At 33.6% G+C, this 144,179-nt stretch overlaps 11 protein-coding genes and 2 pseudogenes across 15 annotated transcripts in view; 8 read left to right on the forward strand and 5 right to left on the reverse strand.

Moving 5' to 3' along the window:
• Positions 1–14,266: 14,266 nt before the first annotated feature.
• On the reverse strand, positions 14,267–17,468 carry LOC133303614 (histone H1-like). Of its 2 annotated transcripts, XM_061503543.1 has the most exons (5): positions 17,151–17,468; positions 16,858–17,051; positions 16,149–16,782; positions 14,969–15,037; positions 14,267–14,877 (listed from the first exon to the last, which is right to left on the reverse strand). In XM_061503543.1, the coding sequence occupies exons 1-5, from the start codon at positions 17,334–17,336 to the stop codon at positions 14,536–14,538; spliced, it is 1,425 nt and encodes a 474-aa protein (XP_061359527.1). In that variant the 5' UTR covers positions 17,337–17,468; the 3' UTR covers positions 14,267–14,535. The 2 variants fall into 2 exon arrangements, with proteins under 2 accessions (XP_061359527.1, XP_061359526.1); XM_061503542.1 differs by having other exon boundaries at positions 16,149–17,051.
• A 20,360-nt stretch (positions 17,469–37,828) lies between these two features.
• LOC133303602 (mitogen-activated protein kinase 9-like) lies at positions 37,829–42,939 on the forward strand. Of its 4 annotated transcripts, XM_061503524.1 has the most exons (12): positions 37,829–38,161; positions 39,299–39,701; positions 39,774–39,901; positions 40,025–40,084; positions 40,197–40,346; positions 40,531–40,686; positions 40,787–40,924; positions 41,011–41,084; positions 41,600–41,701; positions 42,017–42,242; positions 42,421–42,473; positions 42,593–42,939. In XM_061503524.1, exons 1-12 carry the CDS (start codon positions 37,895–37,897, stop codon positions 42,636–42,638), a joined length of 1,803 nt encoding a protein of 600 aa, XP_061359508.1. In that variant the 5' UTR covers positions 37,829–37,894; the 3' UTR covers positions 42,639–42,939. The 4 variants fall into 4 exon arrangements, with proteins under 4 accessions (XP_061359508.1, XP_061359511.1, XP_061359509.1 ...); XM_061503527.1 differs by lacking the exon at positions 42,421–42,473 and having other exon boundaries at positions 37,829–38,169; positions 39,301–39,701; positions 42,611–42,939; XM_061503525.1 differs by lacking the exon at positions 42,421–42,473.
• Positions 42,940–43,514: 575 nt separating this feature from the next.
• Positions 43,515–47,554, reverse strand: LOC133303594 (pentatricopeptide repeat-containing protein At4g02750-like). The gene is made up of 2 exons (XM_061503518.1): positions 46,070–47,554; positions 43,515–44,888 (listed from the first exon to the last, which is right to left on the reverse strand). Exons 1-2 carry the CDS (start codon positions 47,552–47,554, stop codon positions 44,082–44,084), a joined length of 2,292 nt encoding a protein of 763 aa, XP_061359502.1. The 3' UTR covers positions 43,515–44,081.
• A 9,366-nt stretch (positions 47,555–56,920) lies between these two features.
• On the reverse strand, positions 56,921–60,460 carry LOC133303601 (pentatricopeptide repeat-containing protein At4g02750-like). Its single transcript, XM_061503523.1, has 2 exons — positions 58,986–60,460; positions 56,921–57,767 (listed from the first exon to the last, which is right to left on the reverse strand). Exons 1-2 carry the CDS (start codon positions 60,438–60,440, stop codon positions 56,961–56,963), a joined length of 2,262 nt encoding a protein of 753 aa, XP_061359507.1. The 5' UTR covers positions 60,441–60,460; the 3' UTR covers positions 56,921–56,960.
• A 4,717-nt stretch (positions 60,461–65,177) lies between these two features.
• On the forward strand, positions 65,178–68,143 carry LOC133303595 (mitogen-activated protein kinase 9-like; annotated as a pseudogene).
• A 9,005-nt stretch (positions 68,144–77,148) lies between these two features.
• On the reverse strand, positions 77,149–78,199 carry LOC133303596 (uncharacterized protein At4g04775-like). The gene is made up of 4 exons (XM_061503519.1): positions 78,029–78,199; positions 77,629–77,960; positions 77,259–77,343; positions 77,149–77,169 (listed from the first exon to the last, which is right to left on the reverse strand). The coding sequence occupies exons 1-4, from the start codon at positions 78,197–78,199 to the stop codon at positions 77,149–77,151; spliced, it is 609 nt and encodes a 202-aa protein (XP_061359503.1).
• A 2,344-nt stretch (positions 78,200–80,543) lies between these two features.
• LOC133303618 (uncharacterized protein At5g39865) lies at positions 80,544–81,491 on the forward strand. The gene has a single exon (XM_061503547.1). It carries the CDS (start codon positions 80,544–80,546, stop codon positions 81,489–81,491), a length of 948 nt encoding a protein of 315 aa, XP_061359531.1.
• Positions 81,492–83,602: 2,111 nt separating this feature from the next.
• On the forward strand, positions 83,603–85,966 carry LOC133303598 (uncharacterized). Its single transcript, XM_061503520.1, has one exon. It carries the CDS (start codon positions 83,603–83,605, stop codon positions 85,964–85,966), a length of 2,364 nt encoding a protein of 787 aa, XP_061359504.1.
• A 1,062-nt stretch (positions 85,967–87,028) lies between these two features.
• On the forward strand, positions 87,029–94,756 carry LOC133303599 (laccase-1-like; annotated as a pseudogene).
• A 7,651-nt stretch (positions 94,757–102,407) lies between these two features.
• On the forward strand, positions 102,408–105,239 carry LOC133303600 (uncharacterized GPI-anchored protein At4g28100-like). Its single transcript, XM_061503521.1, has 2 exons — positions 102,408–103,182; positions 104,901–105,239. The coding sequence occupies exons 1-2, from the start codon at positions 102,508–102,510 to the stop codon at positions 105,237–105,239; spliced, it is 1,014 nt and encodes a 337-aa protein (XP_061359505.1). The 5' UTR covers positions 102,408–102,507.
• A 12,266-nt stretch (positions 105,240–117,505) lies between these two features.
• Positions 117,506–119,609, forward strand: LOC133303603 (protein MOTHER of FT and TFL1). The gene is made up of 4 exons (XM_061503528.1): positions 117,506–117,715; positions 117,869–117,930; positions 118,156–118,196; positions 119,283–119,609. The coding sequence occupies exons 1-4, from the start codon at positions 117,521–117,523 to the stop codon at positions 119,501–119,503; spliced, it is 519 nt and encodes a 172-aa protein (XP_061359512.1). The 5' UTR covers positions 117,506–117,520; the 3' UTR covers positions 119,504–119,609.
• Positions 118,585–127,966, reverse strand: LOC133303604 (uncharacterized). Its single transcript, XM_061503529.1, has 5 exons — positions 127,238–127,966; positions 126,531–126,581; positions 124,250–124,328; positions 123,167–123,234; positions 118,585–118,710 (listed from the first exon to the last, which is right to left on the reverse strand). The coding sequence occupies exons 1-5, from the start codon at positions 127,383–127,385 to the stop codon at positions 118,646–118,648; spliced, it is 411 nt and encodes a 136-aa protein (XP_061359513.1). The 5' UTR covers positions 127,386–127,966; the 3' UTR covers positions 118,585–118,645.
• Positions 127,967–137,029: 9,063 nt separating this feature from the next.
• Positions 137,030–144,179, forward strand: part of LOC133303609 (actin-interacting protein 1-2-like) — a 7,183-nt gene continuing 33 nt past the window's right edge. The window contains exons 1-7 of the mRNA XM_061503536.1: positions 137,030–137,464; positions 137,588–137,749; positions 138,320–138,506; positions 139,388–139,810; positions 140,783–141,190; positions 143,141–143,354; positions 143,539–144,179. The exon at positions 143,539–144,179 is cut by the window's right edge and continues 33 nt beyond it. Coding sequence (XP_061359520.1) covers positions 137,070–137,464; positions 137,588–137,749; positions 138,320–138,506; positions 139,388–139,810; positions 140,783–141,190; positions 143,141–143,354; positions 143,539–143,582 — 1,833 coding nt within the window. The 5' untranslated portion in view covers positions 137,030–137,069 and the 3' untranslated portion in view covers positions 143,583–144,179. The remainder of the gene's footprint in view (positions 137,465–137,587; positions 137,750–138,319; positions 138,507–139,387; positions 139,811–140,782; positions 141,191–143,140; positions 143,355–143,538) is intronic.

Below are 144,179 nucleotides of genomic sequence, written 5' to 3' on the forward strand. Positions count from 1 at the left end.
AAAGCAATCATTTGTGCAAATTCTTTTCTTACATTCTATAATTTATTTTATCAAACCTAAAATACTCTCTTACGGTTGCTTATGATTTATACTAGCTATTTGTTGGATTTTTGCCTCTATTTCATTCAAATATACAATGCATTCAAATTAATAAGATACACGAGTAAAACAATTGGTTTAGTTGCCATTTTTTCTTGATACTAGTATAAAAAATTTCTTCAATGAAGTTGGATGTTGGCCATAGCCATTTTTCCACTTTTACCCTAATAATAATACATTTTTAATACTGATGTTGTATTCTCCAAATAATAATAGTAATAATACTGAAGTGTTATGATTGATTATAGAACTGGAACGTGCTTTTCTTCTGTTTTATGGGAATATTCTTATGTATTTTAATCATTATCTTTACGTGAGTCTTTATAATTACCGTGATCAAACGAGATCCATATGAATGTGAAATTCTCAATTGAGGTTTTTTTGTACTTCGGGGAGCATATTTTGCGATATTTTCCTGCTTTATTCTCAACCCGTTGATGGACGAAAATCAATGGTTGTCATTTATAAAGTAATTAATAATTAATTAATTAATATGACTTCCTAAATTATAACCGTTGGATGGACGGAAATCAAGGGCTGAGATGAGAAGTAAGATTTATAAGTCTTACTCTGGAGTCAAATGATCATTCCTTATATATATATATATATATGAAAACTTTTAAGCATATAAATCCAAAATCACAATTCTGCTTAGCCCCGCCCACTCTCTATACGAGATAAATTTATCTTCACTTTATGGGATAAATATTAAACACTTTTATATTTTATGACTTCAGTTATTGATAATGGTGGAAGAAATGCAATACTACAAGATTTGTATTTGTTGTTGGTTAATATAGATATTTATGCGGTCTTTTAACTTTGTCATTTAATCCAGTTAATGGTCTCCACACGGTAATGTTTGTTGACGTTTGCCTCCTCATCAAATACCGCATAAGAGAGATCTAAATTTAATTAGGGATCTTAAACGAATGAGGATTTTTTTAGGGACCTTTGGTCCGTCTCATTAAGACTTGAATTTATATGTCTAAAATTATTTATTAGAATTGGGCTTTAACTTCTATAAAAACTTGTTCAATAAATTCTCAAAAGTAGCTCAGTTGACAACTAAGCTTCAAAATATTTGCTTGGGTCAAAAGTTCAAATCATATCTCAAGTAAATTCTTGAAAAAAATTTGGGAGTCAGAGGACGTGCCCAGTGTTTAAAAACCTGACTCGGCCATCGACCCGGCCGAGGTCAGGGGTCACGGGGTCATGGGTTCAACCGGGGAGTCACGGAGTCACTACGCTGACCCGATTTTATATATTAAAAAATCATAAATATATATTTCCTGTATGAAAATATTAAAAAACAAACTACCAATCATCAAAGATTCAAAATATACTTAACATAATTCACCAATTATAACCACAAGTTAATATTTCACAACCTAATTAAAGTATCAAGATAGCAAAGTACAAAACTCATATTCTAATGGGGTCACTACGCTGACCCGGTTCTGCCTCTTTTGAAAAGGTTCTGACAAAGGAAAATTTAAAGGAAGTAAGAATGAGCTTTTCTTTTCTATCGACAACCATAAGGATTTCATTTGAATAGGTAAAAATTTTACCTTTTCTAGAAGATTCACGGTTGCGAGGTGAAGATTGAAGACGTATAGGTCGCTGGGAGAGAAGAGAACGATTAGATTTAGGTTTGCAAGCAATTTTATTTTATTTTTTTTAATAAAACGACGTTATTTCATGGAATTTTTTAAAAAAATAAAAATGCAGTGACCCCCTTTGACCCCTCTGACCTGGGAGTCACTGAAACCCGGCCGGATTTTGGGAGACGAAGGAGTCGATGTGCATATAGGGTCCAACTTGTGACCTCAACCCTCAGAGGGGAGGGGTCAGGGTTGACCCGGATCAACCCGGGGGGTGGGGTGGGGTTTTAAAACACTGGACGTGCCTATCTCCTTGAAGGAGGGATTAGTCTCATCCTTCCTTTGGTAGAGAAGCTCAATGCACATATTGTTTCAATGAGGGGTAGTCGTACTCCGAGGACAAAGTGACCGGAGGAGGTTGAATGAGGATAGAGGACGTGCCTATCTCCTTAAAGGGGGGATTAGTCTCATCCAAAAGTCTCACGTATCTATTCAAAAGTACGGCCTTAAAGCCTCTTAGGCTGACCTAATATATTAACTTTTATTTTTATTTTATATTTTTTATACTATTCATCATAATCTTCTCTCTCTGCAACCTATTTCACCTTATTTTATTGGTTAAACATATTTTTTAAATAATTTTATCTTATATTATGTTGTTTGGATATACATTGAATTTATAAGTCTTTATGAAATTATTAGTGTTGTTGATTGTATATTCTATTGGGGTAGGATATTGTAACAACCAATTAGTGTTACTATACCAATGTTACTACCAATCAATTTCACCGTTAGATCAATTATGTTGATCCAACGGTTATATCACCTTTGTATGGTTATGATTCCTCATATTTAATGTTTTCACATTAAATGTGGGGAATCATAACCATACAAAGGTGAAAATAAATATAAAGTATTAAATATGGAGAATCATAACTATACAAAGATGAAAATAAATATAATCGTTTGATCAACATAATCAATCTAACGGTGAAATTGATTGGTAGTAACACTAATTTGTTACAATATCCTTCCCCTATTCTATTTTGATAAATCTTTGATATCTTAATTTTTTTATCAGGCTAAACCAGACTTTTATTTATAAATAAATCAGTTCACATGCCGATAATTATATTCATAACAGGTAACAACAGATTAGGTCAAGCTGACATATTTAAATACAGACTTAATCTTTTAACACAAAAGTTCGGTAGGGCTCAACCCACCCTACTATTAATGAATTAGATCGATGACGTTATGAATTAGGAAAATATTATTAGATTATACTTTTAAAAAACATATATGAGATTATTTTGTACTACATAAAACTTCAGTAATTAAGAACAATACATAGAATTGAAAAATAAGTTAATGGAGAACATACTACTTAATTCGATTATTTTTAGTATTATTTTTGGGGAAAATTTTAAATCATAATTCTGGATCTGTCCCAAACAAAATTATTTACTGTGATTTATTCAAAATAATAATAATAATTATGTATATCAATTTTAAAAATTAATTACTTACATAAGATTATAAGTAGAGTCATGCATTTCAAATGGAAAGTCATGCGTGCATATTAAATTACTCTTTTCTTTATATACTTTTCATTTTCAAATTTAAGAAAACTCACGAAGCACAATATAATTAAAAAAAAAATTTATAATTTTTCATGTTACATGAGAAATTCAAATTTTCTTACCGAGAGAAAGGCGTGAGGCCTACCTTAAAAATAAAAATAAAAAATGATTGACACGGATATCGAGATAAAAATGATAAGAGAAGAAATTTCTCGTGTAATATGAGAAGTCTTTTTCAACAAAAAAAAAAAAAAAACCTTTATATGAGTTTCTCCATAGTGTGCCACTGTCGTGCAACAAATATATACTATGGACATAACGTAGTAATATACTATTTTTCGAGACAAGAGATGTCGCAAGAGTCAAAACTCACAATTTGCAGTTTGCATAAAACAAAATTTTAAATTTAAAAAAAGTCAGAGATAAGAACATTTAAATAAAAAAAGAAGCAATGATAAGACATTAAATACAAAAAGGCAAGAATTAGCATAATAAATGAGTTAAGATTGGAAGAGGTCAAGGTCCCCAAGTTAGTGGCGTCCACTGTGCCACCGGTCAATTCTGCATGGGCGGCACTTCTTGTCCTCAACCCAATCTTTTCATTAATGCCACGAAATTTTTTTATTTACTCGAAATGCGTGTGCTCTTCCTTTCTAATTTTGCATTTGTTTATTACTCTGATAAATGATAATTTTTTATTTTTTTTTATGAAAGGGGTTAAATGATAATTTCAGAATGAATTCATGTAAGTTTTTTAATTGCTAAATAAAATAATTAATTTTATATGTTATCAACATATTAAATATATTTATTTGATATTTTTTTACCAATTATTAAAATAATATGACAAAATCCTATCTCAATTGATTGAATAATTTTTTTTTTTGTTTTTCTTGGTTCGTTGAGTAACTCATTAATTTGGTTTGAGTTTTTTAAAGCTATTTTTTATATTTTCAAATTTCAAATTCGAAACCATTTCTTAAATAGTTGAACCAAATTTAGACTATATTGATGAGTTGATTTAATGAACATACGAAAAAAATGTTAAGTACCCTAAAAAAAATGTATAAGTAGATAGAAAACACTGACTCGTCACCCCACCAGTCAACAACCACTAAATTTAACCCCCCCAAAATAATAATAATTAGAGTCATACTCATATACTTTTTGGTTTAAATATTTGTTTTCTTATATATAATCATGCTAGTTTAATTATTAATCAATGTCCATATCAATGTTATTAAAATCGGTCCGGTCATTAACCCAGCTCAGATATTGGATTACTGGATCACTAGTTCAACCAGTGGGTCGCTGGTTTAATTGCCTGATCTGGTAAATTATATATAATTTTATAATTTAATTAAAAAATTATAAATATACTCAAATATCTAAAAAAATGATAAAATTTCAAATATTTTAATATAAAAAATAATAAATAACATATTATTATTCAATAAAGAATCAAACAAAAATATAATGATCGTGATACGGGACTTTAGATTCAGTAAACGTATCTCTAACTATAAATCAAATCAAAATTTTCTGCATAGTGTATAATTGAGATAATATTAGTGTTATAGGTATATAACTTATGTAAGTCAATAAGCAAAAAAATATTCACATATGTCCATTATGATTTTTCTTTTGAAAAAAAATATTTTGTTTTTTTTTTTTTTTTTGGACTGAACCGGGTCACCGGTTAACTGGCCGGGTCACACCAATTTTGATATATGGCTGGTTCATCGATTATATGACCGGTGACCCAATTCCATTGATTTAACTGGACTGATTATATGACCGTTTTATCGATTCGCGGATCAACCCGACCAAATCGATCCAATTTTACTAACATTGGCCCATACTTCATAACAAGTTTTCATAAGATAATTTTAAACCTTGTTAATTTTTTTAACCAAAGGTATGAGACAGCAAATGCGCGGGTGCATGAACAGTCAATTAGCTGCGAATGAATTAAGGTTTTGTTTATTATTTGTGGTTCAATTAAGCATTCGGTCCCTATATGTAACCAAATTGGTTTTTGCACCATAAAAAAAATGAAAATGGTTTCCTGCGCCATAAATCATTTTTATATTTACCCTGGCGCTTCTCGTCGTGACTGGTGATAATACCGTTATTTACTCGTTCTAATCGATGATGATTATGATGTGACGTTAACTTGTATTTAATTAATTATGCCAAATTTAACTTTTGATTCCAGATTTAAGCCTGGCAGAAAAATATTTAGGTGTTGAAATTAAAAATACTTTCACCTGACTAAAGTGTTGAATACTTATACATTCTGGCTTAGCTAATTTAAGGGTTTAACATTTTTGTTTTTATTTTAGAAAAAATTTTCTATTACATTTACATAAAAGTAAATAGGTTCAATTAATCTTTTATCTTTATTCTCTTTATAATTAGACTCATTCACTTTTATGTGAGTGTAAAGAGAAATTTTTTCTGTAGCAAAAATATAAATATTTTTTCCTTTGTTTTTTTTTTTATAAATCACAAACATCCTTCACGGAAAGTAATCATGATCAAAGCGAGTTCAGGATTAAGATTTTAAAGATAATTAGTGAGGATAAATTGTCAAATTGAATTTTTATACTTAAATCAGGGTAAAATATATTTTACTTCATTAATTTTTTTTCAAAATCAATTTCAGTGTATCGAATTTAAACTATTGTATTTTGAGGAAGGTTATATTATAACTTATTTTCTTTTGCAATTTCTTAAATTAAATAAGAGTTGTTGATTTGATTTTGATCAAACGGTAAAAAAATAATTGTAAGAGAAAAAAGATTGTAAGTATAAATTATGGGTAAGATCTAAGAAGGGTTCAGGTGCTAATTTTTTTGGTACACCGACTCTATTTATCTCTTTGAGGCGAGTCAGTCCCGAGCCAGTTATAAGACTAATTTTGAGTGGAAGCTTAGTCACATTTAAAGCTTCTCGTCCCTACTAATAATGTATTTTATGGGAATCAAACCCAAGTTCTCTCTGTGTTGCCAAATGAACCATCCTTTGGGTGGATTCAAACCCCTTTCTCTTGCAATGTAAGTCGAGTGTTCTTATATCTTATTAGAAGGGTCAAAATGATAAGCCATTAAAATTGGTCTAGTGGTGAAAGATTTGGATAATTTATATTAAATTGTGTATTTAATTCTCATCATTGTATATTAAATAAATAAAAAGTGTCAAAATGAAGATGACTCCACTTTGACGGGTCGACTCAAATAACCCGATAAAATGTGTAGATTATGATGAAAAAATCGAAGTATAAAAAATTGGGTTTATGTACAATGCTGAGATTTGAGAATGTTAGATACCATTGTCCAATGGGCTTTGACTTAACAAGTACGCCCCCCAGCATCAAAGGCTGGAAAGTGATTCAACAATTGCTTGTGATGTTTATTATGCTTTGGGCCTTTTTAGAAATAACTTGTAATTATCTAGTTCATAAAATGCAAATATTCTACCTATTTAAAACAAAGATGTATACCAATATGGCAATATCCTCTTTAAGATGAATCCTTGAATAAAATGAAACGATCCTTGATTTTGAAGGGACAATGATGAGTAATAATCTCTTTCGTCTGTTGTGCATTGTTAATTTGTTATCATTATTTTAAATGTTATAGTGATCACTACCGTGCCATCTAACTAGTTTATTACTCTCTTCATGGCTGCTTTGGTGATAGCAGATGAAAAAAATGCTCATTATTCGCATAAAAATATAAACCAATGCTGCTATTTCCTAGTATATGGTGCAATTGAATGTTGTTGGTGTTCAATTTACAAATCTCTTAAGCTTGAAACTATTTTGAAATTATTACTCATCTTTCTCATCATCAACAATACTTTTATCCCAAATTAATTAGGGTTGATGGTAGATGAACCCAAATAAAATTAAAATTATTACCCATACTGCATTAAAATTTTGTAATTTTGTATAAGAAATTTTGAAAGGTATACATAAAATATAGAACATAAATTCTGAAGTCATAATTCTCAAAAAATTGAGTAAAGAAAGACCTGGGTTATATTTTTTTATTTTTGGAAAACAAAGACTGAGTTTTAAAGACTGTTTCATCCTCTCTTTTTTAAGTTAGAAGTTACTTTTAAGTTAGTTTTTTACTTTTAAGTTAAAACTAAAAAAATAAAATAAAAGTTATTTGGTGATTATATAAAAATTTTAATATAAAAGTTGTTTAAAAATACACATTTCAAAAAAAGTCTCTCTCTATTTTTATGGCTATTCATTTTAAAATAAAAAAAGCTTCGCCTAGAAACTTTTGATTTTTGATTTTTTTTTTCATTATAAAAATAAAGAATTTTCATTAATAAGAGTTTTTTTTAAAACTTATTTGGTCTAACTTTTATTCATAAGGAGAAGAGATTCTAAACTAAAAGGATCCAAACAGAAATAACCCCAAAAATTATTGTAAGACCGTTTAACTTTTACACGTTGGCTAACTCTGGCACCCATACAAACAAGTGAGCACTATCAAAGAAAACGACAAAGACACCATGGTGACAACGAAGACAAGTTTGTTGCAGGAATTTCTGCCGTCCGTAATAATGGAAACTGGAGAAGGACGTAGCAATGGGTCAATTAACCCATTTAATGCAAAATTAATAACCTTTTTTTTTTATCGGACTATTGGAAGTCCAAATGATTTAATCAAAATAATACAATCAGATAAATAAGAAAGTCGTGCACATTCAAGTCATGCAGAGATGAGCGCATATTTGCAAAGGAAAATATTTCTCTTATGTCACATAAGATATTTGTTTTATGTTACACACTCATAAAATTTTGTACCCATTTTTTTTTTTTCTTTTTTTTTTAAAAATTGTGGGCTCCACAATTTTGTTTCACCAATATAAGATACCTATCTTATGTAGCATAAGATTAATATCTCCCATTTGCAAATGGGGCGAATTAGCTTTTGTCATGTGTCGCTGGAAGAAGTGTACGGGGATATGTGTGTTCAAGTCGCAGATATAATTTACACTATCTAAATTTTCTGGCAAATGAAATTACATATCACCTGTTAAAGAGAAAAATCAAAAAATTTAACCCAATCCACAACCAGCGTAAACAAAAAACATTCAACCAACTATGAAGCGAAAAGGAAAAGGAAAAGAAAAGATGTCATTACTCTTTTATTTGATGCTATCCAATGAATTTTTTTTAAGTAAGTAAATATCAACTTATATTATTTTTTCTAATAAGTTTAATTTACTTGAAAAATATTTATATAATGAACAAAGGAGTGACTTTTGTTTCTTTTGTTCCCTGTCTTTTTTTATATCCCCGATGATTTCATAGGTTTCTTATGAATTAATTCAGAATTCAAGACGAGTACAATATTAAAATTTTAAATTCCTATAAAAGATGGTATTAGGAAAGATCAAACACGTATTCTCATCTCACTCACTCAATTTTTTTTTTTTGAAATATTCCATCGGTTCATCGCTTCGCGATTAGTCCGATTTCATATACCAACTAAATTACCATTATTTAGTGTTCTCTGTCTTCTTTATAAATGAGTGATTATAAATAATAATTTTTAATGGACTCAAGGAAAGCTAATTTCCATCTCTTTTACTTTCATCCATATATTATCAATCAAATTAAAAGTCAACATTAAAACATCAACACTTCATCTCCTTGATTATCAAGTCTAGCAAAGTATGACCAAAATGAAAGGAAAGGAGAAAATTAAGAGATAAAATTAATTTAAAAATTGAAGGTTTATTTTAGGATGTAATATATGATGAATTATGAAGAAGTTAATGGAATAAAATTGTCATAAAATCATGAAAATCGAAGTTGCAAGATAAAATTTTAATTTACTTTTTGGTAGACAAAATCTTAAATTTAATGTAATTGATGGATGGTGTGAATCCCAATCATGCATTAGGTTACATTTTTTAAAGTTTTGGAAACTAAAAAAATGAAAGAAAAAAAATATTTTTAATCTAAATTTTTTTAAAATTTGGTTTTTGATTAAAAATAAAAACTTAATTTTAAAATTTTATTTTGAAAGATTTAATTCTACTATTTAATATTAAAAAGATAATTTTTAGAAAATAAATTTAAAAAATTTGATTCTACTTCTAAAAAGAAATTTGGAAGGTTTTTTTAAAAAACATGATAACCTTCAAAAACAGATTTAGTGCAAAAAAATTAGAGATTTTTCTAGTAATTGATTTTGAGAAATAATCTTAATAATCATGTTGTAAGTCTTTTTAAAGAGTGGGCATTTTAGAGAGAAAAATGTGTTGCAAGTATTGTGAGCATTTCTTCCTAAAACACATCCAAAATAATTTAGCAACTAAGGCAAGAACAAATTTATTAAATACTCCTCTTAGGTTTGATTTGTATCCATTTGTTTATTTATTAGAACGTGTAAGGTAACTTTTAAATTTTTCTTTTGTGATTTTGATTTAGCTAGTATAATAAAAGAACAATTATTTAGTGATAATTGGGGATTTATACTTTTGTATTAGAATTAAATTGAAACCAAGTTTTACAATTGTCAATGGTTTGATGACTGAGGAGTTTGAATTTAGAGGTAGATTTGTGTGCTTCTTGTTAAAGGCAAAGTAGGTTATATTCTTGTACTTTAAATTGAACTTGTCTCATTATAGTGGTTTTGTCTCTCAATTAGCTAGATATATCTAAATTGAGATAATGAATCCCCCCCCCCCCCCTCCTCTTCTTTTAGAGTTTTTTTCCCACATAATCGCAGTATTATCTCTTTACTATTTTCTATATTTGTTAAAATTATAATTTAAAAATTAGCATTAATCTAAATCGAAAAAATTTATGTAATTCAATTCACCTTCTCTTAAGTTTCTCCAGGACCAACATAAATAATATAGTTTTTAATGGGCACAACGGAAAGCTAATTTCCAGGCTTTTACTTTCATCCAACGTTACAACATCAACAATTCAATCTCCTTACTGAACTTTAATTTTGTGCTCGTGGTGCATACTCTGATCAATGGGCTAGAGGAGAGATGAGAGAGAAAAATATTATTTTTCTCCAAGTGTCACCTTTTTAGTGGAAGGACTGTCAAGGGGTGAGACTACTTTAAATTTTTCGCTCCTTACTTACCAAAGTGTACCAAATACGATGAAGATGAATGGAAAACAATAGAAAAAGAAAGGAGAAAATTAAGAGATTTATCGCTCTTCTTATTTGATATCATGAAATAAAAAGGGAAAAGTTCAAAAAAATCTCCGCTATTGCTTTGAATCACTTACATCCATATTTTTTTTAATCACTTAACCCCTTGTAGTTTTTTCCATCCACCTCCTCCTTAACACGGTTAGAAACTTGATTAGATATATATAATTTACCCTTCTTAAAAAAAGAAAATAAAGTGATAAGAAAAATAAAAATAAGAACAAAAGTTATGAAAACATAGAATACTTAATAAAAGACTAAAAGAGAAAAAAGATGTAATAAAAATGTAAAACAAAAAGAAATCACATTTATAATATTTTTATTTTTTTTGGTAAGCTAAATCACAATTATGAATTTTCAATGTATTTGATTTTATTTTTTATTTTTTATTCTTGATCTATTTTATGTTTTTTATTTAGTTATGTCTGGTCTTTTTCATATCTCTATTTTTTTCTATGAAATTCTTTAGTGAATGGGGTGGCAGAAGGCTAAAAAGAGAGGAAAAAATCACAACAAAATAGACCAAAAAGTAAATAAAAAAAAGACCAAACATATCTAAATTAAATAGATCAAGAAAAAAATAAAAGTAAAACTAAATATATTGAAAAATCATAATTGTGATTTCTTTTTGTTTTATTTTTTTATCTTTATTTTTTATTCTATTTTTCATCTTGAGTATTTATTTATTTTCATTTGGACTAATTTTATTTTTAATTTTAGTCTTTTCTGTCGTGAATTTGACAAATTTGACCTTTTTTATTGTCTTTATTCTATAATTTTTATTTAGGCACATTTGATTTTTTTTCTTTTTTTTTTTTGTCTTTTATTAAGTGTTCTAACTTCTAAGCTTTCGTAACATTTGATCTTTTTTTTTCTTTTTTTACTTTTTTTTTTCTTCTAAGAATGATATAATAGGTATATTTAGTTAAGCTCTTACTGGTGTCAAGCAAGGGTGTGGATTAACAATGACAAAACAGGCCAAATAGGATCAACACGACCCAACCCGTTTGCTACCCGAAAAAAATGAGTCAGGTTAAGGTTGGCTTGAAAAAAAAAACGAGATAGAAAATCCAACCCGACCCGAGTCGGGTTAGGGTTAGGGTTAACTCGAAAAAATGCGGAAAAAATAGCCAAAAAAAAATGATATAAGCTAATTAAATTGCTAAACATAAACTTACATCAAAAAAAATTTCTACTTTCATTGAACAAATCTGGCCCCTTATTATTTTTTTATATTTTTTTAATAAAAAAAATAACTCGTGAGCTGACCGGTTTGACCCGCGGGTTGGCTCTATTTTTTTTGAGCTGGATCGGATTGTCAGCTCATTTTTGCAACCTAACCTGGCTCATTTTATATGGGTTACAAGCTAACATGACGGATTGACTCGTTTTTACCATCCCTAGTGTGACTGAAAAAAATCACATGAAGTTGATTGTTTTTAAAAATAAAAAATATAGAGATGTAAGTGATTCAAAGCAATATGATATGAATTTTTTCCAATTAAAAAAACAATATTTTCCTTCTTTTGTTTACATTAATAAAAAATATTTATAGATAAATAAAAATGCATATATTTGGAGCAAAAAAAGGAAGCATATATACAGTGAAACTCATAAAAGTTACTTTTCTTTCCATCCAACAAAGAGCGATTGGAAAAATGATAAGCTCCCAAAAACATAAGTCTTATCCTTTCCTTTTTATTTTTTTCCACCCTTAAAAATCGTATCAAACCAAGCATGATGTATCATGCTAAGTAGAAATGAGTTTGTGGACAACCTATTGATGAAAAAACCGAATCAAATCGGTCATTTTGACATGAAAATTAGTGAACCGATAAAATATCCAATCAATTTAACCTAGAAAACCATACCAGTAAAGAATCAGCCAAACTAGTCTAAAAACCGATGAAAACTAATAGAGAATTGGTTTATATTTAAAAAAACTGACTCATAATACAATGTTTTTAAATCTGAACCAATTATCAGTTCACAATTCCCTTGTCAAATCACAATCTAGTGATAATTAAATATACATTTTTAATTATATAGAACATATTAAACAATAAAAATACTAATAATGTAATATATTCATGATCAAGTAATATGACAATATATTTAGGTTTAACAATGGAAAAAGTATTTACATTTTTAAAGGATATAATTTATGTTATTTTTAAATGACACAATTTACGTTATTTCACTCTCACAAAAAATGAAACTCACATCTTTAATTTTTTTTTGTCCACCCTCTCTCCTCCTTTGTCTATCTCTTTCTCTCGCTTAACATGACATAACTTTACATCCTTTAAAATGATACACATTTTTTTCTCTTAACAATATATACAACATATAAACATTACTGATCCAATTTTTTCCATACAGATAGGATTGGGACATCCAGATCTAAAAGAAAATAAAACTATACATAATACGTTGAAGGGTACAGGAAAGCTGAACCCTTTGCAAGGATAATTTCTCAACCCAAAGAGCAGTCTTTTGTTGAACTTCTTCAACTACTAGAGTTACACCCTCCTCTTCATATGCCCGTTCAATTATACCATGATCTTTAAATATTTGTCCCAACCAAACTATTAGAGCTTAGATACCATTGTTGAATCGAATAAAAATGCCCAAAATCCCTCGCAAATGATACTTACACCAATAATTTAAATGACAAACCACAATAAACAAATTTAACATTTTATTTCAATCCAAAATTTAAGACATTAAATCTATAAATCTTTTCTACTAATATGACCATTATTGGTCCAAATCTAAATAATATAAAGCTTCTCACTCACGGTTGAATTTCATCTCCAACAATTTGCGATATTATACGGGGGGTAAAAATGTAACGCAAAACATATGTATGATGCCGATGGAGTATTTCATTTCTGCTTAGATTCTAATAAAAAATATTTCAGACTCCTTGTATATAATCTATTCATATACCTCTTAAACCATCGAATACTGGCTGATCCCTTGGGTTCTATTTTTCAAATAACACAACACATCATAGGAAAATAAAACTTCAATAGCTAAAATCACATAATAGGGGGGAGGGAACACTATACCGAAGGAAAAGGAGGAAAAACTTAAAGGGGCCGTTGGGTAGAAAGACTTTGTTAGGATTCCTGGGAAATTGAAAGTGAGAATCTTATTTATCTATGTTTAGTACAAGTTTTTTAAAATTTTCCCGAGAATCTTATTTTCTCGGGATTTTATTTTGTGTGTAATTTTTTTTGAAAAAACCATCCAGGAATACCATTCAAAAGGTGGTATTCTAGGATTTCTATGGAAAAGGAAAATTTAATACAACTAAACATAGTATCAAACAAATTAACCCAATATTTTCAGGAATATATTAGTCTACCAAACAACTTTTTGATAACATTCTCAGAAAACTCATTTTCTCATCATATTCCTGGAAATCGTCCCGGATAAAAAAAAATTTCTCCTCTACCAAACGCCCCCAAAGAGTAATTAAAAAATAAAAACTAGGCAGTTTCCTTTTACAATGGATCATTTAATCTGAATGATATCTATAGGCATCTCACATGTGAGAATTCCTTGGCATCCTTGGATCTCACCATTCACCAACCTATCCAATAAGAATAAAGTGTTGCCTTGCGGGCAGAAAGAATTGAGAAAATAAAATGGCAAACCTAAATAATAAAGTTCACACAACCAGCCAATCATAAGAAACAGCAAGCAAAAACTACTAAAAAATTAAAACAACAGAAGAGGGGCAGAGAGAATAAAAGCTTAAAAGGAACCAACATAAACATTGATGTGACTACAGTAAGCTGTAAAAGTCAAATAAATATTACTTGAATAACAACAGAATCATCAGTACTCTAAATATTACTTCAGGGGTCAATCTAAAAGTGCACAACAACAAACTCAAATGGACACAGCCAATTTCACTCAGAAAAATCAGTACTGCTACCTCCTACTCGCTTTACAGATCTTTTACCTCTTGTGCCTTGTTAGAAGCACTTGTAAAAGTGGTTCTCCGTCAAATAGAGGCCCATGTGATTCTTCCTAGCTTGGAGCAGATGTATGTGATTGAAAAAGTTGCTGGCTTGGAGCTGATGTATGTGGTTGAAAAAGTTGCTGCAGCTGTGGCTGAGGCAGTATCTGGGGATATTGCTGTTGATAAATCTGTGCCTGTGGCAGTTGCTGAGGCAGCGGCTGTTGCTGTGGCGGTAGCTGTAGCGGTAGCGGTTGTGGTTGCTGCAGTTGTTGTGTTTCATCCCTTGATGATGCTTTAAGGTCCAAATTTGCCAGTATTTCCAACTCTTGCATTGCTGCAATTGCAGTGACTGGACTTTCATGGTTAAAATAAGGCTTCAGCATACCAAGAGATTCCTTCACTTTTGATTGCTGTTGAATTTAAGAATGGAAGCATGAAATATAACATATTTGAAATATGATAAATAAATGAGCATCCAAACGGAAGATTATTTCAACTTACAAAGTAATTAAGTTTCCTACTTAGATCTTCATTAGCAACCTTTTGCGCTGAAGTAGCAGCCGTTGCTCCCTATTTCACAAAGAAAAAAAAAAATGCAGTTGAATATGCAAATGAGAACAACTTCCATAAATTTAGAAAGCAAAAAAGAAGGTAAGCCAAGCATCAATAATAAAGTAATTTAAATTCATAACATAAGAATAATTTTATTAAGTATATCGGGAATAAAAAAGGATTCGTTTTTTCTGCAGTTACAGCAGATAAGTTATCTGCAGTAAGACCAATATGACGTCGTTTTGGGACGGAAATCATGGTATTTTATAATTTTAATGTATTTTAGGGTTATAATCGTCTTTATATTTATAATATTTTAAGATTTCAATACCAAAACGACATCGTTTTGAGAATAAATGCAGATAACTTATCTGCATTTACTGCAGAAACATTTTTCCCAAAAAAAAATATTTAAAAATCACACAAAACCATTGATATAGAACTTGCAGCTGTACATATTATCTATAATCCATACATTTCTTTATTCAAACTACATAATCCACACGTCATAGAGGGCTGAATGTTACCCTTTTTTGCTGAGAGTCTTAATGTTACACTTGTCCTACATAGTGAACACTCAAACCAAACATAAATTCGAAACTTTTCAGCAGACATTACCATTAGACATTTCCACCTATTATCACCTGCAATCCAAATTTCAACCCCTCTGCCCAAAAAAAAGAGAGAGAGAGAGAGAGAGAAATAATGCTATAATGGTTTAATCAAATGGTCCAATAAAATACAAATGTTTTCCCCCCTCTGCTTACTTAATACAAAATATAACAAATTAGATTTTTTTGTCTCTGTTAAATACAAAAAATCAGACACTAAATCCTGCCCTCTACATTTTCATTTCCAGGTAAATTGTTTCCAAAAGTCAACTGGCATAAGGTTTTAATACTATTTGCTTTAGGTAACCAATCATTCAATCTAGTACGGAAATTCAAAGTGTCCACCCTATAAAATTATTTAATTTTTGAAAAAAAAAAGTAAAGAAAATATGTACTACAACTAAGCTTATCAAGCTAACATAAATGCAACACTGTTAACTTGAAAGCAGAACAAAAAAAACAGAAAGAATCACAAACATTTAGAACTCAGATGTCAGTTATGCAGCAAAAAGTATCACCTTTGGGCGGCCCACGGGCCTCTTGGGCCTCCCAACGACGGCAAGCTTCGGAGGACGACCCTGCCTCATCACGGGCAAGACCACCCCGCTTCCCCTTCGGCGACCACGACCACGGGCGACACCACCAATCACAGGGGGTGGCGGAACTCCCACACCAGGAACTGCAGCGGCAATCTTCCTGGGACGCCCTCTGGGCCTCGGTGACCAAATGGATACAGAAGCAGTCGGACCAGTTGGCGGTAATGTTTCCGCGGGCACGTCAGGAGCAGGGGCGGCGAACGGTATAACGGTTGGTATCGATTGAATTTTGGGTGGGCGGCCCGGGCGTCGCTTGAGCCCATTCGAGATTGTCGACACGGATTTGGGCTTAGGAGGACGGCCGGGCCTCTTCGGCAACCTAGATCTCCCCGTCCCAGGTGGGCGGCCTCTTCTGACTGGAACCGCGGGGCCCACGCCAATCTTTCGAGGACGTCCCGGGCCTCTTTTCATGATTTCAGTTGAAGGCTCATCCGCAAGCCCAAGCGCGACCCAGACGGGCTCAGCATTCTGCGGCACAAAGGATTGGGGCTGGTGCTGGGGCTTGAGCTTGGGGGGCCTACCGCGGCCCCTTGGGGTTTGAAGAGGAGCGGCGGTGGTAGAAGGGGGAAGTGAAGCATCAGCATCAGCATCAGCATCAGCAACAGCATGAGGATGAGGATGAGTATCAGATCTAGGGGGAGGGAGCTTGTAAGATTTCTTGACCATAACGAGAAGACCAGTGGTTTTCAAGCGCTTGAGGTGGTGAGTCAACAAGGCCGAGTGAGTCGGTGGAAGGTCTCTGTACACTTGCTCTATGTACTTCCCTATTGCTCGCTTGCTCGACCCGTCCTTCTCCTTCAACGCTCCAATTGCTGTGTATATCATCTGACACACACCCATATATACAAAAACATCCCTTTTATTATTGTTATTGCTGTTTCAACAAAAACAAACAAACAAAAAAACAAAGCATCGTCATCTTACCTCGTCATAAGGGGGATGATTGTGGTTGGCAGTAGGAGGAGCAGCAGCAGCTGGGTTGGAGTTAGGGATGGGGATGACGTTGGCGGCGGGGGGTACGTGATTGTTGGGTTCGAGGGTGAAGGGGACGGCAGTGGTGATGGTGGTGGGCAGAGGAGGAGGAGGAGGAGGGATCGAAGTTGGGTCCATGGAAAGATAGAGAGAGAGAGAGAAAAAGGGGTGGATTCGAAAATTGGAATAGAAGAATGGGATGGAGAGAGAAAAATAGATAATTATTACTAAGAGATGAGATGAGAAGTGAAGTGAGAGAGAGTTAGGGGTAGATTCAAGGGACAGAGGTAGTGTTGTGTTGTGTTGTGTTGTGTTGTATGATGTCAGTTCAGTGATGGGGGCAATTCTCACCGTTGATTATAGCCCCTTCCTTTCACTTATTTCCTTGCTTCCCTCCCTCACACTCCATCTTTCCTCTCTCATTCTTCTCTCTTTTTTTTTTAATTTAGTTTTTGAGAAATATTAATTTCATTTTATATTAAAATAATTTTTATATGTTAAAGAGAAAAAAAAAAAAAGGTACGATCCACCGTTAAAAAAAAACGTGATTTTCGAAGTAAATAACATGAGATAATCATCTCATTTAAAATGAGGGTAATATTTTCCTTTTTTTTTTTTTTACAGAAAAGTGTATGTTATTTTAAATGATGTAAAATGATCTCATTTAAAGTGAGTGAAAGAGATAAATTATGGGAAAGAATGAGTGAACAAAAAAATAAAAGTGTGGGTCCTACTTTTTTGTAAGAGTAAAATGACACAACTATTTTAATTTGCAGTTATGCCCCTTGGTTTTACTAAAGGTTTAATTATCTTATGTTATAAGGGATAAAATTATCTTTTACACATATATAGAAGTGTGTGAGATTCATGTAGAGTCATATAAAAAGAAAATAGAGGAAAAAATATGTGTCTCACATATTTTTATATTTTTGACATAATATTTTTGGATTTTATGTTTATCATTTAACATAATATAACTTCACTTTCCTACACACACATTAAAGAGGTGGGGTCCACATGTTTTTCTTTCTCTTTCATCATTCTACTTTCTCTCTCCCTTTTGATGTGAGAGTTGGAAACGACACTTACATTATGTTACATAACACTAATAAAACCCAATATTTGTAGGGTATTATTTTCTGATTCAATTTTCTCTAGTCACCTTATACTCGAAATACAGTTCCAACTTACCCGATTTCTCTGGCCCCAAAAATTTTTCAAAAATTTATTTAAGTCAGTTGCCAACTTATCTTATATAAGTGATGAATTCTCTCGTACACATGCAAAATGCAACGAGAGTCTCGCTTTGAGTTTTTATTTTTTTTCGGATCCTAATTGCACCCTGTGTATGTGTATGAATGAGAGAATTTTAACATGAAGAAGTAATATATACCCATATTTTTAATACAATAACTGCACCGACAAAAAAAAAGGCGTTTGTCTTCTTGTCCGAGAAAGAAAAAATAAATTGATTAATGTTGATATTTAAAAATATATGTGATATGTGTATCTTATAATTTGTGATTCCATCATTACTCTCATATATAAATATTACGTTTTTCATTACGCTGTTTGATATGCAACTGAACTTTTTTATTACAAAATAAATTTTATGAAATAGAGTGCTTATTTTTTAGAATAAATATATTTTTTAATTTTACTTCTTTCTACTTAAAACATGTGAATTATTATTATTTAATATACTTTTATGTTTTTATAAATTATTAATTGCTTTCAAATTTTGTTTTAACGTTATAATTTTTTTTCCTTTTACATATGTTAACTGCTCTTAAAATAAATATTTATAAGGACAACGTTACTTTTTTAAAAGGGATTAGTGTTTGCTATTTAAAGGATATAAAGTAATTCATTTTAATGATTGTTCTTTTTAAAGGATAAATATTTTTCTTTTTTTAAAAACTTTAAATTTTAACTGTTTATTTTCTCAAACTTTAATCTTTTTAATTTAAATTACATATACGATCGAGTTCTTAAATTTAATTTGAGTTAGGTTAATTCTCACCACAAAAAGCAAAAGGTGTAATAAGTGTTAAATGATATTTAATTAATCAGATTTGACTTCAAAAGGGGTAATATCGAAATTTTAAAGTCTATTTAATACTGAAGTATGACATGCACGATAATAATTATATGGGTTTATTTTTTCTGCAATTAATGTAGAATTTATATTGAATCTAAAATAATGTTATTTTGGGACAAAAATTAAAGTATTTTTATAATTATAATTTATTTCAGAATTATAATAATTTTTTTTATTATAATTTTTTAATTTTTCAATTTAAAATATTGTTGTTTTAAGAATGAATGTAGATAATTTATTTACGTTAACTGTATAAATATTAAAGCCTAGTTATATATAAATTAAGCTACAGGTGTATCCAAAAAAGAAAAGAAAAGTTAAGTTATAGGTTATCTTCAAAGGATAAACGGGAATAGACAATAATCGAAGTTAAAGGACCAACAGAGAATAATGCGTATGGGATGAGAAGATCAACTATTCACATTTTTAACATGCTTAGCAAAACTATTTGTAGTCTCAATAAAACAATCACAAGATATAGGTTAAGAATAAGTGTCTCACCTTGTGATAACATTATGGACTAATCTATATTCATAACGTTAATTCAATCAACCTCTCATTGTGACATCCAATTAAATTAACCCAATTTTTACTGCAAATGTTATTATGTTATAAATCCAATATGAATAACTTAAATATTTTTATAATGCCAACCACGCATGCTAAATGAAGGCAGCTTATATGACTAATGCCAATTTTACTTCTTGTTGGCTTTGATACCTCTTTTGTTCACATATTTATTTAATTGCATAATTTTTGTTAACCTCCTCTTGTTATTTTATTTTAGAAATATTTTATCGGTTCATCGCTTCGCGATTAGTCCGATTCAGAGCGGGTCCAGGATTAAGGCTTTAAACTCCTCTCAAAGGTGATACTGGAGTCGTTATTTTATTTCTATGCATCAGGATGCGAATAAAATAAAATCATATGAGCACCACCAAAAAAAAATAATAATCATACGAGGCAACGCAATTTCAACAAGTTTTGATATCTAAAATTTAGGGACTACAATTCAATTGATAGCATTTTAGAATGAGAATATTCCCATGGTTCAGGGGATTTTAACAAAGTAATAACATGAGTCGAGAACATCTCCATTCATTAAGTAAAAGATTCAGTTTATTAATTCACCCAAAAAAAATTCAAATTTAAACAAACCCAAGCATCTCCCGCCATTTCGAAAAACTAGGGGGAGTACCCTCGTTGGAATTAATTGGTGTTGTCAATAACTGCGAATCTATTACTGACAATGGTCCCGCGCGACAAAGAGTACAGAGCTGTTGTTTCCACTGAACTATGTTTATTATTATCTTATTATGCAATTAGTTGTTGGATTGAATCATCTCATCATAAGAAGAGTCGTCACAAATATTAATTATTTAACAAGTTGCTTGATAGTTGACCAAAATGGTTTTTAGAAGAATTTATTAAGTTTTATGTATATTTTAGGATTTTTAAAATTTAAGTAAAATATAAAAATATGAATAATTTTATATGTCTTGAAAGAATAAATTTCAATTTAATATATGCGGCGAATATATTTTAGGCACAACTTCTAAAAAGATAAACAACACTGATGAATTGTAATTTATACGATACATAACTCTATGGGCAAAAAAGTGGGTTTGTTGTCATAGAGTGCAAAATCATATAATATTGTGTGAATTAGTTTTACCAAAAAAGAAAAAGAAAAAAAGTTCGTGTTATTTTATATAAATTTATAAATAATGTTGTGATGGTAAAGAGATATATGAGTTGTATTTAGCGTGTTGTCACTTCTATAAAATATAATTAACAGTTGTATAGCATTAATGTATTATGATGGTATAGTATTAATGTGCTATGATTATAGTATTAATAGTAGTTGTACGTAGTTGTAGCATTGACGATAATTACAATTGTAATTAATACTACAATTTATAATAGTAACCATTATCAATATTCCAATAATAATTATTATTGATTCTATAATTGTAGTTATCATCAATACTATAGTGGTAATTATTATTAATACTACAATCGCAACAACAGTAATTTGATCAATATATTTATTTTGTAGTTTTTCTCTTAAACTATGAAACTAACATGATAAGAACTTGTGACTGCTAAAAATGGTCAGGGAAAGAAAGTCTGTGAGTGGTAGTATCAGTGTGCACCTCGCCTCGGTAAGAGATTGAACCTTTTTAGCCATTGAAAAGGACTAAACGATATCAACTTGCAACATATAGTAACTCAAAAAAATTGGACCGTTACAAAATAAACATTTTTTTTTTGGTAAAGGAGGGAAATAACAGAATTACATATTAACAAGCCTAGGTGTCTTGGGATTTGCTGCAACCATTAAAGATGAGGTTGTTTCTTTCTTGCCAAAAACACCAACATGTGACTCCGAAAAGAATATACCATTGTGGAAATTTAGAGTTAGAACTCTTATTACACAAGTTAGTTGCAAGCCAGTTTCAGAGATTAAGTTAAAGAAGATGGGCACCTAATCCCTACCAATCAGTTTCAACCAAACAGACCTTGAAAACGAGCAATCTCTAAAGATGTGAAGGTAGTCTTCTAGAGGAGAGGAGCATCGCGGGCATGGGTTCAAAGCCCCCATGTGCCTTCTGTTCCACTCAGCATTGGCAAAAAGCTTTTCACTAATGAGAAGCCAAACAAAGTTCCTCACCCTTTGCAGCCCCCCCAATTCCAATCCATATTCCAAGCACGATCAGCAACGGGAGCAATATTAGATTTAAGGAACCTGTAAACAGCCTTGACAGAAAAAGCTCCATCATTTGAGCCATCCCAAATGACCCCATCCTTTCCATCCTCTAAAGAGGGGGGAACAATGCCTGTTATCCAAGACAGAGTTTCCACAGAGAGAAGTTGGTTCATCATTCCCCAATTCCAAGATTCGTCCAGAGTAACATAGTACTTCACTGTTTTCACTGAGGGGGGGTTTGCTTGAAAATAAATTTTAAGAATACTAGATTAATGTAATTATTAGGTATCCATAGAAAAAGTTGAATAGATGGAAAAATTAAAAAAAAAATAGTTTGGTTCGACAAAATTTTATCAAGAAAATATATGACAAAAAGTGTGTCAATAGTGCTTTACCCGAATTTTCTCAAAAAACCACCCTCAAATCGGGAGTTTCTAAACAGTTCAAATTACTATCTTTCTCAAAAAGCCAAGCATTTCACATAGATGGAATTTCGTCAAAACCTGTTGAACCAAACATTGATTTTCTAAAAACTAAACTTCATTTAACTAGGAAAATCTCAAAAAACATGAAACCAAACGCCCCCTCAAGGGCCTTTTGACTCTACTAGAGTCTTTTTTATAAAAACTATCACCGGAATAATTTCAAAGTGATAAAATATATCACAATAATGCATTACGACGCGGCATACTGAATATCACATTGAGAAATGATAGTGTATGTGACGCGTTCTTTGCAAGCATGAGGACCAGTCACGGGTTGATGGAAGAGACAGCATCTGACATGGTCCGCGGTTCTGTTGCAGCCGCGTCTCAAACATGTTCTCCAACCAACCGCGTCCAAGCCTATATATTAAACCCTCACCAGCTAAACGTTCCCTTCCACCTAAAACTTCCTTCTGCATTGGTGTTTTGCATTTTACTTTGCCTTTTCCCGTTTTGCTATGCAGAAGCTGTGTTTCACCTAAAACTTCCTTCCACCTAAACGTTGCCTTTTGCATTTCATATTTAAAGAGTTGATTTGAAGTGTTTTGTTCAAAGTCATATATTATATTCTTCGTTTTATTTATTATTCTTTTGTTATGACATACTAATTTTTTTGCATTTAATGCCTTCCCTGTACGAATTATATAAAACAGACATACAGTTTAATAATATTAATACCAATTAAATATACAACAGTAATAAAGTTTAATAATATTAATACCAATTAAATATACACCAGTAATAAGGTTTAATAATATTAATATAGCATATTTAACAATTTCAATAGATTAAATAATACTAATATAATAAGCTTTCTATGAAATTAAATATTAAATAGTAATAGTAAAAATAATATCAAATTATAAAATCTAAATACACTAACCTAACATTTAACGCTAACAAAAATCGAAACTCAAAAACCAACATAAATAAGACCACTACCCTAATATATTTAAGGGAAAACTTTATTTTCACCCACCGTGGTTTTGTGATTTATCATTTGACTCCATGTGGTTTAAAACTTATCAATTAGATCCACTATGGTGAGATATTTTGTCATTCAATCTCCTATGGTTTCAAATTTTCACTTAGACCCCTTGGTTATAAAAAATTGGGAAATCTTCATTTTCACCCATTGTGATTTTGTGAGGTTTAAAGTTTTTCCTTAAATATATTAGGGTAGTGGTCTTATTTATGTTGGTTTTTGAGTTTCGATTTTTGTTAGCGTTAAATGTTAGGTTAGTGTATTTAGATTTTATAATTTGATATTATTTTTACTATTACTATTTAATATTTAATTTCATAGAAAGCTTATTATATTAGTATTATTTAATCTATTAAAATTGTTAAATATGCTATATTAATATTATTAAACCTTATTACTGGTGTATATTTAATTGGTATTAATATTATTAAACTTTATTACTGGTGTATATTTAATTTCGTCAAAACCTTATTAGTATGTTATAACAAAAGAACGCGTCACATACACTATCATTTCTCAATGTGATCTTCAGTATGCCGCGTCGTAATTGACAACATCTATTTCCCATATTGTGGATCCAGTCCATCATGAATCAAGTCCAAGTTCAAGCCCATCATGAAGCAAAGCATCAGGACTCAGTTAGCTTTAGTTTTCTGTTCATTAGCTCATTGTACAGTTAGTTCAACTAACTTATGCACGTGTGCATTAGCTTCGATCTGTTAGTTTGTTAGTGAGTAAGTTAATCAGTTGTAACTATTTTTAGTTAGCTTAGTTAGCTGAGTCAGCTTACTTTCCTTTCTTAGGTTTCTGTATAAAAGCCACACTTGGCTTGTATTGTACACACTTTTCACTTTTACTCAATATATTCAAGAAATTATTTCACATGGTATCAGAGCAAAGCTCTGGTACCCCACTCTTCCGCTACAAATTTTCAATTTCTGATTGAGCAATGGCAAGTCAAGAAGGACTTCCAGATTTTCTTACAAACCCTGCAAATTCGTTTTTTCTTCATCCTAATGAAAGCCCTGTGTTGGTATTAGTGAATCCGATTCTTGATGGAAAGAACTACCACAGTTGGGCGCGAGCAATGAGTATGGCGTTGCTATCAAAGAACAAGCTGGGATTCATAGATGGATCCATTCAAGCTCCACCTGATACAGATCCTACATTCAGTGCTTGGAGACGGTGTAATACGATTGTGCTTGCCTGGATTCACCGTTCTATTAGTGAATCGATTGCAAAATCCATTCTATGGATAGATAAGGCTCGTGATGCCTGGATTGACCTCCAAGATAGGTTCTCTCAATCGGATATCTTTCGTGTTTCCGATTTGCAAGAGGACATTTACAAGATGCAACAAGGAGAACGCTCAGTTACTGATTTTTTTACAGATATTAAGAGTATGTGGGATGAGCTTGATAATTTGAAGCCTCTCCCCAATTGTAGATGTGCTGCTCCATGTCAATGTGGAGGATATCAACTGATGAGAAACCACAGAGAGCGAGACCACATCATAAGGTTCTTAAAAGGTCTGAACGAACAGTATTCTCACGTTCGCTCTCAGATTATGTTAATTGATCCTTTACCGAATGTGAATCGTGTATTTTCGATGGTGGTTCAACAAGAAAGGCAGATGTTAGGAGAAGGACAGAATGTTGCTGTCAATGAATCAAAAATGTTTGCTAGTAACAGCAATACTGTGGCTGATATGAATGCACGAAGAAGTGGCTTTCCAAGTAGAGGAAGAGGCCGTGGAAACTATGGCCAAGGAAGAGGCTATACCAAGATCTGTACATTCTGTGGGAGACAAAATCATACAGTGGACACTTGTTATCGTAAACATGGCTTTCCTCCAGGATTTAAGCCAAGAAATGCTGCTAACTGTGTATCGATGAATGATGTAGCTGATACTTCAGCACAGGACCAAGAAGAAATGAAGGACTTGGTTTCCATGACACACAAGCAATATGATTCATTGCTTAATGCTTTACACTCATCAAAGATCAACACAGAAATTCTTACATCTTCAACCAATATGATCCAGACTTCAGTCCTGAATGCTGCTTCCAATTATACATCAGGTAACAGATCTGTTATGTGGTTCCTAGATACAGGAGCCACAGATCATGTGTGCTTCGTTCGTTCTGCTTTTGTGAATCTCCAAAGGATTGATCCAATCTCCATTTCCATCCCTGATGGTTCACGAAATTTAGCCTTATTCTCTGGAACAGTACACATTTCTTCTCATTTGAATTTAGTCAATGTTCTTTATGTGCCAAGTTTTCGAGTTAACCTGATTTCTGTTGCAAAGCTTACGAAGAATGTACCATGTTATCTCATTTTTCGTAATTCTTCTTGTGTCATAAAACAGATCCAAACCAGAGCGACGATTGGTTCAGCTGAAGCAATGGATGGACTATATGTGATAAACCTCTTCCCCACAACCTTTCATCCAAAATAAACCCAATAAAGAACCTGCAGAATGGACTCTCAGCACCTGCAGATCTGAAGTTTTTAGTTGCAATAAGCCTGTTCCTAGTTCTATTGATGTTTCCTTATTATGGCATCTTAGACTAGGCCATATTTCTTCCAATTTATTGAAAGAAATGTCAGTGCAATTCCCTTTCATTCCAAATGTACACGTCTCTCCTTGTGATGCCTGTCAGTATGCAAAACAAAGACGTTTATCATTTCCCATAAGCAATAGCAATACAAAGCAGTTTTTTGACTTATTGCATGTAGATATATGGGGTCCCTATATGGTACCGTCTGTGCATGGCCATAAGTATTTTTTAACACTGGTGGATGACTACACCCGATATACATGGGTAATCCCTATGAAAACCAAGAGTGAAACTCGTAATTGCCTTCGAAACTTCATCATTCTCATGGAGAATCAATTCAACTCTTCCCTTAAGGTCATTAGGAGTGATAATGGACCTGAGTTTTACCTGGAAGATTTCTACCAATCTAAGGGTATATTACATCAAAGGAGTTGTGTAGAGACTCCTCAGCAGAATGGTATTGTTGAAAGGAAGCATCAACATTTACTTAACATAGCAAGAGCCCTAATGTTTCAAAGCAAAGTTCCCCTTACATATTGGTCATATGCAGTCCTGCATGCTGCTTACTTAATCAACTTGTTGCCCACACCACTTTTACAGAACAAGAGTCCATTTACAATGCTTTATCACCAACCAGCCATACTCAGTAATCTCAAAGTGTTTGGTTGTTTATGTTTTGCATCAACCTATACTTCTCATCGAACAAAATTTTCCCCACGGGCTCGAAAGGCTGTTTTTCTTGGTTATACAGCAGGGGTAAAAGGCTATGTTCTACTTGATTTCATGTCACGATCACTCACTGTTTCTAGAAATGTGGTTTTCTTTGAACACCACTTCCCATTTCTCAATACTGTGGATCCAGTTCATTTTGTTCCTTCCAATGCTGCAAGCCAACCTATTCTCACGGGTTCACCACCAGACTCATATGATACCTACCCTACTGATATACCTATTGCACCCATACTGCCCCATCCTGACCCTTTACCTATATTACCTACTACACTAGAGCCAGCCCATAATACACAAACCGTACCTCATAGACACTCTAGCCGCACCAGAGGACCTCCATCCTATTTGAGGGATTATCACTGTAGTTTATCTGTTGCATCAGACTCATACAATCAATCGCGTTCAGGTACTTCTCTGACTAGTCCTTCTATCCATTTCCCATTATCGGATGTTGTTTCCTATGATAGATGTTCCCTTGATTACAAGCATTTCTGTCTTAATATCACTTCTCAATGTGAGCCAAAGACTTATAGTCAGGCTTCCAAGTTAGATTGCTGGAAGGATGCCATGCAAAAGGAAGTCGCTGCTCTTGAGCAAAACAAAACGTGGGTTCTTGTTGATCTCCCCCAAGGAAAGCGAAGCATTGGCTGTAAATGGGTTTACAAGACAAAGTTCCACTCAGATGGCACCATTGAACGACATAAGGCTCGTTTGGTGGCCAAAGGGTATACTCAAATGGAGGGCATTGATTATTTCGATACCTTCAGCCCGGTTGCGAAGATGACAACTGTACGCATGCTGCTTGCTTTAGCTGCTAGCAAGAACTGGTTCTTGGAACAATTGGACGTAAACAATGCGTTCCTCCATGGCGACTTGCATGAGGAAGTCTACATGGATGTGCCTCCTGGTCTTCATGTCTCTGGTCCTACCAAAGTTTGTAAGCTTCAGAAGTCGATTTATGGCTTGAAGCAGGCGAGTAGGCAGTGGTATGCTCATTTATCCACTGCACTTCTTTCTCTGGGATACACTCAGTCTTCGGCAGATCACAGTCTCTTTGTCCGTTCTGAGAATTCCAGTTTTACTGCTCTGCTCATTTACGTTGACGATATAGTTCTTGCTGGAGATAACTTGGCTGAAATTCGTCGTGTTAAGAGGTTCCTTGATGATGAGTTTAAAATCAAGGACCTAGGAACACTACGTTTCTTTTTGGGATTGGAAATTTCTCGTTCCAAACAAGGTATCGTCCTTAATCAGCGTAAATATGCGTTGGAGCTTCTCTCAGACAGTGGTCTTCTGGCTACGAAACCTGTCTCCACGCCCATGGATCCCTCGACTAAGCTTCGTCGTGATCTGGGTTCTCGACTGCAGGATGATGGGCCTTACCGTCGATTGGTTGGTCGGCTGTTGTACTTAACTACAACCCGTCCTGACATTGCTCACTCAGTTCAACAATTGAGTCAGTTCATTTCCTGTCCTACTGACATCCATTACACTGCAGCTCTTCGAGTCCTCAAATATCTCAAGCTGGCTCCAGCCAAGGGCCTTTTCTTCCCTGCCAATAATGAACTGCTTCTCAGTGGCTTTGCAGACTCTGACTGGGCTTGTTGCCCCGACACCAGGAGGTCTGTCACTGGGTTTTGCACGTTCCTTGGGTATTCCTTAATCTCTTGGAAGTCCAAGAAGCAGACAACTGTGTCTCGCTCCTCTTCGGAGGCAGAGTATCGTGCCCTGGCTGCCCTCACGTGTGAAATACAATGGCTTAGTTATCTCCTTCGTGACTTGCAAATCCCTGTTCTTCGTCCAGCTTCTGTGTACTGTGATAATCAGTCTGCCATCTACCTCGCACATAATCCCACCTTCCATGAACGATCCAAGCATATTGAGCTTGATTGTCACATCACACGCGAGAAGATTCAAGCTGGCCTATTACATCTACTCCCTGTTTCCTCCTCCATGCAACTTGCTGACATTTTCACAAAGGCACTTCATCCTTCTCCCTTTAATCATTTTGTCTCTCGTTTGGGTTTTTCTGACCTCCATAGTCCAGCTTGCGGGGGGGTGACAACATCCATTTCCCATATTGTGGATCCAGTCCATCATGAATCAAGTCCAAGTTCAAGCCCATCATGAAGCAAAGCATCAGGACTCAGTTAGCTTTAGTTTTCTGTTCATTAGCTCATTGTACAGTTAGTTCAACTAACTTATGCACGTGTGCATTAGCTTCGATCTGTTAGTTTGTTAGTGAGTAAGTTAATCAGTTGTAACTATTTTTAGTTAGCTTAGTTAGCTGAGTCAGCTTACTTTCCTTTCTTAGGTTTCTGTATAAAAGCCACACTTGGCTTGTATTGTACACACTTTTCACTTTTACTCAATATATTCAAGAAATTATTTCACAGTAATGTATTATTGTGGTATATCTTATCACTTTAAAATTATTCCGGTGATAGTTTTAAAAAAAGACTCTAGTAGAGTCAAAAGGCCCCCCCTTAAGTCTATTTCTGAAATTGAATCAGTGGCCACATCCAACAGCTTAGTGACTTTGGGAATCCAATTATCTAGCCATAATCTGGTGGCCCTGCCATTTCCCACTTGAATACGAGAGCCAGCTATAGTATTAGGCCAGGATTTAATATCACTCTTCTAGAAAGAGGGGAGATCATAAGTTTGCATCGAGTAGGAGGGCAAAGCGGCAAGGACATATTTAGCAAGGGTATCTAAATCGTAGTTTTACATGTGGAGGGTATCTAAATATGTTTTTCCAATTCTGATACCGAGCCAATCACTTGTTAAGAGCATTTCAAGAAATAGTAATTTCATTTTTAAATATTTATCATCTTAAATTATACAACTTTGTATCATTTTAAGAGAAATGATTGTGTTTTAATGTATATTTGTTAATTTTTTACATGTGACTTGATCATTTAAAAGTAAATTTTAAACGTTGATTTCCGTCAATTTACCACTTATAATTAATTAATAAATATGACTCAATAAATTATAATCGTTATATTCACGAAAATTAATTGTTAAGATTTGATGTGAAACTGTCCTATCCCTTTTTACATTCTTTTTTTTTCATAATATTTTATTTATCACTCCTCCTAATTTTATGGAGCAGAGAAAATGTAAAAAATATAAAATATGCACAAAACACAATTGTTTCACTTAAATTTATATAAAATTGTGTTATTTAAAATGATAAATATTTTTTCTTAAACTGAATTAATCAAATAATCGATCAATTAATGAAGAATAAAAAATATATTAAAAAAATATTTAAATTGAGATTAAATATCAAGAAATAAAAATTTAAAAAATATAAAAGAAGAGGTTTAAAAAAATAGAAAATCTAAATAATTAATTCAAATAAAATATAAAAGCTATAGATTATAAAAAATTACAATTAAAAATAAGATATACATAATTTATCAAAAAAATTAAATTTAAAATTAAAAAATTAAGAATGACATTTGTGATTTTTAAAGGAAAATAAAAGAGATTTAACCACGTGGACTCTGATTTAAAATACGAAAATAAACTCGAGAGATTTTCTGTGTACAGACAATTAAAATAAAAAGGATCATAAAATCAAGTCAACATTTTTTTTAAGTATAGAAACTTGAAAATAGTTTATTTTCAAATTAAATCATTTCCTAAAATATATAATTTAAAAAATATCCATAGGAATTTGTTAAGACATTGAAATAAATGCTATTAAAAATGTAGAAATATCTAATATATTGATAATGAAAGTATTTAATACTTTATTGGTTACCGTGGCGTGATGATTCAATGGAGATAAACGGATGGCTAGCATGTAGTTTAAGAAAACACTTGAATACCGAGGTCGATATGTTACTGGTTGAGACTTGAGAGCAATTCCACAATGGTTCAGGTTCTAATGCTGGTGCCTGGTAAGACAGATTTGAATAAAATTCTTATTAAAATTAGTTCAGTTGAGTATTGTAAAATATGATTATTAACATTTACACTTATCCGATTATCTTGTCTAATATATATTTCTATAAATCCCACGCAAAAGATTAAATTGCAATATGTAAATAAAATACGTAAATTTAGTATTATTTCTTAACTTATATTATAAAAAAGTGTAAAAATAAATTTAACCTCGATTTTAGCAAATCCTTTTTTTTTTAGTTACAAAATAGATATATTATCTGGTATGAAGAGGGAGGTGATGATAAGTTAGAAGTACTGTGTAATTACTATTTGATATTTGAATGTTTTAAATCGATTTTTTTAATTAGTGAATTGACAGGTAAACATTTAAAATTTTTATTGCTCACTTACCTGGGTGTGTTTGGTGTGATGTACAAGACTTAATAGTATAAGCTTATACTATACGTTATGATATTTTCAGTTGTTTGGTGTGACCATCGTATAGTATAAGCTTATACAGCAGAACCTCTTAATACATCAAAATGATGTCTAACTTAATCAGGTCTAAGGGCATGTTTGGTGTGATGTATGAGGCCTGATAATATAAGCTTATACTATACGTTATGACATTTTCAGTTGTTTGGTGTGACCATCGTATAGTATAAGCTTATACAGCAGGACCCCTTTATACATCAAAATGATGTATAACTTAATCCAGCCTAGGAGTGGTGGATTAGGCCTGATAAGGGATTGATGTATTAATATTGCTTACAAGTACAATTCTCAATAACTAATATATCATTTCAATATTTATATATTAAAATAATTTTTTTTAATATATTAATTTTTAAAATATTGAAGATATTATCTTATACAATATAATACCAAACGCTTGATAGTATTAAAATTTAATCAGGTCTTATACAATGAGGTCTTATAGTATCAGGTCTTATACTATCAAGCATTATCCTATGCTATCAAGCATTATCCTATCCTATAAGGGCATGTTTGGTACATGGTATAGTATAAGACCTGATTGTATAAGACCTGATTGAATTTTAATACTATCCAGCATTTGGCACGGTATTGTATAAAATAATATATTATATAAGATAATATCATCTAGTATTTGGTAATGCACTGTATAATAATACTATATATGATAAAATAAATATTTTTAATAAAAATATCCTTCAATAAAAAATTTATATAATTCTTCAAAAAATGTCATATGATATTAACTTTTATAAAAATTTATTGATCAGTGTGTCCAAAATATAAATTAATTTTTATAAAAATATAAATATTTAATATTTTAAAAATTAATATATTGAAAAATTAATTTTTGTTTTAATAGATTGATATTAAAATAATATATTAATTTTTGAGAATTACATTGGTCAACGATGTTAATACATCAATATCTTATCAGGCTTTATCCCTCACCCGTAGGCTGGATTAAGTTATACATCATTTTGATGTAGTAAGGAATTATGATGTATAAGCTTATACTATACAATGATCACATCAAACAACTGAAAATGTCATAACGTATAGTATAAGCTTATACTATCATGCCTTATACGTCACACCAAATAAGCCCTAATACTATCCAACGCTTGATAAAGCCTGATAGTATAAGACTTGATAGTATAAGGCCTGATTGAATTTTCATACTATCCAACGTTTGGCACGGTATTGTATAAAATAATATATTGTATAAGATAATATCATCTAGTATTTGATAATGCACTGTATAATACTATATATGATAAAAATAAATATTTTTAATAAAAATACCTTTTAATAAAGAATTTATATAATTCTTCAAAAAATGTTATATGATATTAATTTTTATAAAAATTTATTGATTAGTGTGTCCAAAATATAAATTAATTTTTATAAAAAAAATTCAATATTTTAAAAATTAATATATTGAAAAATTAATTTTTATTTTAATAAAGAGTAAACACCATTTTTGGTCCCTGATAATATCTACGAAATTCTTTTTAGTCCACGTTAGTCCTTATGTCAACTCTTCCGTTACTAACGTGGCCCTTTTTCATACTGTTAGGGACCAATTTGGTCTTTTTTTATTTCCAGGGACTAAAAAGGATTTCGTAGATATTGTCAGGGACCAAAAAAGGTGTTTACTCTTTAATAAATTGTATTAAAATAATATATTAATTTTTGATAATTACATTAGTCAACGATATTAATACATCAATCTCTTATCAGGCTTTATCCCTCACCCTTAGGCCGGATTAAGTTATATATCATTTTGATGTATTAAGATATTATGCTGTATAAGCTTATACTATACGATGGTCACACCAAACAACTGAAAATGTCATAACGTATAGTATAAGCTTATACTATCATGCCTTACACGTCACGCCAAACAGGCCCTAAGAGAATGAGATTAAGCCTGATAAGGGATTGATGTATTAATATTACTCACAAGTACACTTTTCAAAAACTAATATATCGTTTCAATATTAATATATTAAAATTAATTTTTTAAATATTAAAGTATATTATCTTATACAATACCATACCAAACGTTGGATAGTATTAAAATTTAGTCAAGTCTTATACAATTGGATCTTATATTATTAGATCTTATACTATCATGTTCATCCTATATTATACACCAAATATGCCTTTAAACCTTTTATGTTGATAATAATAATTGTTGGAACCATTTCCACGGAAAAACAAAAATAATTGCTAACGGCACTGCATTTGGGCTATCACATGGGACCTTGGGCTGGGCCGAAATTTGTTGACCCCAAAGTTCGGGTCATCTCGCCTCCGACCCACACGAGATGTTATTCAAGTTATCCTGAAATTGGTCGCCTTGACTTTTACAAATAACAAGAGGATTAGGGGTGTAAATAGGACAAGTTAGGTTAGATTTTGGTCTTCTTGACCTAAGTCTATGTAAAAAAATATTCAGCCTATATATAGGGATGTGCATGGAGCGGTTCATAACTGATTTTAACAAAAATCAAACCGAACCAATTTTAAACGATTTGATTTTCAAATCGAACCGATTTTTTCTTTTAAAACTGGTTTTTAATTTTCTAAACTGGTTGGAAACCGCTTCCAAAATTGGTTTATAGTTTATAACCGGTTTTGATTTAAAACCGGTTTTGATTTAAAACCGATTTTAATTCAAAATCAGTTTTAAATCAAAATCGATTATGAACCATAAATCGGTTATCAAGTTCAAAACTGATTTTTAACAAATTAAAAATTAGTTTTTGAAATTATGTTATATTTATGAGTTCTGGAAAGTTTTTACTGGAAATACGAGGGAAGAGTTAATAAGTTAATCCAAGGTGTAGAAAATGTCTGACATAGAGCCTGGTTGTGCAGAAAATTATTAATTTTTCTACCATTACGAGGAAGATAAAACTAGAATTTAATACCGGTGGAATCCAAATCGTGTATGAATTAACACCAACAACAAATATAGTATTTAAAAATTGAAGGTACTCTGCCCTTAGTGAAGTTGAGGCGTCACTTTGATATCTTGAAAAAGTTTCCAGTTGTGAAAGTTTTTGTGAGTATATGTTTTTGCAAACTGAGAGTGCTAATACAATTTATTACATTAATTAATTACCTTCTTACCTGGAAAAACTGATTCTGCTTTAGATTTGGAGCGCGTCAAGACATGAACACTATGGTTGTCTGCAAATATTGTTAGTTAAGAACATAAAGTTACCTTAATTGTTATACATATACCAGCAGAAGCTGAGAGTTCAAATGATATAAATAGGCAAGTAAGAGATTTTAATATTGATTATAAAAATATTTTTTTTTTAAATTTGTTCTGGTTTGTATGTGGTTATTTTTGTTTTTTGGGAAAAAAAGTTGTTACTTTACATAAGAAGTGTTTTATTAGGACGCGACCTTTCGATTTATGTGAAATTTTATTTTTTAAATAATGTTTTCTACTTGAACTGGTTAACTTTTTCTGCTAGTTTATTGTTTGGAAGTTTGAGTTAATTGACTAATATAATAGGCATGAAAAAAAAAATATTTATTTGTTCTTTAATTGTAGAGTAGTTTGGTTATAGATAACCATGAATAACCAATTATTTTTGTGGTTTGGTAAATAACCAGTTTATAAAATAAAATGCAGTTTTATATGAAAACAGTTTTTAAAATAACCGATTTTTAAAATGTGGAGCAGTTTGGTTATGGATTGGTTTTATTTTTTTGGACATTTTGAACACTCCTACCTATATGGTCTATTAAAGACTTTGTTTTATAGGTCAGGCCTGACATATTTTTAAAAGTTAGAAAGCTTGATATGGCCTACAGGCCTCCCAGTGCAAATACTGAGAAAAAAGAAAAATTGTATAGAGCAAAGAAAGTTCCATTCACGCATGCACTAATACTTCTCACGAGAAATAAAGAATGACAAACAAGAATCAACATAATACCGTAACTCTATAATGTATATCAGAGGGGAATTAGAGTTAAAGAAATGAGAAAAATAAGAAAGAAATACAATTGGGTCAACCAAAGACGAAACTTAGAGACGAGAGTGAGAAGTCACTTTGAAGTGGCGGTGCACAAAAGAAATTCGGGTTGGTACTTTTGTCAACCAGAATAAATATATTATTTTATTTTATTTTAAAAAATTAATTAGGACAACCTATAAGGCTTTAGGTCAGGCTTGACAAAGTTGGTCTATGACCTATTTGTTAAAATGATTTTCTTGTAAGCCTACGCTACATTTCAGAAAGGCTAAGCTAGGCTCAATATAAGTCGGGATGTAGTCAAGCCAGACTAGATTGTCCCATTTACACCTCTAGTGACGATGTAAATCAAACTTATACAAATAAAAAATTTATTAACTAAAGGTACGAATAACGTAAATATATATATTAAAAAGGGTTATATTTATTTTATGTTGCATAAGATAAATAAGTTTCATACACACACAAAGTAGAGATGGGTTCCACATTTATTTTTTCCTTTCCTCTTACATATGGGTCTCACTTATAATTTTATTTCCATAACATGATACAACTATTTTTCTATAATATAAGATAAATATAATCATATTAAAAAAATTTGGAATATTATCAAATTCCAGCCATGCCTTGCTCGGGACAGTCACCCAAACAATGGGAAATGGGTACACACAGCACAGGTACACCACTTGCTTAAAGAATGAGGAGATCAACCCTTTCGATGTCTCAAATTTTTCCACTTCGTAAACAGATAGATGTAAGAAATAACAAAATGAATTTAGGGATTGTTTGGTACACGATTTTTTTTTTCGAAGAATTTTAATTTTTAAAAATATGATTTTTACATTCAATTTAAGATAATATCTGAAAATTTAAAATTTACAGAAAATTATTTTTCCAAAATTTTTAAGATAAGTCATGTACTGAACGGCCCTTTATGGTTTGCCTGAGAGAGAAGGTTGGAAGAAGTATGTTAAAATGGATATAAAAATTATTTTTTTAAAAAAATTAAGATTTGAAATAAAATAATAATAAAAAACCCTTGAGATATGTTTAGCCTTGAAGTATGTTAACTTGATAGGGAACAATTAATTTGATTGAATTAGTCAATTAATCAATAAATTTATAAACAATTTAAAATAAATAAATAAATGAGTTTATTTGGTATACTAAACTTGTAATATAGTTTGAAAAAACAGAAAGACTTCTAATATGATTATTTTACTATTTTACTTTTAATAAATTATATTGATGCTAAGAAAAATAAAAATATAAACAGGATGCTTTTTTAAGTGTACAAATAATGATAAATTTTAATAAATTAAAATCATAATATGTCTTACTTATTTATTTGTTATTTAACAAATACAATTGATAAAAATTTGTAGTGTTTGAGTAATTTAAAAAGCAAATTGCAGATTTTGATGAAAAAACTAAAAAGCCTCACGTTACTTTGGCAATCGTTGTCAGGTTGCAGTACGTATCAAAATCTGATTGGATGTGGTAGAAATAAGCACAATAATTGCATTCCATAGATAGCAAACCAAGTATCTTTAATTGTTTAATTGAGACCAACACAACACGAGCTGTTTTATAGCGTACAATATCTGTCAACCATGTGAAATGAAATTTAAAATATAATTCAATCCGTCAATCATCCTTAAAAAATTAATAGCAACAATGATCACATACGCAATCCACAATTACGGCTGTAAACAGGATATGTTACATGAGACATTGAGTTAAATAAGTTAGATTAGATATGTATAAAAGAATTTAGACCCAGCCTGATCTGATAATTTTATATAGATTCCAATTATAAATTTGATTTAATCTATATAAAAAATTAAAATATTAACCTAAGTTTGTTAGTCTGTTTAATTTTATTAAATATTTAATAATTGAAAAAGTTAAAATAATATTATTTTATTAATCAAAATTATTAAAATAATAATTTTATTTATTTTCTTTAAAATAAATAACATTATATAAGCGAATCTATCGACTTACAGAACTGATATGCAAAAGAAAATTTATGACCTATATTATAAATAATTTTTTTTAAAAATATGTACATATTATATTTAACTTTTTGTAACTTTTTGTAATAGATCAAGTATGATTTTAATATAGATTAAATTGTAGATCCCTCAAACCCGACCTAATCGATTTGTAACAGTATCCACAATCTCTTTCATAATCCAATAGTAACAACAATCCAAGCTTGCACTCATAATCAAGTAAATCTAGCAAGTAACAACACATTAATATATGGGTTTTGTATCTATAATTTAACATGACCACAACAACTTTCCTACACACACAACATTTTGTGGGACTCACAATTTTTGAAACCAAAAAAAAAAAAAAAAAGCTCTGGCATGCAAAACGAATCTCTATAACATAACACACTCACTTTTCCTACGACATAACTCTTATTAAACCCTTAATATATAACAACATAACCTGTCTAAAGCAAAAGCTGCAATTCATCGCTCTCTCTCTCTCTCTCTCTAAACATTCTGCATCCATTCGGCGCAGTGATTGAAAAAAGACAAAATACTTTAGTGAAAAAAAGGGAGGGAGAAAACTGAATAGAAAACAATTAAAGTTGAAGATATTATAAATAAAAAAAAGAAGAAAAAGAAAAAAAGAGTGAAGGAAGAGAGGGCAATGCTGGATGCAGCAGAGTCAAAGGCGAAGAAAGAGGAGGAGTGTAAGTGAGTAGATAGATGGGTGGTGGTGGAACACTCGTGGAAGGGATTCGTCGCTTGTTTCAAAGACGCGCTTCTGCTACTAAGGACGACCATATCCACAACAACAATGCCAATAATAGCCGCGTCTCTGTGAGAGATTTACGCGCACAATTGGCCTCTATTCCCAATCACGATCACCAAACACCCATTCACCAACACTTTGATATCTCTCCCTTGAAGCCCATCAAAGTCCCTACACTTACCCTCTTCAAACCTCCTTCTTCCATGGATCCTCACAAAAAGGTTACTTTTTTATCCTATCGCCCCATCTGGGGATGTATTTTTTTTCTTTTTCTTTTTTCTGTTTTTAATGCGATCTGCCTCTGTTATCTTGTTTGTTTTATTGTTTGGCTTATTGGGTACTGCTCAAGTTTCGTTTTTTATTTCCTCCCTTGTTGTTTTGTGTAATTCGGTTGGATCGGTGTTTCTCTCTCTCTCTCTCTCTCTCTAAAAATCATGGGATATGTTATGTTTGGTGTCCCATAATATCTGGCTGAAGTTTTATCTGGGAAAATGTGAAAGGACAGGAAATGCTAGAGAGGTGAACGTAAATTAAGTAAACTATTGTTTGATGCTTATGGCAGCTATTGTAATTGCTTTAATTGCTGGTAAGAGTTAGCATTCAGCAATTACCTGAACTGGTAGCGGACAAGGCTCTGAGTTTGCCTCATCATGTGTAGTTTTCCTTTCCTCATACTCTTACTGTGTGTGTCCAAGAGGCATAGTTCAGGATGATTTTGATTAATTCCCAGGTACTTTTCTTAAAGCACTAGTTTTGGCAGTGTGTGTCCCGGAGTGAGATAGTATTTGATCACCACTCCCCCATTAAACCACATTAATCCTAGGCTCTTTTCTGGTTTTGAACTCATGACCTTTCAATCACAAATGAGTAGTTTTATCACTTCTCCAACCTCGCCTCTTAGATAGTATTTTGACCATTTATCATAAATTGCGTGGTGTATGAGGAAATGCAAATTTCATGGCATTGATACTTTATGTGAAATTGATAGATTGTCTCCTCTCCTAGTGGATATTCCCCTGCTTCCGTGCATCTCTGTGTGTTACAAGAATATCTTCAATAATCTCGTGGTACTCAAGACTCAACATTTTGTTAAAATTAGAAAAAAATAACCCACATAACTTAAATTATTCCATCCAGTACTTTATGGTTGATGCCACTTGTGTCTTATTTATTCATACTTTTAGAAGAGAGTAGCTACTCATGTAGCACTGAAGATATAATCGTGTTTTACTCGTTCGTTTACCATAAAAGTTGCAGTAGGTTAAAAGAATAGATATGATTGTTATATAGTCTTTAAATTCTGTTTCCAACACGTATACGTCAACAATATTACATAATGGTTTCTGGTTATCAAACAGGGTGAGTCAGAGTTTTTTACTGAGTATGGAGAGGCTAGTCAATACCAGATCCAAGAAGTTGTTGGAAAAGGAAGTTACGGTGTTGTGGGTTCTGCCATTGACACTCATACTGGTGAAAAGGTTGCAATCAAGAAAATTAATGATGTTTTTGAACATGTATCAGATGCCACACGGATCCTAAGAGAAATTAAACTCTTGCGGTTGCTCCGACATCCTGATATTGTAGAAATTAAGCATATTATGCTTCCTCCTTCACGGCGAGAGTTCAAGGATATCTATGTTGTGTTTGAGTTGATGGAATCTGACCTCCATCAAGTAATTAAGGCAAATGATGATCTTACTCCTGAGCACCACCAATTTTTCTTGTATCAACTTCTTCGGGGCCTGAAATATATACATACAGGTATCCTTATTACTGGTCCTTGACTTTTTCAGGTAGTGATATTAAGCTAATATAGTATTATTCTTCTTGCAGCAAATGTGTTTCATCGTGATTTGAAGCCAAAAAATATTCTTGCTAACGCTGATTGCAAACTAAAGATATGTGATTTTGGGCTTGCTCGAGTTTCATTCAATGATGCTCCATCAGCTATATTCTGGACTGTAAGTAGTCGATCTGATACATTTATCAATTATGTTCCGTCTTTTAAGAATTTCAGTTACAAATTGCAATCCGGGTATCTCTCTAAACGTCTTTCTGACTCACTTTTTCCTACTCTTACTAAGGACTATGTTGCAACTCGGTGGTACCGTGCACCTGAACTATGTGGTTCTTTTTTTTCAAAAGTAAGCTTCATTTCTATTTTGACAACACCTTTTCTTGGGTTATGTATGACATAAGAAGTTGAATACAGTTAAGTATTCAAATGCGTAGAATTTTAAAATCTGTCTTTTGCAGTATACCCCCGGAATTGATATTTGGAGCATTGGATGCATATTTGCAGAAATGCTCACTGGGAAGCCGTTGTTTCCCGGAAAAAATGTGGTGCATCAATTGGATCTCATGACTGAATTGCTTGGTACTCCTCCTCCCGAGTCCATTGCAAGGGTTAGTTTATCAAAATCTGCTGCAAGTTGTGACATGGTGTAATGAGATTAATTCTAAACTTCTAATTAAAAATTCTTCCTGTATCGTTTTTAAGATATGGTTTGTTGTAAAATATACCTTTCAGGCTTAATTTTACTCCTCTCCCTTGTCCTCCTGTATATAATTCTTAATCTTAATTGTACAGATTCGAAATGAGAAAGCTAGAAGGTACCTAAGTAGCATGCGAAAAAAGCAACCAGTTCCATTCTCCCAAAAATTTCCAAATGCAGATCCGTTGGCTCTTCATTTACTGGAGCGCCTACTTGCATTTGATCCTAAAGACCGTCCAACAGCTGAAGAGGTTTATCTTCTATCACCTATATATAATTAACAAAAGGGAAACTTCACTGATAATTACCAAAGGGGAGATTTGATTATTTCTGTTATGGTTGTGATATCAGGCATTAGCTGATCCTTACTTCCATGGTTTGTCAAACATGGATCGTGAACCATCCACTCAACCCATTTCAAAACTTGAGTTTGAGTTTGAGAGAAGGAAATTGACCAAAGATGATGTTAGAGAGTTGATTTATCGAGAGGTATGGCCATACATTTCTGTCAGTCCTGCTTCGATTTATTGTCTTCTCTGTGCTGCTGTAATAATGATATATACTGAAATAAACAGATTTTGGAGTATCATCCCCAGATGCTCCAGGAATATCTTCGTGGTGGAGATCAAACCAGCTTCATGTACCCAAGGTAGATGTGCTTTTATGCTTGACACTTTATTGAATGCTCGATGCATATATCAAACCAGATGTGCATCAACCACCTGTCTGTTTTGTCACAAGGCATAGTCTTTCATTATTGAAATAAGATATTAAGCCAGCTTCTACTGTATGGCTTTCACAGTACCTAATTTTATAACAATTATCAGGAGCCCCTGTATGCATTTATTGTTGTTGCACCACGATTCTGTTGTATTTTTGTTTTTTCAAATTTCTGTACAGAACTAGAACCTGCATTAGCAAAACACTGGAATGCTTGTTTTATTTGCCTTAGTTTTAAAGTCTTAATTCCTTTTGAATATAAATTTTTATTTGTGCTCGTACTTGTAGCAGTTAAAATTTTGACTCCTATGATATTGCTGATGGTTAATTTTTTGTGTTTTGTATGTCATCTAAGAACTCTAATATGGAATGTGGTTTATTTGAAATTTAAGTTTTCCATGCTTTGGTTAGTAGTTGGTAATTCTATGTTGTCGTGTTGCACAGTGGGGTTGATCGGTTCAAGCGACAGTTTGCACATCTCGAGGAGCATTATGGCAAAGGTGAACGAAGCACTCCATTGCAGAGACAGCATGCCTCCTTACCTAGGTAAGTTTTGGTTAAACATTTGGTTCTCTTGGCAGTTTCAAGCCTTGTTAGTAGTATTTTCTAGGTCCAAACTAGGTGAACCTGTTCAAATACTGGATTTTCAACTTGCACACTGAACAACAGCCTTTTGTCTTGTTCTTTTGGATGTTTAATTTGATAATAATTTTATTAATACCCTCGTGGGTTTTAAATTTTGATCCAGATTATTAATGTCTGTTCACAGCTGAGTTTGGCAGACAAGCCCGTGAACCTTTTCTCTGGTATTATGTGAAGTCATATCATATGCATTGACAATTGTAACTTCACTTCTTGCAGAGAGCGAGTTTGCGCTTCCAAGGATGAAAATAATCAAAATAACGATCCTGAAAGGCCAACTGTATTAAATCTTTCAAGTCCTCCGGGTTCTGATGGGACAGATGCTGGAAACTCAGATGTTCAAAATGGACCCTCCAAGCCAAACTACAGCGCGCGTAGCTTGTTGAAGAGTGCCAGCATTAGTGCTTCAAAATGTATTGGTGTGAAACAAAGTAAAGATCCAGAGGTATCTAATAATTGGTTGCGATTTCTGTGTTCTGGCAAGTCAGATCTCAGTGTTTTCTTAGATTTTCCACATCCATCTTGCATATCTTGGTACTTAGAATTCGTTTATATAGTGATAGTGAAACCTTACAAAGTAGCACTTTCTATCTTTTGCCATTTTTTTGACTTAATTTTAATAGGAAAAAGATGCAGTTCGTTGTTGTTTTGGTCTGTCTGGCTTATTTCATGTTGTGTAAGTATATGCTCAATAGACATCTGCCTTGAAATGATCTCTGATGTTTACATTCAAATTTGTACTCAACGAAATACATTTCTGTCATATTTATGTTGCCTGTATTCCTTTTGTATTAGGAGGAGCCAATTACTGAGGTCAATGAAGAGACAGTGGATGGATTGACACAGAAGGTTGCTTCCCTCCATGCTTAGTTCAAGCCTGATTCATATTGATCTAACTTCCATGCTCTGGTCCTTTACACAAAGAGAAAGAGGTGGTGCCGTGGTGGCTTGAAGCTTTGCATAGAAATCCTCCCTGTTGTTTGTGCTAGAGGCTAACTTTAGGACTCTATCTAGCAATTTTTTATTTTTAATTTTGAATTTCAGCAGTAAGTTTTGTAATTAAGTATTTATTTGTGTGTGGAAACGCAATGTATACTATTCATATTTATTATGAAAACAAGAAGGATGAATGGTTCTAGTTACATTAATTTCTTCTCGTGAGAATAATAGCCAAAAATCTCTTCGCCTGTCTTTGAAGGTTTCAGATACAACGCATACACTGTATATGCTCAAGAAAGTTACCAAGACTTTTTGTGACTCAGCATGCACGTTATGGGCGGGGGACATGTAAAGCATAAATAAGGTCCTTAAAACAGTACCGCTAAGAGAGGTCAGACACAAAAACATAAAGAAGGGGAGAGGGAATTAATGACCGGCTCAAATCATAAATTTTCTGATGATTCACTCTACATTTTTAATGGTTCGTCCATTATACTACACGAATGATAGCGTGGGGTAGGAGACATGAATGAGCTACTTAAAATAGGACATCCTATCAGTTGAACACATATTCCTCTAGTATATTTTCAGACTTGAGAAGCTACAAGTTCTACAGTTTTTTGTAGATAAAATACAAAACAGGGTTATCGAGATGAAACCTAATAAAAGAGTAGTTAAAAGATGAAATATTTTGTATATATTGGGAAAAAGATTTGTCCTTTTAAATGATACAAGTTATGTCATTTCACTCTTACAAAGAAGTAGGATCCACATTTTTATTATTATTTTTTTGTCCATTCTCTCTTCCCCATCATCTATCTCTTTCTCTCACTTAAAATGACATAATTTTACATCCTTTAAAATAACACACTTTTTCCATTTGAATAGGCAAAATGGGTGAGTGGCAGGCCATGCTTGCTAGGAGTTGCTGTGGCGCCCAGGTTTCTTTCTTGTGTAGCAGTGCTATGACAAGTTGCCAAATATTTTATGAAGAGCAATTTCTCATAATTCAGCTTACACTTCGATTTATTCTTTGCATGTTATGCAATCTTTTTATCTTCTCTGTGATTTGCATTCTGTGATATAATTCAAAGAGATGCCGTATTCCAACTTCCATCAGACATGATACCTCTTTGTCATTCTAAAGTCGTCGTCCAACTAACTCAAATTTTCTATTCACCCTGTCAGTTTGATTCATTCACATGGACAATAATTCCATAACCAACAGGGAAGATATAAATGCGCTTCTCACTGCTTTGAGCACTTCTTCAAACACATATAAATGGGCCCAGATAGTACAGCTGATACATGTCCTTAGCTAAATTTTCATCATGTCTCTCCATTCTTACCAATAATCCCCACAAGAACAAACACCCTCATTGAAGTGATGAAAGCGGTGAGAATCCCTTAAGATTATAAACCTTCCAACAATCTTGGATATGTGCTTGATGGCATTATGACAGTCTTGACAAACACGCAAGTTTTTCATGACACGAATTGGTCTGCCAGCTGGTATAGTCAGAATTCCAAACGCTACAGCTAATTTCTCACTGTGATACTTGAGCATATGCTCCTTCTCTTCCTCTTCCACGTCATGCAAAACCAATTTTGTTGAAGAAACATACCCTTCAAGCTTCATTTTTAGATCTAACTCTTCTAAGAAGGCATATATTCTATCTTTTTCAGGGTGGAAACAATCCCCAACCGTGAATGTATGAATCTTGTTTTGTACCTCAACCCAACTATACCCAGGTATTTTCTGTACACCAACATCCCTCATTTTTAATCTCATCTTACCAACATCAACCCATCTGCCCGAAGCAGCATATAGATTTGAAAGAAGAACATACATTCCGGAGTTATGAGGTTCCATCTTAAAAACCATCTCAGCAGCCTTCTCACCCAGTTCAGTATTGCCATGAATCCGGCTTGCACCGAGTAGAGCTCCCCATGATGCAGCACATGGCTCAAAAGGCATGTTTCTCATTAAGTTCTGTGCTTCTTCCAAGCGGCCAGCTCTGCCAAGAAGATCAATCATGCAAGTATAATGTTTTGAAGTTGGCGTTACACCGTAATCCTTATTCATGGAATAAAAATATTCAGTTCCCTTGTCAGTCAAGCCAGTGTGACTACAAGCAGATAGAACACCAACCTGAAACACAATTTAAAGAAGAATCAGCGAAATGTTATTACATGTAGGATAGGGTCAAAAGGAATATGATTGAATTGTAGACAAAACAATGTTAACGCCACCACTTTAGTTCATTTCCCCATGATTGATGTTAATTATCAGATTCATTTACAAGACAAAGAGGAAAGCACCAAAGCAACTATTAGCTAAATTGTATCCATGGAAAGAAACATCACTGCTACAAAGAGATTACTGTAAAAATGAAGATACCAAATAGAGGAGGAAAACAAAAGGTGACTCCTATCTTATCAATGCAGGGATAATCTATTTGACAACTCATGAGATAAATAAAGCCAAGTGGTTCAATAACACAAGTGAGATTATACTAAGCAAAAGAACTTCATGTCTACATTCGCACAAGTAGTATCTCTAATAGAATTTGCCCATCCATGTTGATGATATTGACAAAAGAAAGACGAAGTTAGAGAGATGGATGCCAGGCAAAAATTGCAGACTAAGGCAAATGGGGAAGACACCAAAGCCCAAAAAGATTATGGAATATTTCTCTTTTACTCTTACTCTGTCAGCATTCTCGTATAACAGAATTTAAAAGCACACAGGACCGTGCATGATTCATAACTAAGCAAGGAAATTTAACTTCTCCAGCATAATGTCACACAAATGATGGGGGTATCTTGCTACAAAATCCAACCAATTTGAAATAAAATGTTATCTTTCATACATAGGTTAATGGAACCTCTAGCTCATTCATGTTAGTAACATACATATTTTGTAACGATCCATCCCAATCACTTAGGTAAGTAACATTCTTAACACCATATATTAGCGGTGTCAATTTCTTTATAGACAAATGACAAAGTGACAGCATGAATTGAAGTACCAAGATGAAAATAACAAGATAACAGGAAAATAATAAGACTGGATTCAGAGGCTCCATATGGTGCCAATACACTACAGTAGCAACAAGGCATTTCCACAGGAGATGATTTGATCATATTAATCAAGAACGGTTCAGTAAGAGTTAACAGATTATGGATAAATTAAAATAAAATTAGTAAATACAAGTATAATTGATGACAGTGGTTCACACTTGCATACAATGGGTTAACGGAGTAAAAATTCATACTGAAGGCAAGCTCTATATAAAATCTAAATACATATGAAATGTTTAAAATATATACCATAGTAATCTCATCGGGTTTAACACCTGCTGCCTTCATTGACTCAAATATCATTAAAGCCTGTCCGCCAAATCCATGCCTAGCATAACCAGCTAACATTGTATTCCAAGAGACGATGTCTTTCTCCTCTATTCCTTCAAACACATCATTAGCTTCACCTATATTGCCACACTTAAAATACATTCCAAGAAGTGCATTCCCCACGAAACACCCAGTCTCATATCCCGTCTTCACCACCTGCCCATGGACTTGTTTGCCTAAATCCAAAGCAGCAAGATCAGCACATGTGCTCAAAGCACAACTAAAGGCAGCCCTAGTTAAACTTTCTCCATCTCGTTTCATCTCCACAAACATGTTCAAAGCCTCTTCATAGTGACCATTCTGAGCATAACCAGCAATAATAGCCGCCCAAGAAACACAATCACGTTGTGGCATCATATCAAACAATTTCCTAGCCTGAGCTATATCACCATTCTGTCCATAGCCAGTAACCATGGTATTCCATGAACTTATATTACGACAAGGCATTGCCTCAAACAATTCCCTTGCCATGTCCATTTTCTTGCATTGCACATAACCGGTGATCATCGAATTGTATGAAATCTCATTTTTCTCATGCATTTCATCAAAAATTTTTTTTGCTTCATCCAACCTTCCATTCTGCACATATCCAGACACCATTGCTGTCCACGTGAACACATCCCGTATTGGAGATTTGTCAAACAATCTCCTAGCTTCTGACATATTTCCATCCTGGGCATAACCTGAAATCATTGTGTTCCAGGAAACTTCATCCCTAATAGGCATTTTGTCAAAAAGCTGCCTAGCATCACCCAACATCTTCCTCTTCACATATCCGCCCATCAAACAATTCCAAGAAATCAAATTCCAGTCTGATTTCGACTTAAACAACCGACAAGCCTCCTCAGTTCTCCCATTCTGAACATATGCGGCAAGCAGCCCATTCCAGGAGATGGAATCCTTACCGGGCATCCTATCAAAAACCTTCCTTGCCTCATCAACATACCCATTCTGAGCATACCCAGATAACATGGCATTCCACGAAACAACATCCTTTTCAGGCATTAAATCAAATACTTTGCGGGCATCCCCAAGTCTGCGGTTCCTAACACATCCCGTGAGCATTACATTCCAGGAAAACAAGTCCCTCTCAGGCATTTTGTCAAACAGATCCCTTGCAAGGTCAAATTTTCCGTTCCTCAAGTACCCAGATATCATGGCGTTGTAAGAGACAGAGCTTCGACGAGGCATGGAATTGAAAACATGGAGAGCGGAGTAGCAGTGGCCATTGCGCATGTGGGTAGAAATAGCTTTGTTCCATTTCACAATATCCGGGTCTTTGTAATTTACGGCTGCTTTTGAGTACCTGGTTCGCCTCTTCGTAGACAGACACCGCAAGTTGCACATACGCAATTGTCTCACAAAGTAGTTTACGCGCATTCCGTTGAAAGCCTTCATCCACATATTGAGGAGAGAAGCCCTCGCTACTCATGTGCTATCTTCAGCATCAACTAATTCGAACATAAGGCAAGTCTAGTATCCACAGAACAACCGGGTGTCATTTGGCAGCCGGCTTGTCCCAGATTTAGGTCTGATAGATTTTTTTTAAGAGGTTACAAGGAATTGAACACAACACCCTACACTACACACAATTTTAACACACACCCCACACCACTGGTCTGAGAGTTTGTTCTACTTTTGTGTTGCTTTTGGTTTAAGTCTCTTTTTGAGTTTTTTAAAAGACTTGTTTAGAATTTTTTTTTTTGATAGACGAGTTGTTTAGAAATTAGGTCGCCTCTAAGCCCCACTCATATTTTTTTAACAAATAATATTTTATTTTATTTTTAAATAAAATAATATCATGTTATTTTTTAATAGAATAAAATCTTTTGATTTTTTTAATTTGTAATATATATATTTTTCTTTTGACAAACACATTTTTCTTAATATTAAATTCTTTCACCGCCATTATACTTTTCTCACCAATTGGTATTGTACGGATTTATGTATCTTGTTCTTTTTTGTTTTTGTTTAGTTGTATCTTGTTCTTTTTTTGTTGGCATTTATTTTATGTTTGTCTTTTATTATTTTGTTTGTTTCTCTTTATTTTTTAATTATTTTTTATCTCATGTGAGTTGATTGTTTGGTGGACATATTCAGCGTTAAGTTACATTATCCATATTCTCCTTAAATAATTTCTCTACAGAAATTTTGAATTGTAACGTAGTTGTCATTTAAAAATTAATTTTCAAATATATTTATATTTTATTAATTTAATTTGATTGATTTTCACTTTTAAACAATTGCTTCTCTCATATTTAAATATCATATTTGTTTAATCTTAAAATAAATGTTTTTTGTATTCACTTTGGTTCGTTTTTTCTGCAGTTACGGCATATAAGTTATCTGCAGTAAGTCCAATATGACGTTGTTTTGGGACGAAAATCATGGTATTTTTGTAATTTTAATTTATTTCAGGGTTATAATAGTCTTTATATTTATAATTTTTTAAGATTTCAATACCAAAACGACATCGTTTTGGAAATAAATGCAGATAACTTATCTGCAGTAACTATAGAAATATTTTTCCCATTCACTTTTTATACACAAATATATGTGTGTATGTAATATAATGTGTATAAAATTTTTAATTTATTTTAAATAAAATAAAAATTTAATTTTATAATTAAAAATCAATAAAATATAATACAATTCGATTTGATTGATTATTTTTTATTGTAAACTACGTAGTTAAATTTGTAAATATTTTGGATTGTGTTAAACTATTGTACAAATTAATTGTAATCTTTAAAAAAATGTAATTATAATTTATAGTTTATAGAGTATAATATATTATTGGGCATTAGTTTTCCTCTGTCACAGATGATAACCAATCATTCCTGTAGATACATAATATATGGGCCCCATCATTTTTTTTCAAAAACAAAAAACAAAACTAAATGGCACAAGTTTCGATATGTGTGCAGGAAGTGTAACATATTTTTCTGCAACAGAAGATGATGTTTTCCCTATATTATTTTGAATGCTTGATAGTCTTGTTAGGCGAGACAAAATCTTGTATATTTTAAAAATAAGTTAAACCAAACTTATAATTTGATTTATATTAAACTAACAATACAAGGAAAGCTTGAAATATTTTATATAAGTCTAGCTTGTTTAGCCTAAAGTTTGCCTTGATTTGATTTATTTACACCCTTATAATGAGGGAAGGATATTGTGACAACTAAGTTGTGTTACTACCAAGTGACTACCAATCAATCTTACCGTTAGATCGATTATATTGATCCAACGGTTATATTTATTTCCATTTTTGTATGGTCATGATTCTCCAAATTTAATACTTTATATTTATTTTCACCTTTGTATGGTTATGATCTTTCATATTTAATGCTTTCACTTTAAATATGGAGAATCATGATTCATGACCATACAAAGATGAAAATAAATATAACCGTTGAATCAATATAATTGATCTAACGGTGAGATTGATTGGTAGTCACTTGGTAGTAACACAACTTGGTTGTCACAAATCCTTTCCCTTATAATGAAGTACCTTTTTTCTTTCAAGTTTTTGTTTATTTACTAAATATATTCTTTTATAAAAGAAGAAGAAAATTCAAAACATTAGAAAACATTTATTTTTAAATTTTCCTATGTTATCAAAAAAAAAATAGTGTTTACCAAAAAGAGAGAGAGAGTAAAATAGTAAGTATAACTAACGCTTCGTGCTCGATTGCCCGTGTCAGCTTGATGTTGAAAGTTAAATTCTAAAAAGTTTTACACTATCAAAAGGATTTGCATTTTAAATTATTTTATTTTATTCATATTTAAATTTGTTAACACTTGAACAAGAAGGGCAACTTTTACTAGGGGTGTTCGCGGTCTGGATTGGATCGGTTTTGGAAGCAAAACTCATCCGATCCAATCCCTTCGGTTTGATTATGTAATCATCCATTCGGTTTAGATTTCTTTTCAAATCCGATCCGATCCAATCCAATTTTTTTTCGGTTTGGATTGGATCGGTTTTTGGTTTTTTGAAAATCCTAAAATAAGTTTCATGATTATTGTGCAAATAACATCTTTTGTATATATTGGCTTTGTAAAAAAAATAAAATTGAAATACAAAAATATCAGTAAACAATACCATAGTTGATGAGACGTGACTAAGTTTTTTTTTGGGTTTAGTTGATAAGTTAATGAGTCTTGAGTTTAGAAATTTTTTGGCTATGATTGGAGAAAGGACAAGTAGGTGGAGAATAATTAATATATTGGATCGGTTTGGATTGGATCGGTTTTCATCAACCCATCCGAAAACTGATCCAATCCAATTAAAATTTGCGGTTTTCTTTCGGTTTCCAATTTTTCGATTTTCGGTTTATTCGGTTATCGATTTTTCGGTTCGGTTTTCGCGGTTTGAATCGGTTTGGATCGGTTGATGAACACCCCTAACTTTTACTACCGAGGAATTCGAAGACATCTCGTGTTACTTGAAAAATTTGCTATGGATTTCCAAGAGGGCGGAGAGGTGAATGAGGAGTGACATATTTTTCTTTAATATCTTTGAATTTTTATTTAAATGTAGGTATAACTTTATATTAAATTATTCAAATAAGAATTTTATCAATTTTAATTTTATTAACGATTATCATAAAATATTTTAGGGTAAAGTTCAAAATTGTTGAAGAAGATATCATCTTATCATGTAAATATATTCAGTTTGTGTGTAATCTTAGTTGTTTCCTAGTTGTTAGCTTGTATTCCTAGTTTGTTAGTGTAGTTACCATCAGATCCGATGCTGGTACCAGCTTGTGCGTCCAGCTTTCTAGCTCATGTGATCAGCTCCTAGTTTTTAGGATTGTTAAGTTTGTTTATAATTATTTGTATTTTTGTTCAGCCTATTTAAAAAGGCAACCATCAATATATCAAAGCAACATATTGATACCATATTTTATCTTGGTATCAGAGCGATCCGAAACACTTCCGCAAATACGAGTGAGTGTGAAAGCTTGTCTCATCTAAGATGGCAGGAGAAAATAGCAACGCCTTAAAGCCTTCGGATCCTGACTCTCCCTTTTATCTAGGAGGGTCGGATAATCCAGGCGTCATTCTAACCATAGTGCAGCTGCGTGGAGAGGCCAATTATGACAACTAGGCCAAGCTGATGCAAAACGCACTCAGCGCAAAGAACAAACTTGGTTTCATCACTGGCGATGTGAAGAAACCGGAGAAGGATAACGCCGCGGAATGGCGTGCATGGGTCAGGTGCAATTCTATGATCAATGGGTGGATTCATAACACCGTTGATCCTAAGTTGCAACCATTTATTAAATGTTTTGCTGACGTCAAAGACTTGTGGGACGACCTAAAGGAGAGGTATGCTGTTCAGAATTTCCCGAAGCAGTATCAACTCAGAGCTTCCCTCACAAACACACGGCAGCAAGGAAGTACTATTGGTGAATATTACACCAAGCTTCGCGCAATTTGGGATGAGCTCGAAGGTGGCAAGATTTCCAAATCATGTGCATGTGGAGATAATTGTGCAGTGGCCAAGGAGATAGAGGAAGGCAGAGAACATGAACGCGTGTATCAATTCCTTATGGGATTGGATGAAGCACTCTTTGGGAACTTACGTTCTCAGATTCTTAATACATCTCCTCTTCCATCCCTTAATAAAGTTTATGCAACTGTTACACAGGAGGAGACACACCGCGCCATTGCCCGTGGCCATGATGATCGCAGCACTGTCATCGGTTATGCAGCACGCACCGAAGCCAGTGGCGGACAGGATGCACAGGCGCAACGCATGGTTGCGGTCCAGCCAGCAGCTCGTGTTCCATGCCCTCACTGCGGGAAGACCAACCATGATCCATCTCGTTGCTGGAAAATTGTCGGATTCCCTCAGTTTCGTGGTGCACCTCGCGGCCGTGGCAGGGGACGAACAGGAACAGGTGGACGCGGACCCCATGAACAAGCATATGCCGTTCAAACATCAGACGCTATGCAAACAGCAACTGCATCACAAACAGCGGCTGTTCTGTCCTCACCAAATGCAGCTGCATTCTCGGTTCTCACTCCAGAAGTAGTGCATAAACTCATGACATTGGTGGATCACTCTCAGGCAAATCAAACCACCGACAAGTTGTCTGGTAAGGCTACTCAATCACAATGGCTTATTGATAGCGGTGCTTCGCAGCACATGACAGGGTCTCTGGAATTATTAATGGATGTTAGAAAAATCAAACCTCTAGCAGTGGGGTTACCTAATGGTGAAATTACTCATACTGAACAACAAGGGACAATGGTGTTCGAAAACAATTTTACATTGTCTAATGTCTTGTTTGTTCCCCATTTGCGCTGCAATCTGATTTCAGTGTCTCAATTATTGCAGCAGAATAACAACAGAGTAATTTTTACTAATGGAAAATGTATTTTGCAGGACCAAGCATTGATGAGGGAGACTGGATTGGGTGATATTCATGCAGGAGTTTATGTGTTTCAACCAAAGCATGCTTCAGTTTCTACCGTAAGAGTTCAGGAGTCTGCAGAGTTGTGGCACAGACGGTTGGGTCATGCATCCTATGAAGTTGTGTCTTTGCTTCCGTTATTTTCTCATAATTCAGCTAAAATTGCAGCGAATAAAACGGCATGTGCCATTTGTTGTCGTGCTAAGCACACTAGAACTATGTTTCATTCAAGCAGTAATCGAAGTAAACAATGTTTTGATTTAATTCACTGTGATACGTGGGGACCCTATCGTTCTTCTTCCTCTTCAGGTGCACATTATTTTTTAACAATCGTTGATGACTTTAGTCGATTTGTTTGGGTGTATATGTTAGCTGAAAAGAAGGAGACTTGCGATCGTATTCATAAATTTTTGGCTATGATCAGAACCCAATTTGGAAAAATGATAAAAATTTTGCGTTCTGATAATGGGACTGAATTTAAATCAAATAAATTACTGCAGTTGTATCATGAAAATGGGATAGTTCATCAAACGTCTTGTGTTTATACACCAGAACAAAATGGGCGTGTAGAGCGAAAGCATCGACATATTTTAAATGTTTCTCGGGCGTTATTGTTTCAAGCTGATTTACCCATCGATTTTTGGGAAGAAAGTGTGCTTGCAGGGGTCCATTTGATTAATAGAACACCATCCAAAATTCTTTCAGGCAGTACACCACATGAGTTACTATATGGGGTGGTCCCAAATTATGAACACTTGAAATTTTTTGGATGTTTGTGTTTTGCTAATGTCAGACCAAAGCCTACGGATAAATTTGCATCTCGATCTCGCAAATGTCTGTTTGTAGGATATCCTACTGATCAAAAGGGGTGGAGAGTATATGATTTAGAAAATAGAGAATTTTTTGTATGCAGGGATGTCAAATTTTATGAAGAAATTTTTCCTTTATCATCACATGTTGCACCAAAAAATGCGCCTGCATTATCCTTGCTGCCTCCTTCTATTCAGGTCACGGGTGAAGATGCGTCCAATAATATGTTGTCCGCCCATGATAATGCTTATACACCTGCAATTGAATACTATGCAGAAGGCGCCGATCAAGTACTTACACCTGTATCACATGCAGACGACAGGGGGAGTAATATTTACGTAGACGTCGAACAAATTCATGCTCTCGAATCTCATGCAGGCGACATCCATGCTGAACAAATGGCTGCACCCGAATCCTATGCAGGAGACGTTAATGCAGATACGTCATGCACTTTAACGGTGCAATCAAGAGCACCAATTCCTGTGCCATGCTCTTCACGGTCGCAACCAGTTGAGGGCCGAAGTCAGCGATCACGGAAAACTCCAACATACCTTCAAGATTATGAATGCAATGCTATTGAAACACATAAATCTCTTCCTGCTCTTCCAATTCGTCACTTCTCATATGCAAGGTCAGGTATTAAATATCCATTATGTAATTCTCTTAGTTTATCTAAATTCTCTCCATCCCATCGTGCGTTTGTAGCAGCTATTGATGCAGGATGTGAGCCTCGCCATTTCAGAGAAGCCATGCAGAATTTGAAATGGGTCGAAGCTATGAGAAAAGAGATCACTGCACTAGAGGATAATGGGACATGGGCTGTCACGGTTTTGCCACCGAATAAAAGAGCATTACCTAGCAAATGGGTTTTCGAAATAAAATATCATTCTGATGGAACCGTGGAAAGATACAAGGCACGGTTAGTTATTGCAGGTAACCATCAGATAGAAGGCGAAGACTTTGGTGAGACTTATGCGTCTGTTGCAAAAATGACAAGCGTTAGAACTCTCTTGGCAGTTGCCGCAGCTAAGCAGTGGGAACTACATCAACTAGACGTGCATAATGCTTTCCTAAATGGAGAGCTTAGTGAAGAGGTGTATATGAAATTTCCTCCAGGATTTAGCAATGGAACAAAAGATCAAGTCTGCCGTTTGAAAAAGTCACTCTACGGTTTGAGACAATCTCCAAGAAACTGGTTTAGTAAATTGAGCTCCTCACTTATGAAATACAGTTTTCAACAATCTCATGCTGATTATACCTTGTTCACATTCCAAAGAGGTGGTATTTTTCTTGCTCTCCTGGTTTATGTTGATGATATAAGATGAAAACTTACCATACTTAAAAAAATAATAAAAGTAAAAAAAAAAAAATAGAAAAAAATCAAATATATCTGAATTAAAAAGAATAGTAGATTTACGATAAAAAAAATAAAAAAATCAAATATGTTACAGAAAAGAATAAATTAACAACATAGAAATAGTCTAATCGAAAAAAAATAGAGTGAAGCCAAAAAAAATAGAAGAAAAATAAGACAAAAAATATATAAAAAAAAAGAGAAGAAAAAGAAATATGTAAGTTTTCAATGTATTTGGTTTTATTTTTTTTTCTAATTTTTTTAATTATATATATATATATATATTTCACTTTTAGTTTTTTTATCACCCTTAAAAGAAATGAAAGAAAAAAGACAAAAAAGAAATAAAAGAAAAAGAAATCAGTTTGTAAATTTCCAACATCCTTAGTGTTATTATTTTTTTTGTCCTTAATCTATATTTTTATTTAAACAAGTTTCATTTTATTTATTATTATATTTCTTCTTTTACTTTTAATTTTTTCTACTAATGTTATAAGTTTCCAACATATTTACTTTTATTTATTTTTCTTTTTTTGCCATCCTTCTGTTTTCGTTTTTTGTCTTTTTTATAAATATTGTAAGTTTCCCTCTATTCATTTTTTGTTCACGTACATATATTCTCTTATTCTAAGAAGGGTATAATAGGTATACTAGTTAAGTTTTTTACGGTGTTAAAAGTAGACTTAGGGCTCGTTTGGTGAACAGGATAGGATAAGAGTAGGATATGATATGGGGCTGATAAGGATATGATATGATATGGGGCTGAGAAAGATAAGATATGATATGGGGCTGATAAGCCTATATCATATCCTGTGTTTGATGAGCATCTGATTAGCAATTTGATAAGATTATGTAAAAGGAGAAAGGAGAAAGAAAAAATAAAATATAATGTAATAAATACAAATATATTGGGTAGTGTGGGGATATATTGGGTATCTAATATTGATATTCTATCCTAATTAATCATAAACCAGCTCCCCTCATAGGATAAAAAATCATGTATTGGATAGGATCAAATGAGACAATAGGATAAGCTAATTATATCCTATTGACCCACCAAACAAGAGATAAAAGTAGGATATGATAAGTTATCCTATCCTATCTTCTTTATCATGTACTCCAAACAGGCCCTTAGATGAAAAAAACAATACGAGGTAAGTGATTAAAAAAAGCATAAGATTGAGAGTGATTCAAGCAAAATCATAAAGGAGTTTTTAAACTTTCCTCAATATTTTATATGGGTTCTTTTTTCTGCAGTGAATGCAGATAAGTTATCTCCGTTGAGTCCAAAAGGATGTTATTTTGGACAGAGATCAATGTGTTTTCGTAATTATAATTTATTCCAAGGTTATAATAGTCTTTATTATTATAATTGTTTAATTTTTCAACTTAAAACGACGTCGTTTTGTAAGTGAATATAGATAACTTATCTACAATCACTGCAAATAATCAATTCAACCCAAAAACTTAAGCTGATGGGTGAGGTTCCATAAATTATTTTATATATCTCTAATACGCCCTCTCACATGAAAGCCCATTGGACTTAAAGGGTGGACACTGCATAAGTCCACCTACCTGTGCTAAGAAACTCCACAAAACTTAATTAATTATTAATTGAATAGGGAGCGGTGAGGATCGAACCCGTGACAACCTGGCTCTGATACCGTGTAAAGAAACAATTCAACCCAAAAGCTTAAGCTGATGGATGAGGTTGCATTAATGATTTTATATATCTCTAACAATATTGAAGCCATTTTATATTTACTTAGCTAGGGAGGTATACTTATATTCGGTCTTAATTTTTCTTTTATTTCTTTTTTTACTTTCAATTTTTTATGCTACTACTATAAGTTTCAAACATATTTAATCTTATTTCTTATTTCTTTTTTTGTCATCTTTCTATTTTCATTTTTTGTCATCTTTCTATTTTCATTTTTTGTCTTTAATAAATGTTGTAAGTTTCCTTCTATTTTTTTTTGTCATATAAGTATATTCTCTTATTTTAAGAAAGGTATAATAGATAGATTAATTAAGTTTTTGATCGTATTAAGAATGGACTTAGATGGAAAAAATCATAAGAGGTGAGTAATTATAAAAAGGCTTAAAAGTGAAAGTGATTCAAGAAAAAACCATAGAAGGATTTTTGAACTTTTCCCAATATTTTATAGTTACTTAGCTCAAGGGAGGGTACAACTTATATTTACGTTAATTTTCTGAAGTGTTACCAATAATCCCCACAAGAACAAATACCCTCACTAAAGTGGTGAAAGCGGTGACAATCTCTCAAGATTATCAACCTTCCAACAATCTTGGATATGTGCTTGATGGCATTATGACAATCGTGACAAACACGCAAGTTTTTCATGACACGTATTGGTCTGCCAGCCGGTAGAGTTAGAATTCCAAATGCTACCGCCAATTTCTCACTGTGATACTTGAGCATTTGCGCCTTCTCCTCCACTTCTACGTCATGCAAAACCAACTTTGTTGAAGAAACATACCCCTTAAGCTTCATTTTTAGATCTAGCTCTTCTATGAAGGCATATATTCTATCTTTTTCTGGGTGGAAACAATCCCCAACAGTGAATATATGAATCTTGTTTTGTACCTCAACCCAACTATACCCAGGTAGTTTCTGAATACCAATATTCCTCATTTTTAATCTCATCTTACCAACATCAACCCATCTGCCTGAAACTGCATATAGATTTGAAAGAAGGACATACATTCCCGAGTTATGAGGTTCCAACTTAAAAACCATCTGAGCAGCCTTCTCACCAACTTCAATATTGCCATGAATACAACTTGCACCTAGTAGGGCTCCCCATGTTGCAGCATCTGGCTCAAAAGGCATGTTTCTCATTAAGTTTTGTGCTTCTTGTATGCGGCCAGCTCTACCAAGAAGATCGATCATGCAAGCATAATGTCTTGAATTTGGTGTTATACCATAATCCTTATTCATAGAATAAAAATATTCAGTTCCCCTCTCTATCAATCCAGTATGACTGCAAGCCGAGAGAACACCAACCTGAAACATGATTAGAAGAAGAATAAGCAGAATAATGTTACTCGTAGGAAAGAGTCAAAAGAGATGTTATTGCATTGCAAAACTGTATTATTATGAATGCCTCATTCCTAATTTATTTTCCGATGCTTTATGATTATGATTACATTTGTTAACAAGACAAGTAGGAAACCACATTAGCAACAATTAGCTCATTTGCACCTATGGAAAGAAAATTTTGCGGAAAGATAGGAATAACTTTAGAAATGAGGATACCAAATAGAGGAGGAAAACAAAGTGTAAACTGCATGACTCTTATCCATGCAGGGACGACCTATTTGACCACTTATGAGATAAATAAAGCTAAATGGTTTGCTAACACATTTGAGATATCCTTAGCAGTTGAATTTCTTGCCTGCATTTGGCCCATGGAGTATTTTAACTGAATTTTCCTATCAACGCTGAACTGAATATATAGACAAAGAAAGGCAAAGTAAAGACTCAAGAGACGGGCATGGAAAGAAGTTGCAGGCACGCAGCCTATTTGTATAAACTAAACGGTGGAGGAGAGGGAAGGGAAGCTCATAAAATTTATGGTATACTCTCCATTTCTCTTGCTCCATATGCATTTTTTTATTATTTAATTTACAAAGCATACAGCACCACATATGATTCATAGCTAAATAAGGGAATTCAACTTTTCCAACATAATATCAGACAAGTGGTGGGGCGGGGCTATCTTGCGCTACTAAAGACAACAAAATTGTATCAAAATGGTATCTTTCATACATAGCCTAAATGTAACCTCTAGCTTATTCTAGTCAGCAACATAATAATTCAGTAATAATCTATACCAGTTACTCAGGTTAATGACATTCTTAACACCATATATTATGGTGGTGTCAATTTCCTTTGGACACATGACAAAGTAACGACAAAAAGTAAATTACCAAGATGAAAATAAAAAGATCAGAAAAGAATAAGTTTTGTTCCCTTTATGGAAATTGTATTCAGACTAGATTGAGAGACTCGATATTAGCAACGCAGTCATTTCCTTACGAGATGGGTTTGATCACACTAACCAGGAGATTTTTAATCAGGAAATTAAGTCATAGACCGGCTATGTCTAAAATAAAATATAATATAATGAAGTGACTTATGAAGCACTAAAGACAGCAGTTCATCCAACACAACCAGATAATGAGTAGCTTTTCATGCATATGAAATGTATAAAATATATACCATGGTAATCTCATCAGGTTTAACACCTGCTGTCTTCATTAACTCAAATACCATTAAAGCTTGTCTGCCAAATCCATGCCTAGCATAACCAGCTAACATAGTGTTCCAAGAGATTATATCTTTCGGTTGTATTCCTTCAAACACATCATAAGCTTCATCTATGCTGCCACATTTACAATACATTCCAAGAAGTGCATTCCTCACTAAACACCCATTCCCATACCCTGTCTTTAACACCTGCCCATGAACTTGTTTCCCTAACTCCAGAGCAGAAATATCAGCACATGTACTCAAAGCACAACAAAAGGTAGGCCTATTAAAACTTTCTCCATTTCGTTTCATCTCCACAAGCATGTTGAATGCCTCTTCATAATGACCAGTCTGAGCATAATTAGCAATAATAGCTGCCCAAGATACACAATCACGCTGAGGCATCATATTAAACAATTTCCTTGCTTGAGCTGTATCACCATTCTGACCATAGCCGCTTATCATGATATTCCACGAGCCTGTATTCTGACAAGGCATTGCCTCAAACAAATCCCTTGCCAAGTCCATTTTCTTGTATTGCACATAACCGGCAATCATTGCATTGTATGATATCTCTGTTTTCTCTGGCATTTCATCGAAAATTCTTCTTGCTTCACCCAACATCCCATTCAGCACATATGCATGGATCATTGCTGTCCATGTGAAAACATCCCGCGACGGAGACTCCTCAAACAATCTCCTAGCTTGAGACACATCACCATCATGGGCATAACCTGAAATCATGGTATTCCAGGAGATTACATCCCTAACAGGCATTTGGTCAAAAAGCTGCCTAGCATCACCTAACACCTTCCTCTTCACATACCCACCTATCAAACAATTCCAAGAAATCAATTCCCAGTCTGATTTTGAATTAAATAGCAGACGAGCCTCCTCAAGTCTCCCATTTTGAACATATGTTGCAAGCAAACCATTCCAGGAGATGGAGTTCTTATCAGGCATCTCATCAAAGAACTCCTTTGCCTCGTTAATGTACCCATTCCGGACATAGCCAGACAACATTGCATTCCACGAAACAACATCCTTTTCGGGCATTAAATCAAACAACTTGCGGGCCTCACCAAGTCTGCGGTTCTTGACATATCCAGTAAGCATCACATTCCAAGAAAACAAGTCCCTTTCAGGCATTTTTTCAAACAGGTCCCTTGCACGATTGAACTTGCAGTTCCTCAAGTAGCCAGATATCATGACATTGTAGGATACAGAGTTTCGACGAGGCATGGCGTCGAAGACACGGAGAGCCAAGTCGCAGTGGCCATTGCGCATGTGGGTAGAAATAGCCTTGGTGCATTTGGCAATGTGTGGGTCTTTGATTTGGGGTTTTGGATATGACGATGAATACCTCGGTGGTTGAACTTGAAAGTTGCAGCTACGTAACTGTCTCGAGTTATAGTTCCGGCGCATAGTTTGCTTATGTCAAATGGAGTTTCTTCCAAGTGCAGCTAATCATCACACTGCGGAACCCAATAAAGAAAGGGAAAAAGAAGTATAATATTGTAGGAAGATGTTTAGGTAATGTTATAGAGATAGAGATGGTGGGACCCATCCTTGTTTTCAAAAACCAAAAAAATAAACAAGTATGGGTCCCACCATCTCTATCTCTATAACATTACCTAAACATCTTTCTACAACATTATACTTCTATTTCGCATAAAGAAATTACTGAAATAATTAACAGTTTTTGGTAGGATCACACTTTGGTTCGGCTTGAGTTGATGTAATGTGTGATTGCAACAACTTATTTTCCTGGATGCGTTTGTTTCCGAGAGAAATATAGTACCGACCACACTTTGGTATTTTCCTTACTCCTTGTTAAATTTATTTTTAATTACCTACTATTTTTAACAGTGATTTGTATTTATCATTTCACAAGACAGAAAAAAGTTTCTTACACACAAAATATTTTATAGGGTCCACACTTTTTGAAACAAAAAAAAAAAATAACTACAACACGCAAAACGAATCTCTATAACATTACACAATTATTTTTCTTACAACTTAACTCTTATAAAACCCTTTTTAATATATGTTATGTTAGAGTGGAAAAAGATTCTAATTCCTTAAATAATATGTATGAAAAAATTAAGGATGTATCATGTTGTAGGAAATTGGCTTTGTCGTGCTATAAACACAACCAATGTGGACCCCACCACATTCTTTTCTTTTCTTTTTATTTTAAAAGTGGAGGAGTCCACATTGGTTGTGTTTATAGCATGACACAACCAATTTCCTGTAACATAATAAAACTATTTTTCAAAAAAATATTATATTATTGGATGGGTCCCTACATTTAGAATAAATTTTTGGTACTACTATACTAAAGATTCACTACATCCCACCAATAAAAATATTACATGTCAGTTAAATTATTTTTTTTGTCAATTTTTTTTTTCTCCTCTAATGTGTAATATTCTCGTTGATAGAATATACTGAATCTAAGTACAACAGTAACACCAAAGATTTATTCCTGTATGACCATATTCTTAGATATTAATCGTCTTTCGTGTGGAGGAGACACTAAAAATTAAAAAATAATTAAAATTACTGTTAGGTAATGGTAATTGGCAGCTAAAATTAATTTTATACTTTTATTGGGCATGCTGCGTCTCCCATTTAAGTATATCATACATTCTCTTAATAAAAAGAATATAAATTCATATAATAATTTAAAATGTTCTAAATATTATATCAATAATTTATTCATTGATCCAATCAAACATTTTAATTTATTCATTTAAAATGTTCTAAATTGAAATAAGATAATATATTTTTTTATTTCTCCATGACTTTATTAATTATCCGATTAATTCAATTAGAGCTTAGTCGGGTACTTACAGAAAGAAGGTGGATCTTTCAAGACAATTTTCTTCATTTATAGTGCTTGAATGTTTAAGGAAATAAACTCTTTATGTAAATCCCTAAAAAAATATTTTGAATTTATTAGTTAAAAAAAATATTGTTATGAATTATTACATGTGAATGCTATTATTTTGGATTTCTTTTAATAATCTTTTGATGATCATCCTTAGATACCTCTCAGAACATTTAATGTATATAGACCATGTGAATTGTTGTTTTTTTATTTTTTATTGATGAGGAGGGCTTAAGCTCAGCACTAAACAGGGGAAATTACAGGTCGCCTACTTGCGATTCTATCCAAGTCTAACAACGGCCTAAGACCAATAGGGCACTGATTGTGAAGAAAGTGTCCCTCAACAGAATGAGAAATGTATTTGGCCAGCCAATTTGCACAAGAATTGTGGCAACAGTGATTGATCAATGTGCCACATTTTTTTCAGAGTGATATATCAAACTGACAGGCTAATAGTAAAAAATAAAAAATGGTTAAAGAGGATATCCCAATCTTTGTCGCATCAGTCCTTAATGTGTGCCACTAGTTGAGGGTGACTTAGGTTTTTGTGATGCGCATAAAACATGGTCACTGTAGCACCGATATGACACGCGACACGTGACACGACACTCTGACAGGTCAATTTTAAAAAATTATGGATTTTGACACGTTGGGACACGTTTTAATATTAAATAATTTTTTTAATTTATATAGTGTATATTTCATTTAATATTTAATAATTTAACAAAAAAAATGAAACTAAATTAATAATACCGATCAACACGTTATAAAGATGGAAGTTTTAATAAAAAAAATAAGAACTGGGATGAGAGAGATATATAATATTAGATAGAGAGATTAAATCATATTAGAGAGAGATCAGAGAGAAGGAGATACAACAAGAGCGTAATAGGAATTGACAATAATGATGCTGAGATGATCTCTTATCTACTTAAGGGAAAAAAAAGACAAAAAAATAAAATCGATATGATCAAGTGGAAGCTTTATTAATATATTTCAATTTTTTTAAATAAATTTTTTTAAAAAAAAAAATTACAAAAAAGTCATTTGACCGTGTCGGGCACGGTCAAATTCGCGTGTCGGAATGGTCAACGTGTCGGAAAAAGTTGACCGCATGTCCGACACCGTGTCGGAGCGTGTCGGACACGACTCTCCCTGTTTTTACAAGTGTGCGTGCTTCCTTGGTCACAACTAGGGGTGTGCATGGGTCAGGTCCGGTCAGTTTTTGTGCGGATTCGATCCAATTTGGTTGTTATAGGTCAAGTATTTTGACCGACCCATTTTAATTTGATCCAAGTAGGTGTGACTTGGTTTGGATTTTTTTTTTAACTAGTTCAGAACCGGGTCGGATCTGACCTGACTTGGTTTCTGAAGTGGGTCAAATCCGACCTGACCCGTTTTTGACTTGGTTTCAAAACATGTTTTTAATTTGATTTTTTTACAGTTATTGATTTATTTTTTAAACTCATGTAATTTAGCTATTTATTTGTTTTAAAATATATAAATTTTATAATAAATTTGATATTTTTTGAATAAATAAAAGAACATAATTTTAAGTCCCTGTACATGTGAAGCAAAATTAATGAAAAGTAAGGGATGAGAGAACGTTCTTCCCATCTTAAGATGACAAATCACTAATTTTAATAATACTAAAAAAGATCATATTTTTGATAAAATTTCTACGTTGCAAACGACGAAAATTTCGTCACAAAATTATTTTTTCGTCGGAATATTTTTTGTCGAAAAGCGACGAAATTTCTTGTCTAATGAAAATTATTACAAAAATAAATTTTTTATCGAAATTTTCGACGGAATTTAGTTTCCGTCAAAATTTTTGACAAAAATGATTTCCTCCACCAAATATTTTAAACGAAAAAAAAAATTCATCAAAAATTTAGACGAAATATTTTTCGTTTGAAATTTCGATGAGAATGTGTTCTGACGAAAATTTCGACGGAAATTGTTTTGAGGGAAATGTTTCATTCGAAACTTTCGACGAAATTTAGATTTTCAAAAGAATTTTGACAGAATATTATTTCTGTCAAATTTTTTTATCGAAATATTTTTTGTCAAAATTTTTTACTAAAATTTTTGACAGAAATGTGTTTCCGTTGAAAATTTTGTTGGAAATATTTTTTATCAAAAAAATTGACTAAAATATTTAGTCGAAAATTTTCGATGGAAATGTGTTTCGCTAAAATTTTGATAAAAAAATTTTGTTGTCAAAAAGTTTAACGAAAATGTTTCCGTCATAAATTTTCTCCGAAATTTGAATTCTGTAAAGAATTTTGTTGAAATTTTTTTCCGTCAAAAAATTTCGATGGAAATGTGTTTCGTCGAAATTTTTGATGAATATGTTTTTTTTGTTAAATTTTTTGACGAAATTTAGATTCCGTAAATAAATTTGACAAAAAAAAAAATTTCCGTCGAATGATTTTACAAAAATGTATTTAGTCATAAATTTTGATGAAAATATTTTTCGTCAAATTTTTTGCGAAAATTTTTGATGAAAATATTTTTCGTATAAAATTTTGACGTAATTGTTTTACGTAAAACTTTTCTTTTAACGTAATTGTGATTTTCTTTTTCTATCTTTTTTTCACATAATAAGTGTATGTCAAGTTTTGGGTCAATGGATCATTATTAAAACAAGTCAAATTTAAAATTGATTCAAATAAAAATGGGTCAGTATTTAATTCTAGTTCAAAAAATTAAATATTTATGGATCAGGTCAAAATCAGATTAAACAGTGAACCAATTTTTTTGCGCATTCTAGTCAGACACAACATTACTAGAGTCACCTTCCACTACCAGTTTACGAATTCCTTTGCTCCAAACTAGCTCCGGTCCCTTTAAAGCTCCCCATAGCTCAGCAGTTAAAGAGGAGCATCTCCCAATGGCATAGGAATATCCTCCTGCCAAGCTCCATGCTGATCTCGGAGGAGACCACCACAAGAAACCTCAGATGTGTCCAGCGGCGGAGCTAGGATTCTGAATTTTGGGGAGGGGGTGAAAATAAATTTTTGTAGGGCTACGGAACTCTGAATGAAATAAAATTCTTAAAAGTAAAACCAACGATGGAGTAAAACCCAACTAAAATTTGATAAAAGAGAAACCAAGCTCCCCTAAGTAGCCACGCTCTTTATCTACGTGATTCATAGAGAAAGGTGAAAATGGTTATTACCTCTGTGTTTTTTGGTGTAGTACAATGAAGAGTAAGCAATAGGCGAAAATGTCAGAGTGCTTGTGGTAAAGGATGTCCAAGCATGATGGGACTTTTATTAGATTTTGGAATTAGTTATCTTCAACAGGTAAAAATGCAATTGGCTCGACCCTCTATGCTTTCTTGGAATAGTTCCAAACTTCCAGAGTCACTATAAAAACTGTAACACGATATGTAAAAATCTATATTAATCGTAAGCAGTATTAGTTACAAATGAGAAGGAAGTATATACATCAAAGGACTAAACAACCCCATACACTAATTTGAGCCACTGAAATAGTGATATCATCAATATTTCCTCCCTTATGATTACCTCCTTCCCTCTGAGAAGGAATATCATCAGTTAAGTTCCGTCTCTTAAGAATTTCAGTTACAAATTGCAATCTGGGTATTTCTCTAAACCTCTGTCTGACTCACTTTACCTACTCTTACTAAGGTCTATGTTGCAACTCGGTGGTACCGTGCACCTGAACTATGTGGTCTTTTTTTTCAAAAGTAAGCTTCATTTCTATTTTGACAACACTTTTTCTTGGGTTGTGTATGACATAAGAAGTTGAATACAGTTAAGTATTCAAATGCATACGGAATTTTAAAATCTGTCTTTTGCAGTATACCCCCGCAATTGATATTTCGAGCATTGGATGCATATTTGCAGAAATGCTCACTGGGAAGCCGTTGTTTCCCGGAGAAAATGTGGTGCATCAATTGGATCTCATGACTGATTTGCTTGGTACTCCTCCTCCTGAGTACATTGCAAGGGTTAGTTTATCAAAATCTGTTGCAAGAAGCTTATGACATGGTGTAATGAGATTAATTCTAAACTTCTAATGTTCCTTTTTTAAAAATTCTTCCTGCCTTGTTTTTAAGTTATGGTTTGTTGTAACAAATACCTTTCAAGCTTAATTTTACTCCTCTCCCATTGTCCTATTGTATATAATTCTTAATCTTAATTGTACAGATTCGAAATGAGAAAGCTAGAAGGTACCTAAGTAGCATGCGAAAAAAGCAACCAGTTCCATTCTCCCAGAAATTTCCAAATGCAGATCCGTTGGCTCTTCATTTACTGGAGCGCCTACTTGCATTTGATCCTAAAGACCGTCCAACAGCTGAAAAGGTTGATCTTCTATCACCTGTATATAATTAACAAAAGGGAAACTTCACTGATAATTACCAAAGGGGAGATTTGATTATCTGTTATGGTTGTGATATCAGGCATTAGCTGATTCTTACTTCCATGGTTTGCCAAACGTGGATTGTGAACCATCCACTCAACCCATTTCAAAACTTGAGTTTGAGTTTGAGAGAAGGAAATTGACCAAAGAAAAATGTTAAAGAGGGTTGATTTATCCAGAGGTATGGCCATACATTTCTGTCACTCCTGCTTCAATTTATTATCTTCTCTGTGCTGCGGTAATAATTTTATATATTGAAATAAACAGATTTTGGAGTATCATCGTGGTGGAGATTAAACCAGCTTCATGTATCCAAGGTAGATGTGCTTGTATGCTTGACACTTTATTGAATGCTCGATGCATATATCAAACCAGATGTGCATCGACCTCCTGTGTGTTCTGTCACAAGGCATAGTCTTTCATTATTGAAATAAAATATTAAGCCAGCTTCTACTGTATGGCTTTCACAATACCTAATTTTGTAACAATTATCAGGAGCCCCTCCATGCATTTATTGTTGTTGCACCACGATTCTGTTGTATCTTGTTTTTTTTTTTTTTTTTCAAAGTTCTGTACAGAACTAGAACCTGCATTAGCAAAACACTGGCATGCTTGTTTTATTTGCCTTAGTTTTAACGTCTTAATTCCTTTTGAATATAAATTTTTGTTTGTGCTCGTACTTGTAGCAGTTAAAATTTTGACTCCTATGACATTGCTGATTGTTAATTTTTTGTGTTTTGTATGTCATCTAAGAAATCTAATATGGAATGTGGTTTATTTGAAATTTAAGTTTTCCATGCTTTGGTTAGTAGTTGGTAATTCTATGTTATCTTGTTGCATAGTGGGGTTGATCGGTTCAAGCGACAGTTTGCACATCTTGAGGAGCATTATGGCAAAGGTGAACGAAGCACTCCATTGCAGAGACAGCATGCCTCCTTACCTAGGTAAGTTTTGGTTAAACATTTGGTTCTCTTGGCAGTTTCAAGCCTTGTTAGTAGTATTTTCTAGGTCCAAACTAGGTGAACCTGTTCAAATACTGGATTTTCAACTTAACACACTGAAGAACAGCCTTTTTGTCTTGTTCTTTTGGAGGTTTAATTTGTTTTAAATTTTATTATTACCCTCGTGGTTTTACATTTTGATCCAGATTATTAATGTCTGTTCACAGCTGAGTTTAGCAGACAGGCCTGTGAAACTTTTCTCTAGTATTATGTGAAGTCATATGCACTGACAATTGTAACTTCACTTCTTGCAGAGAGCGAGTTTGTGCTTCCAAGGATGAAAATAATCAAAATAACGATCCTGAAAGGTCAACTGCATTAAATCTTTCAAGTCCCCCGGGGTCTGATGAGACAGATGCTGGAAACTCGGATGGTCAAAATGGACCCTCCAAGCCAAACTACAGGACACGTAGCTTGTTGAAGAGTGCCAGCATTTGTGCTTCAAATGTATTGGTGTGAAACAAAGTAAAGATCCAGAGGTAACTATCTTTTCAAATGCATGGCTCTTAGCTGGAGGTTTTGGAATAATCATAATATCTAATTATTGGTTGCGATTTCTATCTTATGCTATTTTTTTTTACTTAATTTTTAATAGGAAAGATGCATTTCATTGTTGTTTTGGTCTGTCTGGCTTATTTCATGTTGTGTAAGTATATGCACAATAGACATCTGCCTTAAAATGATCTCTGATGTTTACATTCAAATTTGTACTCAACGAAATACATTTCTGTCATATTCATGTTGCCGTATTCCTTTTGTATTAGGAGGAGCCAATTACCGAGGACAATGAAGAGACAGTGGATGGATTGACAGAGAAGTTTTCTTCCCTCCATGCTTAGTTCAAGCCTGATTCATATTCATCTAACTTCCATGCTCTGGCCCTTCACACAAACATAGAGGGGTGGTGGCTTGAAGCTCTGCATAGAAATCCTCTTGTTTGTGGTAGAGGCTAACTTTAGGGCTTCATCTAGCAATTTTTATTTTTATTTTTAATTTCCGCAGCAAGTTTTGTAATTAAGTATTTATTTGTGTGTGGAAACGCAATGTATACTATTCATATTTATTATGAAATAAGAAGGATGAATGGTTCAAGTTACAGTAATTTCATCTCGTGAGAATAATAGCCAAACAAGAAACAACTATTAGCTAAATTTTATCCATGGAAAGAAACATCACTGCTACGCAGAGATTACGGTAAAAAATGAAGATACCAAATAGAGGAGGAAAACAAAGGGTGACTCCTATCTTCAATGCAGGGACCACCTATTTGACAACTCATGAGATAAATAAAGCCTGTAAAGAACCAATTCAACCCAAAAGCTTAAGCTGTTGGGTGAGGTTACATTAATGATTTTATATATCTCAACACGCCCCCTCACACGAGAGCCCACTGGGCTTGAAAGGTGGACAATGCACAGGCACACCTACCTGTGCGAACAAAGAAATTCCACTTGAAAGAAAGTGGGGGGCGGCGAGGTTCGAACCCGGTACACCGAGACTCTGATACCATGTAAAGAACCAATTCAACCCAAAAGCTTAAGCTCTTGGGTGAGGTTACATTAATGATTTTACACACGTATTCTTTTACATTTCACTAAGCCAAGTGGTTCAATTACACAAGTGAGATTAAACTAAGCAAATTAACTTTCGCACAAGTAGTATTTCTAATAGAATTTGCCCATCCATGTTGATGATATTGAGAAAAGAAAGACGAACTCAGAGAGATGGATGCCAGGCAAGAAGTTGCAGACTAAGGCAAATGGTGGAAGACACAAAAGCCCAAAAAGATTATGGTATATTTCTCTTTTTCTCTTACTCTGTCAGCTTTCTTGTATATCATAATTTAAAAGCACACAGAACCGTGCAGGATTCATAAGTAAGCAAGGAAATTTAACTTTTCCAGCATAATGTCACACAAGTGGTGGGGGTATCTTGCTACAAAACCCAACCAAATTGAAATAAAATGTTATCTTTCATACATAGGTTAATGGAACCTCTAGCTCATTCATGTTAGTAACATACATATTTTGTAACAATCCATCCCGATAACTTAGGTAAATAACATTCTTAACACCAAATATTACACCGGTGTCAATTTCTTTATAGACAAATGATAAAGTGACAGCAAGAGTTGAAGTACGAAGATGAAAATAACAAGATAATAGAAAAATAATAAGACTGGATTCAGAGGCTCCTTATGCTGCCAATACACCCATGTAGCAACAAGGCATTTGATCATATTAATCAAGATCAGTTCAGTCAAAGTAAGAAGGCTATGTCTAAATTAAAATAAAATTAGTAAAATACAAAGTATGATTGATGACAGTGGTTCACACTTGCATACAACGGGTCAAGGGAGTAGAAATTCATGTTAAAGGCAAGCACTATATAAAATATAAATGCATATGAAATATTTAAAACATATACCATAGTAATCTCATTAGGTTTAATATCTGTTGTCTTCATTGACTCAAATACCATTAAAGCCTGTCTACCAATCCTAGCATAACTAGCTTCACCTATGCTGCAACACTTCAAATACATTACAAGAAGTGCATTATCCACAAACACCTAGTCTTATATCTCGTCTTCAGCACCTGCCAATGGACTTGACGAGATGGAGAAAGTTAAGATAGGGCCTTTAGATGGGCTTTGAGCACATGTGCTGATATTGCTGCTTTGGATTTAGGTAAACAAGTCCATGGGCAGGCAGTGAATACGAGATACTAGACTAGGCATTTCGTGGGTAATGCACTTCTTGTGATGTATTTGAAGTGTGGCAACATAGGTGAAGCTAATGATGTGTTTGAAGGAATAGAGGAGAAAGACATCTACATCTTCTCTTGGAAGACAAGATTAGCTGGTTATGCTAGCATAGCTAGTTATCCATTTCTAGCATAACCAGTTAACATGGTGTTCCAAGAGAAGATGTAGATGTCTTTATCCTCTATTCCTTCAAAACATCATTAGCTTCACTATGCTGTCACACTTCAAATACATGCATTACCCACAAAACGTCTAGTCTCGTATTCCGTCTTCACCACCTACCCTGGACTTGTTTACGTAACTCCCTAACTCCAAAGGATAACCAGCCATAATAGCCGCCCAAGATAGACAATCACACTACGACATCATATCAAACAATTTCCTAGCTTGATGTTAGCAACATACATATTTTGTGACAATCCATCCCAATCACTTAGCTAAATCTCATTCTTTTCAGGAGTTTCATACAAAAAATTCTTGCTTCATCCAGCATTCCATTCTGCACATATCCGGACACTATTGCATTCCATGTGATCACATCCCTCTTGGAGATTTGTCAAACAATTTCCCAGCACATATTTCCACCCTTGGCAGTTGGCATAATTGTGGTCCAAGAAAACTCATCCATAACAAGCATTTGGTCAAAAAGCCACCTAGCGTCACCCAACATCTTCCTCTTCACATATCCACCCATCACAACCAGAGGCGGAACCAGGGGGGCTAGGGTGGGCCGCCGCCGCCGCCCCCCTCCTAAAATTTGAAGAAAAAAAATTAAAGGAAGCAGGTGTGTGCGCCTTCCTGCTCTTCCCGCGGCTGCTTGAGACCCTCACATTGAACTTCAATTCTCTCTCTTGGGTTTAGCTGCTATGGCAGACTGGAGAAGGTAGGGTTTTCGATTTTTCTTTTTTCACATGGACTTGGATTGGGCCCTGGTTCTACCCACCCAAAAAAGCCCAATAAGTGCCATGTTTGATAATATTATTGTGTAAAAACGCTTGCAGTGCAGTGAATTAATAAAGGGCTTTAAAAGGGAGGGGAATAATTACCTCCCGTTATTATTATTTTTAAAATATTTTAATCGATTCATTGATTTGTAACTAATTGAATTTGGAGTAGATTCAAGATTAAAATTTTAAACTTCTCTTAAAGATGATACTGAAAATATTTTAGTATATACTCTCACCCCCACCTGCTTAACTCCAATGTCTAAGTTAGCTACCATTTGATTTTACCTTCTGTTATTGAATCTTATTAGTATCATTAGTTTTTATTTTTTTCTCCTATTTTATATGTGTTAATACTACTAGTTAACATGGGTAATAAAAATCTTATCTGTACTATTCTTTTTCTTGCTTTTTTTCTCTTATTGTATTTATATAATAAAATATTAATAGAGTTTTATTAATCTCATGTTAAAGGAGATAAGTTATATCATGTCATAGAGACAAATTTATGGGCTCCACTACCTAAAAAAATAAAGGTGGCACAGTTATCGAAGGATGTGTAGGAAGAAAAGTTTATCGCATGCAGTATGAGAATAATTTTTCCCATTAATATAAGGAGTTTTGGTAGTTTATATTAGGTTATTTGTTCAAGTATCTAAAAAATATATCAAGTCATTTAATTAATGAGTTCGTTTTTTCTGCAGTAACCGTAAGTTATTTGCAGTAAGTTCAATACGACGTCGTTTGAGAGCGGAAATCATGGTGTTTTTGTAATTTTAATTTATTCCAGGATTATTATAGTCTTTATAATTAAATTTTTAAATTTTCAATTCCAAAATAACGTCTTTTGGGGAGTAAATGCAGATAACTTATCTGCATTAACTGCAGCAATATTTTTTGATAATTAATTTATAAGAATGTAAGATTGCAAATGATTTATATAAAATTTTAAAAATCACCTCACCAAAAAAAAATATATTAAAAATCAGTACCAATTGTATCACGGCTTATAAATAACCTAATTTTATCAAATCAATAAATTATGTAAGTGAACTGATATTGAATCAAATAGTTATTTATAAGGCGTGATACAATTGGTACTGATTTAAAAAAAAAAAATTGGTGAGGTGATTTTTAAAATTTTATATAAATCATTTGCAATCTTACATTCTTATAAATTAATTATAAGAAAAATATTTTTACTGCAGATAAGTTATCTGCATTTACTCCGAAAACGATGTCGTTTTGGGATTGAAATATTAAAGAATTATAATTATATAGGCTATAATAATCCTAAAATAAATTAAAATTATAAATACATCATGATTCCCGCTTCAAAACGACGTCGTATTGAACTTACTGCAAATAACTTATCTGCAGTGACTGAAAAAAGTGAATCCATAAAAAAACTATTGTAAATTTAAAATTTAAAATTAAATAGCTCAACTAATAGCTAAATTATTATACTCCCCTAAGATATATTGTGATCCGGACGAGCATAATCTCTTCGTGATCCATGTAATATTTGAGTCAGGACAGTTCTTTTACTTCACAAAATAGCGATGAGATGAAATAAAGGGAAGAACAAATATACTCGTCATCCAGAATAACCTCGATCACATCCAACGATCAAGGAGTAATAAGTATTTTAAAAACCTAAGGAATCTACAAAAACAGCTAGACACAAGTCCACAACAATGGGTTGACACATGTCTTTGTAAAATGTAAGGTATTATTAGGTCCCTTAGGCCGAAAAACATAACTAATTTTTAAATGAATGTTTAGGGTGATGGTTTAGACAAATGCATACCATAGTCATAGTTACCCACACTAAAATTAGGAGGCCTACAATACACATTAACAATATGTTTATAATTATTACTATTCTAAAAATTTAACCTAAATTGATTTAATCCAATTCGACTTAACTCGGTACGAGCTATCCGGTAATGAGTGATATTGACCTAATCATAATTAACTATTATAATTAATTAAAGGAAAAAAAAGTATTTATTGTTACTTTAGATAATTTTATCTAATGATCACTGAAACGATAATTTTCGTCCCAAAACAACGTTATTTTAGTGAACATTAAACAAAGTTATGTAAAATAACTTTAAAAAGAATAAACTCTTACTTAAAACATCTTGGTTAATTCTAATTGTATTTGAGCCGATAAGAACTAGTTTATAACACAAATAACTTAAAAAGAAAAAACTAAAGTTAAAAGATCAAATCATGTAATATTATTTTAAATTAATCATTAATCTAACCATATATGTTCAAATAAAAAAATTAAGTTTGACTTTATAATAAATTATAACTGTTGATCGATGAAAATCAATAATTAGAATATAAAATGACACAAAATTATATTCTTTAAAAAACAAATATTTTTTCTAAAAAAAATAAGTATGAATAGCATGACATTTTTGTAGAAAAAAAAAACTAATAAAAGTCATTTTAAAATTTAAAAGAACTATAATCAAGTAGATAGAAATACAAATTAACCCGTCAGCTATTTAAAAGACGTGGGGCTCAAGTTCATGAATGGCAATTGAGTTACCTGAATTAGCGGAGTCCTGAAACAGTCCCTCTGCATTTAATTCCCCTTTTCTGTGTCCTTTTTACTTTTCCCACTCTATCTTCTTCAATGCGATTGAATAAAAAGAAATGATTATGCAGAAAATGTGCGTGGTTGAGAGTGCATAAAGTGATTATGTGATTATGTTATTTGATCACAATTATTCATTTAAAAATTATATATTTTTTACAATCATTCATTTAAAAATTATAACTTTTCTCTCTCTTATCTCATAATCAATTAATAATTGTGATCAAATAACATGACTACATGACCAGTTTTTTAGATAAGAGATCCGCTCTCGCCGTGGTTGACATTACTGTCTTTCTTGCATTAATACGAGTATTCAAGGTGGCACAAAAATATGAAATCCAGGACTAAGCAATCATGTTTAAACTTAGAAGGCGTTTGATATGCGGATTATGTTTGCTTACCTTGTAAAGTAACATTGGTGAAAGGGAAATGTCATATTTGGTAACAAAAAAAGAGCTTGAGTACCAAGTTATCTCGTTTTTTACTTTTATCTGTTAAGCCATGTACAACAAGCAACATATGATGTCCATTGATAATATGGGATACATTATTATCTGGTGATGTGAAAAAAGTGTCAGTGTAAAGTGGATTAAAATAACCTTGTTTGTTATACTAATTTTGAATGAAAAAGTAAAGGTGGGGTTATTTTTGTAAAATAACCCCACATTCCTACTACTATTTCACAGTCAACCAAACATCAACTCAGTAAACTAACTCAAATATTTCTGGAACAAATTTTGGTTAACCAAACACATTTTTATAACTTATCCGGAAAAAAACATTTCCAACCACATTACAGCAAAAATGTTTCCCCGGTTATTTTTTTTTTTCTCTTGTACCGAACGTCCCCTTAAAACATGCTGGAAGAAGTTTCATACTTTTTTTAAAAAAATAAAGATTAATGGGTCATTCAAATATTTTCAAATTATAAACTATAATATGCACACAGACCAAAGTTAAAGAATAAAACTTGCAATATACTCTTAGAATATAAAATAATCAATTATCCTTCATCAGAAAATTATTATTGACCATCCAGCTTGCACAAAAGTTTACTTCTTTATACTAATATTGCTGTTAATTATTTTATATTATCATTCCACAAAAGTAACTTTTTCTAATAATATAACAAAATACATAATTAAATAGTCATATAACAAATTTTACATTGATAAGAAATTTAAATTAAACTATTTATAAATTTAACCAAGTTAATTTGAATTGTATTCGGGTAATTAGGCACTTTCTTCTAACACGAATTTATCAAAAAAGAAACCTAGTTGATAGATCAAGCCAATCCCACTCGGCCTTTATTTTAATTTTCCTTTTTCCTGATCTAGATTTGTTGGTTCGTTTCTCCCTTTAATTGAAATAAAGTTTCCTTAAAATAGTAATTTTTTGGGCAATCTTGAGGTTGGGTCTTAAACACGGTAAAAAAATTAATATAATATTATTTTAATAAAAAATTATAAAATTATATTTATTTTGAATTAATTGGTGAATTTAATGTACTCAGTTTCGCTCGAAAAAAGTGAGGCCCCTCTCGCCTGAAAAAAGACGAGACTCATTCACCAAAGTCGCCTGGAAAAAGACGAGACCAAACACCCCAGTAATTAAGATGGCCAGGGACGAATTTGGTAACACAAATTCAGAGACTGTGCTATTGCAAATTCTTGCAGTTTATTGAAAATCGGAAAGCGAAATCAGAGTTCCAAATAAAATAAAGAATTCTTGGGTGTTTGGGGAAGAGAAAACTAAAGCGGTAAAAGGAATACCAAAATGATCCTATATTTTGAATGAAAAGGTAAAAGTAAAGTTATTTTGGTAAAATAACCTCATATTCTCACTAATATTTCATAACTAACCAAACACCAGTAAAATTAACTTCATTTTCTCAGGAAAATTTGAGTCTACCAAACAGTTTTTTTAGTAACATTCCAGTAAAATATATTTCTCCCTATATTTTAATAATAATTATTTCTCAGATAAAAAAAAAATTCTCCTATACCAAATGCCTCCCTAAGGGGCTGTTTGATATAAGGTATTATTTTGGTTGTTATTGGGAAACTCTTATTCTCACATTTGCTACAAGTAAAAGTAAAAAATTTCATGGGAAAATTTTATTCCCTGTATTTTATTTTACACTATCGAATCCTAAATGAAAATACCATCTTTGACATGATATTTTTTTTCCACGCCCCGAGAAAGCATTCACACATATCTCAGTCGAAAATACCTTCGTAAGCCCTAAAAACTGATGACTTGTGCGAAAAAATTCCGTTTATGTGAAATACATCGTTGCCGGAAACCATATTTCAACACAAAGTTGACTTTATTCGTTCGCTCGATTTGCTGTGTTTGTTTGCTCACTTTTTTTGTCTGGTTCACATAATCAGCTACCAGTCCTCGACGGTGCTGTTCCACACAAAGTTGGCTTTGTTCGTTCACTCGATTTGTTGTGTTTGTTTGCTCACTTGTTTTGTCCGGTTCACATAATCAGTTACTATCTCTCGACGGTGCTGCATCACACGGTGTGTGAAACTTGCCCAGGGTCGTACAAGTACAAGTTCGACTTAACATCACACCCCCAAAGTGCTGTCTGAACTGTGAGTTCTCTCGCTGAGCATCCTCTCCATGCTGTGGCTGGTAGGTCTTACTAATAAAAATAAGAGTGAATACCCTTTTTAGTCCCTGGAAATACTTGTGAAGCACAATTTACTCCCTCGGTTTAAAAAAGTCACACTTCAGTGTTTCATTTTTTAAAAAAAGGGACACGTTTATCCTTCTGTTAAGTGGAAAGTGACGGCCCTGTTGACGGACGCCACCTGGAACGTTAAGTGGCTGAGTCACTAACGTCCTGCCCACGTGGAGAGAAAACGACGTAGTATTGATAGTTGCCTTGTGTCTAGTTGGATGTTTGGACATGTGACCGTTGCATGAAAGGGTGAGTGACCCAATATAGTCCTTGTCAAATTTAAAACCCTAAATCAGCCTAAGAATAAAAAAAACCCCAAAACACATTTTGTTTAAGATTGAATAGAGTGTCAAGTAGAAGGTGTTTACTGGCTATTTTCTGGTGCGTAGAAGAAGATGACTATGTTATCTGGCTTGGGGGATCAAGTTTTCTGGTGCATTTGGGAGTAGAACAACCTGACGGAATTTTGGACGAAGGTGCAAGATGTTGTTCAGCAAGATCTGAGTATGAAGGTGCAGGAAAGAAAACTGTGATGATTGCAATGGTTGTAACAATGAAATGCATTGTACGAAATGTAGTTTTTCTTGAATGAAATTGAATGACTTGTTGACCACTGTGATGAATAATGTTAAGAAGATGCACTTTTGGATACCTAATGATATAAACTAGAACCCAATTTAGTCCCTGGATATTGGACCCTAATGATATAAACTAGAACCCAATTCAGTCCCTGGATTTTTTATTGAGGGCCAATTAGGTCCTTGAAAAAATATATCGGGGCACTTTTTGGTCCCTGACAGTTAAAATTTGGACATGACCTGTTTAGACTAAATTGGACACAAGCTGCAATTCAAAAGCTGTTCATCACAAAAACATAATGCAACAATTCAAAAATCAGCAAGCTGCAGCAATTCAAAAGCTGCAATTCATACAAGCTGCAATCCAAAAATTGGACATGAACACATTGCATTCAAATTTGTCCAAACAGCAATGACCAAACAGTACCCAGAATTGGACCTGCATTGTAGCCAGAATAAAAAAGATACACAAATTAACAAATCAGCATACAGATACAACTTGCAGCAATGGGAAACAACTGATATAAAAAAGGAAGTTGTAGTCAGTTACAATTGCATACCCTTCCATCATAATTAAAGGCTTGTCAAAAAACAGAACCTATGATGGGCACCAAAACCATTCTAAAACATCCATTTCATTACATTTCATTGAAGAAAAAAAACATTTCGATCACTACATTTAATTGTTACAACAATTGCAATCAAAAAATAAATCATCAAAAACCCTACACAAGTAGCAACTAAGACCCTAACTGCCCTACCAACATGCCTAATTTCCTTGTCCATCCTATCTAACTCCTCCACCATCTTCAGGTATAGCTCATTCAACTTTCTTTTCTGCACCTTGATATTCAATTCTTGCTCACTAATCTTCACACCATGGTCATTCAACTTAGCTTGCAATTGGTCACTGATTATCATGTCCACATGCTTCAGCTTGAAATCCATTTCAGCAACATCCAACTCCACCTTGTTGATTCTTCCATCTTCAAGCTCCAAGCTTTCATTACATACATCATCTACCCATCTAAAAAAATTACAAAAAGGCTTCTTATCCTGCCAAAATTTCAGTCCACCGTAAGCAAATATTCCAAGTTATCAAAACTCAATTTACAAATGTATACCTCGAAATTAGGGCACCCAAAGAATGCCCTATTTGGGTTTCTCTCTGTTTTGGAGGTATAGACGATTGTTTGCCTCCCACATTTGCACCTTCGACCGCCAGGTAGTCCCTTTGTTCTACAACCAAAAGACGTACTCCCACTTGATCCCCCTAAGCCAGATGGCATACTCATCTTCTTCTACGCACCAGAAAATAGCCAGTAAACACCTTCTACTTGACACTCTATTCAATCTTCATCGTGGGGAGCTTTTGGGGTTTTTTTTTGTTCATGGCTTAGGCTAATTTAGGGTTCCTAATTTGACAGGGACGAATTTGGGTCACTGACCCTTTCATGCAAGGGTCACCTGTCCAAACATTGGGATAGACACAAGACATCTACCTAAACGACGTCGCTTTCTATCCACGTGGCCAGGACGTTAGTGACTCAGCCACTTAACGTTCCACCTGGCCTCCGTCAACAGGGTCGTCACAATCCATGTAACAGAAGGACAAACGTGTCCCTTTTTTTCAAAAATTAGACACTAAAATGTGACTTTTTTAAACCGAGGGACTAAATTGTGTTTCGCAAATATTTCCAGGGACGGAAAATGGTATTTACTCTAAAAATAAATAAAACATTCAAAATTACAAGAATCAATAAAAAACAAAAAAAATGCAAGGATATTAATAAAAAATGTAAAATCTAATATAATTTTCTCAATCAATAAAATTCATGATAAAATTTCATTTGGAATATTTTGCAATTGATCTTGTAAACCTGGGGATTTTTTTTCTACGTGATGAGAGTTTTCTAACCATATATCATATGCATATTTTCGTTGAGTATTCCAAAAAAAATTTGAATATGAATTTATGGGTTTTATTACATGAAAGTTTAGAAAATTTATCAAATTATTTTCAATTGACACATTGAAACCTTAAATTGCTTTGGGGCTTTTGAAAAACAAATTTTTAGTGATTTATTGACACAAAAGTTGTTTGAAAATGTTTCCTATGGCGAAGAAATTTCGTTCGTGAATGTATTGTTATGAAACATATGGTCCATATTATGAAAGTTTTAATCTTTCTTTAAATCGATCTTATTTTATTGATATAAAATGAAATTTGGTTTTAGGGTTTTTGTTCCCCTATTGTTTTTTTTCATTGTTTTATGTTATTTTTAATACAAAATAACACATTTTTGCGTCAAAAAAAAATTGTGACCAATAACTTGAAAAATCATTTTTTTAAACTTCTAAAAGCTCTGAAAAATCTATTATTTTTTGAAATGAATTAGATTAAAATATTGTTGGGTTGTTGTTTCTAAATTATTTTGTGATGAAAATAGTTCAAAAATATACTATTTCTTTAGCTTTAACAAAGCTCTCGTGGCGAAACCCAATTTAAATCAGGTCGACCCGCCAAAGGAAGAAAATGACACTGCAATAGAAAAATCTCCAGAAATTCTAGGGATTAGGGTGTGATTGTTAGAGAGGCATGCTATTTATATTTCTCACTAAAAAGCCTCACAAAATTCACGCCAATAGAAAATCCATTAAAATCGTCAAATTTATGAATATTATAAGATTATTTTTCCTTTATTTAAAATATTGATTGAATACCAACGGATTTGGACGAACTTTAAATAATCTTTTAAACTTCTAATCGAATATCACGTGACTTTTTTGTAATCTTTTAAAATCTTAATTGAATATCAATGGATTTTTTACTCTAAAAATAATTCATTAAAATTCTTTGAAATCCCAATTCAATAGACCCCCTTTAGCCTCTTTTATGTTTTTGGACAAGTTTGATGAGTGAGTCTCACCTTTTTTTTTTGGCAAGATTAAATATAATAACAGAAAAATATTTCTACAGTTACTACAGATAAGTTATTTGCATCTACTCTCAAAACGACGTTATTTTGTGATTAAAATATTAAAAAATTATAATTTTAAAGACTATTATAATCCTGAAAAATATCATAACGTCCTAAAACGACGTCGTATTGAAGTTACTGCATATAACTTATATACCATAACTTCAAAAAAAATGAACTGATATAATAAATATGTAAATGGATTCAAAATAATTATATTTTCGTAATTTTTTATTGAAATAATAATATATTAATTTCCCCCCTAAACCCATTAACTCTAAGTCGAGCTCCACGTGTACCATCGGCACATGTTTCAATTTTCAAGACCAACAACGCAATTCACAAGAATGACAAAAGGAGGAGAGAGAGAGAGTGTGCGTGACAAATTTAAATAAACGGAAGCTCCGTGTATCAATATCACTAAATTTTTAGCGCTCGAATTCAGTGGGCCATGAAGCATTTGAAAATTGAATCCGACAAAGAACTAAATCAAATTCAAGAAAAGCATCCATATTTTAATACTAAAAACAATTAACCTAATGAACTTAACTTCCATACCCTTGTCTTCATTACCCCTTCTTCCCTGTCCCTCTACTTCACTCTATAATCTCTTCCACCAAGATTCAAACTTTGCACAAAAGTTTCAAACTTTAGAGTGATGGGTTGTGTTTCTTCCAACTTGCTCAACCATGAAGATGAATTTGCTCAACTGGGTAGCTCAGCACTTGGCCACCACATTGTTTCTCTCACCTCCACCACTTATGGCCTTCTCACCCTTGATCCACCTCACTCTCACTCCTCCAACACCACACCTTCCACCACACCTTCTCGCTTCACCCTTGGCTCCATCTTCCCCGAACACAAGTCCCTCTGGTCCGAACCCAGACCCCTCCGGTCCGAACCGGAGGTCATAAACTCTTGGGAGCTCATGGCTGGGCTTGACACAGAGAGCTTCCGTTTCTCTCCCCTGCCTCCACCCAAACCCTTCTCCATCATCAAAGACTCAACCATCACCGACAAAGAGAACTCAAACCCAAACATAAACCGGTTCAGTCTTCCAAATGTGTCAAGAGTTTTTAAAAAAACCGGTTCGATGAAGCCATGGATGGACCGGTTCGAGAGGATTTGTCCACCGAACGGTGAGAACAGAGTGGTGATCTACACGACGACGTTGAGGGGAGTGAGGAGGACATTCGAGGCGTGCAATGCGGTGAGGGCAGCTTTTGAAGCCTTTGGGGTGCTAATCTGCGAACGTGATGTGTCGATGGACAGTGGGTTCAGAGAGGAACTGAAGGTATTGTTGAAGGGGAAGGAGAGAGAGGCAATGGTGCCTCCAAAAGTGTTTGTCAAGGGCTATTACATTGGTGGGGCTGAAGAGATGTTGAAGGTTGCGGAAGAGGGTCTTTTGGGGGATTTGCTTGAAGGTTTGCCAAGGAAAAAAGTTGGTGCTGTTTGTGAGGGTTGTGGGGATATGAGGTTCTTGCCTTGCTTTCACTGCAATGGGAGCTGCAAGATGGTGGTGGGTCATAAACAAGGAAGGACGGTTGTGATTAAGTGTACTGATTGTAATGAAAATGGGTTAGTTCTATGCCCTGTTTGTAGCTGATAAGTTACAGTAATCTGTTCATATATGCTTTCCTTCTTTATCTCACTTGTAATAGTCATGGTGATGTGCCTCCATTCACCATTTTAAAACGAATCTAGAAACAGATCTTCCTCCTCGGACTGATTATTAATAATATTATTACGTGTTTGAATTAGTTTCTTTTGAAGTTTAATTTTTTTTTTTTTTCAAATTCAAATCTGAACGAGAGCACTTTTTAATAAGGGTTTTAGCAGTGTTGTGCTGTTTCCAACACACACACAAAAATGGAGAGGAATGATGAAAGAGAAAGAAAAACATGTGAACCCACCTCTTTAATATGTGTAAGAAAGTGATGTTGTATCATGTTACATGATAAACATAAAATCCTTTTAATAAATGGCATTGTGAGATTGATGCAAGTGCTGATTTTTCTCAAAGATTTATTCGAAAGAGTTGCACTGAGTCTTAGTACAAATTGTACTTAAAATTGAAATTTTACCTAAAATCGAAAAGGATAAAAAATTGTAAAACATAAAATCTTATCGTAAAAAAAATCATAAAAAATTGTAAAATTATAAAAGCGTTTGGAATTTTGATACAATTGTTTTAATTGAAAAAAATTGTGAAATTTAAAATTTAAATCAGAATTTTAACTACAATGAGTACAACTGTTGCACCAAAAATTTATTCCAGATTTAGATCCTTTCACAGTCAATTGGTGATCCATATGCTTGAGTTACTACTTACCACTTAGTTTTCAGTTGAGACTGTCTGTTTTATTCAAATATTTGCCTAATGTGACCTTTTGATTTAGTTCAAATGTAGTATTTGTTTTTTTATCACTTTTTTGGGGGAAGCCCAACCAACCTCTCCACATATTTAGCCCAGTATAACCATTGGCTTGGCTTTAACACCAGTGTTAACTCAAACCTTAAGACAATTATTGGGGGAGGCCACCCTCAATTGATTAATAAATAATAACCCCAAATCACAATAAAATGAGACCATAACTTAAGTCGTCTAAAGTATTAAATTTATGAGTTCTTCCAATTATATAATTTTTATTTAGTCCATTTTAATTAATATACTTCATCACTCACTCAAGTTCAATATGTGATTCATGAGTTATTAACTCACAAGATATTAAACTAATTTTTTAGGGGAAGGTTCACAGAGTAGCTTGGCGCACTACTGCAAGGACCTGGTTATCATTTGACGAATGCTCGAAAATACATCAGTTAAACTATTTTCATATGTATATATTATCTGTAATTTACTGCCAAATTATTATTGATAACGATGATAACATTTATATACAAGCAAAATATTTAGAACGAGAAAGAGAAATAAGCATTTCATAATCCCATGTGGCCTTCTAGTGTACGATTACGACATGTAAATGTTAGATGCACATTGTAGCGGGCCCAAATCATAGCAGGCCCAAACGAGTTATCAAGAAACCAGCACACCTCAAGGATTACATTTAATTGCTTTATTAGTTAGAAGTCTTTAATTTTAGTATTTAATTAAGGGATAGGATATTGTGACACCCAAGTTATGTTACACCCATGTGACACCCAGTCAATCTCACCGTTAGATCGCTTATGTTGATCCAACGGTTATATTTATTTCCATCTTTGTATGGTCATGATTTCCCAAATTTAAAGTGAAAGCATTAAATATGGGAAATCATAACCATACAAAGGTAGAAATAAATATAAAATATTAAATTTGGGAAATCATGACCATACAAAGATAGAAATAAATATAACCGTTGGATCAACATAAGTGATCTAACGGTGAGATTGACTGGGTGTCACATGGGTGTAACATAACTTGGGTGTCACAATATCCTATCCCTTTAATTAATCACATGCAGTTATCAGTTTGTTAGTTTGTTAGACAAGATTACTCTTATTTTATCTTTATCTTCAAGTTGTTATTAGCTGGCAAAACTATAAGCCATTAGGTTGTTATTTTATTTTGCTATAAAAACCCATGAAAAGATCAATAAAGGACATCTGATGTTTTGATCGCAAAACCCTACCTTCTCTTTCTCTTTATCTCTCAACTCTTCTCTATCTCTTCTAAATCTACCCTTCATTGGTGCTTTCATCTGATCTCCCTCCCATATGGCGGATAACACACGTATGCGCGACATGAATCAGCGTCTAGACACAATGGAACAACAGTTCGCAGCAGCAGAATCTGTGCGTACACAACAACACTTGACGCTACAGGACTCACAAAACAAGTTACAGGAAGCTCAAACACAACAGAATCAACAATTGGCATTACTCAGGCAAGACATCCACAGGATCCTGGAGAACCAAGCAAACGGACCAGGCGTGCTAGGGGCAGGCCCCTTCAGAAACCAAAACAATCCCGGCCTTAACCGCACACAACCAACGAAAATAACATTTCCCAGATTTGCCGAAGGTGATCCAACTGATTGGATTTTTTGTGCTAACAGATATTTCGAATTTTATCAGATACCCGAAGCGGAACGTGTACTGCTGGCTTCGTTCAACCTGGATAAACCAGCCAACTCATGGTTCCAAGGCCTGTTCAACGATGGATTAATCCCTAATTGGGCCGCATTCGTCATAGCCGTACAGAGACGTTTTGGCCCCTCAGAGTTTGAAGACCCGGCAGTGTGTCTTGCAAACCTCAAACAAAACGCCACCGTTAGCGACTTCCAAGCCAGTTTTGAAGTCACGGCAAGCAAAGTACCTGGCCTTTCCCCTACACTGAAAAGAGCACTCTTTGTTGCCGGTCTTAAACCACACATAAGGAGGCAGGTCCTGATCCAACAACCACAGGATGTTCACTCGGCCTTTTCACTAGCAAAAATTTACGAGGATAACCACACAGATGCATCGACAGGGCTCAAAACCCAACGCCAATGGACCCCACGTTCCCCTTTCGCCCAGAACACTACAGCCCACCAACCACCTTCTAGCAAAACTACATTAACCACACCTACACTTCCTATTAAGCGCCTTTCACCCGAAGAGATACAACGCAAACGTGAACAAGGCCTATGTTACAGTTGTGATGAGAAATATGTGTTTGGTCACCGATGCAAAGGAAAAGCTACATTACTATATTTCGAGGGCACAGAAGACGACTACACTCCTCCGCCACAAGAAGAACCACCTGATTCTTCTATTCCAGATAATAATTCTAATTCCTTTTCTGAGATCAGTTTAAATGCTCTTTTTGGTCACTACTCCCCACGTTCATTTCGTTTAACAGGAACAATATTTGGGAAATCAGTTCAAGTCTTAATAGATGGGGGAAGCACTCAGAATTTCATCACCCATAAAATGGCTACCTATTTAGGCCTGACATTGCAAGCCTTGGATACATTTAATGTCCAGGTAGGAAACGGTGAGGGACTCCAATGTAAGGCAATCTGCAAAGCTGTCCCACTAATTATGCAATCCCACACATTCACTCTAGACCTATACTCCTTGGAATTAAAAGGTGCAGATATTGTTCTTGGCATTCAATGGCTGAGTACACTGGGACCCATTCTCACCGACTATAGCCAATTATCAATGAACTTTGACCACAATGGCAACAATATTCAACTTCAAGGCCACCGTCCTGACAATCCCATACTCATATCATCGGCCAAATTGAATAAACTCCTAGTCACCGATTCGTACACTTCTTGCCTCATGTGTTTCAACCACACACCATCACCCATTCCTAGCAACCCAACCGCACCAGATACACTACCCCACCATCCCATAACCGCCATTCACAAATTACTCAACATTTACAAGGATGTGTTTACCATTCCCCATACCCTACCACCCAACCGCCCATACAACCACCATATTAACTTACTACCAAACACTAAACCTGTCCAAGTTCGACCCTACCGTTACCCCCATTTCCAAAAAAGCGAAATTGAAAAATTATGCCAAGAAATGTTATCGGCAGGAATCATTCGTCCCAGCCAATCTCCATTCAGTTCACTGGTACTGTTAGTGAAAAAGAAAGATGGCACGTGGCGATTTTGTGTAGATTACAGAGCCTTAAATGCGATCACGGTCAGAGACCAATTTCCTATACCAACCGTAGACGAACTGCTGGATGAACTACACGGTGCAACTGTTTTCTCAAAACTTGACCTCCGATCTGGTTACCACCAAATTCGCATGCATCCGGAGGATATTTATAAAACAGCATTCCGAACACACCACGGCCACTTTGAATTCATGGTGTTACCATTTGGGCTGTCAAATGTCCCCTCCACATTCCAGGCAACAATGAATGAGGTATTTGCTTCAATCCTTAGACGTTTCGTGGTTATATTCTTTGACGACATCTTAGTGTTTAGCCCAACATTACAAACACACGTCACACACCTATGCCAAGTTCTAGACATTTTGAGGAAGCATCAATTATATGCAAAATTGTCTAAATGTTCATTTGCCACAACCTCTATCCATTTCTTGGGACACATTGTATTTGGGAAATGAGTTCAACCTGACCCAGCCAAAGTCATAGCAGTTTCTGAATGGCCTACACCAACGACGATTACTCAAGTCCGCGCATTCCTAGGGCTTTCCGGTTACTACAGGAAATTTATAAAAGGGTATGCCAAAATTGCTTCTCCAATTACTGATTTGCTCACAAAAGGGAAATTCGAATGGACTGAAGAGGCGACCAAGGCTTTTACGGAATTAAAAAAGTGCCTTACGGAAGCACCGATTCTGACTCTACCTGATTTTAAAAAGCCTTTCATTATTGAAACCGATGCATCAGGCACAGGTATAGGGGCGGTGCTATTGCAAGACAGAAAAACAGTGGCATATTTTAGTAAGAAACTCTCTCCCCGCATGCAAAGTCAATCCACATATATACGAGAGATGTTCGCAATTACTTCAGCCGTAAGCAAATGGCGTCAATATCTCTTGGGATCCAGTTTCGTAATTCGAACAGATCATAAGAGCTTGCACCACTTGATGAATCAAGTGATACAGACACCAGAACAGCAACAATTTCTGGCAAAATTGTTGGGATATAATTATACTATCACTTTCAAATCGGGCATCACTAACGCAGCTGCGGATGGATTATCCAGACAACTTCAAGGGGATATTGGGTCCCCAACTCCGCACCTCACTGCCCTCTCCGTCCCACACACTAAATACTTATCAGTATTACAGCAAGAATTACAACAGGACGCCTATGCCACAAAAATAATAGGGGAGTTACAGTCATCCAAAGAAAAAAAGGGAAACTGGGAAGTACAAAACGGTATATTGCTACATAAAGGCCGCATTTTTATCCCCGAAAAGTCTTCACTGATCCCCAGTCTACTCCAAGAATTCCATTCTTCACCCATAGGAGGACACGCCGGCGTCCGTCGCACCCTATCCCGCGTGTGTACGTTTTATACATGGAAAACAGTGAGGGGAGATGTTCAGGAGTTTGTTAAATACTGTACAATATGCCAGAGAGTAAAATCAGTAAATCACTCACCGTATGGATTGTTACAGCCACTGGAAACACCAAAGGAAATATGGTCCGAACAAACAATGGACTTCATTACGCATCTGCCACCGGTCCAGGGAAACTCAGTTATTCTAGTCGTGGTCGATCGCTTAACTAAATGTGCTCATTTTATTCCACTGCCGAGCTCATACACAGCTATCAAGGTCGCACAAGTCTTCTGGGATAACGTGGGCAAGTTACATGGACCACCCAAGTCCATCATCAGTGACCGCGACCCCATCTTCGTCAGTGCCTTCTGGAAATCCTTATTTCAACTCCAGGGAACACACCTTCGTTACAGTTCTGCATACCACCCACATACGGATGGACAAACAGAGAGAGTCAACCGAACGTTAGAACAATATCTCAGAGCATACACGTTCGAAAACCAGAAAGAGTGGTTAAAGCACCTACCTTTAGCAGAATATCACTATAACACGGCCCATAACCGCAGCATCGGCACCTCTCCATTTGCGGCCACATATGGCAAGCCACCACCTTGTTCCTTACGATACTCCATGGGTATATCGTCGATAGAAGCCGTAGACTCCACACTCAGCCACAGAATCAACATCATGAAACGTCTACGTGAGAACTTACAGCGGGCAAAACACACTATGAAAACACAAGCTGACAAGAAAAGAAAGGACTTCACCTTTCATCCAGGCGAGTTAGTACTCCTACGTCTCCAACCATATCGTCAACTCTCCCTGAGGCACAGATCATCACAGAAGTTGGCTCCTAAGTTCTTTGGACCATACAAAATTTTAGAAAAGATAGGAACAGTAGCGTACCGCTTAGAGCTGCCACCAGAAGCCAGGTTACATCCCGTGTTCCACATCTCCTTGCTACGGCCGTACTACCATCACCAAGATACACCAGCCCCAACATTTCCGTTCGCCATAGACCAAGGTGAGCTACAACATAATCCGAGCGCAATCTTGGCAACCAGAACCATCTGGCGTCAAGGCAAACCAAAAAAAAAAACTTCTGGTGCAATGGACTCAACTTCCCCAAGAAGCTGCCACTTGGGAAGATGAAGAAAACATACAAGTATGGAATGACGACAAGGTCACGGCCCTAGAGCCGACACAAGGCAACCCAGAAATCAAACAAAGACCAGAGGACGTTACCACTATAGAAAGAGCTCAAGAAGGGGAGCTCATTCGGGAGAAAAAAATAAAGATGAGGAAAGGGTGAGTCACACGAAAAGTCTGCACAAGCCTAATGAAGTAAGTAACGGCTCTCTTTGCCAAAATAATGGCCCCAACCACTCACAAGCCATTAAAGATTCCACCCACTCCACTGCCCAAAGTCAGAACGCGCTGCCCAACACATCACATGGGGAAGACTCCATTATTGATAAGACTCATCATGTACGAGCCAATCACAGCCCACTGGTAGGATTTTCGACCAATGCTCTTAAACCACGTCACCCTGATCCATCTCATTCAAAAGAGACCGCTACCACCGCTGCTCAAGTTGCTGAGAAAAAGCTACCAACCGTCGGATCCGAGCCCACTCAATGGCCCAACACGGCTGATTATGAGATTGAGGACAATCTCGGTCTTGATGGGCAAGGGAGTGTAGCGGGCCCAAATCATAGCAGGCCCAAACGAGTTATCAAGAAACCAGCACACCTCAAGGATTACATTTAATTGCTTTATTAGTTAGAAGTCTTTAATTTTAGTATTTAATTAATCACATGCAGTTATCAGTTTGTTAGTTTGTTAGACAAGATTACTCTTATTTTATCTTTATCTTCAAGTTGTTATTAGCTGGCAAAACTATAAGCCATTAGGTTGTTATTTTATTTTGCTATAAAAACCCATGAAAAGATCAATAAAGGACATCTGATGTTTTGATCGCAAAACCCTACCTTCTCTTTCTCTTTATCTCTCAACTCTTCTCTATCTCTTCTAAATCTACCCTTCACACATCTCTATACGTACAAATCACACCTTTATAGACAATCTTTTCTCATTGTAATTATAGACAGTTAAGATTGAGAGAAATGAGATCAGATGCAATTGAACTGGGTATCTCCATGGTAGCTAGAAATCAAACACTTGATATGTTAACTTGTAATCTGGCAAGTCATTTATCACGTTCCTTTGTCCTTTTCCGTTATTTATCTACCCCCTCTAGCGATAGAAAACCTGTCTTCAACAATAAAAACAACAAAAGAATAAATTGAGGAAGAAATCATATTCAAAGAAGCATCAGAAGTTGGAGTAACTCCAAGTGTATATAGAGTTGTCCATTCATTTAAGTTTGGCAAGTTGCCTACCCCCTAAAGTCAGCTTTGGGTTGGACATAATGGAGGGTCTAGGACAGCATTATAGGTTGTCAGTGCTTCAGTGGTGACACTATTGATAGTAGCTTGCTTTCTACCCTCTTCTTCTTTGCTTACAACAACCACCGGAAACTTTCAGTTTAATGTAAGACTAATTCTTTTTCTCCTACACATACATTTTATGGGAAATTAGTACGTGCTATAAAGGATACAAGTTGTGTCATTTTAACTGCTTATAAACTATGTATTCCGAAGAATAGATAGTTATAATATTAAAATTATACTTTTTTTCTCTTTCTTCAAAACCTGTTGGCTGACATGAAAAGTGAAAAAAGTACAATTTTAATATTATAACTATGTAAACAGTTAAAATAATACAACTTGTGTCCTTTAAAAGAACAAACTATTTTCCCGTAAAATGTATGTGTAGGAAAAAAAGAATTGGTCTTACATTAAACTGAAAGTTTCTGGTGGTGGTTCTAACTTGTAAGCAAAGAAGAAGAGGGTAGAAAGCAAGCTAATATCAATAGTGTCACCACTGAAAACCTATAATACTATTAAAGACAAAACCTATAATATCAAGTTAATATTATAATTATGTACTTTTCGGAGTACATAATTATAAATAGGAATGAACAAAATAATCAAAAAATTGAACCGAACCATGAATCGAACCGAACCACACTTAAAATAACCAGTTTTTAAAAATCAGTTCATAAACCGAACCGGTTTTTAAAAAACCGGTTCATGAACAGAAGCTGAATCTGTCAACGGCGCCCCGAGCGCCAACTCTGGAGTGCCGTGCGCCAGTTCCGCGCTCCGTGCGCCGGTCGCCAGGTTGGCGCACCGTGCGCCACCTCCTGCGCGCCGTGCGCGGACGAAACAGAAGCAAATCGTCAATTTGGCGCCCCGTGCGCCAGGTATCGAGCCCCGTGCGCCAACCTCCGTGCGTCGTGCGCCAGCGAGAAATTTGGTTTCTCCGTTTTTGCTCCTTTTTGCGGCGTTTCCTGCTATTTAACATATAACTTGAGTGAGAGCATGATTGAGAAGGAATAATCAATATTTCTTGCATTTAATGACTATTTTCACACATTTATGATTAATTCCTTACTTCTTTTAAGTTAGAAAACATCATCTGCTAGACTCACATCATGTGTGCAGATACTTTCATCTACAATGTTGAGAGAAGTAAAACGTACTTGCTTAGAATCATTAATGCAGCTCTCAGTGACGAACTTTACTTTGCTGTTGCTAACCATACCCTAACCGTTGTTGAGATTGATGCAACATATACAAAACCATTTATAACCACAACAATCATGATTACTCCTGGCCAGACTACCAATGTTCTTCTCACTGCGAATCAAATTCCTGATTCTTCAGGCATGTTTGTTTTGGCAGCTAGGCCTTATCGCACCTCAGTTTTTCCCTTTGATAACTCCACAACAATTGGATTTTTGAGGTACAAAAACACAAGGACTGAGAAAATCAAGCCACTCTATGTTCATACTAATCTTGGTATTCATAACCTTCCTGAGATAGAAGATACAAATTTTGCAACAAAATTGTCTGTTAAACTCAGAAGCCTTGCATCTTGTCGATTTCCCTGCAAGGTAGCTCAACAGATTAACAAGCGAGTTATAATAACTATAAGCCTTAACCTTCAGGATTGTCCAACAAACTCCACCTGCAAGGGATATGATGGTAAGAGATACTTTGCTTCAATGAATAACCAGTCCTTTATCAGGCCTTTCATTTCAATATTAGACTCTTACTATAAGAAACTCAATACCAATGAATACTCTTGATTTCCCGTAGAAGCCTCCAAAATCTTTTAACTACACTGGTGTGGACCCAGTAAAAGAAAACATGAACACAGAATTTGGTACAAAACTTTTAGCATTGCCTTATGGCATAAATTTGGAGATTGTGCTGCAGGATACTGGTTTCCTTAATGTAAAGAACCAATTCAACTTCACCCAACAGCTTAAGCTTTTGGGTGAAGTTACATTAATGGTTTTTATATATCTCAACACTTAATGTGGAGAACCATCCACTTCATGTACATGGTCACAACTTCTTCATTGTTGGCCAAGGGTTGGGTAGCTACAATGTTAACAAGGACCCAGCAAATTATAATATTGCTAGCCAAGGGTTGTGTAGCTACAGTGGGAGTTCCAAAGGGGGGATGGGCTGCAATTCAGTTTAAGGCAGATAACCCTGGAGTGTTGTAACATCCCCGTCTCGAGCCGGTTCAATTAACATACACATGATATAAACAGAAACAGCGGAAGACTTAACTTACGAAAATATGAGCTAACTTTTTCTTTTTCTAACTTAATTCTTACTCGGCGTAAACGAAAATCGGGCAGAGTTTCCTCTATAAATCGGACAACTAGGGATTTTCCAATCCCACTCAGAAGCGTTTACTGATAAACAGTTTATACAACATATTAATCCATAAGTACCATTCATGCAAATATAATCAGATACCCATCCATGGGCGCATGCAAAATATGGCTCCATGCTACTATCCTAATCAGCATGCAATCCAATAAGAAATCATAAACTGAATAATACATCATCATATAACGTGCCTGAATACCCAAATGTACATGCATCAAAGTGACAGACATGTACAAAACATATACATGCCACATACAAAATAAAGGATCAATATCATGATCCATCAAATGCGGAAATACTAAAAGACATCAAACACTCCAAAAAGGTAGTAGCCTACAGCCACTCAAAATCCGATCTGTCAACTGCCTCAGCCACGTGTCGTGTCCCTGCCTAGTGAGGACTCACCGGGAATCTGGGCACCTGAAAATATGTCCCCAACGAGGGGTGAGATGACAAATCTCCATAAGCTCCAGGTTTATAGAGAATTCTCCATACCCCTGGCTCACTCCTGCACGAAAGTCAGATACAGAGTATAAAAATACAACATATAGCAGATATCATAACAGAACAGAGCATATATCCATATCATATCAGAGGCGTGCGTCGTCATTCCCAAGGGAGGACCCCAAGCAGAAATCAATGCACGTGTTCCCGAGGGAGGACCCCAAAGCGGAACCATACATAACAGAGGCGTACACCATCAGTCCCGAGGGAGGACCCCAAAGCGGACGTCCGGGTACTATACAATCAATGGCTAGAGATTGTTACAGAAATCATATTACAGAAGTCATATCAGAGCAAAACATATCATGTTATCAAATAACTCTATATGAATGCATCTATACAAAGCATCTAAATCACAGTCATACAGTCCAACCATAGTTCACTAACCATGGTGGAGCACTCAAGCAGGAAAAGACTCCTTAAACATAGAGCTTACCTCTTGAAGCTTTACCAATACCCTTACTTGTTGCACAAGTTACTTATATATCTTCAAGAGATTCTGATTCCTTTTTAGTCCCTAGGTACACCTAGAGCAAGAATCCACAAATACCAATTAATAAAATGCCATCATGCCTAGCTTTCACATAAGGCACACATTTTATTGCTTCTTTTCATTTCTTTGCATTTTTGCCAATCCTATGCCAATCCGATGCCAATACACAAGTCTAGACCTTTTTATAACCGTTGGTGTTCTTTAATTTAATCATCCATTCCCTTACGAATTTCCAACATAAATCATAGCATTTTACTTTAAAGGACCGTGGGCCTAAAATCAGGAAATCAATATATTTTTCCATGATTTCTTTTCAAACCATTTCACTTCATGACTTATCATTTTCATACTTTGAAACACACATATTTTATTAAAATAAAATATGACAACATCTTTCCCTAAACACCCTATATGTTGAATCCTTTAAGGGAATTTCCAAGGATCCTTCTCTTTTACAATACATTTTCCTCACTTAATTTAACAACTACACGTACATAATATATATATATATATATATATATATATATATATATATATATATATATATATACCAAGTTCCAATTTAATTTTTGAGAATCTCAAGCTCTTTAAATCCTTCAAGGCCGAAACATCAAGGGTATGTTTCAAAGGATTTTCTTTCAAATTTAACATTCTTACTAACTCATCAAATTTCCTCTTATTCAAGCACATTAAACCTTCCCAATACATACAATAAATCTTTGTGCATCACCCCTAATTACCCTATCAAGGCCGAAATCTAGGGTATGTCACCATGGGATTTTTTTTCCAATTTTTTTTTACATGTTCGTATGCTTATTCCACATTCCTATATCCAACACATCATCAATCCATCATCAATTCAAATTTTAAACTAATTTATTTCACACCAACACATGCTCACAATTTCTATGACACAAACCATCAAAATAACATCATGGAAACAAAGGTTTCTTACCACTAATCAACTTCCCAAAGCCTAGAAAGCAACCTCCAAGCCAAGCTCCATCAAGAACTCACTTTTTCTCCTCCAATGAATAGTAACTCGAAAATGAGAGGAGGAATAACTCTTCACACACTCAACTATAGCTCAAATGGATAGGTGGAATGGACTCATTGAGTGGTTTCCAATCAATTTCATGTGGTGGGTCATTGGATTTGGTGGCATATTCAAGAAGAAATCAAAAAAAGAAATAAAGCCCTAAACCCCCCCTTCCATGATGAACTCCACGGCTTGCAAGAGAGAGAAAGGAGTTTTAGTTGTGTGAATAGTGATTCACTTGAATGACAAAGCTTTATAGCCACATGTGACTTTTTAACAGATGTTTTTCTTTCGCGTATTTTCACTTAAACTGACCCGGAACTAACTCAATGCTACAAACATATTTTTATTTTTCTAAAATCATTTATATTACTTTTTAATTCTTACAAAACAATATTCATAATTCACAGTATGATTTTTGCACCGTTTTTGACGAAATGCACTGTGAATCCCTAATTGTACTTCATTTACTTATGAAACTTAAACTTATAAAATTATCATTTTCTTGGGCCTATATTGACTTGCTTGGCATATATTGGACTTTCTTATTCTTATTTCATCAATTATTTGTTTCTGGGCTCTACCGGTTGCTTAAACAGCAGTACAAAATACCCGGTAGAAACACTATTCACGAGATTTTCACGGAAAGTGCCAGACTATACAATTTTTCGTTCTGAAGTCATATTTGTCGTCAGAATTATCAAATTATGTTCCTAAAATTAATTTGCTCATTTAAGCTCTACCGGTTAATTCACAAAACTGTAAATTCTCCGGCAGAACGCACTGTTCATAACATAGTCATGAATACAGTCAAAATACTCGAAATCGCTCACTGAATCTAATTATGACATTTAAATCCTTAAATTAAATCTCTAACTAAGATTTACCAGTTAGGGTCATTATAAGTGTGGTTTATACACTGCCATCTTGAGGAGCATACATCTTGGTGTCTTGCCATGGCTTTCATTGTGAAAGATGGTCCAACAGAATCTGAGTGCTTGCTTCCTCCCCCTGAAGATTTTCCTTCCTGTTAAGTCTCTTGCTAAACTTTCTGGTACAATTAGGTTACTGATGTTACAAAGTTCCAAATATAATCAGTTTTGTATCTTACATGGTAGTGTTAATTAATTCTTGGGAGTTTTATACAGGATATGTAAAGCTCCTAAGAGTTTTGTTGAGATATAGAGTCCCACATTGGTTGTATGTGCAACTAATGTGGAGTTTATAAGGTCTTGGGCACTCCCACCCTTAGAGCTAGCTTTTGGGGTGGTGACCTCAAGGTTCTTAACATGGTATCAGAGCTTGAGCTTCGATCCTCACCACCCCCACTTTAAAGTGGAAGCACAAAAAAGGTAAACCAAAGATTGGGCCTGTTGCATAATCTACGCTTCAAGCCAAGAGGGCTCTTGCGTGAGGGGGCGTGTTGAGATATAGAGTCCCACATTGGTTGTATGTGCAACTAATGTGGAGTTTATAAGGTCTTGGGCATTCCCACCCTTAGAGCTAGCTTTTGGGGTGGTGACTTCAAGGTTCTTAACAAGTTTACTTATGGAGTTGAAGGAAAGTTAAGTTGGTCAATGGTCATACGGAGTGAAATATACATTACTCTCATAACTCATTGCCATAGCCTATGTTTTAAAGTATGTACGTATATAGTGTGTGTTTTAGCTATCTAATCATAAACTTGTCTTCCTTCTTCAGAATACTTTAAATTGATTATTACTTATTTCTATCTAAGAACCTTGAAAACTAATAAAAAATCGATAATATGATTTGATTATTATTCCTTGGAAGAAGTCTGTCTAGAACGGTAAGAACTACCAGTTAAGAACATAAAGCCATCGGAAGCTTATGGCTTTGTATTTGTAAAATGTTCATGTAGTCTATGCTTCTACAACTTGTACAGAGCCATTTTTAACTCATGCAAACATAGATATTGTTAAAGCATTTTATTGTCTTCGTTTGCCACCTTTTTCTCTGGATGGCTCATGCATACAATCTTTTGTTACCTACAATCTAAATGAAACAACATTCTGTAAGGTTTCTATAACATCTAATAATGCATAGGCAGTAATGAGCAGGTTATAAATCATATCCCTGTACATCCTCCTTAAAGTTTAACTTGCTGATCAGCCAGAATTCTAATACTTGGGTTAGCCTTCGTTAGCCCTCACCAATGTGCGGAATCTTCAATCAAATTTCTCCTTAACATTTCAAGAGTTTTGTGATGGCATAAAAAGTAGCCTTTTCTCCAGAATTCTTTTGTTCTTGTCAGATGGAACAAAGGACTTATTATTTAACAATTTACATACACATTAGTTTTTTTTCCAACCTTATTAGATCACCACATTCACTATGCATTGCTCCTATCCTGTTATTTTGTCACTTACAAGTTTATTTATCTACACGAGAATTTTGTAAGGGACAAAAAGAGAGCATGCAGGAAGGAGAGGGATCTATAATAGTAGTTGGGCTTGAGAATCTAACTACAATCTTTAAACAGAGGTATATCATTTTAACGATGACAGCTTTTGGTTTGAAGCCTGTGGATGCTTATGGGAACTTATCTTTAGATTTCTTTGTCCAGGGACTGTAAGAAATACTGAAACAATAGGTTTTCTGATCTCTCTTATATCTGTATGGTGAAAAGTCAAAAACAACTTGTCATAATGGAGTATAAAGAAACTACTAATTATAAGGGGAAAAATAAAAGAAAAATCAAAAGGCAAACACAATACATGAAAGTAATACCGAAACAACCAGTGTAGAGTCCCTTCTATTTAAAGTAATTAGTTAGGAGCATGTGTTAGAAGGATAGAGCATTCTCTTTCACAAAAATACTCAAAACAGGACAAAATAATTGAATTGTTTTTATAGATCAAATTTTCATTTCATTGACGAATGATTACTGGGTTCATAATTAGTCTCACTAAAAAATTTATTGTATCAATCTTTCTTAAAAGATATCATGCTCATGATTTCCCAAAAGATGTCGTGCAAAGACATAAATATAGTTGAGAATGAAAAAGTCAAGGGATTTTTTGTTCCCCCTTTTATATATACATATAAAAAGATGAATCACAATAGCATTCCACTATAGCAGAAACAAATTTATAAATAAAAGATAGACAAGTAGTGCAACTAGAAATGATTAAAAGATGCTAAAGGCCTCATTATTGCTAATTTGAAAAATCAAGGATGATTATACTATTATGGCAGTGAAAAAAGAAGTCACATGCATTGTATTTATCAACCGAATACTTCTCTTTGAACACAAATTTGGTAGTTGATTTAATTGACACTCATTCACTTAAAGTTATCATTAACATTGCTGAAGAGTTTGTCAATGGAATGCTAATGTGGGGGTTGGGATGTAAGGTGTTCTCAAGATCTCTCTTCTTGGGGTCAACTTGTGCTAACAACCACAGCAACGTGGTATATGTTTGTTGGTGTTAAGAAAATTATTCAGGTACCATTTTTCAAACAACTTAAGTACATCATTGAAAAGTAAGAAAAGGAAAAGAAAAAATACGATGGGAAGCAATAACTCACTCCTATGATATCTTCGATACATTGGACACTGTTGATTATATAGTTCTTACTCTTATACCAGTTCCCCCCGTTATAGCCGATGATGTGACTAAAGTAGCAAATATAGCTAAAATTGCCACTAACTAGACCACTTCAGCTGCTGGCTTCCGAAGCAATGAAGAAGACAAAATTTTTGGTACGATGAATTGTCTGACAGGGACACCCATATTCCCCTCCGATTTAGTGGTTTCAGGCTTTCAGCCCAACCAACATTACAATGTCGTGTTACTCTTCACGCTACAAATACGTTTCATCTTTTGAAACAAATTAGATTCAGGAAAGAGCTTTACATTGCATCAATTCTTTTATCATGCTTGATGTTACTTATCTTGGAGATGCTGCAATCATTCATAGAACTAAACAGGAAAGATAAAACTGTGACCACACTCACCAACTTACAAAAACTACATATGTTTAATTCCTTGCTTTTGTGTTGAACAAGAAGGGTCGAGAACCTAAACTTTTAACTCAGCTTAGACCACTCCCCCAACTCCAAAACAATAAAATAAAATAAAAATCATAGAGGAAAAGTTGACATATTCATATTCTAGTACTAGTAATTACAACACCTTGATCCAATATATAAAATAGTTTTTCTTTTTTTGCTGAATATGAAGTAAAGGGGAACACATGACAAAACCACTAACTGGATGAGGAAATAAAAGTTTAATAATGAGAAAGAGAGTCAGGACCATTAGTTTCATCAGCAGGTTTTGAATACAAAGCGTGCGACTCCTCCCTACAGCTCGGAGCTCGAAACCTACCCAACTGGAAATTTCTTCAATACATCGCATGTACCCATTTCGGTACATTTTTTTTTTCCAAAAAAGGAAAATTTTCTTCCCATTTAAACCCACATTTTAATTTTTATTCCATCTAAATCCTAAATTTTTTACCTGTTTTGTACAGCTGCTCCGTGCAGCCGTAGAACCCAAAGTTTGTAGAGAGTGAAAAAAACAAATAATTTCGCACGAACATTAGTGGATTTAGCATGGAGATTCTTAAATATTGGGGTTTTGCTGCAGATATCACGTTGTACAGAATCTAGCCTACAAATCCTACATCCTTATGAAGTTGAATTCAGTGGAAGGCACCCCTTTATAGTTTTTACTGTTGAAAAATTCTTCTTCTTCCCTTTTATTTTTTACTTAGGAGTGGATAGTCTTCTCTTAAAAAAATTGACATGGTCACGTGAGGTGTAAAGAACCAAATCAATAAAAAAAATTTAAGTCGTGGGTGATGTTACATTGATTTTTTATATATTTCTAACACATCCATTTATGAGAGTCTATTAGACTATAGATAATGTACAGACTCACCTATTCGTAGTAGGGGTGCGCAAAAAAACTGGTTCACTTGTCCTCCCCTCAATCTGACCTTGACCTGACCCACAAATATCTATTTTTTTTAATTGGTTTAAATACTAACCCACTTTTATTTGGGTCAGATTTTGACCTGACTTGTTTTAATAATGACCAATTGAACTTTGGTCAGTTGAAGCATTTGGTTGGGTCAGTTTAAATACTGACCCACTTTTACTTGGGTCAGTTTTTCGACTAAATATTTTTGTCAAGTTTTTTGATAAAAAATGTTTCCATCAAAATTTTCAACGGAACACATTTCTGTCAAAAAATGTTGAACAAAAATATCCGATAAAAAATTTTGACGGAAAAAATATTCTGTCAAAATTCTTTAGAGAATCTAAATTTCGTCGAAAGTTTCGAATGAAACATTTCCCTCAAAACGATTTCCGTCAAAATTTTGAACGAAAAACATTCTGTCAAAATTTTTGACGGATTTTTTTTTTCGTTTAAAACTTTTGATGGAGGAAATCATTTTCGTCAAAACTTTGGACGGAAACTAAATTTCGTCGAAAATTTCGATAGAAAATTTTTTTTTTTGTAAAAATTTTCATTAAAGAAAAAATTCCGTCACTTTTCGACAAAAAGTATTTCGATGAAAAAATAATTTTATGATGAAATTTTTGTCGTTTGCTACGTAGAAATTTCATGAGTTTAAAAAATAAATCAATAACTACAAAAAAAATCAAATTAAAAACATGTTTTGAAACCAAGTCAAAAACGGGTCAGGTCGAATTTGACACACTTCAGAAACCAAATCAAACCCATTTCATCAGATCCGACCCGGTTCTGAACTAGTTCAAAAAAATTCCAACCAAGTCAGACCTGACTTGAATCAAATGAAAGCGGGTCGGATCAAAATACCTGACCTATAAAAACCAAGTTAGGTCGAGTCGGCACAAAAATCTGACCCGACCTCACCCATGCACAGCCCTAATCCGTACTAAGAAATTTCACAAAAAAAATTTGGGATAGTGAGGATCGAACTCGTGATTCCGAGCCTTTGATAGCGAAAAGTGTACAATACACAAGTTCACCTATATGTGCTAAGAAATTTCACAAGAGAAAGAGAGTGACAGATTAAATCCGTGACACATGGCTCTTATATCATGTAAAAATTTAATTCAACCCAAAAACTTGGGTGCCTACATTAATGATTTTTTTTATATATATCTAACATGCCCCCTTACACGGGAGTCCACTGGACATAAAAGGTGGATAATGCACAGATCCACGTATTTGTGCTAAAAAATTTCACAGGAGAAAATGAAAAAAAATAAAAATCTAGAGAGAGTGAAGGAGCTGAGAGAGAAAACTCAACAATTCAGAATGTGACCGTGGTATATCTCTAACACGAGGAATTATAATTATACAAAGATGGATCAATAATGATAAAGAAGAGAAAAAAATATTAAAAAAGATAATTATAAAATCATTACCATTAATTTATTTTTTGTATGGTTGTAATTTTTCATAGTGACCGTATCATATATTTTTTTAATCCATTTCCTAACATTTTTTAAAGATATTGGTAACACAAACAAACTAAAAGACAAAACAAAACAAAATAAAATCATAAGAGATTATTTAAACTTATATAAGAAGAGACTTCTCTAGAGGCAGAAACTAGACAAAAAAGAAAAAAGAAAAAAAAGAATGGAAACAAAAAGCTCAAGGCAAAGTCCAACATGGATATTCGACAACGATCTAAGGGCAACAGCTGGCTTTTCTTTGTCACTTTTTGGTTGCGCAGCAATTGGGATTTGGAATAGTGATTATAGAGGGGAAAAGCGCACATTTCTATTCATAAAGAAATGGCTGAAATGGGCCTTTGTACCGTGGAGAACAGTCAAAAACACTTTCGTCTTTTTAAAGTTACAAAGCTTGTATATTTTACAGGTTGTGGGTGGGGACACAATTATACATCAGAGAAACTCAAAAGGCATAAAAGTAAAACATTGAAGCCCAAACGAATAATGTACTAAATTGGTAGAGGTGATTATTAGCCTGTAAACAGAGCCATTCAGTCTAAACCTTATATTTTCATGAATGTTGAAAATTCTCAAGATTTCATTTTCTAAGTTACGATTAAATTAGCAAGAACACAGCTCAAAGACTTTCATATGTCATACTATGATATGAGGATTATTACTATATAATTGAGAATTTTCAAAGTTCAATGGAATCGCTAAACTTTTTTGTTCGGGCGATTGATTATAAACACTTTTCTGCAAGACGTAAAAATGATGTTTAAGAAAGAAAAAAATATTTGTCATTTTAAAAAGATATAACTTTATATCATTTTTAACAAAACTATATCATTTTGGTGTATATTTAACAATTTTTATATTTTCTCTCTCTTTCTAGTTTTATGAAATAGAAATGATGTAAAAAATCATCAAATAAGCAATAAAATAACATAATTTTATTAAAAATAATATAAAATTGTGTCCTTTAAAATAATAAATATTTTTCTTTAAAAAATGGACGTAATTAAAACAGTTATAATACACTAACATTAAGTTGATATATAAATATTAAGAAATTAGTAAATAATAAAAGGTAAGAGGTATGATATGCACTAAAAAGAAGAGTAGTTTGAAAATTACATTGAAATCGGTATAATAAAGTTCAAAAGGAATGTTTACCGAAAAAAAAAATGTTCAAAAGGAATATATGGAAATTTGCAACTGGAATTTCCTGTTACATTTTTAGTATTTACAAAGATGCAAATAGGATTTGAGAGAAGTTTAAAGTCTTAATCCTAAGATTCACCACGAGTCGGACTAGTCTCGAAATGATGAACCAATTGAAATATCTAAAAAAAAAAAAATGCAAATAGAAAAAAGTGACAGCCTTGACTTTTTTAATTTAAAGAAATTGTTGGCCTTATTGACAAAAGCGTGGCGAAATTTATTTCAAAAATAAAATTTACAATATACGAAATGAGGCCATGTGATGTAATAATATGCTCCCGTAGCCACAATTTTGTTCCAAGACATATCCGGAAGGAAAAGAAGAGAAAAAGCCTATTTCCTTGGCTTTGAGTTCCAATTGATTTAGTTCTTGCCTATTAACTGGTTTCAAGTATTATTTACGAAAAAATTGTATCATATAATGCATAGCTGTATATTGTATAACTTTGTCCCTCTCGGATAATTGGTCACAAGGAAATAAAAGTTGTTGTCAAGGCTTTGGAAAATAGAACACTAATATCCATACATTAGATTCCAAAATTTGCCCCCAGCTCCAAGATACCAACAAGAAAATGGGTAGGATGGTACATAATTCGTTTCCATGATTAGAGACAAGACTTCAAACAAAGAGTAGGAGAAGGACTATCAGAATATCTGCTGCTGGAAATAATTAAACAATGGGTAGTTCTTTGTTGTTCTCAACTCTAAACCTCCCCGTGCTGATAAAATGTCATGTATATACATTCATTGGTGGCATACTTATGTTTATACATGATGATAGTAAAAATATGTGTTAAAGAGATTTAATATAAAATCATTTCTTCAGTGAATGATTTGATCATGAAACTATTTGCTAATCCCTACCAGAAACATAATAGAGGTAGCATATTAAGCTTAGATCTAAACGAGGTGGCATGGTGCCAAACTTTGCTCAACCCCACCACCCTTTTTGCCCTTTACTTTGCTTTCCCTTTCCCTTTGGTTTGAGTTCTGACCCAACAACACCCCTACAGAGGCTACCCTTCCCATGCCATACCAATATTCTCTTCTTTTTGGTTGGAGAAACAAGACCACATCCACTTCACACCCTTCCCCTTTTTCCCTTCACCATAGAGTCTAAGACTTCTCTTAAACACTATGACATTGACACTGTCTACAACAGTTGAGCCATTCTTCAAGACCCTTTTGTTCTTGTTCACTATCCTCCCTTGCTATCTGGCTCTCTCTGACCCTGATGCTTCAGTTCAGCCAATTATCCCAAAACCAACTTCACCAGGAACAATCCCTGCATTCCCCGAACAAGATGATGCTGCAGGGTGCCCTCTGAACCTCTCAGACGAGCACTATGATGGAATAAAGAGTGCATGTAGTTCCAACAAAGATGGTGTTGATAAGGAGCTCCACCGTAGCCGATGTTGTCCTGTGCTGGCTGCGTGGCTGTACTCTGCTTACTCTGCCACTGCTCTTGGAGTGGAACATGGTTCACCAGGCCATGGCCATCCCACATCCTATGACATGCCCTTGTTGCCAGATGATTCGGAAACCTGTGTGAGTGACTTGGGAAAGGCTTTGAAAGTGAGAGGAATTGAGCTTATCCAGCCAAATGAGACTTGTGATGCGGTGTATTGCTACTGTGGCATTAGGTTGCACCCTTTGAGCTGCCCTGAATCATTTTCAGTTACTCCAAGTGGGAATCTTGTTGGAGATGAAAGTGTGAAAAGGTTGGAGAGAAATTGCTTGAGTAGCAGCACCAATGTCAATGGATTTCCAGGTCTGGAAGGGTGCTCTAAGTGTTTACATAGCCTCTATTTGGTAAGTTTTCAACAACAAAAATGCTCCTTTTTTTCTCCTCCATGTATTTTGTTTTGCTGTTCTTTTCTTTGGCATTGCTTAGTACTTGTTCATTTGGAATTAAATGGATCTTGTTCAAAATTGAAGAAGATCAAACTGATCAATCAAGGTTTCTTTTCATGAAATCTTCAATCTTCATGCTTGGTAATTGGAAAGTTATCTTTTTCCTTCCTTTACTTGGGATATTGTCAGTTTTGGCACTATCCTTTACGCGCCTTTGGATTAGTGAAGTCTAACACTTCAGTCACTTGAGAATTAGTGAAATAGGCTTTAGTCAAATGACCCGCCAATGTCTTCAAACCGAGGTCTTACAAAAAAATCTACATCGTGTGTGCCTATAAAAGATTAAGCACTTGATCTTCAAAATAAATACAATATTTTAGATCCTTGGTTGCAAAATAATCTCTTTGTAAAGTTTGGATCAAGAAGCTTGATGACTTTTACAATATTGTCGTGCGTAAATCAAGTTGTTACTTACGAGAAAAGTTTTATTTCTATAATGCAAAAGACATCATAAACAATTTTAACCTTCTAACTTATAAGACACGGCTTCAATTTGTTAATTTTAGTGTTCTTGTTCTTAGCTTGCCTCAGGCATAAATGATGGTTTGTTGGCATAGTTGTACTTTTAATCCATTATTTTTTCCTGTCACATGCTTACCTTGCAAATTGACTGCAAAGAAGCAAAACTAAGATCTGATTAATATCCCTCTGATTCTTCTAAGTTATTCACTTTTTGCCTGCCTGACATAAGTCTGATTCTCATTTCCTACTTAACTCATAGTTATTGGCATTAGATGACAACATCTGTAGCCACATTTGGATTTATCGTTCCTGTTTCTGATTTATAGTATGCAGTTTGCAAAAAATCTGTCGCTTGTTTCAGAATCTTAGAATAATTATTTAAAAAATGTTGGAATTCATTCAGGGTGATCTAAATGTTGTCTGTTGCGTTTGAACATGGGTTTTATGTTTATCATGTAACATGATATAACATCACCTTCCTACACACACATTAAAGACGTGGGGTCCACATGTTTTTTTTTTCTCTTATCATTCCACTTTCTCTCTCCATTTTTGTGTGTGTTGAAAACAACACTTAAATCATGTAACATAACACTAATAAAACCCTTTGAACATATGCATAATGTCTTACTATTAAAATCTTCACAACCTCATCTCTCTAAACCGAATAATTAGTTCGTTGAAATTTCTCCTATGCATTTTGATAGTCCTTAGCATTGATGTGCAGCTTTGACTATTTTTCTAATAATTGATGTTACACCAATCAAGATGTAATTTAACATGCTTTGATGCACCAAACCTATTTATTGTGCCGTTTCAATTTGATATCCTTATTAAAGAATTAGGGTTCTAAGCATGTCCAGTTGACTCACGAACTTGATAATCTTAACCCAACCCAAAATTAAAAGCTAAAGAAATATATCTCCATCCTCTCATGTGTGATTTCACATGATTTGTTATGTGAAAAGTTCTTAACTAGTAATAGACAAATCAACTGTTATTTTTTTTATCACCTGTATTCTAATATATTTTTCCATCTCTTATTGCTGTTGATTTGTCAATATACATGCATTCGAATCAGAAAAGGTGTTGCTATAGCAAATTGAGATAAAATTATTTAGTGCAACATGACTTGACATATTGCCTCTATGCAGATTAGAAAGAAGACTTCAAATTCAAGCAAATCAGAAGATAGGACTAAAAAGATACACAACAAAGATTGTGAACTCATGGGCTTGACATGGCTTCTAGCAAAGAATCGGACAGCTTATATTCACACTGTTTCTGGGGTTCTTCGTGCTTTAATGTTGAGCACTGATGGCTCTGATCCACAAACCTGTACTCTAAACAGTGATGGAAAACCTCTTGCCGTTGATTCTTCTGAAATGTCTGATCAGTCTTCATCAACCAACCTCCAAGCACCATTCTTTCTTTCTTTCTTATTTTTTTCACATTTTCTGCTAGGTATGCATTTCACTGTATTAATCACCTAACTCAAATGAGAACAAAAAGATTTGTCTTTAATTAGAATGGCATTTGTAAATTTGAATCTCTGATTTTTTGTGCTTAGGAATTTAATTGGAAATGGGTTAAGATTTAATTTCTTGATACAAATTAAATTCAAACAGATTTTTTATTTTTGTGGGCCTCCATTGCCATGTGCTTATAGTGACTCCTGCTTTGTTTTGGAGCGACAAAAATTGTATGTACCTTCACTTGTTGCGGTGGCATTATTTTTAGACAGTTGTGCGCTTCACGGGCGATTTATCATTTATGGAACGTTAACTTCTTAACCATAATGCTGATATATATCTACTATTGTCAACTCTATGTGGTTTGTTGTCTGAATCATACCAAGGACAAGGACATGTCACAAGTTCAACAAGGACAAAATAGAACATGGCAAAAGGGGGAAATCTAATTAGTTGATTAGAAAGAAAAAAAAAAGCACTTAATGGAAAAATATCTGAACTGTGGGACTAATCAAAGACAGAAAGAGGCAAGCTAAAGCAAGGGCCTATCCACGTTAGATAACAAAGGCCTTTTTGGCCATGAAAATTGAAAATGATGACCATGCTAATGGAGTTTATACTTATTTGTATTGAGTTTGAGGTTATGGACATTTCATTAGACCTTATTTGGAATGTGAACTCATAGCAATTCCCATGCAAAAGTTAAAGCCCAAAACAGCCAACCTAATAAACTTTGAAGAAACTGTGTATCATTTTAAAGGACATAAAATTATGTCATTTTAAGTGAGAGAAAGAGATAAATCATGAGAGAGAGAATGAGTGATTTTTTTTTTTTTAAAAAGTATGGGTCCTACTCTTTGTGAAAGTAAAAAGATATAAGGTGTGTCGTTTAAAATGACACACCTTCTTTCACCAAAAATAAAATAAAATGACACACTTTTTTTCATAAACTTTTTAGGCTACCAAATGCAAATACAATTCTCGTGTAACAATTTCATGTGGATTATTCTGAAAGTCCAATAGATTTTTTTTAGGTGAGTAACATTTGAGTATATGGTACTGATTCACAAAGTTTAGCTTGAATGCCTTTCAGGCGAGGAAAAGGACGATTCTTTTGGGAAAGAACACTGCCAAATGCCTCTAATTTGTAGCTGGAGATGAGAATTTTGAGATATTGTGGTCCATATAATGCCCTGGCCCCTGGCCAACCAACAAGTTGTGAAGAGACTATACATCTTTTTGGGTTCGAGTAAAATGACAGAATAGAGACTAAAAGAATGGGGCATTGGTAGCCAAGTGGGTTGGTTATATTGTTATGAGTTGAATTTTGATGTAATGTAAGTTTAAAAATTTTCTACACTCATGTGTATAGTAATTTATTTGTTATATTATTTAATGAATTTAATTATACTGACAACTACCTTAAATATAAACTTTATTAACTAATTTGATAATAGATAAATAAATGTAACTGTAATAAATGTACAGCAAAATTAAATTCTATTATTATTAGAGAAAACGACCTAAGTTACATCTTGAGAGAGTTACGAGTCTGTTTGATTGTGTTATAGATTTTTTGTTTTTAAAACTGTTTTGTAAAATAGTTACAGAAATAAATATTTTCTGTGTTTTTTTTTGTTTTAAAAATTAAAAGTCAAAACATAAAAAAATAATTCAGATATGTTCTCAAAATTTGATTCTAAAAATAAAAAAACTGTTGTAATTTTTATTTTTTACAAAGCAGACCTTATCAAACGGAATTTTTTTTATTTTTTATTCTGAAAACTAAAAAATTGTTTTTAAAAACAATATCCAAACAGGTCGTATACATCTTCACATTTCTTGATCTATGACTTTGATGAGATAAATATGTCTAGAGGTGACAATATGAGTTGAGCCCAGCGGGTCAACTCGCCAAAACGGGGCGGGTTGGGTTGAGATTTTCAACCCACCAACCCACTTCAACTCGCCCCTCCTAGAAGTGGGTTAAAACGGGTTCAACCTGCCAGGTTATAATTTTTTTTTTTTTATAATTAGGTAGTATTTCATTTGTCATTAAATTTTTGTGATATCCAATTTTTTTTATCTTAAAGAATAAAGAATGTTATAATACTTCCTAGAAAAAATAAAGAATAACAATTTTATTTATGACAAATGTTATTCATATATGGAGACAAATGAGTTCCTAAAGAATATCTGACAAATATTAGTGTACATTTAAGATCGAGACTGAAAAAAATTAAGAAAAATGTGAAATAAAATAAAATAATATTAGAAAAATTCATAAAATCTAATTTATTTTTGAATTTTAATTAATTTTTTAATTGACGGGTTGGTGGATTGACCCGCCAACCCACCATAAAACAGGGTGGGTTCATTTTTTCAACCCATATTTAATGGCGAGCCAACCCGTCCCGCTCCGTTTTTGGCGGGTTGGTGGCCGGTCGTGACGGGCCAACCTAAATTGTCACCCTTAAATATGTCCCTACTAAACAATATTGTAGTTTTTCAATAAAAAAATAATATTGGGTTTTGAACTTGAATAAAGGTTGTTTTGAATTAGTATAAAAGTTAAAAAAAAAAAAAAAAAACTTAGCAAATCAAAATTCTATATTTTAATTTTTTTGGTATTTTTATCCGTTTATTTTATACAATATAAAAAATTCTGAATTCATAAATATATAAATTGAAAGTTAAAACAAATAACCCATATAAGCACACAAAAATAAAATAAAAAGAAAAATACAAACTTACCACATATGTATAAAAATTTGGCAGTGTCAATTTCCCGTGTGCACTTGAAAACCAAATCTTGAACAGCATTCACGCTTTTTCCTTTAGGGGACGTTTGGTAGAAGAAAACTTTTGTTATTTTTGGGAATCAAGATACCGAGGAATATAATGAGAAAGTGAATTTTGCATGAATGTTAATAAAAAGTTGTTTGGTGGGCCAAAATATTACCAAGAATGTTGATTCAAGTTTCCTGATTCCATGTTTTGTTGATTGTCAAATATTGCTAGGAATGTGGAGTGATTTTACAAAATTACCCTTTATAATTCTCGATAGACTCTCCAGTCTCATCAACACCATTTATCGTTCAACAAACAAATCTAATCCAATCTTGATGACGATCAACAACTGGGTCTCTTCAACAAAACCACTCACATACAGAGCAATTTGAACTACAACCACAATCATGGTTCCCGACGTAGAAAATAAAAAAGGGAATAAAGAAAGGATGAATCTTCTCCGAGTCGTGATGATAGAAGATTGGATGGAGAAGCAAACCTCACAAAGCATACTCGGCTTCATGCTCCTCAGAGTCAAGTTCTGGAGTAGTGTTTTCATCCTCAAAAATAAACATAACCCACAAACCAAGAGCAAGATCCAAATCTAAGAGTAATAAGAAGAATTATTATGGCGAGTTGCGAGGACAAAGTTGAAGGCATTCAAGATATATGCCGAGTTGAATCAAAAAGTGAAGCAGTGGAAGATGTAACCTTTGAGCACAAATCCAAGTCCCCATGTTTTTCTTCATGGCATCTTTTTTTTCAAGGAGGTCTTGCATGAGGAAAATGTTATCTTCAACAAAGGGAAGAAGCCCAGAATACTGAAGTCAAAAGGTGTGTGAGGTTCTCCCCATATTTTGTGACCCACGACTGCAGTGGAGAGCAGAGAGAATGCAAAGAAGGGCTTTTTGACCCATTGGGGTTTGTTGGGATTTTAATTTATCAATGAGGTATTTGGTTCACGGTGTTTACCAATCGGGGTCATTTAGTGACGCGAGGGGAACCCAACGTCACTAAGTGCCGCACACCTCCCCCTGCGCTACTCACACTTCTTTTATTTATTTTTTATTTTTTTTAATTGAGTGACGCCCCTCTCTCCTGGGGGAACTCACACGATCGTGCCAAGTGGCACAATTCCGTTTGTCCTGTTATCATAAAACTTCGGAATGCCATAACTTTTGACTCGGGTATCCAAATAAAATGATTTTTTTTGTTTCACATAACTTTTCGAGATCTACGCAATTAGGGGTGTAAATGGGCTGGGTTGAGTCGGGCTTTGGCCTTCCTGGCCCAAGCCTACGTAAAAAAAAATTCAGCCTATCTGGCCTATTAAAGGCTTTATTTGTAGGCCAAACCCGACCCATTTTTAAAAATAAGAAAGTCTGACATGGCCTACAGGCCTTGTAGGCTTCCCACTGTAGATACTAAGCAAAAAAAATAATTGTATAGAGCAAAGAAAGTTCCATTCATTCATGCATGAAAACGAAAGAGTGTGCAATAAGGAATAAAATTGCATAAAAAATAAAAACCTTGTCAATTTGTCCAAGAGAAACACCGATCTGAAAGTGTTGAGTGAGTAATTAAAGTCTTCAAGTTCTGTGTACCATGAAGAAGATCACAAAAATGGGGCTTTTGGGAGGGAAAGAAAAAGATTAAGAGAAAGAGGAGAGAAGGAACGTACACTGCGTACCTAAACAAAGAAGCTCCAAGTAGAGGTGGTTGTCGGAAATGGCCGGCTACAAGCACAAGGGTTCTAAGAGAAAAGACGAAGCTGAGAGTGAGAAGCGGCAGTGCACATAAAAATTAGAGTTGGTATTGGTACTTTGCCACATAAAATAAATACTATTTTATTTTAATAAATTAAATAGGCCAGCCTACAAGGCTGTAGGCTGGGTTTGACAAAATTGGCCTATGGCCTATTTGTTAAAAAATCTTTTTTATAAGCCTAAGTCTACTCTACTTTTCTGAAAGGCCGGGCAGTAGGCTGGGCCGGGCTAGCCTGGCCCATTTACACCCCTATACGCAATGACACCTCATTTGACATATTTTGTCTCTCACAAACATAATTCAAATTTGTAAAAAAAATGGAACTATTATTGTCAATTTGAACTATGTTAATGAAAGATAAAATATGTCAAATGAGATGTCATTGTGTAGATCTCGAAAAGTTATTTGAAATAAAAAATAATAATTTGATTTGCATACCCGAGTCAAAAGTTATGACCTTCCGAAGTTTTACGGTAACGGGACAAACAGAATTGTGCCACTTGGCACAATCGTATGAGTTCCCTAGGAGAGGGGGCCGTCACTCAATTAAAAAAATACAAGAAAAATAAAAGAAGTGTGAGTGACGCAAGGGGAGGTGTGCGGCACTCAGTGACGCCGAGTCCCCCTCGCATCACTAAATGACCCCAATTAGTAAATAATGTGAACCAAATACCATATTGACAAATTAAAGGGGTAAAAACCCCAAATGGGTCAAAGAGCCTGCAAAGAAGAACAAATGAAAATAGTATAAAGAAGAAAAAGAAAGAGAAGCGAAGGGTATTTTTGTCCTGAAAATTTTGGAGCATTTTCCCACCCTCCTTGGAATGAGATTCTGTTTCATAATTGTAAATCCCGGGAATTTGATTTTCCCGAAAAAAATTTTGCAATCCTTATCCCAGTGGTGGGTAAATAAGATTCTCAATATCAGTTTTCTGAAAATCTAAAAATAATCCTTGTACAAAACACCCCTTTAAGTTTTTTATTAAAAAAATTTACACAGAATTTATATTTAATATTAATTTTAAATTTATTTTTTTAGATTAATAAAAACATGAAGATCAAACCTTCGTAAAGGAAAAAGAGACAATAAAGAGTAAAACATTTTAAATGTAAGAATTATAGATATATTGAATCCCAAGTTTAGAAATTTGTAATTATAATAAATAAGCAATATTTTTTAGGGTAAAGAATTTCTCTAGTCAATGGAGATAAGTAATCTATGATGAGCTCAAAACGACGTCGTTTTGGAGCAAAAATCAAGATATTTTTGTAATTTTAATATATTGCAGGGTTATATTAATCTTTAACATTATAATTTTTTTAATCATATAACTCTAAAACGACGTCGTTTTGAATTCACTGGATATAACTTTATCTCCAATGACTAGAGAAATATTTTTCCCTATTTTTAATTATTTGTTTGTTTTGGGACATAAGCTTTACTCATTTTAGCAATATTAAACATTGTTTCATGTAGCCCACAAGACAAATCAATGGTAGAAGAGGAAGGTACAAATTGCAATGGTGTTTTAGCTGTTTAAAGGGAGAAAAACTTCTTGAACCGAAGCACTAAATTCGGTGCTCCCTTTTATTAAATAGAGAAAAAACTCGGTGCTCCCATTTAAGAAGGCAAGGCATGTTAATTTCTGTCGCCACAGTTAATTTAATTTTAATGATGTTATTTTTGGAACTTATATTTTTATACTTTTTTTAATTTTTTTTAAAAAGGTATATTTTTTCCTTTTTTAATCAAAATATTTATAAAAAAGAAGTGTAAAAATTAAATATTATTGTGTAAAATTTGTAAGTGTTCTTAGAGAGAGAAATTTCTTTCTTTAAAATATTAAAATGAATTACAATAAAATCCTAAGTGAGAGACCATAATAACCTATTTAATAATAGGTTTACATGCTCAAACCTTAATAATGAATTACACGATAAAGTGAAAAATTCTCAAACCCCAAGGAGACATAATAATATCTCTAATATTGATGTTTACATTCGTAGAATCATAGTCACTTTTTACAAAGATGTCATTAGCCATTGGGATGATAAGACTCCTTTTTAGTTATTGTTTGAATTTGAAACGAATTTTATTAGTATTATCGTATACAATACATTATCTTATACAATGTCATGTTAAACAATGGATAGTATTAAAATTTAATTAAGCTTTATATAATCAGGCCTTATACTATCAGGCCTTATCCTATACTATGCACCAAACATGCTCATACTGTCTAATATTAGATAGGTTAAAAATAAATATTTTTGTCAAAAATACATTTTAATAATGAATTTACATAATTCTTCCTAATATATCAGATGATATTATTTTTTATAGAAATATGTTGATCAGTGTGTCCAAAAAATATATTAATTTTTATAAAAATAAAAATCTCCAATATTTTAAAAAAAATTATATTGAAAATTTATTTTTTATTTTAATATATTAATATTAAAATAATATATTAATTCTTGAGAATTGCATTGGTTAATACATCACTCCTTATCAGGCCTAATCCTATCCTCTTACACCTGATTAAGTTGTACATTATTTTGATGTATAAAGAAATTTTGCTGTATAAGCTTATACTATACGATAGTCACACCAAACAACTAAAAATATCGTAACGTATAGCATAAACTTATACTATCAGGTCTTACACATCGCACTTATTTATAATTCTAATTTATTTTTTAAATGAATAAAACGCATAAGGGAGAGTCCTTTATCATGGAAAAGAGATGATTTAAAGGATGAGACTTTTACTATATGAAACGCATAGATATATTGAATACCAAGTTTGAAAATTTCTAAGAATAATAAATACGCAGTGTTATTTGTTTTGTTTTTATTGATAGATAAACGTCACTTATTTTATTATGTTTAAAGTATGTAAATATCGCATTTAAGTTCAGATAATAAATACGTCAATGCAAGATTTTAATGCTTTTTGTTGTATAGTCTTACTAGTTCAGTTTCCAATTTGACCTTCCCCTCAAACCCAAAACCAGGTTTTGATGGTGCATAAATAAATGGGCCTAAGCCTTTCGCCTCGTTCAAGTACTATGCTTTTTTTTTTCTTCTTAATTTATTCCCCAAAATAATACATTAATTTGAGCCCCTTCATCATTATTTCCATTTTATTTAAAAAATACTTAGTCATGTGATCCTGGAAAAAAGATCACGCCCCAACCCGCGATGAAATGAAGACGGATTTGGAGAGACGGGATCCTGGGAAAAAGGATCAGGCCCCAACCCGCGACGAAATGAAGACGGGTTTGGAGAGACGGGATCCTGGAAAAAAGGATCACGCCCAAACCCGCGATGAAATGAAGACGGATTCGGAGAGACGGGATCCTGGGAAAAAGGATCACGCCCCAACCCGCGATGAAATGAAGACGGATTCGGAGAGACGGGATCCTGGGAAAAAGGATCACCCCCAATCCGCGACAAAATGAAGACGGGTTTGGAGAGATGCGATCCTAGAAAAAGGATTACACCCCAATCCGGGATAAAGACCCATGATAAAAATTTGGGGTAAAAAATGAAGACGGGTTTGGAGAGATGAGATCCTAGAAAAAGAATCACACCCCAATCTGAAACGACGAAACAAGACGAAGTCAAAAAATGACACCTACGTCAAATATTATAAAGCCAAAGTATTGGAAACCTACATCTAGCAACGTGCAAGAACCTGGATAGAAAACGGGTTAAAAATAAAAAGCACACTGCAGGACTGTGGCTTCTAGTCGAGGCATAGGAAAACGGAAGGACGCTTTCCGAATCCTAAACGTTGTCAAAATAAACAACATGTGTACAAGCTGTGATAAATGAAATCAGGCTTGAAAAATAAGGGGCAAATTGTTACGACCTTGATCAAGTCACCATGACGCCTCAAATTTGAAAACCTAATTAAGAACATTGGGTTAAAAGCAAAAAGAAGAATCCGCATGAAAAACCTTGGCTAGGTCATTTTGTTCAGTTAACGCTGAAAAGCTAAATCTAAATCAATAAAGTCACAGTGCAAGAAGTTGGACTCCAACCGAAAGCCTAGGAAGGAACAGCTACGAGCTCGATGTTAAAAGGAGGCAAACACTGCCTCACCAAAGCACCACCTCAGCCAAAAAAGATTGAGGGAGAAATATGGAAACAACATATTCAATACTCGGTTCACTAAAATTCCACCTCGGAATAACAGAGATAATATCTGCAATCGCTGACCCAATTAAATCGGCCAAGAAAAGTTCCAACCCAAAGAAAATTGCTTCAATAAAGATGCCAAGTCAAAGCAAGATTTCGACTGCTAACTTGAATAAAATATGCAAAGGAAAGTCAAATGCAGAGATTACTGTTATTTCATCCCGGCAGCCTGGAAAACCAAACTACCGGGCTGAGGGGGAACTCTTAGCCGGGTTACGTGGATGAGGCTTGGGGCAACTCGCCAGTTGGATCCCAACAACTCAAGATCGTTCGTTCCCTGATTACACATGTGCAGTATCTTGCCGGGTTCATGCATAACCCGCCCACATAGTTGACAAGGGAAATCATTCCCAGTTTCAGAAGAAAGCTACAAACTCAGGACGTGTGCGTATGGAATGATGCTTGGGGGCAACTACTCGGTACGTGAAATGTTTTCCATGGTTTATGATCAACCCGCCGAGATAAGGGGCAATGAGGACCCCAGTTTAAAAGCCTGAGATGTAAGGAACATATATGCAAAAAGTTTACAAAAACTCAAACGCTCTCAGCTCAGCAGAAAACCTAAAGCAAAAGGCAAGACAATTCACCTCGGCAGCCTGGACAACCAAACTACTGGGCTGGGGGGCAACTGTTATGGACCTGACAAAGGCCTATATTCTAGAAGGCCCAAATAGGGCTAACAACTAAGAGGGAATTAAGGAAACATTCCTTAATTATGCTAAACCTACTATGGCAGTAATGGATCAACAATTGGACTCCCAATTCTTCTGAGAGGCCCAAAAGTCTACTTCTGTTAGGTAACTCATCTATAAATAAGGGTTAAACCAATAAGGTAACACGCTCAAAACCCTCTCTCTCTTAGCTTGTCACTGTGCACACACCCCACGCTTTGACTATGTCGTTATGTTATTGTGCATAGTGATCTGCTTATCTTTAGGGTACCTCTCCTATAGGTACCTGAGGGAGGGCAAACAGATCCTATATTAACATACCAATCTATGATTGGACATATCGAGCTATCGGATCGTAACATTTTTTGTAATCAATTCATATTGTAATCTTAGAATTAATTAGTTAATTTTAATATCATTATTAAATCTTTACTTATATATACTTACCTTAATTTTAAAAGTTTATTTTGATAATTTTTCTTTTACTATTTTTGTTTTAATTACTCATTGGTGTTATATTGAATGATAAATTCAATAAATATACACGAATTTGTTTTTTTCTTCCGTAGATACTAGATAATTTTTTGCATCACACTGTTCTTATAGAGATATTTGTTTTTTCTTTACTTTTAGTATGCTGAACAGAAATAATTAAAAATAACATTTGATAAAATCAATTTTTTTCTAGACAATGATAAAACACAAATTAACCGTCACAAGAAATAACCTTTTTTTAATTTTTCTCACTCTTTATTTCAATATTTATTTTTCGCATCTTTTATCACTATTGGTTTGATCATTAAAATATTCTCATATAATATTGTGATGTTAAATGATACATGAGTGTAATATATTCATTCACCTATTTATTAAATACAAACATTATATAATATTATTAAATACACATTCTCTTTCTTTAAATTTAGAAATAATGAACAAAATACTTTTACTTATTATTTAGGGGCAACTAAGCATTAAATTTTACAAAAATTGAATATGAATTTATTACAGGTAATCGATCCCCATGCAAGGCAAGGGATATTAATTTCAGTGGTCACAGTTATTTTTAATTTTAGTAATATATTTTTGATTTTTTTATTTTTTCCTGCTTTGTTTTTTTACGAAAAAGGATATAAAAAGAAAAGTAAAAAAGTATGGCTTTTTTAAAATCAAAATAGGTATACATTAAAAAGAAGTGTAAAAACGTAATATTATAGAGAAAATATTTATCCTTTTAAGGAATATAATTTTGTGTCATTTCATATCCTAACCGTTGATTTTTGTCAATCAACGGTTATAATTTATTGGGTCAAACCTATTAATTAATTAGTAATTCACAATAAATTACAATCTTTAATTGACAGAAATCAACTGATAGGATCTAAAATAACACAAAATATTATATCCTTTAAAAGAACAAATACTTTTTCTATTATGTAAACTTTGTAAGTGTTGTTAGAGTGAGAATTTTCTTTCTTCCTAATATTAAATGAATTACCACACAATCATGTAAAATGAGACAATAATAACCTATTTAACTAAAATTGGCGGTGGTACATGATAAACGGATAAAATATCAAACCATTAGTTTTGGTCTAATGACGAGGGATTTGAAGATGTTGTATTAGATTATATATTCAATTTTATTTTTTGAGGGTAAAACATTTGAAACGCCAAGAGGATATATATAATAAGGGTTTTTTTTGCCTGTAGTGAATGCAAATAAATTATTTGTATTGAACCCAAAACAATATTGTTTTAGGACAGAAATCAAAGTATTTTTATAATTATAATTTATTTAAAATATAACAGTCTTTATCGTTATAATTTTTTAATCATTCAATCCAAAATGACGTCAATTTGAAAGTAAATATAGATAATATATCTATACGGTAGAAACATTAAATTCATATAATATAATATAATATAATATAGGATTATATTTATCTCATTTTACATGTGAGAAACAATTTTTCTATACACACAAAAAGGGGTGGGTCTCACCATTTTTTTTTCTCTCCTCTTAACTATGGGTCCCACTTGTAATTTTATTTGTACAACATGAGGTAACTATTTTTCTACCACGTAAAAAAAATATTTCCCCATATAATGACGTAGTTTTCATTCAACCACTTTTTACAGAGACCTCATTAGCCATTTCTCACTGAATGAGTTTAAATGGCAGTGAAGAATCTTCCAGGTCATCCATGACGCTGTTCATTAAGAAACTCTTTAAACAGCCAAAACCCCCTTTGCTAATACAGACAAGTAAGAAAAGCGAGGGCCAGGGGGAGTTACAAAACAAGGCAGTATTCTGCTATTGCACAAACCACCATTGCAATCTGCACCTTCCTTCTCTGCCGTTGATTATTGCCTTGTGGACTCCACCACCACAGATTTGAAACCTTGGCGTTACAACCTGTGCTTGCTTATCTTAATTAAGCTGCATGAATCATGAATGGTTTGAACCCATTTACTGCTTTTCTGATACATATGTTGGCTGGTAGTTTCAATGGACGGAGCTGATGACGCCATTCGTCACATAGAAACAAAGGATGGCTGTTTTACCTCTATGGAACTCTACACACGTGTCAGCCATTGCTGTTCCTGATTTTGTGATGGCCCCATTAATGAAACACAGTTTCATTACACACAAAAAAATAAAATAAAATAAAAGTTACAAAATAGTGTGGCCCTGTTACTTTACCTCTGCTTTTTTAATTACACACTTTCTATATAAACCCTACTTCTTGGCACAATTGAAATTCACACAACCACCAACAACTCTGGTTTCTACACTCACTCTTTGCTTTATGCTTTCTTTGTCTCTTAACAACTCTGCTCTCTTGTGCATTGTCTTTCTGGTTATGGCTACCTCAATTGATCCACTCGTCCTTGGTCGTGTGATCGGTGATGTTGTTGACATGTTTGTTCCATCTGCTAGCATGTCTGTGTACTTTGGTGCCAAGCATGTCACCAATGGCTGTGACATCAAGCCCTCCATGGCTATTAGCCCACCTAAGTTGACTCTCACAGGCAACATGGATAACCTTTACACCTTGGTAAGTTATAACCCTTTTCTTTTCCTATTATACTCTAAGAGCCAGCTTATGGAAAGAGATCTTGCATGCATGTGGTTTTTGCTGATTTTTTATGATTTCTCATTTTTTTCCATTTTAAAATCAACTGAGTTTGTCAAGTCTATGTGCATGCAGGTTATGACAGATCCAGATGCACCGAGCCCAAGTGAACCAAGCATGCGAGAGTGGATACATTGGTTGGTGAACTTGATTTTATTCTGATTTCTTTCTCTCTCTCTTTATTTTTTCTTTGTTTCCCTTATCTTTCCTCACTTGTTTTTATCCTGATTACTTTCTCTCTTTCTTAATTCTACATTTTTTTCTTCTTCTTTATTCCCCTGTCTTTGCTTTATTTTATTTTTTCTATTTAAAAAAGATTTTAATATTTTTTTTGAACTGATCTTGCAATCTCTACTTTCCAGGATCGTTGTTGACATACCTGGTGGGACAAACCCAAACCGAGGTAATAAAAAGAACTTTTGATCTGTTTCATTATTTTTTTTATTTTTTTTTTCATATCTCATGAAATGTTGCATGACTGAGTACAATTGGGCTTTAGTTCTACTTTTTCAATTTCATGTGCAAACAATGATACTAATAATAATTTTTTTTTTAATAGTGCACACAGATTATTCTCACGTTGTTGACGTACGTGAAAAATAAATTTCATATTTTTAGTGGGTTAGCTTCGAAAGATCCACTCCACCTTACTCTTGTCTCTTGATTTCAGAAATATTTTGTTCACTGCGTCATAAACAATCCTAAAGAATCTTAGGCTTGTTTCCTTGGCAAAAATTTACATGCATGTTCTTTGACTTCTCGCATGTTTCAGATTTCTTCTGAAAAAATCACAGAATTTTAGGGTTACATCACATCCTGGCATGCCATGTTTAAATCCATCAAATGGCCCTCTCACACCTGTAATTTGTCCAAATCTGGATCCGATGTCCACCATCCTCCACGTCTCCTGCATGTGGCTGCTATTGACACGTGTCAGAATACTAAATTATTTTTTAAATTCTCAAATATTTGTTTTTTAGATTTTATTAATATGCACATAAAAATTAAATAATTATTGAATTTTAAGATTGAATTAAATAATTAAATCATTCCTAAATTAGTTATAAAGTTTTCTTTTATGCATATGAATAAATTTATTTATTTATCTTCAACCAAAAAAAATATTTATTTATCATTTTTCAATGCACGCAGCAATTTAGAAAACAGGTGTTAACCAGGGGATCTCTTGCTTTGAGATCTTCACACGTAGCTCCATGGCTTGCATAAGCATTACACTTTTCTAGGAGAACAATTCTAGAATCACACTTTTTTTTTTTTAAGTATGACTAAAAATATAAGCTTAGTTTTAGTTCTTCTCGCGTGCTCCATATTCATGCACATATATAATTATATAACATATAGGAGATTTCTTCGGTCTTCTAAAGTGAAAATCTTTTCTTTTCACAATTAATTAATTTATTTCAAAACAAATGGATAAATTTAATATAAAGTGTAGGACTAATTCAGTATTATTCTCCATTACTTTCAGGAAAAGAGATCCTTCCATATATGGGTCCGAAGCCACCGGTGGGGATACACCGCTATATATTTGTTCTGTTTCAGCAGAAAGGACCAATGGGTCCGGTGGAGCAGCCAACAGCTCGCGCCAGCTTTAACACCCGCAGCTTTGCCAGGCAAATGGATCTGGGCCTCCCTGTGGCCACTGTGTACTTCAACTCACAGAAGGAACCGGCATCTAAGAGGCGCTGAATCTTTTCGGTGACCCTCTTGGTGCTAAGCATGGGTTATGAAATATTATGCCTATATCTAATAAATATAGTAGGCTTATAAATAAATAACAGTTGAGGGTGTCTGTAGTCATAAACCTAGCTAGGGTTAGTTTGTTTGTGTGGGACATACTATTTCCCTGGCAACCTTTTTTCTATATATGCTTCTCTTCTGTTTTGTCAATAAATAATACATATAAAGTTAATTTATATGTTTTATTGTGCTCATGATTGTGTTAGTTCTGATTTCTATTCATCAGTCTATCAAGAAAAAGATAAATAACAAGATAAAAAAATAGAGACATAAACATTTATCAAAAATTAAGAAACTAGCTAGAAGTTCTTGTCTCTCTAAAGGATGACGTTTGTGGGGGAATTTCGCAATTCATTTATCTTAAATTTGAATAAAATTTATTTACCTTAAATTTGAATTGGAAAGATCCTACTTGTGCAAGTTTCGTGCAAATTTGTGCAGAGTTTCACAAAATTTGATATGATATGTTAACTAATACTTGTTTTAATATTGTTCACTTATCTATTTTAAACAATTTGAGGACAAATCTTTTGTAAGAGGAAGGGAATGATGAGAATATATAGTCCACACCTTGTAAGGGAGGGTCAAGAGATAAGTTATAACTTTTGAGCGAAACACTCAGTCTAAGGGCCAAACCATTCAAGGAGGATTTGTATAACTTATTTCAAGACTTCTACATTCAAACAGGGCAAGGAGATTTAACACAAGCCTTATTTCAAATCATTTATAATATGTATATGGCCGAAGGTTTCAAATAAACAGGCCAACATGTTTCTTTATTTTATTAATTAGATCAGAATCCAATGGGAAAACTGTATCTTTTCTTGTATTTGTTTAAAGACAAACACTAAACCCTTGTTTAAAAACATATTTAGTTGCTAAGTTAAATGCTATGCTTTATTGAATGAAAATTTGTAGATGTTATTCTTCTTTAGTTGAACTAGGTTTGTGTTGGTTAGCTAACAGTAAATTGAATTCTTATCAATCAAATTGCAAGTTTGATTGGGGCCATGTTTCATCCCCAAGCAAGGGTCATCATGACAATCACTAAGGGTTCTAGTCTAGTTGAAGATCAAGGTTAGAAGAATTTCACCATCTATTTATCATGAACTTAAAAAAAATCATCCTAGTTTTGTACGAGATTCCCACCAAGATGATTGAAAAAAACCAAAATAAAATGGAATATTGAAGAACTTGAATACACAACAGCCATAGCCCTAATACAATTTTTTTTGAAAAGTTAACTAAGTATAAGACAGTGCAATAATCAACTCCTCAAAAATTTGTTTGAAAAAGATGTTTAATGTCTTCCTATCAAACCTGTACTATTCTGATATTACTTAATATCATAATAATCACCTTTTTTAGGGGTGTGAAAAAAAAATCATAAGAACTGAACTAGATGTTAAAAAGTTAACTAAGTATAAAACAATGCAATTATCAAATCCTCGGGAAAGATTTGAAAAAGAAGCTTAAAGCCTCGATCAAACCTGTACTATTCTGATATTACTTAATATTATAATAATAATATTTTATTAGGGGTGTGAAAAAAAATCAAAATATTAAATTAGATTTTGAATTAAACTGTACTTGAAAGAACTAAATTAAAAAAAAAATATCAGTTTATAAACTGGTGATCATTGAATTAGTAAATATTATGAACCGAACTATTTTTTTATTTTATTTTTTATTTTTTTCTCTTATATATTTTTTCTCTTATTTATTTATTTTATTTTATTTTTAATCATTTATCAATTTTTTAATTTCTTGTATCATTTATACTTTTTATCTTTTTTTCAGTACTTTTTATTTAGGTTTAAAATTGATTTTAAAAATCAATTCTGAACTAGTTCTAAAACAAATTAAACTGGTTCGAAAAAATAAATTAGTTTAATTCTCTAAGCTAAATAATTTTTTTTCCTTCAGTTCAATTCGATAAAGAAAATCGAACGAAACTAAACTATACACACCCCTACATTTTACAATAAGCTCTTTAATAAAGTATCATTTAATCTAGGATACCAAAAAAAAATAAAAAATATCATTTAATCTCTAAATTGTGGGAGCATATAAACTCTACAATGAAACAATTTTTCCTCTTAGAGGAAATAAATTAAAAATAAAAAGGTGTACATAGCGCATGTTATATATGATAAGGTAGAGCTTGAAGTTGTGTGCATAACTTGGCTGATGGGGTGAATTAATAAAACTGAGGTTAACAGGATAGAATGGACTATTTGGATATCTAAAACTAGTTGTTCGCTGTAAAAGTAAACTGTAACTCTATGCCCACTTTCCATAATATATCATGGTTTTAGTACTGGAGTTGTTACTTGGAAAAATATATTTAATAATAATCATCTTATGCCTGGAACTATATATGCAAGAAATTAATTAAAAAAAAAAAAAGGTTTGCACAAAGTATTTTACAAATTTGGGGCATACATGGGTTATTCTAAAGAACTCAGAAGAGTGAATCGACGGTGGAGGAATCACAACGTCTACAGGTTGTAATGACTGGAAAACATCACTATGTAGACCTTATATATATATATATATATATATATATATATATATATATATATGGGGTTTGATTTTCTCATGTTAAATGAGAATTCAATTCTCATGTTGTAGAGATAAAAAGCATGTGGACTCATGTGTTAGAAAAAATTATATGTAGGACCCATGTCAGCACGGAAATCGAAGGGTGTGTAGGAAAATTTGAATTCTCATGTTAAATGAGAATTATAAAACCCTATATATATATATATATATGGAGAAACATCCGTTTATAATTTTTTTTTACAAATTACATTAAGTATGACCGGTCATATTTAGTATAGTTTGTAAACAAAAAATTTATAAATATAACTTTTTCATATATATATATATGGGATTTTATAATTTTCATTTAACATGAGAATTGGAATTTTTCTACACACCCTTCGATTTCTGTGCTGATATGGGTCTTACATATAATTTTTTTCTAACATACGGGTCTCACATGTTTTTTTTGTCTCTACAACATAAGATTTTAATTCTCATTTAACATTAGAATTATAAAACCTATATATATATATATATATATATATATATGGGGAATGATTCGTTTACAAACTTTTTTTACAAATTTTTGCAAATTACACTATATACTCCCGGAAGCACATAATGTAATCTAGTGTATTTCTGAAAATACATAGTATAGTTTGTAAACAAAAAATTTATAAATATAACCCTCTCATATATATATATATATATATATATATATATATATATATATATATATATATATATTTGATAAACATGTATCCTCTACGGGAGACAGTTTTATTCGGGGCGGGTATAGAATTAAGGCTTTAAACCCCTTCCAAAGATGGTACTGGAAAGAATCAAACACATGCTCTTAATTACTCCCACCTGCTCAGCTTCTATACGCCAACTGAGCTACAGAGAATCCATATATATATATATATATATATATATATATATATATATATATATATATATATATATATATATATATATATATATATATATTCATTGCATGTTTTTTCTACTAATTTATTTTTCTCTCATTTTTCAAACAATGAAGGGGAGAGAGATGAAACATACCTTTCAGAGTCTTAATGTGACCATGTTGTAAATAATCTGAGCACAGGGATTTCTTTAATATGCACAAGCTGTAAGTCAATTAGAACATCACATTATCTAATATAAATTCTGGATAGTTTCAATTAGAAGGTTATGAGAAATAGTGATAATATTAATATGTGAAATATACTTTGAGAGCATAGGACGGGTGGTAATTCACAAGCTGCCCAAAAACAAAAAACAAAAAAATGTAAGATCATGAGAGTTAATTTATAAAAAATTTGCCATCCAGTGATCATATATTCACGGGGGAGGGTTATAGTTATAAACTTTTTTGTTTACAAACTCTTACAAACTACACTATCTTCTCCCGGAAGAACATTAGTCATAGTGTAGTTTGTAAAAGAAGTTTGTAAACGAATCCTTCTCCATATTCATATAGGTAAAAAATGTTTAACTTAGTGTCTATTTAGATTAACTTATTTTTATATACAAAAAAAAAAGATTAACTTATTTTATATTAACTTAATTTATGTTCAAAATAACTTAAAAATTTATTCAAGGAAATGTTTTGAAAAAAGATTTTCCAAAAACAAATCAAAATGTGTAGTTAATGTGAGACAACCCTTTGTTATGTCTAGTTATCCCTTTAGTTTTAGAGAAACTTGCAAGAAGAAATTGGGGGAAAAGTTTGGCTATAGCTGGATCAGTAAATGACTGTTCCAAAAACCATTTAAAAGATATAAGATTTGAAAGTGTAAAATGGGCTAAAATAACTAATGATTTAAAGGAATATAACACTAAGTAAAACTAAAAAAGAAGAAAAATATCGCATTCTATATAAGAATTAGGGAATTCATTTCAGTAAACAATTCTAAAATTTATGAAGGTTAAATTAATCCAAACAAAGGTAGCAAGTGGTCAGAAACGTGTGTAATATAATAAGCAAGACTTGATGAAGATCATAGCTACTATATAAGATCTAACAGAACCAATGAGTTGTGGGAATTTCTTATTTTCTCCCATCTTCTCAGTGCAAGATGAATTAAAATATATTTTTTTTTTTCATTTTTAATAGATGCAGAAACATTAAACTGAACTTACCATCGGGAAATCGGATGGTTTTCTTGATTCCCTTTTGCCAGCAAGCATCTACTTGAAGGTTCCCGATGATGCAACATCCCTTTGGTTGGAACAAGGGTTACACTTAGACCACGAGAGAGATTTGAGAATGATGATCAATACTCAAAAATTGAGATCTTGATCTTCATTTCAATTTTTCTTGAAATCAGGTTATGAATCTTGAATTCGCGAAAACTAGAGGAGTATCATTGATTTCTTGTTAGAAGAACTTTCATCCTGTCACTAGATGGACTCTCAATATTGTTACCATCTCTCTCTCAAGGCTATGTTTGGTTATTTCGAGGGGAATGATTCATTTTATTGTACAAATTTTAATGGGCTTGGGCCTATATTCAGATTAGTCGGTGCAAATAATGACCGGATAATAGACGGTATATCAAAAAAAGACACGAATCATGACTAAGATGAAGCTTGGGTAAATTAAGTGGAGGTCCGTACCAACTAATGTTAGAGAATTTGCTTTGATAAAGAGATCTGGTGTGAATTTTATACAAATATTGATAATGGCTTATTATGCCTTGAGTGAAATGAGCATAAAACGAATTTAAATTGGACTAATCAAATAATTAATGAAGTGATTGAAAAAAAAAGCATAAAACTATTGTGATGTAATGGAAAAATCAAATATTTTTTTTTAACTTATGTTGTTTAAATGTTTAAGTTTTTTAGTTTGATTCCTGATAGTGTTTTCTATTAGTAGGTGATTGTGACATTTCATTGAGATTTTTGATATGACCTCAAAATAGACTTTTTTTATAAAAAGGAAAAAAGAAAGCAACTATAATTGTTTTGGATGGGGTCACAGGTTTAAACCTCATTATTCCTATTGTATAAAAAATAAAAAACTTCAAAGATATCAAATTCTTTTATTATGTTCTCATTTCAGTATTGTATAGATTCATGTGACATAAAAGCCTTTGGGGGTAAGTTTTTGATGAAAAGTGCAGGTGACTTATAAGCGGTTAATAGTTAGTTAGTGATGCAAGTGCAAATAACTTCCGTATATTACATTCAAGCTATGATAATGTTATTGTAAGTTGTAACCAAAATAAATAAAAAAATCAAATAATTATAAATGATACATTATGTCATCAAATTCTGAATCTTAAAAGGAACCAAATAAATTAATTTCAACCATAACATGAATATCAAGGTTCTCAATACTAACTATTAAAGGAAATAGATCTACAATAAAGTTAAGTTCTATGGTTTGGACTAATTAAGTAAAGCTTGATTGATGTCATCAAACTCTGCTTTGTGACAAGGTAGGTCGACTCAGGGGATAATAGACCCAATCTAGGTCCCAGAGATCTAGAGACCGGGGGGGGGGGGGCGACCCCTCTGGTTTTTGGGCGATAAGCTTACTGTGTCGTGGTCAGTTGATCTTCCTATATACTTGCAAATTAATTCCTTGGGTGTTTGTAGGGTATGAATCTCATCTAATAAGGATATACGATTTTTTTTAGGGCAGGATGTACGATTTTTTGTTGTTGTAAGTTACAGGAAATAGAACACACAACCACACCACTAGGCTAGCCCTAGTGGTTAGCAGGATGTACGATTTAAATGATAGAAAAGTTGAATTTTTTTAGCTCCATCGATCCTTCCTTTTCCTTTTAAGAAACCGTATGTTGTGCGTTATAAACATGTGTGACTTATTAAATTTTTGAAGTTTAATCAGGGCTTGTGATGATCTGTTGAATATTCCTTCTTGTTATATTATCTAAGTAAAACAAATTAATATCTTCAAATTGCAGCATATATAAGAAGCCAAACTGCAAGTGAGCTGAAACACTAACCAGCTACCTCACTAAAATGCATCATAAACTTTTTTATTATGATTCGGTACTACTCTTTATAGCCGTTTTTTTAATGTAGATTTGCATCCAAAAGAAAGGAATAAAAAATAAAATATTATGCATAGCTGCAGATAGGAATGCTAACAGATGCCTTTTCACATTCTCTTTTTAACACTCATTTTATTATAGGGTAGATTTTCATGTAGCCCTCCCTAAATGGCCTGAATTCACTCTCTATTGGTAAAGTCCACATGTAAATTCACTCAATAATAAGAAATATATATATATATATATATATATATATATATATATATATATATATATAAAAAGAGGGTAAAAAAATGTGTTATTAACATTTCTCTAACCATAATTCAGCTTAAGCAAGGTTTTGAGTTCAAATCTTTGTGAATGCAAAAATTTTCTTTTGGGAGAGCTAACCGCACCATGATGTGAATGTTCCCAGCTCGAACAGGATTGCATCCCGTGAAAGATATCTGTGATTTATCAAAAAAAAAAAAAACATTTCTCTAACCATGTATACAAAAGATTAAAAAAAAACTAAAATAACTAATTCATCATAGTAGACCCGCGCATGAACAAAAGATTATATATTTATGAGGACCGACACATATAAATACATTTAATTTAAAATTAACAATCTTCTTTCTTTAGAGATTTCAAATCTTCTTTCTTTAGAGATTTCAAATCTTCAAATATCGTTCATTCATACTAACAATGAAATTCTCATCAGCCAACATTATACAGTGAAGTATAACAAACATACGGTATCAATTCTGATTAACATTACAATATCAAGAACATATTTAACGCAAATAATAAAAATTTAGCCAAATGAATGTTAATTTCTTTTCTTAAAATAACTTACCGTGGTTAATTTATTCATCAAAATCAGGAGATAATTATAAATCGATGAACGTTTCGTTTATCCACTCATAAAAATTAGAAAATTGATAAACAAATCAGAAATAATATAAATCACTTCTCTCAGAGAAAATTCATTGATATTATGAAGTGGGTTTTAAATATGAGATCATTATATTTGATCACTACATACTATTCATGGTTAATATATATGAACGACAATTTTCCCAGTGATGCAAAGTTTGTCGGGAAAGAGTTTTTCACGTACCATAAAGAAGATAACGCAACATATATTGGCTAGATCGATCATCGATGATGAGAATTGTAGATTTTCGTGCTAAACCTTGTACAGCAAACAATTCTTGCAAGAAACTCAATTTCGCTGCTTGTCCGACCTTGAGAATTATTATAGACATGATGGTGCAACCCTTAATAATTTAACAAAAAGAATAAGGGTAAAGATTTGAAGTACTTAAGAATTTTTTTAGTATTTCTTCACCTCGCACGTTAAAAGCTTTTGTACCTATTGTTATTTGTTTTATTCATTTTTACGGAAAACTTGTATATTTTTTTGTGTCCAATCTTTCCCTGTAAAGTGAGATATATAATTATATAGATATCATTTGATCGATTCCATTAAATTATCAATCTTAAAACTTGTAAGTGTACTATTTAAAGAAAAATTATTATATATACATGGAAGAAAAAATATTAAGAAACCAGTTCAAACCTTAAGAAAGATCTCCCTACATTAAGAAAACAAAACCAATATAAAGAAGAAGATATAATAACCACCTAATAGCTAGGAAGAGAAGGTGAAAAATAATTGCCCTATTCTTTAGTTTGATATCATATATATATATATAATATTGGTAAGGACTCAAGGTCGAACAGACAACGAGATAAAGATTAATCCAGCAAAAGAATGTTCACTTGACAAAGGAAAGCATGGAAATCACTCACCGTAAGCCTTTGCACTGCTTCGTTCATGATGGTGTTGAATGTAAAAGGGTGAAGGGTGAAGGGTGATGGAAATAGAATAGGTGGAAAAATATGCAAAGGAGGGTTAGCTTTGCAGTGAGGAATGAAGGCACATGTTGTGGATATTTATTAATGTGCACTGAGAGAGAGATATATCTATCAGATCGACTAACCAGCAACATATATTGACTTTCAGGTATCTGTCCCTGTGTAACAAAGGAGATGCATATATGCGAAATAGTTGTGAGAGAGAGAAAGACACAGATAAAAGGGGTAGATACAAGAATTTCAAGACGTTGAAGAGTAAACGAAGGGAACTATTTGTTTTTCAACCACCTACTAGGCTACCACCTAGCTAGTTGGAGTTATGCTATCCAAACAATTCTATATATATAACCCAATTCTTTTTATTTTTTTTCCCCGCTCTAGATTTTACCTAATCGATGTCCATTTTCTTTTAGGGATAAATAAATCTCATGTTGTAGGAATAGTCATCTTTTATGTTAGTGAGAGCTCGATTTTCGTGTTAATATTTTCTTTCATTTTTCTTTTTTATTTAAACTAGTGAACCTACTTGATTATGTGTGTAGGAGAAAAGCTCCTCTCATGTTACATGAGAAAATGCAACCCCTTTCTATTATGCATAAAATCAGTATATAATTCAATAATTTGTATGTTGAATTTTTTTTCCCTCCCCCTGTTTTCTATATATGTACTTTTCCTGTTAAATAAATTTATTGAGTATTATTTCCGTTCATCTCTTGTGCTCGTTTTGGGTGCGAATTTTATTCGAATTTTGGTTTGGTAATAGTGGCATAATTTTTTTTTATTGGTACTATAAATATTTAAATATACATGGATTGAGCTATATGCTAACATACTTCACATTTTCAAATTAAAAAACAATACACTTAATCGTGCAATTAGTACTAACGTTTACTTTTGAGTAATCCACCAATATGCTACATTAAGCATGCATCATGATATGTTAAAAGAATTTTACATAATGTAGCAATAATACAGGAACCAATTAGACGCATTGCTTATCTTTATTTTTCTGGTACACAACATTCCTTATCTTTAGATACGTAAACATAACCAATTGCGCATTTACATTTTACACTATCAGCAATATTCATGTTAATCAATTATATGAACACGTAATTAATAAATCATCGCACATCATGTCATATAACATCAAACTTATATAATTGGAAAAAAAAAACCTTATATAAGTTGGAACTAATTCAACCTAGTGACTGTTTGGATCCTCTTATTTTTAGCTTTTCTTCTCCTTATAAGAGAAACTAGACCAAACAGGTTTTGAGAAAAGCTCTTATAATGAAAAGTTTATTTTTATATAATGAAAAAAAAAGACGAAAGGTAAAAGCTTTTAGGAAGAGCTTTTAATTTTTTAAGCTTTTATCAGTTTTTCTTGAATTATGTGTTTTTTTTGTAGGGAAAAGTGTTTATCCTTTTAAATGACACAACTTATATCATTTCACTCTCACAAAGAGGTGGGACCCACACCTTTATTTTTTTGGTCAACTCTCTCTCCTACTTTATCTATCTTTTTCTTTCTCTTAAAATGACACAACTTTATATCCTTTAAAATGACACACACTTTACCCTTTTTTGTAAATGAAGAGTCATGGAGACGGAGAGAAAGGGTTTTCTTGAAATATGCATGTGTTTTTAAGTAACTTTTAAACTAAATTTTTTATGTAATAACCAAATATCTTTTAGCTTTAGCTTAAAAGTAGTTTCTAGCTTAAAAAAAAGATGATCCAAATGGTCTCTTAATGATTTGAATATTTTGGTGAATAACAAATCTTATATTATGCTTGATCAGTCCAAAATATGTTGGTAAAGTGAGTTCATAGTTGAGTCTGATCAGGTGATCTGATGTAGGATGGTTGCGCTAATGCTTGAGATCTTTGCTTGACTGGGACAAATGACAGGAGCTATCTGCAAGACACTTCGATGCTCAAATCAGTATTTGATCAATGAGCTAATTAATAATAATGGAGAAAATGATTATATCTGGACTTTGAGCCTTCTTTTTATAGTGATGGCATGATCTGTTAGGAATGTGGCTTCCATATTCAAGAAGGCAAATGAATTGAGTATTACAAGATTTTCGCAAAATCCCCCTTCTTGTTTCTAAATTAACATTTTATAGAAACTTTGACATATGATAAGCTTATAAATATACTCAAGCAATTAATAATACACAATATACCACATATACTCAAGCAATTAATAATACACAATATACCACAATGATACCAACTATACTAGCACATATATAATATCAAAGAAGCAACTAAATTGTTAGAAATAAAAAGTTTAGAGTTTAGACTATAGAGAATTGCAAACACAATATATCCTGGTTCGGTCATCACCACATGTGACATACATCTAGACTGAAACCGCTCGATCAACTAACGGTCAAGCTTTAGGGGTGCTTGAAAAACAACTAAAATTTTCAAGCTTTCGGGTACTTGGAAACCTTACAACCTCCAAGTTTACGGGTACTTGTAAACCTTACACTTCACTTCAAATTTACTTAGGTATTTGGTGACTTCTCTAATTCATGGGTTTCACTACCCTCTCAATTCAATAATACAAAAAGAAGTGGTTGGAAATAAATATACATTCTCAAAGTGTGGATATACAACTTGAAGCACTATAGGTATATGAATTTTCACAATATGAGCTCAAATATGTGTAATCTTTGAAAGATACAAAATGATATGCAAATAATAGTGTAAAAGCTCTTAAATCATCCTTAAAATGTGTAGGAATAGTGATCAATTAGTTTTAGGGCTATGGGGAATGTATATATAGTGATTTTACCAAAAATTAGTTGTTTATAGCCATTTCCTAACCCTGTTAAAGGTTGGAAATTTGACAAGAAGAAATTTATTTTATATTTTGGGTATAACTTGATCTATTCTTATCGGATTGATGTGATCTTGGTCTTGTTGGAAAGATAAAAGAGAGATCTACAATTTCTATGCAGAACACAAGATCCAAATCCATCATCTTGGATACGAAAAATTGGCTGGAAGACAGCATCAGGGAGATTTTGACTTGATATGAAAGATCTTGTTTCAAAATGGATTTCAATCACTTTTTATGAAAGATCTTGACTTGATAAATATGTTTTGAAGTTATAAAATATGTCAAGAATCTTTTCCATAGGTTTTTCAAATTATTTCAAGTATCTAAAGGTCGTGGATTATATAATTTGAAAAATACATATACAAATATACTTTGAGAAAAACTTTGAGATCGCGCATATACCCTTATTATCATATCTAAGTCCTAAAAGTGTATTCTAATAAGGAAATGGACTTAGCTTGTTGCATTTAATCTTGGATATCGATTCTTCACTTGAGCTGGATGCTTTGACTTGTATGGAAATAGTTGGACTTGATCTCCTTGAAAATTGTTCATGGTTTGTTGCCTTTGATCATAGTTTTGCTTTTCCTTTTATTCCTTTTTGCTCTTGGTCAATTGCTAGCTTTCTTCATAACTCATCCATGTTCTCGCCACTTTAATATCTCATTACTCTTCTTGTGTGGCAATAATGTATTTTCAATCTTCACACATGATTGATGCTTTTTGCTCTTGATCAATGTCATTGTCTTTTTGTTGTCACCTCTTTACTATCATCAAAACATAACTTTGTATCTACATGATCTGTGTATGCTGTCTTAGTATGAAGACATTCAATCTTATTAGTGGGTTCAAGATGCTCGTGTAGCCTATCTCATTTACGAGATACTTGTTTGGGCTATGCTATGTAGATCTAGCTGGAACCTTGTGTTTGTTCTTCAACCATTGGCTGATGAGGAGGCCTAAGAACTTTGTGCTGCTATTGTTAGAATATGTGGGATTACTCCTTAAGTTTTTATTATTGAGTCTCTTGGGCAGTAAAATGGGTTGGACCCTCTATCCCACTTAGTATGAGTTCAGATGAATATTGTTCCAAATTGAGGGAGAAAAGTCAGTTTGAAATCATGAGACCCAACAAACATTTTCATCCCTATGCATACAAAATGTCTTCAATACTGTGGTATTGAAAATTTATTACATCTTTTATTAAAATTGAAAAATGTAATATAACCTATTTTACCTATTTTACCTATCCTTTTATGACTAATATCACTTAAGTGTAATTTTTTCCTATTTTTAATAAAGAATTACTAGTCGTGCATATGACCATGAGCCATGCATTAATAGTGCATCGCTCTCAGGTTTCTCTAAGGGTGTGTTTGTTTGGAGGAATCTGATGAGATAGATAGGCATTGGAGAAGTAGGATTGTAGGGTGAACTTGTTTGGTTGAACCGTTTCCAATATTTGCCTACCTAAATCAGTATTCCAGCTTACCAATTTGCATGTTTATTGGACCAAGATAGATGGCCACATATTCCCACTTGAGATGTGGTATTGTGGGTTGTCTACCTAAATGGTCACATTGGGCAATAATCAGATGACGAGCGTACCCTTGCTAGAGCGCGTGAAAGTGAATTTTTTTTAAAAACAGGATTATTTTTGTAATAGCAACTTTTTTTCCATCTATATTTTACCTAAAATCAAACATAGACTTTATAAAATTTACCTAATTTTCCCGGTAAATTTTTTTCCAACTAAACAACTTTTTTTATATTTTCCTACCAAACTCATTTTCCAACCATTTTCCTAGTAATAACATTTCCCTATTATTCATAAACGCCCCCTAAGAACTTTCACTTAGGCCTTTGCATTACAGCACACACAAAAACATACGTTGCAACATGGGCAATCGATAATTCTTTTAGCATTTTCTATTCATGAATGCATACTGGAATCCTAAATTCATAAGTCAAAACCACTTTATCGACTTCTAAACATTGAAAAACCTCAACAATCATCAAAATTTCAACGAAAAACGTCATTGCTACAACATTGGATTATCATCAATAGAAAACAACGAATCCTTTAACTTGGTTCTGATATACTTTGTTCACTCAAATACATATATGTTCAACAGTCACAAGCAATATTGTCAAAATCGAGTTTCTACGTATAAACGAAAGGGTATGATAGAAACGTAAATTGTAGAAATGACACGAAACATAAAGTTTCTATTACTTAAGGTCAAGAATCAACAAAATTAATTTTATATATATAGAGAGAGAGAGAAAAAAGTGTTTGTCCTTTTAAATGACACAACTTGTGTCATTTCACTCTCACAAAGAGGTGAGACCCACATCTTTATTTTTTTTGGTCAACTCTCTCTCCCCCTTTATCTATCTCTTTCTCTCACTTAAAATGACACAACTTTACATCCTTTAAACACACATTTTTCCCACACATATATATATATATATATATGCATATAAAAAAATCACATAACTCACTACTCAAAATGCAATGAACAACTTCATATTTAAAATATATAAGTCATATAACTATATAAGACATAAGTCAAACATATAAAAAAGAGTTTAACAACTCCTATAACTAAGTTTCAAAACATCAAAAGAATAAAGTTTAATAACTTCTAAATTATATCAATTTATTCAAATCAAACACATTATTTTGCATCAGTTGCATGTCCTCAATGTCCTCTTCTCTTGTTCCTATAACAAGTTTATTTGCAATAAAACGTAATAGAATGATTCAAAACTTACCTCAGCTTGGTACTCAAACTTTTTACCAGTGACTTCACCCTCTTTTTTCTCTGCAACAGCGACCTCGCGCGAGAGTTTTTTTTTCCAGATAGCTAGAAGAAAATACTATGCATTTTGATTTGGGAAAAATGGAAATAGGATTTTATTAAAAAAAAAAAAAAACCCAGATAATGGGTTAAAAGTTGACCCGATATTTTTTTTGTATAAAACCTGGTTCATTTTTTTGTTTAAATAAAAACATAGAAACTTGCATTTTTATCATTTTTACACAGAGTTTTTACTGAGTAGAGTTTTTACTTGCATTTTGAACATGTATCACTTCAGTAAGTTTTTACGTTTTTACACTAATTTTTTACAATAATAATCACAAGTCTCGTATCCTATGATTCCAATCCATGAAATTTATTATAGAAACCCAATATATATTTCTTACCCTTTTCTTTCTATCACATACACTTTCTGATGGTGCATGGTTGTAGGAAAACATAATGGCAGAGACAGCGTTTGAACATTATATTCAACTTTCATCAAATTGATAGTTATTGATAGCTAGTCAACTTCTTATAATAATTAATAGGACCTTTGTTTTATTATGAAGAATATTTCTGAAGCAGCTTGAGATATAATTATCTCTGTCTATCCAAAAATTACGTCGTTTTGATTATTTATTTCCTTATATTAATTTATTCACCTTTGAATGATTATGATTTCATTTTTCTCTCGCTTCATTTATCACCATTGATCCATCTTTGTACGGTTATGATTTAGTAACTAGAGATAAAATTATCTCAAACAACTTGAGAAACGATAAGCCCTACATAAAATACATATATCACATCAGACATTTGAGTCAATTTTACTAACTGCATGCAGTTGTCTATGAAAATGTTTATGCAGAAAAACCTAATCTTAATCACATTCAAATAAGAGAGATTCTTATAGGTATACTCGGACAACTCTTTTACATATTGTGCCAGTGAGCTTCATTATCTTTCGCTGTCCATAAGCTAACAATGGTTAATAATGAAAATTGATTTAGATTTCCCTTTTGGTATTTTATTAAAACCTTATGTTACTAAAGATGTTTATTCCCAGGCTCACTTTGGAGCTTGTCCCCGCATCTGCATCTCTGATCTGTTTGTGGGGTCTTGGCATATTCTCCCAAACCTAGTATTTTGATTCTCACCTAAGTGTACGTACATTTTATTCTTGTATTTCTACGTTTATCTTTATTTATTTATTTATTTATTTTGGTTGAAATTAGCTTCCCATGATGGAACGGGTATCAGTGTCAACGTTGGAGCTGGGCTTTGTTGTTCCACCTAATCACGGTAGCGGTTTTTCCACGTTTCTTTTGTGTTTCTTACTTTCTTTGCTTGCTTTGACTAAGAGTAAATCACGAGTTTCCGATTTTTAATTCAAACGTTGTAAATTTTGTTTTTCTTTTTCTTTTAGTGACATAACACAAGTAAACTTAATGAAGTAATAGATACTGGTCTTAAGATCCAAAGGGTCTGTTCTCTGTTGTGGTCCAGGCCACATGAAGCCCCAAAGGAACACCAGAGATTATTATGAGACCAGTTAAAGTCCAGTGACTCTCCAGACCCGAAGATGCAAGAGCAATTAGACTTTAGAATATTTAGATTAATCATGGGTTCAAGATTTCTCATGTTGTAGGATAGTAAGAGGGAAAAAAAGTAGAGAGAAGTTAAATGTGGGTCCCATCTTTTATATTAAAAAAAAAAGAAAAATTAATTGACACGGAAAACGAATTTGTGTAAGAAAAGATGTTACTCTCACGTAGCATGAGAGTATTATTTCCCATTAACCATACTTATCTAATCCAGTTAACTTATTTACTTTTATTGTCTTATCTAATTTAGTTATATATCTTAATCAGTGTAGTCAAGCTCAAGCTTATCTACTATTTTAATTAGTTATCTTATTTAGCATTTGAAATTTCATCAGATTACAAAAAAATAAAAAATTTGAATTGAATCGAACTAAACTCACTTTTAGGAGTGTAAAATAATCAAATAAACCAAATTAAATCACAAACCGAACAAAATCTCACCATTTTTTTTTCCGAACCGATTTAAGAATCAAATTATTTTTTTAAACTGGTTTAAGAACCTAATCATTGTTTAATTTACTGATTCCAACCGAATCCAACCATGTATATCACTACTTTATATTGTAGTATAGCTAATTATTACAATCCTTGGTTGAGGAGGGTCCAAAAGCGTTTTAGGAGGATGCAGAGACTGGCGTTTTTAAGGCTTGATAGCGATAAGTATCTTGAGAAATGATAAACAATGCTAGAAGCAATTTAATTACATTGAAATATTAAAAGAAGAAGAAGAAAATAAAGGACAACTAAGCTATATTGTTGGGTGGGGAGGTTGACAGGGGAAGGTAAAGGAAAAAAATAAGAATACTTTTCTTTCGTTGACTGATAGAAGTTAGCAAACTTAATTTTAAACGGGTGGAACACAACTCAAATTAACAAAATTTATTTATAAGAAACTAAACTCATAAAGAGTTTATCTTTTTTTAATATGTACAAGTAATTAGAGTGAGTTAATAAACATTTATTAGTTGTCCTTGTCCCCATTACATGATTCATAACCATTATATAATATAAAAGAAGGCTTTAATGTTGAAGTTATTTACATTTATTTTAAAAAATGATGTATTTTAGGTTAAAAGATTTTTATAATAATAAAGACTATTATAATTTTAAAATAAATTATAATTATAAAAATATTTTAATTTCTACTACAAAACAACTTTATTTTGTATTCAATGCAGATAATTTATCTACATTAATCGCAGAAAAATGAATCCATAAAAAAAACATCCATATTAAAATAAGAAGAATGATCCATTTACAAATTTTTTTTACAAATTTTTACAAATTACACTATATACTCTTGAAAGTACACAGTATAACCTAATGTATTTTCAAGAGTACAAAATATAGGTCGTAAGAGTTTATAAACAAAAAATTTGTAAATATAATTCTCTCCTTATAATAATTTATTAATTGCAATTTTTATGCTAATTATAGTAGTGCATGCCACGTTAGCATTATTATTGTCTTTTGGGATAAGTGTTTGTCATTTTAAATGACATAACTTATATCGTTTCACTTTTACAAAAAGTGGACTCACATCTTTATTTTATTTTTCCACTCTCTCTGCCCTTTTTATCTATTTTTTTCTGTCACTTAAAATAACACAATTTTAGCACGATACTCATTTTTCCCTTGTCTTTCACAATCTGAATATCTATCAAAAATAAAATATTGAGAAGGTAAAGTAGTTGTCAAAGATGCGTTGAACGTTTTTTTTCTCTTATTGATCTACAATACATAAAGAGGGAAAAACCCAAACCCCTTTGAAAGTGAAAATTAGAGTGTTTGGAAGAGGAAGATGAGCCATGAGGTGGTGGAAACGTACTCTTGCATGCCATCCACCGAGCGTGGCCGTGGGATTCTGATCTCCGGCGACCCTAAGTCAAACTCAGTCGTCTATACTAACGGCAGATCCGTCGTTATAATGAGTCTTCAAAACCCCCTTAACGTCTCCGTCTATGGGGACCATGCTTACCCTGCCACCGTCGCACGATTTTCCCCTAACGGCGAGTGGGTCGCCTCTGCTGACGTGTCCGGCACCGTCAGGATCTGGGGCACCCGAAACGACTTCGTTTTGAAGAAGGAGTTCCGGGTCCTCTCGGGTCGGATCGATGACCTTCAGTGGTCCCCGGATGGCCTTAGGATCGTGGCTTGCGGCGAAGGCAAAGGCAAATCCTTTGTTCGTGCTTTTATGTGAGTTTGACTCTTCCACTGATCTATTTGACCATCACAGTAATCGATCGCTTAGATTCAATTGAACCTTGATCTTCATTTTTGTGTAATGTTTTACTCTATGATGAACTCTACAATGTATAGGTGGGATTCAGGGACTAATGTTGGTGAATTTGATGGACATTCGAGGCGAGTTTTAAGTTGTGCGTATAAACCAACGAGACCCTTTCGCATTGTCACGTGTGGAGAGGATTTTCTTGTGAACTTTTATGAAGGACCGCCATTTAGATTTAAGCTATCTCACAGGTATATTATGAAAAACTTAACGGTGTTATAGTCCTTTGAACTGATTATTTGTCCTCTGATCCTTTCTTTTTAGACAATGTTAAAATGTGTTACATACAACTATACTAGCACTGTTTATATTTTGCTCGTTCTACTCAAGCATATGAGATAGCTTACCCTCCTTGCATTTGTTTAGACTTCTTTGAGGGAACTAAAAACATTCTTCCTCTGAAATTTGCCTGTTATACCCTCTTTAGACAAAAAATGAAAGAAAGAAAAAAATTGTGGGTCAAGATATACAATGTATGATTTTACTTAAAATGCTTTTTAAGTGGAACTCAAACTGTTGCATATTGCTATAAATTTCATTTATTTTTATCATTTCATATTAAAAAAAGTTTTAATTAATGGATCTTTAAATCAGAATTTTTTGTCAAAAAAAAAAATTTGTAATCATATTACACCTGAGTGTCTCTGGAATTATTCTTCTTCACATTCATCTGTTTTGGTTTTTTCTTATCTTTGGTCCTTTCTGCATACTAAACTAGTCTTGATAGATAACTGATATCGCAATAATTTGGTTATGTACAGGGATCATTCGAATTTTGTCAATTGTGTACGATATTCTCCAGATGGCAGTAAATTTTTAAGTGTAAGTTCTGACAAAAAGGGTATCATATTCGACGGAAAGAGTGGAGAGAAGATCGGTGAGTTGTCTTCTGAAGGTGCCCATACAGGCAGTATTTATGCTGTTAGCTGGAGTCCTGATGGGAAACAAGTGAGCTAACTTCTGAGTATTTTTTATTGAGTATTGCAAAGACGCACATCCCCTGATGTACTGACCCCATTTTCCCATCTCTGTCTCACTATCCCTTCTCTTTGTAATGCATAATGTTGATCGTTTAACTTTGTTTTCTTTTAGAAAATAACATATTGCAAAATTTGAACTTCGTACTTTCATAAACATTTTGGAATAGTTGCCTTATTTTTTTAATATTTTCAGAAAACTAAGAAACATTTTATTAATTAAAACGCATGAACCAATCCTATAAATGCTTTGCTGAGGTAACATTTCGAAGGCAATTTATGATGCATACACAATAAACATGAAATACATTAGACTCGTTTCCAATTAGAGCAAAGGAAATGGGAATTTGAAAGAAAAAAAAAAAATCTTTTTATCTACTTCTTTTGCTAGCTTGACATATTTTTTACTTTTCCATTATGTTGCTCTCAAAGTGATGCCATATATGCATGTGTTATAACTTTGTTATGGTTTGTTTTGTTATCTCGTCTTTTGGAAAAAAATTCTATCAAGTTTAAGCATTTAATTTTAGACCTTTATTTGAATTTTGAAAGCAACAGATATTTGCAATTCTACTTGTTGATGTTATCATACATGTTATGATTGCTTGTCACTGGAGATGTTAGGCATAGCATTCTACATGTTAGATATAGTTTGCATAGTTAAATTAGCAAAATTCTTGTGCTATTTAATTTTTGAGTTTGTAGTTAACAGTTGTATTTGCAGAATTTTTAATCCCTATTGCTTTTCTACTTGTCTTTTTTGTGCAAGTCTCTTTTCTCCCTTCCCTGTAGGACTGTAATGCGCTTTTTGAGTGATGACAATCTGATCTTCAATTATAATGTTATATTTAGGTGCTTACTGTATCTGCTGACAAGTGTGCAAAAGTATGGGACATATCTGAGGATAATAATGGAAAGATGAAGAAAACATTGACTTGTCATGGCTCTGGTGGAGTTGAAGACATGCTAGTGGGGTGCCTATGGTTGAATGATTATCTTGTCACTGTCTCTCTTGGTGGGACAATATCGATATTTTTAGCAAATGATCTTGATAAAGCCCCAGTGGTGTTTTCTGGACATATGAAAAATGTTTCCTCCTTAACTGTTCTTAGAAGTAACCCTAAAATGCTCTTGTCTAGCAGTTATGATGGCTTAATAGTTAAGTGGATTCTAGGGATTGGATATAGTGGTAAATTACAAAGGAAGGAGAATTCTCAAATCAAATGCTTAGCAGCACTAGAAGAAGAGATTGTTACGACTGGGTTCGATAATAAGGTGAGTGTTTTGCATATATTCTTTGGCTAATGTGAGAATGATAATCACGACATTACGTATTACCAATTCATGTTTCTTCCAATTTAATTTGGATAAAAGATCAGTGGTGATTATCATTTGCATTTAAATAATTACACTGATTTTTTACGTAATGAAGTAAATTAATTATAGGGCATTCTTCAAGTAAAGTATGTTGGTAGTATAGTTTCATAGAAATCTCCTTAGTTAACTTGGCTAAATCTCGACTTGGAGACCCGTTAAACAAAAAGAAGTATATTTAAAAAAAGTTACAAGATACTGATTCATTTATATTTGAATTATCATCAATATGTAACATTTATGACTATCCTTCTAGTTCTAAAAAGTATAGTTTGGTCTAAAATCTAATGCTGTTATGACTTTATTTTTTGTGCCCAATATATTTATTTCTTTTGACCCATTGATGATGGAAGGACCATGTCTCTCCCCTACTAGTTCTATTGAGCTCACTTAAGTGGCAAAATTAATAATTGGTTTATTAATCTGGAGATATTATAGTTTGGCAATTGACCTTCTCATTTATGTCTTGATATAACCTAGACAGATCGATTTTGTTGCACTGATCAATATCTATTTTGTTGTTAATTATTCCTCGAAAGATATTTAAGAAATTGTTATGTTTTATATTGTGATATTCTTAGACTAGTGATCAATTTTGTTCACTGATCAATATCTATTTTGTTGTTAATTATTCCTCGAAAGATATTTGAGAAATTGTTATGTTTTATATTGTGATATTCTCAATATTAGCTATTAGAAAGCCGTTCAATGAATGACACATAGATCTTCATTGGATGATGTTTTTCATGATATGATATGGGCAAATTAGTGGTGCCCCAATTTTCAAGGCATATGCAATATTTATGAACATTATGGAGAAAACTGTTGGTTTGTTCTCTTACCCCTCCATTTCCTTTCTTCCCTGATAACCAGATATGGCGAGTTTCTTTACATGCAGATCAGTGTGGAGATGCTGAAGCCGTTGATATAGGAAGTCAACCAAAAGATCTAAGTGTTGCACCTCTGTCCCCTGAACTTGCTCTGGTTTCAATTGATTCAGGAGTTGTCATGCTGCGTGGTACTAAAATTGTGTCAACCATGAATCTTGGGTTTATTGTGTCAGCATCTGCTGTCTCTCCTGATGGAAGTGAAGCCATTATTGGTGGACAGGATGGTAAATTGCACATATATTCTGTTTCTGGGGATACACTTGTAGAGGAGGCAGTCCTTGAGAAACATCGGGGTGCTATTAGTGCCATACGGTATTCTCCGGACGTTTCAATGTTTGCATCAGGGGATGTTAATCGAGAAGCTGTAGTATGGGACCGTGCATCCCGAGAGGTAAGTACAACTATGAGCTTCAATAGTCAGTATTATGTTTAATGCCTTCTCTCTAATGTGTTTACTGTTGATGGAACCTACTTTTATTAATATAAAATTGCAGAAAATATAAATGGAGACAAGCTCCTTACAAGGATAAAATGCAGAAAATAAACATAGAAATCTCAACTCTCAGATATCCCCAATTTTTCCATAAGCCAATACTGAATTCATGCATACCCACACTACACACATTGCCTACCTTTTATCCTATACTTTAGGAATATTCTAGAATAGTTTCCATAACAAACTAACTAATTCACTAACTTTCAGGCCCATGGCCCATCAATATCCCCCTCCAAAACTCACCTTGTCCTTAAGGTGAAGAAGAGGATAAGTCATGTGAGAAAATATCCACCCGGATCCCATTGTTTAAAGCTTCTTAACCCCGTTGTCACCCCCTTTCCACTGAGGTCAGCTAGCTTCTTTGCAGTAGCCTCTGTCCCAACTCCCAACAGCACTGTGAACGCTGAGTCGAAACACTTATGCTCCTCCGATTTCATTCCATCGGGTCTGGGTGTGTTGATTCATCCCTCTTTGGGTTGTATTATTGAGCCCAACTCGCATTGTTTGATTAGTGAGAGATAACCCATTTCTGATCTCTCTATTACCACCAGCCCATTTAGACATTTAGGAGTTTTAGAGTTGGGCCATGTATTTGTGTGTGTTGAGACCCTATTAGTAAGGGCTGGGCCATGTTTTCGCAGCCCATTACCCAAACCAGCTCCATTCTGCTTACCCACAGTAACCATTCCACCTCTCGTGATTCTCTTCCTTTTCTCTTTCTGCTTCTTTTTCTTCCTTTTGTTCTTCTTCCGTTTCTTTGAGCCGCCTTGTTTGTGCTGTTGTACGATTCTGATCAGCAAACGATCTTCCCATATGTCCGCTTCCAACCTCGTCTGCCTTTTCCTCCCATGTATGTCGTCGGAATCCTGCTCTCTGCCGCTCTCCGCCATACGTCTCTTCTATTGCACCACCGTGCAAAGACTGGGCTGCAGTCCCACGATCGTTGTCTATTTTGTTTCGCTCTTCTCCCTCCTTGATTTCCTCCATCTCTAGTTTGGTCGTTGATTTCTTTTGCATTTCTTCATATTTTCTGTTTGGATTTGAGTCACTATTTTCCTCCTCTGTTTGCTGTTCTTCTTCATGCGCTTCTTCAGATCGTGCTTTTTTTTCTTTTTCTTCTTCGATTTTGTCTTCTGTTTCTTCAGTTGCATCTTCTTCTTCTTCTTCTTTCAAGGCGTTTGACGTCGTTGATTCTGCACCATCTACCACGTAAATTTCAGGTAAATATTTCTCTATGAACGCCTTCTCAAAGTTCCTCCAGCTTGCGGTAAGATTGAACGATTTCCAACCTTGTTACCACGCACTCCCTCTGAGCCCTCTCACAGCTTCCATGTACTTCTGATCTTCATTGATTCCTTCTATCTGGAAAATTTGTTCCAAATTGATTAGTCATCCCCAAGCTTCGTTATCTCCTCCGTCTCCATAGAATTTTGGAACCATTGAAAATCTGTATTTCATATTTATTTATTTTTTGGATCTGGACCAGAAGGACTCCCAGGATTGTAGGGCTTTGCTACCAAATTGATGGAACATACTTTTATTAATATGAAATTGCAGAAAATATAAATGGAGACAAGCTCCTTACAAGGATAAAATGCAGAAAATAAACCCAGAGATCCCCTATTTTCCCATAAGCCAATGCTGAGTTCATGCTTATCCACACTACACACACTGCTTACCTTTTATCCTATACTTTAGGAATATTCTAGAATAGTTTCCATAACAAACTAACTAATTCACTAACTTTTAGGCCCATGGCCCATCAACTGTGCTTTTAAATGTGTTGCAAGAAAGAAAATCTTGCAGTGATTACTTGTGTGTCCTTTTTGACACATTTCTTTGCAGGTGAAGCTTAAGAACATGTTGTACCATACTGCACGGATAAACTGCCTTGCTTGGTCCCCTGATAGCCGTAGGATTGCTACAGGATCACTTGACACATGCGTCATCATATATGAAATTGACCAGCCTGCATCTAATAGAATTACCATAAAGGCTGCACATTTAGGCGGGGTTTACGGATTAACATTCACTGATGAGTATAGTTTGGTTAGTTCAGGTGAGCATGGTAGTTAAAAACTCGTTTTAAAATTGCGCCTTTACGTTTTTACGATTTTTTTTAGTCAAAACGTTTTTATCAACATTCCAAGCGTTTTTTATTTTTTTACGATTTTTTTTTTTCATTATGATTTTTTATTCCCCTTCCGTTTTTCGGTAAAAACTTGATTTTAACTACCTTGCAGGTGAGGATGCTTTTATCCGTGTTTGGAAGATAACCCCTCCATGACAGATCTAGGTCAGTTTGGAAGAAGTGAAAGTGGGAGATATTTATTGGATTCTCAATTTTATTCCTTTAGAAGGCTTCCAAAAATCAAGACTGAATGTGCTTATCACAATATCCACAAGTTGGGGGTTACCGAAAAGACAAATGAGCTTTTTTTGATTGTTTGGTCATATCGCAAAAGGACTTATTGCAAATTGCAGACATCGGTTTGGTTGTCACTCTTGACTTGGAAATATGTTGGGGCAATTTTCTTGTGTGCCACTTTTAAAAGTACGTGCTTTTTGTGAGTTTGAATATCAGGACTATGAAGGTCCAGTGTACGTCAATCTACTTATCTTGGTTTGCTCCAATTTATGATACCGAGATTTTTAATACTTGTGTCATAGTTTTGTACAAAGGATCAAAATGCTGAGTACATTACATGGGATCAATATGGGTAGTGGGAGTAATCGTGTTAAAAGGGCTGGTAGACTAGACAACACAGGCAGCGATTCCTCCCCACCCAAATCCCTGATGGCCTCATTTGGTTTTCTCTTGAGAGGTTTTTCAATCGGCTCCTCCTGTTCTAGGCCAGATTGATTGTACTGTTTGTTTGTATGT

The sequence above is a fragment of the Gastrolobium bilobum genome, unplaced genomic scaffold, assembly GCF_033153095.1.
Source record: "Gastrolobium bilobum isolate Gb01-03AN ecotype WA unplaced genomic scaffold, APGP_CSIRO_Gbil_v1 utg7684, whole genome shotgun sequence".
NCBI lineage: Eukaryota > Viridiplantae > Streptophyta > Magnoliopsida > Fabales > Fabaceae > Gastrolobium > Gastrolobium bilobum.

Bases quoted from the DNA above. Each gene is read 5' to 3' on its own strand.
- LOC133303614 (XM_061503542.1), bottom strand. From the start codon at position 17,336: ATGGACCCAACTTCGATCCCTCCTCCTCCTCCTCCTCTGCCCACCACC. The intron at 15,038-16,148 runs GTGATACTTTTT...TTTGTGAAATAG, and splicing joins GGCCCGTGGGCCGCCCAAAG to GGAGCAACGGCTGCTACTTC. The intron at 14,878-14,968 runs GTAAGTTGAAAT...TAAATTCAACAG, and splicing joins GTAGGAAACTTAATTACTTT to CAATCAAAAGTGAAGGAATC.
- LOC133303602 (XM_061503524.1), top strand. From the start codon at position 37,895: ATGGGTGGTGGTGGAACACTCGTGGAAGGGATTCGTCGCTTGTTTCAA. The intron at 39,702-39,773 runs GTATCCTTATTA...TTCTTCTTGCAG, and splicing joins CCTGAAATATATACATACAG to CAAATGTGTTTCATCGTGAT. The intron at 41,085-41,599 runs GTAGATGTGCTT...CGTGTTGCACAG, and splicing joins ACCAGCTTCATGTACCCAAG to TGGGGTTGATCGGTTCAAGC.
- LOC133303594 (XM_061503518.1), bottom strand. From the start codon at position 47,554: ATGTGGATGAAGGCTTTCAACGGAATGCGCGTAAACTACTTTGTGAGA. The intron at 44,889-46,069 runs GTATATATTTTA...ATTGTGTTTCAG, and splicing joins AACCCGATGAGATTACTATG to GTTGGTGTTCTATCTGCTTG.
- LOC133303601 (XM_061503523.1), bottom strand. From the start codon at position 60,440: ATGCGCCGGAACTATAACTCGAGACAGTTACGTAGCTGCAACTTTCAA. The intron at 57,768-58,985 runs GTATATATTTTA...ATCATGTTTCAG, and splicing joins AACCTGATGAGATTACCATG to GTTGGTGTTCTCTCGGCTTG.
- LOC133303596 (XM_061503519.1), bottom strand. From the start codon at position 78,199: ATGAGTATGCCATCTGGCTTAGGGGGATCAAGTGGGAGTACGTCTTTT. The intron at 77,961-78,028 runs GTATACATTTGT...AAATTTTGGCAG, and splicing joins TTGGGTGCCCTAATTTCGAG to GATAAGAAGCCTTTTTGTAA. The intron at 77,344-77,628 runs GTTTTTGATGAT...GCTACAATGCAG, and splicing joins TTAGTTGCTACTTGTGTAGG to GTCCAATTCTGGGTACTGTT.
- LOC133303618 (XM_061503547.1), top strand. From the start codon at position 80,544: ATGGGTTGTGTTTCTTCCAACTTGCTCAACCATGAAGATGAATTTGCT.
- LOC133303598 (XM_061503520.1), top strand. From the start codon at position 83,603: ATGGCGGATAACACACGTATGCGCGACATGAATCAGCGTCTAGACACA.
- LOC133303600 (XM_061503521.1), top strand. From the start codon at position 102,508: ATGACATTGACACTGTCTACAACAGTTGAGCCATTCTTCAAGACCCTT. The intron at 103,183-104,900 runs GTAAGTTTTCAA...GCCTCTATGCAG, and splicing joins GTTTACATAGCCTCTATTTG to ATTAGAAAGAAGACTTCAAA.
- LOC133303603 (XM_061503528.1), top strand. From the start codon at position 117,521: ATGGCTACCTCAATTGATCCACTCGTCCTTGGTCGTGTGATCGGTGAT. The intron at 117,931-118,155 runs GTTGGTGAACTT...TCTACTTTCCAG, and splicing joins ATGCGAGAGTGGATACATTG to GATCGTTGTTGACATACCTG. The intron at 118,197-119,282 runs GTAATAAAAAGA...CATTACTTTCAG, and splicing joins TGGGACAAACCCAAACCGAG to GAAAAGAGATCCTTCCATAT.
- LOC133303604 (XM_061503529.1), bottom strand. From the start codon at position 127,385: ATGTCTATAATAATTCTCAAGGTCGGACAAGCAGCGAAATTGAGTTTC. The intron at 124,329-126,530 runs GTGCGGTTAGCT...TTCCAACCAAAG, and splicing joins CTGGGAACATTCACATCATG to GGATGTTGCATCATCGGGAA. The intron at 118,711-123,166 runs GTATGTTTCATC...TGTCAATAGCAG, and splicing joins TCACATTAAGACTCTGAAAG to CCACATGCAGGAGACGTGGA.